This window comes from Gouania willdenowi, chromosome 20 (genome assembly GCF_900634775.1).
Source record: "Gouania willdenowi chromosome 20, fGouWil2.1, whole genome shotgun sequence".
Taxonomy (NCBI): domain Eukaryota; kingdom Metazoa; phylum Chordata; class Actinopteri; order Blenniiformes; family Gobiesocidae; genus Gouania; species Gouania willdenowi.
Genome location: NC_041063.1, coordinates 12201242 through 12345420, shown reverse-complemented (window position 1 = coordinate 12345420; position 144179 = coordinate 12201242). Strand labels below are relative to the sequence as shown.

The window sequence follows — 144179 nt, the reverse complement described above, 5'->3', positions numbered from 1 at the left end:
CAAAATAAGTATGATGATGTACGACGTTGTTACATTTATGCAAGATACAGGCCTTCATAACGTTGTAGGCATACAAATGTACAACCGCACAAAGAATTCCTAGGTGAATGAAATATGGTGAATAAAACAATGTGGCTAAAAATGTCTCTGATGCCTTTTTCTTGAATGACAGAGTGCTGTGTTTTCAGTCATCATCAGTTTCCGTGAACGCTCTGATGAACGGGTCCCTTCAAATGTTGTCACCACAAGGAATTGTGGGTCAGCATTATCTGGTCTCCTTTGGTAAAGGATGCATCAGTTTTTCCCATGCTAAATGATGTTATAAAGGAAGCACTGAGCCTCCTTCCCTTAGCTTTAGGGGAAAAAGTGAAGACTGCAGTGATTTCGGTGACACTGCAGTAAATACCAGTGACTTTATTAGGCATTCGTGTTATCTTGTAGCGTGATCTCTTTTTGTATCGGTAAATCTTCAGCAGAGACTTCAATACTGCCCCCTAGAGGGATCAGCAGCTCTGTGTGTGTGGATCTGAGTGAAGCTGTGTTACGTTTGTCTCAAAAATAAATTCATACCTGGGCCGATCCACAAACGCCTTTTGCTCAATCCCCAAGCACAAATGAAGATTAACACGTGATAAATAGACATACACAAATGATAAAACACGTGTAAATTGTGGATATATTTGCACATCTGAAAATAACCTTCTGAAAATCTAAAAAAATTGTGGATATATTTGTGAATATTTTTGAGACAAATCTCTCCCCATAGTTTAGTAGGCCTACATCCTTTGTGTCTGATGAATCGTGTGGCACACATAATCATTGACAAGCTACAGAGTCAAAGCCATGTTTTGCTACATATTGCCGCCTACTTGTAAGGATGACTGTTTAAAAAGCTTAACTATACTTGAAGGCATTTGAAAACTGAACATTTTTAGGTTTTTTTTCTCCAATCAGTCCAATATATTAACTGATTACACAAGTGTTTTAAGCTCCGTGAGCATCAAGGCATAACCTTAGACCACCTGTGCAGAGAAGTTCCATTTCTTGGGTAGAAATAATGACTGAACGAGAGTCTGATCCATCCATTGTTAGGAAGAACACAGGATGGGTAAAAAGGCTGCTGTGTGTCACCCAGACAGGGTGCTGTGGTGTCAAAGGGCCCGCAGCACTGCAGGCAAGGTCTGCTTGTGTCATGTGAGCAATTTTTCAAGCAGTACGATAGGAATACCACACAATAGGAAAAAACTAAACAAATAGAGCTTTACGCAACGATTGTCCTGTTTTTTTTTTAACATCACTTTTAAAGATCACATTAAAAACAGTTTACTTGTGTTTTCTGTATTGTGTATATAATAATGCAGACTGACAGGGTTGGGGTCAATTGGATTTTTCACTTACAATTGCTTTTTAAATTATCGATGTTCATTTACGGGTACAGTGACCAGCATTTTTTTTTTTTTCCAATTACAATAGTTTTTCTATCCTCTAAAAGTCAATTACAATTATGTTCTAAATTACAAAAGTTAAATTACAATTCATCACAATAACTGAGCTTCAAATAAATATAGAAGTTAACCTTCCTCTTGTGTTAGCATCTCTTATGATAACGGGTGCTAAATCAACTGTAAAATAAATATATTAAAAAAAACAAATATACACTAAAAACAAATATATTGAATTTATTTCCTCAGTTTTATTATTTTTGGTGTGAGCATATGAACTATTTGTTAGTATCCCTATATTTAATTTTTTTTTTTTATAGTAAAATGTGGAAAAGCTTGATGTGAAATATATTTTCATAATTATTAACTACATATGTGTAGAACTGTACATAGAACCTTAACATGGCTACCCAGTTTTGCCTTGAATTACAATTGACAAATTTCATAGAATTTTCATGACAATTACAAAGTAAATTACCTAAACTCAATTACAATAGATTTTTAAAAAAAAAAAATACAATTAGAATTACACCATAATTGTAATTAGTTGTCAATTACAATAGACCCCAACCCTGCTAACTGATATGCTCCTTCATGAGATAAATTCAAAAAGCCTGGTAAATATAAGAATAATCATATTTACTCCTCTATTTATCATATTTACTCTGTTTTGTGTGCAGTCCAACTCTATTACTCAACTGCGTTTAATAATTCAGAATGATATATGATAATTTTCATGTAGAATAATTAAGAAACTATAAAGGACTGTAACCCACGAGGAGGAGATCCTCTTACAATGATATATATATATATATATATATCTTCCAGAAACCCAATTTAAAACATTGTGGAGAAACCTTAATTTAAAATGGTTAAGTGAAGATTAGTTTTGTTAGTAAATTAGTCACCCATCAATAAAGTTTTCATCTAAAGTAAAGTCAAAACCCAAGAGATCTCAAACACATTAAATCCATACTTCTTATTGGAAAAAATACGTCACAAATTCCATTCAACAATGTCATTCTTGTCACACTCATATCTGAAAAGAAACATCCAGAAAACACTTTCATGGCCAGGGAAATGTTTCAGTGTCTTTATTAATAAATAATGCATTAGATTTTATATAGACACTCAAAGCGCTTTACAGAAACAGAATGAAGGCATTATTCTTTTACACCACACTTAGTGGTGGTAAGCCACTACTATAGCCACAGCTGCAGACTGACAAAAGCGGGGCTGTGCCATCGGTCCCTCCGACCACCACAAACACTCACACTACATTCATACTAGGCAATGTGGGTAAAGTGCCTTGCCCAAGGACACAATGACAGATACCACTGTAGTGACTGTCCCCCACTGTGGCCCCTGGAATTCTCAGTGGTCTCAGGCCCAGACCTGCTTAGCTTCAGAGATCTAACGGGGTCAGGCAATGACAGGCTGGTCATCTTATTATCTTTCATCTTCTGATAAAGCGTTTCCTGTGTTTGGATATTCGTAAAGTTCAGTCCTTAAACTGAGATACTTGTCGATCATCCTTCCATCCCAGAGTTCATGTGAGCAGGGAAGGAGATAGAGTTGGACTGGCCAAAAAAAAAAAAAAAAAATGTTTTTCACCCTCAGCTTCAAGGTCCAGGTCCCACCAAACCTTCTCCTTTAGAACTCAAGATTGATCGATTCCTTTTTTCCTACATTAGATTAAAATTTCCCATTTCTCTGGAAACATATATGCATGTTATAACACCACTGTGAGGGCCGACCCCGCCCACACACTGGAGAGCTGTCACTCGTTCAGCTCCAGGGTGTAACTTCCAGGCTCCACCCCTATGGCCTGAACCACGGCAGGACACGAGGGCAGATCTGGGATGTCAATTTAAGTTGATATTATGTACAGCTCATACATAATTTGCTAATATTATTTGTCAATATAATTTACTGGCTAAATCTTATTTGCTTATTTAGATTTAGCTATTTTACTTACCAATTTATGTATCTAATTATGTCTGTAATGTGTCAGTCTAGTCACCCCCTTCATGTTTGGTCTGTTGGGTTGTGTCATGTTCAGTTTGTTCCTTCTGCTAACATTTGGTTACTTTGGCCTCATTTATTGTTCACTTTTTGGCTAAATAAAAGCCGTAAACTTGAATTGCTTTGGTGTGTTTCCTACTTTGATCCTCGGTCCCATGACAACCACATTCTTTCAAATTTCCATTCAATCAATTTTTAACACACGCCGCTCATTCCTGCAGTGACCTTGCCACGTGCTGGAGAGGTGAAGCTGAGAAGCGTCTTTGAAGTCTCCGCTGATTCAATAACTTAAAGAAGAAAAAAACAAGAGGGAAATGCTGATATCCCAGTCAATATTCCAATACTGTATCATTTAAAATCCCCTATTTCTTTTCTTCCAGCTCTCTTTTTACTCTTTACGCCAAACCATCTTATCAGGAGATCGACAAACGTACTAGGGTTAGACTACACTACCCTAGGAGTTATAAACTTTTAGCTCTAATGATAACACCTTCTTCCCTTTCCTCTTCCTTTAAACTATTTGTCTACCTTCGTTTTTTTCCTTTCCTCCTCCTCAAACCAGATGTTTTATTGTCAAAACGTCAAAAAAGCAAAACATCTGATCTAATCTCTATAGTCTAAATGTTGATTTTTTTTTTTTGTGCGTCAAACTCTTATGTTGTTTAATCTTTGACCCGAGCGCTGCTCTCAGCCACACATCATTGTGACAAAAGTTCATCATTGAAATCCAAATATCTATTACCCTAATAAAACCAGAGTTTTATATATAATGTAAAAGATATTGTGACCTATATTTACAGGGATGATGTTTTCCTGTTTAAGTTTAAATGCACACAGTGTTGCATCATCCTGAGGAATTTCCACTAGGATAGAAACCATGAATATACTGTATTTCAGCCTAAAGTCATGTGTTTGTGATCTATTTTAATCAAATATTACAGTTGAAATGGCATGAATTTCACAATCAGATTGAAGTTCAGCTATACTCAGACTGAACCGCACAGAATCCACAGATGTTATGAGTGGCTGATCAGTTGTCAGTCTCAGGTCTCCTTTTGAACAGCTGGACAAAAAAAAAAAAGTCAGTTTTTAACACCTTCACGTCCACATTCCAATGTATGGGAGCGTCTACTTATTTCCAAACAATTATCGTACAACTGGTTCATTCTATTGATAAATGATCCAACAATTCTGCTTTGTAATGCTTCTAAAACTATATTTAAGTCATTTTCCATTTCTATATCTGAAGCCTTCCTGCTTTTCACAATTTAATCACTTGCCTCTGAGTAAATGACCATGTTTAAAACCAAAATATTTCCAAATTGTTATTTTTTATTCCTACTGTGTCTTACTGAAAGCCATATACAAGAGATTTTTTTTAAATTATTATTGTCCAACCATTTATTAAATCTGTTGAGACTTCATCTTTTTTTAGCTTCTACCATGGCAACCACTGACCTTGTTCTATCACCCAGCTTTGTTTCCCAAACAAAGCATAGTGCAGCAAAGGAAATCTGATAAAACTGAACTTGCCTCCTCATGTCTGAAAATCAGCTTACAGGTCAATAAAAGGAAAAGCTTTTTTTTTTTTTCAACAGCGCGCGAGGTTTTCCTCAGCTGGACCAGCAGCCTCCTAAACATCTCCCTCTCCTCCGTCTTGGGACATCACTCAGACCATGATATTTCAGGTTCTTTCCTGAGAAAAATTGATTTCTCACTTTGAACACTTTTCAATCCATCCATCATTCTAATGTTAGGTGAAATTACTTTGTTTAGATAAATTATTTCCTTTCATTTTTCTTATTTATGAATTCAACTTCCCTTTTTTCTGAAGTGAGGGTGGCATTTAGGATTGGAATTACGGCTCCTATGAGCTCGGAAAAAAAAAACAAATAAAATGCTTGTTATTAGCTCAAAATATTTCAAGTATATTAATACTTGCTTACCATATTCTATTTCCCTTAATATCATAGCCTCTGTAGAAACATAATCTGAAATCACAACTTAAATAAAATGTATTATTACCTTTTTCGGTTCATTATTTTAAAGATTCCGTCACATTCACACATCAACCCAAACATAGAAAATTTAACAAAGTAAACACACGTTTCCCCATTTCTCCTCATTGTTTAACAGTGGAACTTGCCACTATTTTGTCAGATTGTTTTTATTCATTATTAAAATTCATATTTCTTGTCATTTTAGTCTTTTATGTAGTTGTGCTACATTCATTATTTTATTTTTTTTTTAGGTTTCCAACCTTTAAGAAGTGAATATTACTTGGAACTGTATGTGGATCTGCTATTGGCTTTACTGGAAAAGCACTTTTCACCTCTGTGAAAGTGTTAGAGGTTGTTATCAGAAATAAAACCAAACACCAGGCCTTCAGCTGTATGTGTGTTCGTACGTGTTACACAGCAAAAATGAGTGTAACGGGTGTTTTTGTAATTTAATAATACCAATAGTATTAGTTATTTAGATGATTAATCTTACTTTTACTTCTCATGAGTTACCAATGTTCAGTGTGTTCAAACATTGGTAAACAGAGAAATGGTTAGTATTTTAATTTCAGTTTTATCTCATCTAATAAATTGGAATGCCTGTCTTTTATTAAATGTCACAACAATTTGAAACTAATCCTCTTTATAGATTATTTCTTTGCTTAAAATTGAATTGTTCTAGAAAAATTAACTGTTAACTTATATAATTAGCCCTCCCCAGAAACTTTTGAGACATGAACAAAAAAAATTAAATCATTATTGTTTCCACTACGGACAATTTAGAGTCTCCAATCAATCCATGTTTTTGGATTGTAGGAGGGAGCCAGAGTACCAGGAGGAAACCCACTCAAGCACAGGGAGAACATGCAAACTCTACACAGAAAGGACTAAAGTTTCCACCAGAAGGCCTGAATCCATGTCGTCCTTACTGTGAGGCAGACGTGCTAACCACTATAATGCTCCTCTATGTTGTCTTTTTTATTTATATATAGTGTATACCTATATTTTCATATGTTGTTTTATTTTTCATGATTTATTTTCCAGAGTAAATGCTATTTGTTTAATCTATTAATATATTTTTTCCAAATATTTTCTCCTAACATCACAAAAAACAAACAGACAATGAACATCACAGGAACAAAGGCAACAATAACAACACAAACACCACAGTGACCAATAAACTCTTCTCTTTAATTATTTATGTATTTATTTTTTTTTATTATTGACCAGACTCTAGTGTGATTCAGGTAATATGGGAGAAAATGTTTTTGTGTAAGTGGTCTGTGGAACCGACCTTCCACGGTTCAGAACCAGTTCCTTCAAGTCCCCAGAGCAGAGTTACTGAGCGACCTGCTACGACCCAGTACAGCGGAGAAAACACCATGAAAAACACTACTTCAGCTTAACTGTTACCCAGTCACAGGCCTTTGTGCTGGTGCTATGGTTATCTCAATAACAAATCTTTGCATGTTACATATGGACCAAAGGCGGCAGCGGCCACTATCCCTGCCCCACACTGGACATTTCACTTTGAAATCAAAACTTCAGACTCTGAGTCCCAGTTGCAGGGAGTCTCCTGTTACAGTTTCTTGTCCAGGCGGGTGCCCCCTAAGCACCCGTCTTTACCTAGCCCACAGGCTAATTCCTCATATTCTGTAATCACTTCCCAATGTTGGAATCACTCATTTTGTGTGGATTTTAAGGTAAAATCCAGAATTACATTGCACAGACTGTGTTTCAGCAGCAAAACAAATCATATCAGAAATTCAGAACCCTTTTGTTTGACTGCTCCACATCTCTGTTTTGGGCGGGGGGAATTTTAACAAGTTTTTTATATATTCATTCAACAGGCAAGGCACAGATTTCAATCTGAAAAGTTAAGGAAACTTCTGCACTTACCTCATTATCTGATGTATTTTTCTCGAGACGAGCCCCCAACTGTTGCAGCGGTTTTGAATGAAATGAGAGTCAAGTTGTAGGGTTTACTGGTCAGATGCAGACACAGGGTTTATTTGGTTTTGAGGCAGACGGGCCTGGGATTCAGAGGTTTCCATGTGTGCGTGCCCCAATTAATCTGTAGTGGTTCTGTAATCTCAGGGTTTTGTATGCTGCTGATAGCGCTAAGCATAACAATGACAGTCTCCGAGAAGAGACCTTGGCAAATGTTATCAGTGCACGATGGTATACGGCCTGCTTAGGGCAGTGTGACCAGGACAGAGTCTGTTCACATATCAATAACTATAAAGAACATCTATAATTACATTCAACAGCAACCTCTGACACACTCCAGAATGACATGGTTGATCAGCTTTGAAGACAGACATTATTTATGCAATCAATGAAATCCTTTCAGAGTTCTTAACGCAGATTGTAACGCAGTTACAAGTAGGAATGGCGAAGAATAAACAAGAAGTCATTCATGCAACAATAATAAAAAGTGATGAGAACTACACTAAACCAATTAAAGTGACAAAGTCAGTCATAATTAATTATGCTTTATCAAGGAAATTAAGTACCTTATTAAATAAACACCTCAAGGAAGCCAACATGTACTCAAGGATGCAGCATGTTTTCTTGGACTGCATCAAAAGCAGCACTTTATTTCACTTATTTAAAATAATAAAGCAAATGTAAAGTTGAAAAAGCTTGTTTATTTTGGTTGTCCAAAGATATATTACAGCAGTTATTACTGAAAATGATTATAGGGTTTGGCTTAATGTTGTGGTTAACACATTTTTCAGTCCCGTACTCCTTCAGACCTTTAACCTGAAGCCATGTACCCCTTACTGCTACACACTTAACATAATAATGTAATAGGGTTTATCAACCTTGGGGTTGTGACCCCATGTGGGGGTCACCTGGAATTTAAATGGGGTCCCCTGAAATGTCTAATAATTTACGATTAAAAATAGGTTTTTAAAATGTTTAATAGAGTTTACAAATTTGAAGGAAGTGCACAAGATGGATGTTGCTGATAAGTGAAATAGCAATGTTTAGCTGATTGGTCACTGTTTAAAAAGCAGGATTAGCATTAGCAGTTAACTCAGCATTTCTGCCTTGGTGACCGTTCCACAAAAAATCTTTCAAGGAATCAATGCGCTAACGGTTAAAAAAAAAAAATCTAAATCTGTCAGACTCGTTGTAGCCAAGGCGAGTTTATCACTCTTGACCATTGAACTCTCGTGCGAGAACTGAATGACAGCAAGATTTCCGAGAATGTGAAAAGGCTTATAAGGATGAAAAACGCTGCTCTCAAATGTGTTATTTTTTTTATGATCCTACCTGAACTGCTGCGGCGCACTCATGCCCAGACGATGACGGTAATTGTCACGTGTCAGAGTTGTGGATGAGGAGGATCCAAGCGCAGAGAGAGAAGCTAGGCGTAGCATTTATTATTAATAAGAGTAAAACAAATACGTTCAAAGGAGGCGCGAGGAAACTAGGGTACAAAACACAGAAGGATGACAATTGACAATGAACCAGCAACCATCCAGTGTCCAAGCACTCAGCTAAATAGTGAGGGACCCTTGATTGGGAACCAGCCACACCTGGGTGGAAAACATGAGGCAGCTAGTCACTCACAACCCAAACACACTGACATCACTGGGAGGTGGAGCCATGAGCAGGAAGACCTAGAAACACACAGACAAGAGTTAACACATGAAACAAGAACTAGAACGGAAACTAAACAGAACCAACAAAGACTTACAGAACAAAAAGAGGAGCACAAGGGCTACAGACAACTAAAACTAAACAGAACCTGACTGTAATGCCCAAAAAGTTGGTCTACAAAATACTTTTTCATACAGAAGAAAATGAGTATAAATAAATATACATTTTCTTTTCACCTGCAACAATCTAACATTTATAAATATTTAAAAATATAACTACATATGCACACACTCAACTAGAAATGCATTTGCCAGAGAAAATGAGCGTCTTATTAGCATTAGCATTATGCTTACCTGTTTGATAAATGGGGTTGAAGTGCGAGGTGAAATTCAGAGATAAGTTTTGGTTTCCATCGTGGCACTAATGTATGAACAAATTACAAGGACCAACGAAGAACCTGAGTGACTCATTTAAATAAACTTAAAAAAAAAATAAAAAAATAAAAAATTGCACCACTGAGGAAGTGCCACAACTTGCGTCACCATTCACTAACATCCCTTTACCAATGCAAAAATAAAAATGTTGCTTTTGTAATCCAGCATCTATTTATCGTATTCTAAGGGTCTATTAAATGTATTTTTTAAATTACATTTTTAAATGCTCAGTGTATAAAATGTGCTGTACAAATAAATAAGCATAACCTTGTTTGTAGATTTGTGTAACTTTACTTTTTGCCTTATTTTAATTTTAATGACCGTGTATCTTTATCTCCATATCCAGTCTGTTTCCCATCCTAAGGCAAGAAAGTTAACCCGCTTTGCTGGGTACAAATGAGTATGAATACTTGATGGTTGGAGGGTTTGTGGGTGCAGCATGACAGTCACACACACTGCCTTAGGGCTGCCGTGGGCTCAGGATTCTAGCTTAAAGTTCTTAACCTGGTTTTAACTTGAATATAGGATGGTCTTTAAAAATCTACATCAGTAGGAGTAATATATCGAATCAGACAAGGGCTGATTACTTTATTCAAAACTAATGGAAACCAGTTTTGTGATATTTTAACAGGAATCCAGTTTTCAATCTACATTTACATGTAAATTGGTGCAAATGAATGTACAAAAATCAGAAATAACAAAGGCAGTAGTAGCTTTGAGGGTCAGGACCCTAAATAAGCTGATTCATATTGTAGCACATTCGAGCTCTCTAATGGGATGAAATTGAAGTGTTTTTTATGGTGCCTCAAAACTACAATGTGCAAGCAAACCCATCCATTTATTTACTCATTTTCCAAGCATCGCTGCAGGTAACTTGTGAATACACCACCTACACTGTTTTCAGGCATTGTGGGCTGTGACACCATCTGGCATTAAGTGAAGCACTCTGAGAAATAGGGTTGGTACGTGGATGCCTGACTGCCAAGGGCAGCTCGGGGCAAGTGTTTCATTGCTGAAGATATGTTTACTGTGTCTAATAGATTGGCATGATACCAAGAATTGTACCGTCCACCTGAGGCCATGGAGGAGGGTCAAACAAGTCAACCGAGCCAAGTGTTTGAGGTTTAATCACCAAGCAGTGAAGTGTTGAAAGCCACTAGAAAACATCCATGCCACGGGCAAGAGTGTCTGACATGGGTATGTGGGGAAAACGTATTACAGCCATGTGAAGTTTCTTTTATTCACCATGTTTCTTTCTCAAATAGGACTGCCAAATCAGTTTGTATAAACGGTTCACTTTAGAGTGAAAAGTGATTTGAGTCTTTGGAAATTTGCACGTTTTATATTATCTTTCTCCCTCAGTCACAATCTCCTTAAAAATGGATGCCTTCGCCTCCCTTTGCCCCATGCGCAGGTGACGAGCTAATGTGAGAGATAGCTCCATTTGCTTCCTATGGTTAATTGGATTAGTGCTTAAGGCATTACAATAACGGCTGAATTTAGAGAGGCAGGCGGAGAGAATGGGGGAGTGGGGGACCGAGAGGTAGAGCCAATTTTCCAGTGAAATGAGCTTTGCTCGAGGAGAAGAGAAAACTCCATTGAGGTAAAGAAGTGCTGTGTTGAAAGATTGAATGCTAAAGATGCAATAATGTATGACAACATGTACTTAAAGTGTGCTATAAAAGGGGTCAAACAGCTCTAAAGGCATTTTGATAGCGATGTCAGTGAAAATCATTTACACATTTTGATGTGGAATGTCTGATACTTGTAGCGAATGAAAGCACTTAATTTTATTATGTAGAGGGAGACGTAGCTGAAGATGAAGATTACAGCTCGCTCGTTACACAGTTAGCATAATCATAAATGTTTCAAAATGTGTTTGATTGTTAATTGACACTGTTTGGGCTCAAAAGAAAACCATCTCTTTTTATTCTTTTTACCCACCTACTTAAATTTACCAACCTTGGGAGTATTCCAATAGTTTTTAAATCTCCAACTCTCACCTGCCGCATAAAACCTAACTCAAGTGAGATGTGTAAGTCCTTTAACCCTAACTGCACATGTTGTACAACACATGCAGTTAAGGGACTTGCTCAATATCCCACAGTGATGGTCCAGGTGTGGTCCGAAACGGTGACCTTCCAATTACAAGCCTGCTTCCTTAACATTACGCCATCATTGCCTATAAATACAAGTTTAATGCAGCAAAACATTAGTCTTAGAAAATAAATAGTTATCTAAACTCACTTGGTAAAGGTTTGAATAAAAACCGCTATTAAAAAAAACAAGAACAATCCTTTTTTGAGCCCCAAAACAAAGAGACGAGAACCTCTGCCTGCATTGAGAGATCAATTTCCTTTTGGCTGTTCCCTTCCGGAATCGCAACAGTAAATTATTTTCATGATTAGTTTGGTATTAGTGTTAATTTCGTCAGCGATGACGATGAAGAATTTAATAATTTTGCCATATTAAGACTGGTTCTGTATATACAGTAACTGCTTTTTATTGTGATTTTGTTTATGTTGCCTTTTATATTTTTTGATATTGTGTATTGCCAAAATAAAGATTAGTTGCCAACATAATTTCATTGTTATTTTTTTCTCCAATTAGACAGGATTCATATTCTGGGCGCACGGTGGCTTAGTGGTTAGCACGTCCGTCTCACAGCAAGACGGTCCTGGGTTCAAGCCCTGGGGGTGGACACTTGGTCCCTTTCCTAGTAGAGTTTGCATGTTCTCCTCATGCTGCGTGGGTTTCCTCCAGGTATTCCGGCTTTCAACCACAATCCAAAAAACATGACTGTTATGTTGATGGAGTCTCTAAATTGCCCATAGGAGGGAATGTGAGTGGTTGTTGGTCTGGCGTCCTGTCCAGGGTCTACCCCTGCCTGACGTCCATTGAGAGCTGGAGATAGGCACCAGCAGACCCTCGGGACCCTGAAAGAAGGAGCAAGGACGTCAGAAAATGGATGGATAGAGGGATTCATATTCTTATCATGAATAATAGTTAGATGAGGGAGCACAAAAATTACAACTAAAAGCTGTTTAATAGTTACATCTTTACTTTTTTAGATATTTTTTTTTAATATTTGGTTGTTGTACCAGTAGAGGTCTTGAGGTTTGATAAGTATAATCATGTTATAACTCAAGTTCGTGGTTGGAATCACTGAGGGGAATTACTGCTTCCCATCCTTGAGGTCCCAAAAGCAAAGTTTTGAAATAGTTAATCAACCAGGCTGGTGTTTCTCATAGCTTCTCAGTTACAAGGGCATGGCCGCAGCCAGGGTCACCCCAGCTAGAGCAGTGTACCAGATGCTTTGCACAGGTCAAAACAAGGCAAGGGGGCCCAAAGCTGTCCTACCTTGGCCCTTGGGGAGCTGGCTTGATGGAGGACGATTGTAGCCTGGCATGGGAAGCTGGCACCTCCTGGTGCTAGGGACCATTAGGGTCAAGTTTGGCAACATAGGCAGCTTGGTGCAGGAAGCTGGTGTTTGTACTACAGAGCTAAACTGGGAGCTAATGGGCACCCGGGAGCTATACAACACTGAAAAATACAACTGACAAGTAGCTGGGAAATGGTAGCTTGTTGAGTCATTGGTGTCCAGAGTAGGATTTGAACCTGTATGTCATGAATGCCAAACAGGACAACTTCCAACAGACCAAACAGGCAGAAAGCAGAGGAATCAGTGATCACTAAAGCAGCACGGTCACAAATAGACTGCTGCTCTGTACAGGATAAACAAGTATAGAAAAGGAGACAAGACACCTAGCACTTTCACTTTCAGTTCACTTCCACCCATCTATTTACCAACCTGCTTGTTCCTCTCTCAGTGTCGTGGGGGTGGTGGCTGGTGCGTATATCCAGTGACCCTGGACAGGGCTAAACCATCGCAGGGTAACATACACACAGACAGACAGACAGACACTCCTACTGGCAATCTAGAGACTCCAATCAACCTAACAGTCGCATTTTTTTGTTTTTTTGTTTTGTTTTTTTTTTTGGGGGGGGGTGATTGTAGAAGTAAGCTGAGGTTTTCAGAGAAAACCCACGCAAGCTTGGGGAGAACATGCAAACTCCACACAGAGACTCACCCCAGGGCTTGAACCTGGACCTTCTTCCTTTTAGGCGGATGTGCCACAAAACACCACTGTGAAATTCTCTTTTATCTCCTGTTTGACAAACGTTGTCCAAATCTCAAACCCAATAATGGCGGTAATTAAGAATGTTAAGGTATTGATAATATCATGATACCGTGGTATCAAAAGTGCCTTTATATCATTGTGGTTATGTCACCGTATAAAATGATGAGCAGTCGAGCTTAAAATTAAGTTTTTTGGTTGGCTGTAGTGAATATTTTCAGAGTAAACTACAAGTAGCATATATAATCTATGACATAGATGACGGCAGTGCGAGGTCAGAATAAGGAAGTTTGCACTACTTTGATTTCTTTGGTTATTTTTTTTCATTTTTTATTATTATTTTTATTTATTGTTACTAGGTTGTTTCTATACCTGTGTTGCCTTAAGAGTGTTCTTGATTCAATTTGAATTATTGCACTCTATCTAAAGAATCTGTTCCTGTTCGGAGGCAGTATTCAGTTTTTAATGCCATGAATGTAAAAGTATGACAATAAATATCATCAAAATGGTAAACAGACAATTTTTTAATGGTCATCATTCCTGTTATTGTTAGCATTGCTGTAAACTGTGTCTTCCTGTAAAACCGTGAGCTTTCTTACAATACCGCAATAGTTATCGTACCGTGAGGTTAATAATGTGATTATACCGAACTGTGATATTTAGATATCGTTACATCCCTAATGGTAATGCTCCCTCAGTGTGGCTGCCAACTGCCATTAAAAACAGAAGAAGAAAAAGTTCACTATGAGCATTTTGATAAAGTGGCTGTTGACAGTTTTCCTCCGTCTGTAATTGAAGCAGCTTTGAGCAGCAGTCTTTCCAAATGGCAGCACGAGACGAGATATTTCCAGCATGTGAATCCGTACAGTCTTGTGACCTTGTTGTCTGCTAACTTTTGTTCATTCATTAGTGTCAGGTTCTGTTTAGTTTACCTTGTGCTCCTCTTTTTGTTCTGTAAGTCTTTGTTGGTTCTGTTTAGTTTCCATTCTAGTTCTAGTTTCATGTTTTAACTCTTATCTTTGTGTTTCCAGTATTCCTGCTCATGTCTCCACCTCCCAGTGACGTCAGTGTGTTTGGGTTGTGAGTAGCTGCCTCATGTTTTCCACCCAGGTGTGGCCCATTCCCAATAAAGCCTCCCTCACTATTTAGCTGAGTGTTTGGACACGGAATGATTGCTGGTTCATTATAATGTCAACCTCCTTGAGTTCCGCTGTGTTTTGTACCCCGTTCCCTGGTTTTTCTTGTGGCGCCTTTGGATTTTGGTTTTGACATTAAAATGGACACCAATTTTGAACATTACACCTGCCTGCTGCCTGATTCTGTCTCTGTGCTTGGGTCCTCCTCATCCTCAACCCCGACTTGTGACATCAGTGCAATATTTGTCATAACATCAAAAAATGCAAAAAAATTTAACCTTTTCATATGACTTTGGAATCAAACAAAAGCAAATGTATCAGAGTAAAACTTTTACAAAGCGGTGTAAGAAAACAACAATACTTAAAGCTGATATCCTGAGTTTCTGAGAAATCTACGTTTATGTATGATTCTTTTGAAATGCCCAACTAGTCTTTTACTATGGTCTACTGCCAGAGGTAGGGATGTAACGATTAATCGTAAGGCAGTTAAAAATCGATTCATAGGTATCACGGTTGATATCGATTTTCTGAAAATTGGCTCGCAGTACTTTTTTTAACCAGCAGAGGGCACAATTGTAGGCGGCGGGCGGAGTCTGCTAATACTTTCTTTCTGGCCGCCTTCTACTCTTAAATATGTTAATAAATGATTCATTATCCCTTTAGCACCGAAAGAATAGCTGTAATATTACTTGAATATCTGTAAAAGTCACGTTTTTCTATTAGCTCTGTCTGCTAGCATAGCTTCTCTTCTTCACTGAAAGATATCTGCATGCCAACCGACCACTGGGTTACCAGCGCCCTCTGCTGGTCCAAACAAAGATGACGTAAATCAGTGTAATCCCGGTTTTTTTTTTTTTAAAAGTCCAATTGTTAAGGCACAAAATACATTTTCAGTTGCACTTTTAAAAAGAAAAAGAACTATTATGCAGTTTTGCATTGTTGATTATAGAACCAGAATTTAAATTAATAGGCTTCATTTTCATTTGTATTATTCCTTTATTTATTTCATTCAAGATTTATTTTTAGTTAAATTGCATTGTTTTGAATAGTTTATCAAGGGATTCTTTTGACAATGAAAAATAAAAGGAAAATAATACAGTATTTTCTAGTTTTTTTCCCAAAAAAAAAATTTGTCTACAGTCCCATTTTGTAAAATAAATCGTGAGAGAATCGTATCGTGAACCCAGTATCGTGAATCGAATCGTATCGGGAGTTGAGTGAATCGTTACATCCCTAACCAGAGGTCATTCATATACATTAATGTATATAAGTCCCTCCTTCATCCTATAGACCCTTATACAAATGGAAACAATCGCTGTGATCGCACGGCCAATAGGCTTCGACTTCCTGTTTTTGAGACTGTCAATCAAAGTGAATGCGGAACTGTGCACTGAAACAACCCTTTACGCGCGGTAGAGGGTTGTAGTAAAGTATGTGGAAATGTTGACAAGTTATCTTTTATTGTTGCACTTAATGTAATGAGTTTTTACTTCAGATGCTGGTTCGGGGTTGGTATCTGTTTTCGTTTTTTCCATACTTGGACTTACTGTGTGTGTGTCAGGAGTTGGTATGAAGGTGAGTGGTAGTTGCTGAAGGAGTAAAAAATAGCCATAAAATTCCTCCATTTATGCTTTAAATGAGCGTGACCCTTCAAAATGGTGGATTTGTGTTTGCTTTTATCAGCTTACATTAGTCAATAGGAGAATTGACAAACTCCATACAGAAAGCCCCCACCCCCAAAGGGGAACCAGTCCCCCATTTGAACACCACCATTTTATACCACAATACTCTACCACTTTGTTTAAGGTGCTATGATGACTTTGGATTCTATTAATACACATAAAAAACCCCTCTACCTTAAACTTCTTGCACCACTCTCTTGTCAATCAGAAAATCAGCTTGTTGTATAATCAATTAGTGTCAAAGTTTTGAATAAACTTTATGTTTTGGATCAATATCCTGTTGACCTTCTCATTTCAAGTGCCATAAAATGTCGTTCTCGTGTCACGAGGAGGATAGAGATATAGAGTTCAACCAAAGTGTAACAAACAGCCGTTTGAAGCACAGTAATAAAACATGACATGAGGTTATTTTCTAAAAAGGGAAAAAAAAAAAAAAAAAATGCTGAAAAGCGCAGCAGGAGACCTGAACTTATTCTCAGTCCACACAGTGATTCATCAGCTGGGAAAGGCAATTTAACACCTCTGTGCTGATTTGTGGCTGTTCTTCATGCTCTGTCCACCTGGATCAATATGGGTGTCACTGTTATGGCCTTAAATTACCGTTGGATGCTCATTACCAAGGAGAGCTCAATAGGACTGTGTTATTGCTATGGTTTGTAGGTGAGTGTGCACGCATGTGTGCGCGTGTGGTACTGCATCTTTCTGAAGGACCTGCCGATAAACACCAAGGCCGAGGTGGTTTGAGTTGCTGCGGTTTAATCAACCAGGGGGATGATCTTTCTCGCACACACACACATACGTGAAACAGTACGGAAAAGACCAACACAATCTTTTGATTCTCTTGACACACAATGTACACAATATACAGCAAATATTGTTGCAGTGAAAACATCAAGTGTTCACAATGGGGTGATCAATGGCCAGAAAAAGCAATAAAAGAAGTTTGTCTATCCATCAGCGGACGGCTGAACACCTTCAAAGATCCCAGTCTCATGTGGACGTGGAGCTTGACAGAGACTCTCTTCTATAAATCACATGGCTGCTCTCTTATTTCCTGCTTGAGTGGATGGTTTCTCCTCTCAGCCACGCACTAAACAACCAACTTCTGAGGGAGAAACTTTAGCAGTCAGTCAATGGGGAGTCCTATTTAGGTAATATTGATTTTTGTTTTCCTCCTCGCAACCATTGGTGCATCTTGTAGGGCTTGGAAAAGCTATGGATTTCTCTGCTAACTTTGTAAATGAAGGCATTTCTACTACATTCAGACCAATGCTTTTCACATCAGGCTTTTTATTTGTGTTCAAACTCATCACTAATGGCAGAGTTTGTGGAAAGCTTCTACAACAGGAGTGCTACATCACTGTGGTGGGTGTGCAGAAACATGATGGCTACCTTCTGACACCAAAGGGAGCTGCTTTGGCCTATTGTGTTCAGCTGAATGGGCATACACGAGTCAAACAGGGAAAACTACATGTGCAGCTACTCAAAAAGAGGAGTGTAGGCGTAGAGCTGAGCAAAATCAGCCCCACCTTTAGCTTTTCTTTAATAAGCATAAAACATTAGGGTTGGATACCGAAATATTGGCACCGGTTCCAACGTAAATGGTGCTAACTAGATCAAATAAGAACAATAATTTTGGTGCCTGGCTATCCATTGCTCATTACTGATAGCAAGAGGATAAAAGGCACACATGGAGTTTACTTAAAAGCCGAACAATGCACCGTGTTTGATAACCTACGTGACCCGGAGCTAAGCACGTCAACAACAACAGCAGCCAGTGTGGTGCAGCAGCCTTTCCTCTTCGGGTCAGTCTAGTAATTCAATGCTAACTGCACATGTTGCATATCAAGTAGGCAAGCTAGCAAACACCGTTGCTATTCAATGTGTGACAACATGTGAGCTTTTGTCCTATACTTCAACTTGGTGCATTTACACAGGAATGCAACAGATAAGCTCGCTAAAGATTGTACATAGGCTGTAGCTCAGGGGTCTGCTGTACCCTGAAGCTCTGGAGCCTTATGTGGCTCTTTGACTCATTTGCAATGGCTCCCTATAGCTTTAAAAAAAATACAAAAATAAAGAGTTATTTATTTACAGAGGCTATTAATGATTAATGACAAATAAAATATAGATACAACAACATTAATCTCCAGTATTATATTGTTTGATACAGTATTGTTTCATTTGATATTATTTAAATGTTGTTGTTTAGTTATTATTTCCATATACTTGTATATATTTGATTGAAGTTAATATTGTGTTCAATTTGGCCCTGAAAATAAAAGGGCATTGTTTTTTGACAAAGTGTGTATGGTTTTATTTTTATAAGTACCTGTTTAAGCACCGGAACCGTTTAAAAATTACAGAGTAGGCACCGGTATCGGATAAAACCCAACCGATACCCAACCCTAGATAACATACCCGCTTGTTATACCTCAGAATTAAGTTTGCTGAATGTTTTTTTCTACTTTTTTCCAACTTTCCAAAAAAGAAAAGAACAAAAAAAAGGTATGTTTGGTTATTTTTTGTCTCCCTTTGGAACATGAAAGTGAATTTGTCTTTGTTAGACTGGACCCCATAACTCTGATCTGAAAAGGACAAGATGGTATATAGTTTGATAAAAGTAAGATTGATGGTTTTTAGATTAAAAGCCCAAAAATAAATTATGTTAAACTATTTTCCAGATTAAATGATATAACAATCTAAATAATTCCCCACCGGCTGTTTAAAAAACATAATTCTTGCTTTTGACCTTCAGTTGCACAAGATTTAAACACCACTTATGGTAAAACATTTGTAAGAGTAGCCTAATCCCTATGTAAATTAGAAACGATCCATCACTCTGATAAAAGGTTTCAAGTTATCACATTACAGTAAATACATTTGTACCTCAGTGATGCAACATCATGACAAATCTATCACAAGACATCGAAACCATTGTTTAACACATGGCTCAATCAATCATTCACATAAAAAACCTAACCAGTATCTTAGAATACCAATGAATACCAAAACCAATATGAAATCAATTTAAAACACATTGGCCACATTTACAGGGGAGCTTTAATTCCTCTTTAATTCAAAATAAAAGTTAAACCCTCTTTAAACTGACCTTGTAAACATTTAATTCTGAATTAAAATTAAATCCGAATTAAGTGGCTGGTTTATACCGATTTTAATTCCGAATTCTTCTAACTTATAAACATTTAATTCTGTTTTAATATAACTCCGGGTCATTCTGCGCATGCTTGACTTGTCGCAATGACGTGCAGTGACGACATAATCCAAGATGGCGGCCCGGACTAGAGCCGAGACTATTTATTTAATAAGAGCCTATAAAGATATGGATATAATGAAAAGAGTGGATGGACGAAAGCATAAACATGCGGACATTCAAACGGACACGTTAACTAATCGCACACACACGGATATCGGCAAATGGAACTGGCTTCACTGAACGGGTGATACTAAAATGTGGCCCCGTACTGCGTGCACAGGCTTTAATATCACCACGAGCTACTATTACCGGGGAACAAATATTTATTCCTGGTTATTGTTTTCCGGAGTTTTACTGGGCCTTATTTACCGTCGATTAGTTCCTATCGCCTTCTCCTGCTCAGCGGACCAAAGTGAAACTGTGTGTTATTGTCGAACTGCTGTACTCAAAACTACAATCAAAATAAAAGCGAAAAAAGTTTTTATTTTAAACCTGTTTTCTAAAAACCTCAATTCGAAATTACTATTTCCATGTAAACAAGAAGCAGAACACTTTAATTCGGAATAATGTAATTCGGAAAAACTAATTCCAAAGTTTAAAAAAACATCATGTAACCGTGGCCATTAAACAATATGTCATTCAAGAGGTAGGGTTACAGTATTTTCACTCAGTGTTTAAGATGGGAATCTTTGTTTATTTTTGAAGAATCAATCCTCAAAAGAATGAGGATCTTCTTTTAAAGGTGAGACTGAACTTGTAACCCTGAAAAGAAGTTGAAAAAGATTTGAATGAAAATCCTCACAGTTCCATCCAAAGTGAAAAACTTTACTTTTTACGTTTGGTGGGCACGTTTTGTGTGCACAGCTTCACAGCTGGCCTTGACTTTCTATTTCTCCCCAATGGCTGTCCAAAGATATTTGCATGAACCAACAGCGTCAATGGACTTTTACTTAAGGACACAGTATCTCTTTGTTGTATGTCACCTAAAATCCATAGGAATTCATTAGACTGCAGAAAACAGTGTGAGGTCTATCAATAAAGTCAAAGTCCAGCCTGAAGACCTGCATTCCTTGCTTTCTTTTGGCCATTGTGACTCTTCACACCATCTGTAGGCAGATCTACTGCTCTATTCTGCCTAACAGTCTAATTGCTTCAAACTACCATCGAGACAGTTGAGTCGCAGATGAATGCTTTTCCAATTACATAGACGTTACCAATTTCAATCATTTTGCTGGCATATGAACCCATCTATTTTCAATGTTATTATTTTACAGTTTAACCCACTGTCGACAGCAACTGCACAATCTTTCAGACTATCAATTCATTATCTTCAACAACTAAGTTTAGGTAAAGTTAAAGACACAACAGTGTGTACAGACATGAAAAACATTGTTTATAAAGATATAGCACGACAGAGCTTTGCTAGGTTGACCTGTAGCCTACATGAACAGTTTTTCATTTGCAAAGAAAAACCACCATTGGTTAACTCACTTCTGATGTAACTGACTGATGTACCTTCAGGGCCACTCATACAACCAGGCATACTGCAAACCTAAAAAAAATATGTAAACTTGAGAACACGTCAATGACCCCATATCTTAGTGCCCACATTTTAAAGAGTTGACCGTGGTTTTTAGTGTACCCTTCAATGCCTGAGGGATTGTCTACGTGTTATTTAAATAGCTGTGTTACTTGTTGTAAAGCAGCAAGCAGCTAGTATAACTTTTACCAAAGCAAGCTGCGAGGAAGCTGAGTACGGCTGCTCGTACCCGAAATTCTGTTCTTTCGGTTACGACCCAAAGCTCATGACTGTAAGTGAGGGTAGAAACGAAGATAGACCAGTAAATCGAAAGATTTGCATTTTGGCTCAAGTCCCATTTTAGCGCAACGCACCGATCCGTCTGTTGATCTCTCGCTTCATCCTTCCCTAACTCGTTACCAAGACTCCGAGGTACTTGAACTCATCGACTTGAGGCAGGATCTCCTTGAATTTACACAGAAGGGTTATTTGATAAGAGTGGTTGAACCCAATGGCAGAGGTGAAGGAGACTTCAAAAAGTACAAAACAGTATAAACCAAAAACTACAAATCAAAATATTACCAAGAAAAAAAAAAAAATATATATATATATATATACTTCTGATAAAACAAAATAACTTAAATTCTGTCTGAACTTAAAATTACACCTTAATAAGTAACTAAACCCCTGCTTTCTCCTGACCTGCCACTAGGAGGGAAATTTTAAAAACGCCTTGATAATGGGCGTGGCTCCTGGAGCAGTTAAAACACGCCCAGCATATACTGTACTATAAAAGGGGGCGAGGTTAACAGTGCTTGTTTGTGATGCAAGATGGTCCCAAAACGTCACATGATTTTGTTCTCAGCCAGTAGCAAAAATCAATCGTAATAGCCAGGTTTCAAACCATAGAGGGCATTTAACTAAATATGCCAAATTGAAATACTTTGACTAAAATGTAAACAGGACCAATAAACAGCACTATTTCGTTTAGTTACTCTTTAAGTAGTGCAAGGAAGGCAATTAGGAGATGAGAAACACCTTAGTAGAAACATGAGGCAAGAATCTCTTACAAACATTCTTGATAGAGTGTGTTGAAACAAAACAGAAATCCATAGACAAGGAACCAAAACCAGACATGACAAACTGCTTTACACTAAATTAAACAAGAAAAAAATAACTAAAAGTGATACCAAAATAAAACAATAACGAGACGGAAACCCTTAAGATAACTAGACCTGAGTCAGTGGCTTGAATCATTTAGAATGTATTGGTTGCTGGCTGGGTTGGCATCTTTGGCTCATCAAAACAACACTGTTACACAGCAACAAACCCTAGCAATGCACTGTCAGGATCTTTGACCTCTAAGAGCCATCGACCTTACTAAGCAACTGCCTCTCAGTACTTCGACGTTATCTGCAGTCTTTTTATATCCCTCTCCTTTTTCCTCCCTCTGTTCAATTCTGCAGCTTATTGTACACAGAGGATCAGGAAACATGACTCATCTTATTATAGTTAAGACATTTGGACACTTGGAGAACAAGTGAAAGTGCTTAAGGTCTCTGAAGATTATTCTCATCTTCTTAACTGCAGCATTTTTTTCTTCATAGTGAGATTATATTTGAGACAGCTTTTTCCTAATCTCATTGGGTCTGCAGCAAAGTATGTGCATGTGCTGATATAGGCCTTCTTGGATGGCAAATGATAACTTTTGTGTCATGACTGCAGGCCTATCACTCGCTGTGTTCCCCCTCAGTGTGAGCCAATATGTTCAGGAAACATAGATGTGGGCATGGCCTAATGGAATCCAGTCAACATGGCTGATGCTATCACTGAGTCACACTGCCAAGCCCTGATAGCACTGGCTTCTCTCCCTCTTCTGAGCTGTGGAAAGTGTCCTGGAGAGCAGTGCAAGATGTTACATATTTAATACTTCTCTACATTTGCGGGGTGATAAGCAACCAGGGTATAAATATTTCTTTTTTAAGAAATCACTTTTGCCTCAGCTTCTTCTTGGAAGACAATCTCTGGCTATTTTCCTTTTATAGACATGTACCTGAAAGCAAATGTCTTATCCTCAGTCAACCTGGACTTTTGCTTCAGGGAAAGTAAAGGGTAAGGAGCTCAGAATTTATCAACTTCATGCCTATAAATAAGTTTGTTTGTTGTATTTCATTCAAGACATTAAAACCAATTTATTTCTCCTCATTGTTACAGCTCTTTTGGAACAACAATACAGTTACGCTTCTGTCTCATATCTCTTTAGCATGACAATACATTTCACATTCTTCTTGAACATATTAAGTGATCTCGATAATTTGATGTCGTCATTTAGATTGTTCGATAGTCTGACCCCCTGAACTGAAATGCACCTTTCTTTTTGTCACTGTTCTTTATTCCTCGCAAGTTATATTTACTTTCTCTCAATGTTTTTTTTTTAATTTCAGATTTGTGGATAAGATTTTTAAATAAGCTTTGTACATGGTTTTTAACATGTTTTATTCTACCAAATTATGAAATTTTAATAACTTATGCTGTATAAATATTGGGTTTGTATGTTCCCTGAATCCACTTCTACTAATACTTATCAGTGTTCATTTCTGGAAAAGAAAAATTGGATTTGTGTATGATTTACAGTCAGGCACTGCCCCACACTTCAATACAATAAGTCAGATACGAAACAATCAGTGAGTTTTACAATATATACAAAAACTTGTAGGAAAAAGCTATAATTTTGTGTAATCTACATGCGATTTCCATGATAACTTATTTATCATAAAACCCAAAAACTTAGTCTCATTTGTTCGTTGTATTTTAATACAATAATTAAAGAAGCATACATATATGTATGAAATAAGCATTCATATACCTATTAATTTTAACGTTTGATGTTTTTACAAGGATTGCTGCTATTACACTTAAAATGAACAGTTTTGTAGTCAAATTAAACACATTAAGCAAGATTAAGTCACTTAATTTGAGTTGTCTTTGCAGAATCACTCAAAAAGCTTCATTTCTATCCAGAGACGACCCAAGTCTCTGAGGGGCCCTAAACACCCGCCTTCCCTGCTTGTATCAGGAGTGTCCACATTTGCACCTGGAGAACTGAGGAGACTTAAGACTTTTAGAACAGTTTCTTATATTTATTATGTAAATAATGCCTTGTTTTTAAAGTATGCCCTGTTTGAATGCCCCTCTGGGACAAATAAAGTTTTCTGAATCTGAGGGCAACAATCCAACACATTTTAGTGCCTCCTGGTTCTTGAACTGATTACTTTGTTTTAGCTAACTCAGTATAAAACAGGGATGTGATTATGTGGTGTTTTTGGAGGCAAGTGGACATTTGACATGAAATCTCTGAATTTCTAATTCTATTTTATTAGGAAAGGTAATAAAACCCATGGCTGAAAAGCAATGTTGTTTCTCTTTCATTGCATATTAATAACTATGTATTTTTGCTTTGGTAAGAGGTTACACCTAACAAGTTGTTGTCATATTTAAGCTTTACAATCAAAACCATATCTATTAACAATATCTTCTGCTTTTTTCAGAAGTAACGCAACGCCTGACTCAGGGTTGGGGCCAATTACAATTATGTTTTCAATTACCCATGTTCAATTACAATTTAATTATGATTACAGTTACCAGCATTATTCGAATTACAATTAAATTGCAATTATTTTTGTATACTCAGAAAGTCAATTACAATTAATCACAATTACTGAGCCTGAAGTTAGCTGTAAAATACACTAAAAACAAATATCTATCATCTAATTTCTTTCCTATCTATTGGTTATCTTGTTAGGCTTCTCAATCAATGAGAATATAGATTTTAATATTTTTGGCGTGGGAATCTGATCCATTTTTGTGTCAGTATACCCCTTGATTTCAATTTTTTTTAAATGGCAAAATGTGGGGAAGCATGATATCAAACCTATTTTTTAATAATTGTTAACTACATACAGTGGGGCAAAAAAGTATTCAGTCAGCCACCAACTGTGCAAGTTCTCCCACTTAAAAAGATGAGAGAGACCTGTAATTTTCATCATAGGTATACCTCAACTATGAGAGACAAAATGAGAAAAAAAAAAAAATCACATTGTAGGATTTTTAATTAATTTATTTGCAAGTTATGGTGGAAAATGTGTATTTGGTCAATAACAAAAGTTTATCTCAATACAATGTAATGTACCCTTTGTTGGCAATGACAGAGGTCAAACAAGGTTTTCACACACTGTTGATGCAGATCTCCTCTAGAGCGGTGATGTTTTGGGGCTGTCGCTGGGCAACACAGACTTGAAACTCCCTCCAAAAATGTTCAGTGGGGTTGAGACCTGGAGACTGGCTAGGCCACTCCAGGACCTTGAAATGCTTCTTACAAAGCCACTCATTTCTTGCCCGGGCAGTGTGTTTGGGATCATTGTCGTGCTAAAAGACCCAGCCACGTTTCATCTTCAATGCCCATGCTGATGGAAGGAGGTTTTCACTCAAAATCTCACGATACATGGCCCCATTCAATCTTTCCTTTACACGGATCAGTCGTCCTGGTCCTTTTGCAGGGAAACAGCCCCAAAGCATGATGTTACCACCCCCATGCTTAACAGTAGGTATAGTGTTATTTTATACTGATAACAAGTTCAAACAGGTGCCATTAATACAGGTAACAAGAGGAGGACAGAGGAGCATCTTAAAAAAGATGTTACAGGTCTGTGAGAGCCAGAAATCTTGCTTGTTTGTAGGTGACCAAATACTTATTTTACCGAAAGACTGACCAATTAATTCATTAAAAATCTTACAATGTGATTTTCTGGATTTTTTTTCTTCTCCTTTTTCTCTCATAGTTGAGGTATAACTATGATGAAAATTACAGGCCTCTCTTATCTTTTGGTGGCTTACAATTGGTGGCTGACCAAATACTTTTTTGCCCCACTGTATGTGTACACTTGACAAATTTTATAGAATGTTCATGACAATTACAATGTGTATTATCTAAACTCAATTACAATTAATATAGTTACGACAGCAACAGCTTTTTAAAATGATAACTATAATTATGGCATAATTGTAATTGATTATCAATTATGCGATTACAATTATAATCGACCCCAACCTTCACCTGAGTTTTAAGAGTCCAGAAAGCCTGTTTTTTTTAAGTAATTAAAAGTTGGCGAACACCTAAACAGTGGCTAACAGCATTATCATGTCAACCCCATAATATAGTGTTATGGCGGGTGGAGCTGCCTCATAATTAGAAAATCCTGGACTTTGTACTGTATGTTTATTGTTAATTCAATCAGAATTATTAAATGTAAGTTCTGCGTGAACGTGTTTAGTGCTAATGATATTCTGTCTGCTCCAGATTTTGTGTGGTTTGTTAGATGATAAAAGCCAAAGCACTTCTTGACTTTAATTTGGTTTAACTACAAGAATACATGGGCGTGCTTTGGTGTGGGCTGTCTAATTTTGCCAAATGTGCAGATCGGGTCTAACATAATAGGGTCTTCACTCATTACTATGTTGATGTTATTGGATTCTGTTAGATGTAAATAAAATGATCTCTTATACTGTGAACACGATCCATAGTTCATGAAGCTACTGCAAGACAGTTTTCACTTTCTGCTTATGCACCTGTGAGTCTGGGGATCTTTGTAACTATAAATACAAATGTGAATTGAATACAAACTCTCCAGATCTTCACCCACTACCTCTCTGACTGCAGAGGGAAAATTCCATGTCCTATTACCCCATCAAATATGAATTACAACTGATAGGATCACATTTAAAATTCCAGGTCACAACTCATGCATTCTGGAATAGTGAGGGTAACATAGTTGGTGTTTATTTCCAGGACTCAGAATGCAAACTGATAGGAAAAGATTTGAAGTGTGTTTTCTTTACATCCAGTTAAGGTTAGGATAACTGTGATGAACCAAGTGACTACAGTTTTACATGCCGGAATAACCAGAGGTAGTACTCACGTTAACGGACATTGTGAAACTACAAAAAAAATGAAATGAACAGACAAGAATCACATGCATCACATCATAGCCGACCAATCAGATTAAATGTAATGCATTGTGCAAAATCAGCATTAAATGCTGGTTATTTTCCTTATAAAGTTTATAAATCCAGCTATACTTAGAGCCTGAGAATTTTCTTTATTTTGAATTAAATTAAATTAAAGTTTTAGAGTTCGTAAATGTAGCTATACTTTATTATTTTATACGCTTGGGTTCAGGGGGGCAGGACAAACACGAGCTGAGTAACCAATCAAATGAAGAGCGGACATGATGACAATAGCGCGACAAGAGTAGTTCTTTTTCCCCAAATGAAGCCAGTAGTACAGACTTATGGGTTTAAAGCCTCTTGTTGTGATTTCAACAATATATCCAGGTCTTTTAAAACAGAGCAGAGTGCAGTTTCAAACGTCTTCTCTGTGTCGGCGGCCATGTTTGTTTTGATACTTCTTGGCGCAGGGGATATGATGTTTTTTCCTGTTCAGTTTTCATTGGCTCGACCCAATCTGTGTCGAGGAAATGAGCAGAAACGACCGCTGAACCAGATCCACTTTCTAAGAACAAGTAAGGAAGTGGGTGTGGCTTCGCCAGGCTAACTAAAATAAGCCCAAAGCAGTCAAGAGTGGCCAAAAAATGAGCAAATAAAGTAATGGCACAATTATGTAATGGCAAAGGTAGAGGGGAAAAAGGAAGCAAGTGATATTTATTGGGCAAATGTAGCCAAAAAATGAAGAAAGAAAGAACAAAAAATGGGTAAAAGTGTCAAAACAAGTTGCTAAAATTGTCAAAAAGTAAGAAAAAATGGTATTTATTGGCAAAACAAGCTAAAGTTTGAAAAAAGTGGAAGTTGCAAAATGGCCAAAAGAAAATAGGTAAAAAGGGTTTAAAGTTGCCCCCTTTTAAGGTTTTCTGGGGGAATAATGATTCAAATTAAGACATAAAGAGCCACATGTTGAGAATTACTGACTTAATAACGGCTTCTACGTGATGTCATTGGGCTGGTCTGGACAGAAAATGGCATGGCTGAATTTTGGTCCCAGACTACCCTTGCTTGTACTTGAGTATTTTATGTATGACTTACTTGTACTTGAGTACAATTTCAATCAAGTAACTATTTCTACTTAAGTAGGATATATCAGTACTCTTTACACCTCTGGAAATAACATCAGGGAGTTACTGTATGGCGACATTATAGTGTGTGTGTGTGTGTGTGTACCATGTACCTTAGTGCCGCATGAGATATGAAATTGCTTGATCACTTGTCATTGGCTGGAATAAGGGAATGCGGCATGTGTCATATCTTGTTTAAGCAGCTTAATGCTCTGTGGGTTTCAGTGGTTGGTTCACAGCTACTCCTCAGCTTCTCACTGCTGTCCATGGGGTGGAGCCGCTGGTCCCCATCGGCTGTTAACTGACTGAAGAAGTTCTCCACCGTATATCATTGACGACAACTGACACACATGCGTTGCACCGTGGCAAACAGAAGTCATCTGAAGAGACAGAAAGCCCAACTTTCATACCTCCACCGCCACAGCTGCCATGGCTACAGGAGCTAGGAGACTCCACCGTAGATCCCAGCACGCACTTCACCTCGCAGCAGGCTGCAGCCAGGCATCTGCTGCAACATACATATGCTCACGCCAAGGTAATTCTTGTGCCAGGAAACCAGCACAGCATGTGCTAGCCTCTCCTACAGATCCAAGTTCCAAAAGGCTTTATACATCCAAGTCCCTTTGGCTATGGAAAAATCCACTGGCGAAAGAAACAAGAATCAGAAGAAGAAAATCATAGCGCTGTATGATCAAAACCTATTAATTATTCATCACAGAGACCATCCATATCTCTTATGTATTTGCACCAATTATATTCATGTTTATTTTTATGTCCTCATTATTAAATTATGATAAACTACTTTAAAATACCTTCTGATGCGTCTACGTAATGTTCCTTCACATTAATGTTCTCATGTCCACCCGCAAGCAGAGGTGAAAGTAATCGATTACAAGTATTCACGTTACTGTAATTGAGTGGCTTTTATGGGTACTTTAACTTTTTTGAGTTTATTTCTAAATCAGTCATTTTACTTGTATTTAAGTATGTTTTAAAAGAAATAATTTGTTATATTTCTACGTCCAACCATTACTGAGTAAATTATTATTTTTTGTTCTAAAATGGTTAACAGAGGACATTGTAAAACTACAAAAAAAAAATTAAATGTAAGGGAAAATACTACTACTACTACTACTACTAATAATAATAATAATAATAGCAAAATATGTCCCTAAGTAACAGGCAACCCTCTTTTTGGGAGTGAATCAGAGTTGTTGTGGAGGCGCACTTCTATGTAGACTTCATGTATGGCTTGCTGTCCTCAATCTCAGCATAAAAAGGATGTGGGAATGTGTAACAGCTAAATGTGACTCAGTGTAAAGTGCTTTCAGACTAAAGTGCTCTATAAGTGAAGTCATTCAGTCAAATGACTCGGTTCCACTGAGGTAAAACAAATCAAATTGTGCGACGTAAAATCTTAATCTACGTTGAATTGCCTTTGAAACAATATGTCACACAACTATGTTCCGATAAATTTTGAAATCAACGGAAAAGGGGGTGGGCCCCCGAGCCCCTCATGAAATTACACAAGGCATAACCGTAATCTACATTAAATTAGCTTTGAAATGATATGTCACTCAACTATATTCCCATTAATTTGGAAATTACCAAAAATGGGGGGTGGGCCCAGGGCCCCATTTTTCAAAACGTGCTATTCATACCAAACTGCGAGAACGAGAACGAACGGAGGAGTAGTCATTTGAAAAACGGGGCCCCCGGGGACTTCCTGACGCCCCTGTGACAAGTACAGGGTAATGGGCCCCATTTATCTATTGGTATGTGCCAATGATTCGGTACCACCAACAGTAGTAATATGTAATATTTGAGAGAGTAGCGTTTTGAGTCTGGTAGCCCGGCTTACAAAGACTTGTAATCAATGTTATTTTGTAGAAGTGCGTGATGATCCCTCATCAGACTCAGTTGTGTTGATGTGCTATTTCCTCCATGTCTCTGTAAATTAGTGATGCATGTGGTTGAGAAAAAGCTTTGAGGGACAACATAGAGCAACCCTCCTTAAGCAGTTAATAAGCAAACGCATTGTTTGTGGAAAAGCTGGTTCCTCAGCATCGGCCTGCTGGGAACAGTAAGAACGTTATTGGTTTACCTGTGGGTGACAGTGAAGCCGAACAAGAATTGGAAAAAGGACTCAGCACATGAATACAGGAAAGAATCAAATATTACATTTGTTCAAAAAAAAAAAAGGGATAACACCAGCCGTGACAGAGTAATCAATCCACATTTGGTTTTGATCTATTGTGTAACAGCTCAGACAAAAGAACACAAATGGAAACAGACATTGATTTCTCCTCTGCTGTGAAACCCATCTTTCATTAAGTTTTTTTTTTCTCTTCTCACTCTCTTCTCTATTGTTTCCTTCCTCTTTCACTCCTGTTTTCCACAGATCGGAGTCAATTTTCTGTTGCGACTTCAGTATATTACTCCTCTGTGTGATACCATGAGAGTAGTTTAGATGTGCTACCACAACAATGGAGAGTCTCATCTTCCTGCTCACTTTCTCTCTCTGTGACTGATTTGTTCCTTCGTATATCCGTCTTCCTTACCAGCTTGGGCCACGTTGCTTCTGAAATAGGAAGAAAAGGTCAGGGTGTAAATTCACAAAGTGACAGCACATACATCAACTAAATCTGTAGTGACTTTTGGCAATAAATCCCACACAAAAACACTTTTTTTTTTTCTTGAAGGACCACAAGAGAATTAAGAGTAGGTTTCCAGCAAATAAGTTTCCACTTTCTAAAAAGTAGGGAATGGATGTACCGGTACATATTCTAGTATTGTATAGAATAAAAACTAAGCAAATCTTTTTTTTTTATTATTATTATTATTATTATTAAATTAATTTATCATCTCACCTTTATTCAATACCTTTAAGTTGACCAAATACTAAATCTCTGAGGCCGTAATGTTAAGCAATGGCCAACCAACAATTATTTCGACTAAATGAACCTATTTTTAATCAATTTATTCTTTTATTTCATAATCAAAGCAAGCCACAAATGTTAGGAGACTCAACACGTGGCTCATTATGTCTTCATTTTAATTATTATTTCCCCAGAAAACCTTAAAAGGAGGAAACTTCTTTACTCTTTTGAGAATAAATATCACTTTTTTGCCACTTTTCATCAAAACAAGCTACATTTTGCCCAAAAAATAATAAATTGTTTCCTTTTTCCCCTACATTTTGCCTCTTTTTGTTCCACATTTTTGCCCTTTTTCACTACTGTTTTCCACATTTTGCTCATTTAAGCTGCCTTTTGCCATGACATAGCACCTGTTTTCTCTTTTTTGTCATTTTTCTGCCACTCTTGGCTGCTTTTAGTCACTTTTCACTCTTTCCTTGCCACATTTGGACCATTTTTTGCCACCTGTTACTCATATTTTGTCACTTTACATACACTTTACTCATTGCTGTTAATGTTTTGTTGACCTTCTTGGAACAGCAGCTTTGTCAAATGGCTGGCTGTGATTGGCCTGATCGCCATTAGGCTTGGGACTAAAATGTGGAATTGGTGGTGGATATTAGCATAGCATTAGCGAACGTTTACAGCTTTGCATTTTCAGTTGATGTCGCCTTTTTTACAACTTTGACATTCTAATAAAAGCATGCAAGCAGTATTGCTAACCACTGTGCATTACTGGAATTTATTAGTGCTGCGATCACATGCTTCTACCTACCCATTTACGTTATGATCAATTAAAAAAAGAGATGATGAAGGAAAACAAATTAAAAAATAGCTTCACAGGCTTCATTTTTACAGCTGCCAAAAGAAGCTTTTTTTTTTTTTTTTCATCTCCAAACATTGTTCATCTTCTCTGCATTGTGACAGGAGAATATTTATCCCAGGGCTTTACTACAGCGAGAAGCAGAGAGTGGAAGTCGGATGCTTTTGGCGCTGACTGTGTTCCCAAATGTGCACATTAATTTGAGGCAGTTTTTCAAAGTGTCCAAGCGTACATCGCCTGATACTGGCTCCCTGCTGTAGCTAGTGCAAAAATGTGATTGATGAAGTATTTTGTAGTTTTCTGCACCATGATAAAGCAATCAATCCTGATTGGTGTAGCCTACAGCATTGCTATGTGAAGATTGGATTTGGAGCACAGATGGAAAAAAAATAAGATAAAAAAAGATCAAGAGGAAGTGAATGGGGAGGAGATGAGCATTTGATCTGGCAGATCTGTTAGTGTTTAAAATGCAAATCCCTTGTCGTGTCATTTACATTGTGTTATTTTTCCCTCTTTTGTCCATAAACAAAAGGGAGATCAGCGTTTCCACGTGTCATTCCAAGCCTGTTACTTTGTTTTTGGCTGCCAATGATCTGGCATGACTCCGAGGTGTTGAACCATTTTCTCTCTCTGATGTGGTTGCCCTGATTTATTTGTTGTCTCCTGGATTTAAAAAACCTCACTTACGCTCTTTGAGGACTTGAAATGAACATTTACTTTGTTTTATGCATCTTCCTTCAGAATCCTAAAGCAATGGTGCATCCCTTATCGTTGAGTATACTTTAACAAACCCCTTGATTGAGTTGATAGTTGATTGACCTTTGAAATTTTACTGCTTTGATTTGCTCTTCATTTAGAAAACTATATAGCATTTTGCAGGGAATTATACAGGCCTATGGTTCAGTGGCTAAAGGGGAAATAAAAATGATTAGACTGTGTTTAATGTTTAATTATTGGGGCAGGCATTTCTGACCAAGTTTGCGCCTCAGAAATACATCAAATAAAACACATAACGAGATATTTCATATGATTAAAATGGATTTTGCAAATTTGAAAAATGACTAATAACCAGAGGTGTAAAGAGTACTGATATATCCTACTCAGGTAGAAGTACTGCTACTTGATTGAAATTGTACTCAAGTACAAGTACAAGTAAGTCATACGTAAAAAGTAGCTTAATTAAATAGTACTCAAAGTAAAAGTTACTATGCCTATGTTTATTTTTAGTCATAAATCTTCCCACGGTTCCCTTGCATACAGTAAACATCTCATGTATCAACTTAAAAAGGAAGAGATGAAATCTTACACAATTTATGTTGCACAAAGGCATCTGTGTAAAATAAAAGGTTTGTCAAAATGTACAATTTAAAATAAAAAAATAAATAAAAAAATAACACCAATGAATTCAATTTAAGATAACACAGTTAACAAGCTCTAAGTATAACTACATTTATTTACACTAAAACTGAGAAAATAACCTGCATTAAATGCTGTAATTGCGCTGTGTATTACAGTTTAATCTGATTGGTTGGCTATGATGTGATGCATTTGATTGTTGTCTGGTCATTTCATTTTTTTGTAGTTTCACAATGTCCGTTGATCATTTTAAAACAAAAAAAATAATAATTTACTCAGTAAAGGTTTTGTGTAAAATTGTAACGAATCACTTTACTTCTTTTAAAACGTACTTAAGTACTAGTAAAATTACTGATTTAGAAAGAAACTAAAAAAAACCCATGAAACAACTCAAGTACTTGTAATCCTTTACTTTCACCTCTGGTAAAAACCAATGGCAAAATGAAAATAAATGTAAAATAAACCAGTTATAGCTATTCACATGTTTGTGATACATCCACAATCAATTTATCAGATAGACTAGGAGTTGAGTAACCTCCTTCCCACCATTGTGGAACTGTAAGCTCAAAATGAACCCTGCTGGCTCCTTGCTATAGACGAGCTGACAACGCCTGACAGCTAATACCTCCCTCATAAGTCGCCAGGGACCAAATGTCTTTTTTTTCTGTCTGAACAAAGCTGAGATATTAACAGGTGTGTGGCATGGCCGGGCTTTTCCAAGCGAAAACTGCCTCAACTTTTTCTAACCTATGAATCCATTCCTCTGCTGTGTCGACAGCTAGCCGATCAGGTTAGCTTGTCAGTAGGAAAGCGTGAGATCTATAAAGTACCAGGCAGCCAAAAAATATCAGTACTCATTAAACTATTGTTACAAAGCCCATTTCTAGTTATACATTTACACCAGCACCATATGCGGAGTATGAGGGGGAGTTTTCATTACAGTTTTCCCGAATTCATTCACAAAAATGTAATTTTTATTTTTATAAAATAGTTTTCACCTACTTTGATTCTAACATTGTACTTAGTACATTTCACAGATGTTAGTTCTACCTGAGGTATGTAGTTTTCAGTGAAATGGTCCCAAACCTTTGAGAACTCATGTTGGTTTTTCTTCTGTTGCGCAATTCTTCTTCACAATGTATGGTACTGTAAAAAAAAGTTCTGATAAGCTACGGCCGGGCCCGCGGAACGTCTCCGCGCAGAATAGCACATACCACGTTCCCAAGAATTCAGTCAAATGACTCAGTTCCACAGAGTAAAACAAATCAAATTGTGCAACGTAAATTTGTAATCTACGCTGAATTGCCTTTAAAACGATATATCACACGACTACGTATGTGCCGATAAATTTAGAAATTACTGGAAAACTCACAAATAAATGAGAAAACAACTTTCGTGGAAATTGCAGAAAAAAGGTGGGTGGGCCCACGGGCTCCTGATCGAATTGTGCGAGGCATAATCAAAATCTACGTTGAATTGCCTTTAAAACGATATATCACACAACTATGTTCCCATACATTTGGAAATTACCGAAAATGTGGGGGTGGACTCCGGGCACATTTCATAAAAGGTTTTAATTTGAAAAATGACACATACGGGGTAAAGGGCCCCATTTATATATTGGTATGTGCCAATAATTTGGTACCACCAACTGTGGTAATATTTGACTCGCAAATAAATGAGAAATCGACTTTCGTTTTTTTTTCTATTGGGGTCCCCGAGCCCAAAATCGAGCGTCGATGCGTACGCATCCATAGATTATACAAATTTCAGCTCGATCTGTTCATGAATAACAGAGAAATAGCAATTTACACTAGTTTACACAAGAAGAAGAAGAAGATATATACATTTTGGTTGGCGCCAATCTCGAGACAATCTATACATTTATGTCTATTTTTTATTTTGCTCCCGCTGGCAAGAATCTCAAACTCCGCTCATGACCAGTAGATTTAAGTGCTATTAGACCTCCATTTAAAAGGTTCAATTAGCTTTACTTGTTCTCTTGATAACTCTTGTGAAGCAGTTACAAATGGCTCAACCTAATCACTTTTAATTAATAGTTTCATCAATCTGATGTGTTAAAGTCATAGCTGGGTCCTATTCAGATACATTGTTGACAATGTATAGATCTACATAGATTATTGTTATATATACAAGTTTTTAAATGCTCTGGTTTACAAAATACACCTATATTTACATTAAATAGATAATAATTTGTTAAACCATTTCCCAACCTTTCAAGGTCAAGAAATTCATTGTAGAACAGGTGTCAAACTCATGGTCCGGGGGGCCAAATCCGGCTCTTTGGAGCAACCAATTTGGCTCGCAGCAGAAAGTAAATATTACAGAAAAAACATGAGTCATTGTGTAAATGAAACTCAACACTCCTGGTGTTAATATTGCATGATTGCAGCCATTTCTAGTGTTAAACTGTTGAAAAAAAACTCAAAATTCTTACAAAATCCTTAAATTTTCCTCAAATTATTACATAATATTTCCCTTAATTAAATAGAAATTAGTCCCAAAATCTAGGAAATTTAAAGTGAACGTCCTGTTAATACTGGTATCTATCACTTATTGCTTGGATATTGTCAGTTTCTCACATATTGTGTATTTCATATATACGTAGAAGTGCAAACTAGAGCACAATAATGTTGAAATTACTCGTATCTGTGGCCCAATTGAGATTAAACTTCTCAGAATTTGGCCCCTGAACTAAAATGAGTTTGACACCCCTGATGTATGATGTTCTCTCGAGCTCGTATGATTAAAACGTAAACATGCCAACCAATGCGAGCGTGTGTTTGTTTAAAGAAAACACTTCCCAGGGAGTCCTGAATGTAAAACCCATATGTTTATTGTTATCAGGGGGTTTGTTTTCTGTAAATCTATTTTAAACATAATGTAGATTACAGTCTGTTAAAGCCATTAGTAAGCAGACATTAGGTTTGCTCACACCTTCAGTGTCCCAGCATCACTCTTGTCCTTGGGGGTGATTAAAAAGCCCCTGTTTGACTGTCTGCTTGCTCATTAATCACCCTGCAAGAAAGCAACCCTAAACATACAGTGTGTTCTCATCTGGTGTTTGTTATGGTCACCCACATGTTTAACACAATAACTTACACTATATCTACTGAATTCTATTCCTAGGATATTATTGCAAATGTGGCGTTTTATATCTACATTGAAGTAACAGAACAACTGTCGGTCACAAGTGCAACTAAAATATTCTCTATATTTGATTTTTACAGGGTTTTGTACTTTTGAAAATAAAGTGAAGATGCTATGAAATGTTTTTTTTTTTTTTTTTTTTTTTCTTTCAGGTAAAAAAAAAATGAGAAAAAAAGCTTTTGTTTAAAATATTTTCAACATAATCGTGTTTAGCAGTGCAATAATGTTTTTGTTGCCCTGTGCAATGGATGATCTATGGGTTGAATGATTATTATGGAAGCCCGTTTTACGCCACAAAAAATCACTATGGCAAGTCATAATCATGAGATTGAAAGTCATAATTATGAAAAATGTATTTGTAGTGCAAATTTGCAAGGAAACTACAAAAATGGGACATAATCATTTTGCAATAATACTTCCACTATTTTTCATACAATGTTCCATGTGTTGAATTCTATGAACTGAATAAACAGCCAAATATGCGTTTTGAATGAATTATTATTCAAAGTGTATTTAACAATGGTAAAAGTATGTGTCGGTAAACTGCTGCAAATGCTCAGTTTGTATCTCACAATTAAAACTTTCTATCTCATAATTATGAATTTTTATCTCAAAATTGTGACTTTTTTCTCATATTTATGACTTTTTCTCATAATTATGACTTTCTATCTGATATTTATGACTTTCTATCTCATAATTATGACTTTTTTTCTCATAATTATGACTTCCTATCTCATAATTGTGACTTTCTTTCTCATAATTATGACTTTCTATCTCATAATTATGACTTTTTATCACATATGTATGACTTCCTATGTCACAATTATGACTCTCTCATAATTATGACTTTCCATAGTGATTTTTTTTTTTCTTAGTGGTGGAAATGAGCATCCATATTTATTTTTTTAAAAAAAAAGCCAAATACTTGCTTTTCTTGAAAGCTATATATTCATGTCACACATTTTACGTGCTCATAATTTCATTAACAAAAGGTCCAGCAGAGGCTGTGCATGCCCCATTGACCCCTGACTGTTGTTTACAAGGGCTTTTAAGGTGAATGAGGACATTTTCTGATTTTGAAAAGAACATTAATCAATCATCAGGTGGATAAACTATAAATTAATGCCAAACCTCAGTGCAAATGGTGAGAATAATCGATCCCATGCCAGGTTAAATCAGATGATGAGGGGAAAACATTGGCGTACTCGGAAAGCATCAGCTCGAATATAATAGACTTTGACTTCAAGGATATTGTTAGAATTCATATTTCTTTAATCCAACTTTCTGTAATTATTTTATTTTAATGGGCCTTCACACATAAATATGAACCATTTACCTGCAACCTACAGCCACAAGGCTTTGTCACTGCATGATTCACTCTGACATAATGAGGTTACGCCTCCCAGTGGAATATAAACAAACCGCCTTCTGAAGATATCGCCGGGTGTCGTGGGATTTTCCAGTTGACAATGTGATTGCTGGTTTTACTGTGATGTTTGCATCAATTATCTGCTCTTCGGTTTGATGGAGATGTATTCATATATCTGTTATCTCAGGAAGGATGATTGTCTTCTATACTTCTTCAGTGAGAACCCTAATTTAATGTCACTTTGACTTGGGGTGTTTGCCTCATGTCTTATGTCAAACTCTTTTAGAGGTCGCATTACACCTTAATTGCTCCCAAAGGAAAGGGAAAGAAATGTATTCTTTGCAACTTAGACTATTCACACATTTTATAGCATTTCTTTAAAAACTTTCCTAAGTACTGGTAAATAAAGAGAAACACATTTGCTAATATACCTGAGACTGAATAATTACATGTCCCCGAGCTGCTTGACACTGCAGTGCAAATTCATTTAGACTAATCTACCTTGAAAAGTCACCAGTTTTGCAAGTCATTCAACTGCCCATCTAGGTAGGGACAAGGCGAGAATACAGTAGAACATGTCCAGAAATATTTACAAAGTGATCGGGTGTTGATAAATGCGGCGACTGAATTCTATCGTCATTCACTTGTTACACTCTCTGGTTTCGGAGGCCCCGCCCACTGAGATCAAATAAGAAAATAAGCTTTTCCCAAGATGAAAATCGGCATACTCACATCTTAGGTGGAGCAAAACAGAGATGTGCATTTTGACAGTGTGAAAACTGGAATAAAAGCAGCGCATTTGAATGCTCTGTGAAAGAGGATTATCTACTGAGCAGGTAAAGTCTGCCCCCCTGTGTGCTCTACAAGAAACTTGACAGCAGAGATCCTGGATACACGAATATGATGTTTACAGTATATCAGCATCAGTCCGCACGCTTTAGGCAATAAATATCACATTGAAGGCAATTAACGATCGAAACGCTTAAAAAAAAAGCCTTACAATGACTAAATGTTGTCCCTTGTCTGTGTTTATTATGCCTTCAGCCAATTGCACCTATAATTCAAGTACACCTCAAATCACACCAACAGAACTGTACAGGCATATTGCACCAAAAATGCTTCATGATGCGTTCAAGTACACCTCAGTTGCATGCATAAATCACACCAACAGTACAGGTGTATTGTACCAAAAATGTATTGAAAATCTAATTGTTTTCAGGACACTGCACCACATTCTTGTTCTACAGCCTCTCAGGTAACTGTGTCATTTTCTCATATTTACACAAAACACACACAATACATACAGTACTGTGTGTATTGGGTGAAGCACAGTACAGTATGTCTTTACCGTCATACGGGATGTAAACGGGCATTCTAGTTTTAAACCGCTGATGACGTTACCACAGTATTTTCCCGGACCCCGAGTTAGTAAGTCGGGATCCCGAGATAATTACCCCCTTTTTTTCTTCTCATCCATGGCACTTCCAGGGCTCCGTAGAAAATGGATGGATAACAATATTTTCAGGGGTTCGCAGCTTTCTCATGCTTGTATAACACGATGGAAGTCATTTTTACTCTCAAATTGTTGATAGAAACCCATGTTCTTCAAAATCCTGCTCAATCCTTACATTATTTGACAAAATGTTCCCATGTTAAATAAATATAGTCACTACCTGTCACCTGTTGCTTGGATTTTGTCGAGGCCTTATATACTACATTATTTAATTTATACATGGAAACACAAAGTAAAACTAATGTTGAAATTGTTTGATTCCCCACCTCTGTGGCCCACTTGAGATAAAACGTATTCGTATTTAAAATGAGTTTGACACCCTTGTTCTAAATCTTTAGTTTGCAGAACAGAAAACCAATCTAGTTAAATTTAAATCTAAAATTTTGTACATTCATTTGTGAATTAAGGATTTAAAATGCCTTTTCAATATTTGGACCAATAGGCAAAGGAGATCATTATTGTGGGAGCAACAGATGAAAGGCCCTGTTGTTGACTTTGATGTTGCATCAGCATTGTTTTATGATCACTATCATATTGTTAGGTTCTTGTTTACTGAATCAGCACAAACAGATACTAATTCATGTTATACAAACTGTCATCTGTGTAATTTCATCCCTGGTACAATAAATACAAATTTATGCTATTTCGGAATCGCAGCAAGGCCAGTTTTAATTATTGAAGATGTGGTCAGAGGGTATGTTGATGTTCTCCCTGTAGGAGAGGTGGGATACCTTTGAGCTCAGAAATGTGCCCTCTTTATTCGGTTGGATCAAACTCCCTCATTATTCTTGGCCGAGGTTCAGTAGATAAACCTGCCTGATGAGAGAGGTGGAAGGGAGCCTGCAGAGGTCCTCAGTAAGAGCTCCATCAGCCATCTAGCAGTAGCAAGGACAACCACTGGTGCCCTGGACTGGTACCAGGCTTTGGACCGTTTGGAACCAGGCTGTAAACGAATCTCATCCAGATCCATTAAATCACTAGCTTGCAGCTATTCTTACGAAAGTCTAAGTTTATTTTGTGCACTTCTGTGTGTTCTATAGCACATGTCAGACTCTTTTACACTCTCCACATATTTTAATCCACCTGAACTTGCTTAAAGTGGAGGGCAAAGGTAACAGAACAGTTAGCAACACTTGTGAATGGGGCAAGTGTATAGGACAATAATAATTTTACTAATAATAACACAAATATTGCAAACGTTCACTCAACTATAAATTAAACTGTGCTGCAAGACATGAAGCAGGATTTACAGTATGTAATTTATTTAGTGCTGGCCAAACAATAAATTAATTAATAAAATTTTTCCTGAAACTTTGTGTATTGTGTCATGGCAATATGAATGGAACACATGAGCAACTCGGGAACACTTTACTTGACGTTTTATACTGTACATAAAGGCAACATTATGCCTTTATGTACAGTATAAAGGCATAATACTCTACATTTGATAATTAATTACAAATTATTGTAATTTTTCCAATCTGTTAAATTCTAATTGAGTTTAGATCATTTGCTTTGTAATTGTGATGGAAATTCTATAAAAAAAAATGTCAATTACAATATAATTTTTTCATATTTTACCATTTAAATAAATGCACAAAAAAAGCTCACACCAAAAATAATAAAACCTGTATTTTCATTGATTAGGAAGCCTAACAATGTAACCAATGGCAAGGAAATAAATTAAATTATATTTGTTTTTAGTGTATTTTACAGCTAATTCATGCCACCTTATCATAAGAGATGTTAACAGAAAGCTAACACAAGCGCAAGGCTAACTTTTATTAGGTTATTTAATTCAGGCTCAGTAATTATAATTAATTGTAATTGAGAACGTTATTGTAATTGACTTGTTGAGGGTAAAACATCATTGTAATTTAATTGGAATTGGAAAAAAATGCTGGTCACTGAAATCGTAATTGAATTGTAATTGAACATGGGTAATTGGGAGCGTAATTGTAACTGAAATATGTAATTGACAACAACCCTAACCATACCTAACCACACTAGATCCCTCCACCTAACCCAAAAAATGTCAACATAGCTCCAAATGTGTCATAATTTAGCGAACAACACTTAATAACAGCCTACATGACATCTTATTCATGCTAATGACAGTGTAATGTCAGCCTTATGTATAAAACTTCAAGTAAAGTGTTGTAGTAAAGTGTAAAAACTATCATTGTGTCTGCATATACCATCTTCTTCCCTGGAGCAAAGTTGATTTGTTTTCTAATCCTTAACAGCATCTGGTGTGCCGTAAATCCTCCAGTACTGCACTGAGCAGTGACCACGCCTTATTTTAACGGATACGGCTTCAACCGTAGGAAAAAAGCTCACAGTATTTGAGCTCACAGGCACTGAAGCCAAAATGTAGTACAAAGCAATCACTGAAGAGCGCCTAATGCGTTTTATAAATACGTAGCTACAAACCGTATATATTTCTCTTTCATACTAATGCCTGCAAACGTCTGTGCACTTGAGTTTGACTTGAAAAGAGACGAAGAAGAAACGCTGTAGTAGGGGTGATGTATGTTCCTCTCTGACAGGTTGTTTGCTCAGGAAGATGTCAGCGCCTCTGCATCACACGTCCTTTGAGATAACACCTCAAACCCAACATGGAAACCTTATATTTCTACACAAGCCTGTGAGGACTACAGAGCGTGATGTAAATTCAGTGTTTGTTCCATGTCATGATGTCATACTGTGACAATGAGGCGTTTTACTGTTGAGCTACCGAGCACGCTGCTGCCACGGCTAATCTACAGATCAAACCATGATTCATAACCACATTGGCTTTCTGACCTTTTTACATACATCAAAGTGCTTTACTGAAATGAATCCATCTCTACCCACGCCTTTTTTCTATTGAGTCACTCCTTCTGTGTCACAACCCTAACATTCGATGCTTGGTTTCACACTGAGGCGTGCATTTACGGAAGAGCTGTTGTGTTTCCTTATGCAGTCGAGTTTGATGGCGCTTGGAGATTGTTTTTGCTTCGGGCTTGGACGGCCGTAATGTGAGGGAACATTGTTTTATAACAACTGTTGAAGCCTTTTCTTCACACATCATTTCATTTTGCTTCACCTTGAAGATGAGACTCTACATCAGCGTTACACCACCCACAGGGTTCCTACAGCTTTAGTCAAATTAAATTCCACACTTTTAAGACTTTTTTACTGCCATTTGAAATTAAATTTAAGACCAACTTCACTTTAAACATAATCTGGGGGGAAAAACACCACATCAATAACATAAGGTTATGACCTATTCGCATGGGATTAGTTTTACCTTGGGACCACGTGCAATTTGTAATAATTGCGGAGAATGTCTGCGATGGTAATCCCGTGCAAATCGGTAAAAAGCGAGTACAAATTCTCCCTCAAATTACCTACTATATTTTGCTTAACTCCAAGGTCCTGCAATATTACTAATCCAATGCGAATAGGCCTCTCTGTGATTTGGACAGAAATGGGCGGGATCTGATGCGTGATTATGCCTTGTTTTGTTTTCAAGACGCATGTTTGTTTATTTTTGACGAAGAGGCTACATTGGAGTGTTTAGAAAACCTTTTGGGTCCTGGGCCAGCGAATGTTACGCAATACGCAGCACGTAGACATCATATCCGGGAGATGTCGGTAAATTCCAGCAAAATCTCAGGCTTCGGTTATCCTGTGCGAATGCGCGCACGTAAAAAGCAGACGTTGGTGGGGTGATTTATTTATTACATGGGATCCCCAGTCATAATTATCCCATGCAAATGGGGCTTTAGGGTACATTTTTTCTAGTGTCTCGTGCAGACGTGCAACTGGCGGCACCCAAAGTAAACACACAAAATGACAGCAAAATACACAAAAAAAAACTGACTAAAATACACAAACTCACCCAAAACACACAAGATGACGACAAAAATAGCCAGAAATCTATAAAACAACAACAAAAATACAAAAAATAAAAACCATTAAAGGTGCAGTCTGCAACTCTTATAAAAGTGACTTTTTGTCATATTTGCTAAAGCTGTCATATGCAAGGACAGCTTTACATCAAACTAGTAGTTTGTGTGAGAACAGACTCATTGAGCCCCCCCGCTGCTCCTGCAGCCTTTGGCAGATTGCCAGAATGCACCGCGACCGAGCAAAAAGAACCAATCAGAGTGATGATTGTGTTTGATGGACTGTCTGACAACTGTTGCTCATAAGGCCCCGCCCCTTTCCCAGAGCTAGATAGTCATCTTTTTTTTTACAGTGTATGGTCTGGAGGAGTAGAAGATGGAAATGTTGACTTTTCTGCTTGAAAGGTAATTACTGCTGCTTGATTTACATTATGTTTGATTTGTAATTGTTACACTAGAACTCTGTAGTGCATGTGCTCATTTGGCTGCTGTAACTGACACTGTGTTGTTGCTGCTGAGGTGTGTGCACATAGAGAAAGAGAAGCACTGCAGTGATATGCTTTTAACAGAGCATGTTATATTACTGTGATATTGCTGTCTGGCTAACGTTAGCTTGTTAGCTCCTCTGATGGAGGGACTTTGGAAAGTTTGGAGGCAGGGCAAGAGAGCAGCGGGGAGGGAGGGGGAGGAAGGGATCTGAAAGTCACGGACTGCACCTTTAAGAAAAGCCATTAACAAAAATATTTGTTGGACAGGCAATTTTTCTTACAATTTCCCATGTTGTTACTCATACCATTTATTTTTAAATGTGAGACTAACTACAATCATAAAATCATACTTATTATGTGTTAAAATGTAAGACTTTTCAAACATTGATTTAAGACATTTTGACGACAATTAAGGCCTTATTTTAAGATTCATGAATTTAATGTCTTTTAAGACTTTTTTGAGGATCCACGGGAACCCTGCACCCACTATGTGTTCAATGTTTCCATATCCATTTAAAGTACATGTGTTCATGATAGGGATGTAACGATTAATCGTAAGGCAGTTAAAAATCGATTCATAGGTACCACGGTTCACATCGATGCTCTGAAAATTGAATCGCAGTACTTTTTTTAACCAGCAGAGGGGGCTATATATTAATCCTTCCAGAAGCGGATGTGACGGGCGGAATCTGCTCCTATTTTCTTTCTGGCCGCCATTTACTGTTAAACATGCTCATAAATGATTCTTTACTCCTTTAGCACCGAAAGAATATCTGTAATATTACGTGGATATCTGTAAAAGTCAGGTTTTTCTGTTAACTCTGTCTGCTAGCGTAGCTTCTCTTCTTCACTGGTGGAATAACTGCATGCCAACCGACCACTGGGTTACCAGCGCCCTCTGCTGGTCTAAACAAATATCTGACGTAAATACAGTAAAATGACTGTTTTTTTTTTTTTAAAAGTCCAATTGTTAAGGCACAAAATACATTTTCAGTTGCACTTTTAAAAAGAAAAAGAACTATTACGCAGTTTTGAATTGTTTATTATAGAACCAGAATTTAAATTAATAGGCTTCTTCATTTGTATCATTCCTTTATTTATTTCATTCAAGATTTATTTTTAGTTAAATTGCATCATTTTGAATAGTTTATCAAGGGATTCTTTTGACAATGAAAATAGTATAGTATTTTCCCCAAAAAAATAAAGGAATATTTTTCAGTCATTTGTCAACATTCCCATTTTGTAAAATAAATCGTGAGAAAATTGTATCGTGAACCCAGTATCGTGAATCGAATCGTATCGGGAGTTGAGTGAATCGTTACATCCCTAGTTCATGATAATAAATACAAATATCCCTCTATCGTATACTCAAGTCTCATGTTTTTGTTTTCCTGTTCCAATTGACAAGACAGGGAGAAAAGAAATAGACCGTAAACCTTTACCAACAAAGACAAAACTGGAAATTAAGAAAGTACCAGAATACACGACCAACCAATTATTAAACAATTACTAAAGGGACCAACAGAAATGAAATTAAAACAGCAGATAAACAGAAAAAAAACAGATGTTACAGATGAACATACACCGAAAGTAACAATAAACTGTGTTTATCACTATTCCAAAGGCAATTTACTGCAAGGCATTGTGGGATGACCTGTCAGGCATGTGCAGGGTCAGGATGCTCTCCTAGAACTGAGCATTGAATATGTGTCAGGTCATTGATTGTCAGGCAGGTAATAGGACTCAGACACTGGGAGAACATGCAAACTCCTCACAAAAAGGTCTCAGGAGCCCAACCTTACAGTCAAAAGCTGACTTTATTATTGCTGTAGAACAGAGGTTCTCATCTGGTCTCACCCTGGGACCCACATTCTACGGTCATTATATCACGACCCACTTTTTTTTTCTTTTCTTTTTTTTTTTTGGAATTCAACCAACTAAATGTAGTTTTTCAAAAAACAGCTGTTGAAAACATACACACATATATCATATTTTAAAAAAAACTAAGTCTATATATTTTTCCTTGCAACGTGCATTTTACAGCATGCCTGTCAAAAGAAAAGTTCCTTTCAAAGTAAAAGACAAGTCCAACAAGAGAGACATTATGTTTTTGACCAGCTGTCCGCGACCCACTTTTGGGTCCCGACCCACCAGTTGAGAATCGCTGCTGCAGAGTACTAACCACTATACCAAGATGCTTCCTCTGGGAAATCTATAAAGATGAAATATGTTAAATATACAAAATATAATCTTAATTAGATCAATTGATTAACATTTCTATACAGCAGTGGTTTCCAACCTTTTTTGATATCACACATTTCTGGCGACTCCAAAGTATTTCTTTCCTCTAGAATTAATTTTTGGTTTTGTTTGTAAGGCTGTGTTACAAATATTGAGTAGCCAGATGTTTATACTGCATTTTATTTGAACTAAATTTATATTTGAGAAAGTGAAAGTAGAGAAAACAGTGGATTAGCAGGATTGTGTGTTGTGTTCTAGTTTAAAAAAGAATAGTAATTAAAACATGCAAACAATTCATTTTTAATAATTAAGGAACCCCATTTAAATTCCAAGCAACCTCACATGGGGTCATGACCCCAAGGTTGAAAAACCCCGCTATACAGTGTGCCTGCGATTTGGGAACTCGTTGGATTTACTGAAGGTTGACCGTCAAGTCAAAGGTAAGATGTGAAGTCATGTTAAAGGTGACATTATGCATCACATCTGAGGCTGTTCATTAATGTGACTGGGGTCAATGTGTTTATCATGGAGAAGGTGGAGCCACATACTGACGTTAGTAGTTTGTTTGATGATGGAGAAATAAGGTTTATCCTTTAAATATGTTCAGCTGTCGCACCATTTGTGGGAATCGTGACCTTTTAATATGTAATGGTTTCACAGACCACCGGGTTCGTTTTTGCGACTCTGTGATAAAAGAACAACAAAGGTCAGCGCTGCAGAAGCTTTGGCAAGGTTTGTCACCTTGATGCGGAACACATCCAGTTGAGCACCCAGTTTGAAAAGTTGACCTCCTCACTGTAGGAATACTTACAGTAGTCCAGTGGTTCTCAAATTTTTTTGGGCTCAAGTACTGTCTCTTCTCTTATTTATATTATTTTCCCTCAGAGTGTGTGTTTGATGTCGTTTGGTTGTTTCTTATGTTGTTTTGTATGTTTCTCTGTTATTTGTAGTGATCTTGTGTATTTTTCTCTTGTTTTGTGAAGTTTTTGTTGTTTTGTATCTTGCTAGTAATAGTAAGTATTTTTCTCTCTTAGTGTGCATGTTTTTGGTGTCATTTTGTGTATTTTGTTTTTGGTTCTTTTTATTATTCAGTATATTTTTCTCTTATTTTGTGTGTTTTTGGTATTTTTTTTTAATAATTCTCTCTCAGGGGCAGATTTACTGACGGTTTAGGGGTATTAAAAGGTGTGCAAACGTCACTCCACGCGCTAATAAGCCGTACAAACCCTTAGGAATCAGGAGTGCGCGGCTGCTGAAAGTCGCAATGCGCCCTCAATCCATTTAGCGCGTTTCCCTCTAATGAATATGTATTGTAGGCGGAGCTCACAAGTCAAGCAAAGAAATGGGAGGAGGACATGCAAATAAATTAAAGCAGGGGATGCACTGCAATTCATCAAAGCTGGACTTCATTGCTGCCTCTGTTTTTCCGTATATATTTAGCACGAGCCACAGCCAGGTTGTAACTGTCAAAGCACTCTCCCTGGCCGGAGGCTGCTTCTCCTCCGGGGATCACTCCCGTACACATCACGCTAGTTAAAGATGGTACCGCGTAAGAACAGGCTGTTTATTACTTTATTATCTGGCTGCACTATAAACGTACCCTACTCATAGGCACGCACACACCTCTCCTCCACGGCTCACGTGCATTCACCCCCGTCACTCACATCCACGCACATTTCCCCACCGCGGGATGAATAAAGAATCTATCCATCTATGTCTTCGCTGTAATTCATCCATTTTTTTTTTTATTAGCTTCCTCTACTAACACCTCCAATTCTGCTGCTTCAAATGTAGCAGCTCTCCTTCACGCTCCATGTTCAACATAACACGTACAAAACGCAGTCTCCACCACTTCTGCACGTGCACTAATCATTGCTGCAATCTTCGTGAAGTCCTTGCAGCAGGAGAGGAAACTGTGTCACCAAAGGATTTAGGGAAGTAACTGGTTTACCACCCTTTATTTCAGATATTTGTAAATCCGCCCCTCAGTGTGTGCGTTTTTGGTGTCGTTTGGTTGTTTCTTATGTTGTCTGTTATTTTTGTGTATTTTGCAGTGATCTTGTGTATTTGTCTTTCATTTGTGTGCCTTTGTTGTCATTTTGTGTGTTGCTGATAGTAGTAAGTATTTTTCTCTCTTAGTGTGTGTGTTTTTAGCGCCATTTTGTTGTTGTTTGCCTGTTCTTTTTATTATTATTGTTTTGTGTTGTTTTTGTTGTCGTTTTGTGAGTTGCTGGTAATATTTAGTATGATTATAATTTATCAACTGAAAATAAACATTATAAAACCCCTTATTTGTTAAGTTTTCATTTGTTAATTAGCCTCTTTCTCTCAAATACCCCCTGTAGTGCCATTCCGTACAGCATTGAAGAAATACTGACTTACTTCCACTATTTCTACTGGACTGCCCATGCAGTGTCATGCAGAAATGCTACGAATTCATTACTTGTAAATGTCAGTTGCGTTCATTGCCTTCATTACTGTCTTGCACACCAAAACCAAAAACAAGGTTTGACCACTGGTCATTAAAGAGCCATTAGTTTAGCTGACTCACCTCGTCAAGGTGCTGTGTGGCCTGGGGCGTGCTGATGCTCTCTGGGTCACTCTCTGCGTTTGACTACTGCAAAAATTGCAAAAGGTTAATTTGGAGTTGGCACATTAATTCTGTCATAAATCATCCTTAACTCCTAATTATTTTCCCTTTCACATTTGGCCAGAGAGAGTCAGCACAGGTGGCACTGGCCCCTCCCATCCTCGAGCCACCTTGAAGGAGTAATGAGTTACGGAGCCAGAGTCACGCAAGTCTATTAGCTAAATATGATACGCTTTTACAGTATATTTTAGAAACAATCTGCAGAATCAAAGCCTGTAATGTAAAAAGTAGTGTTATGGTGTGGGAAGCTTCCTCTCTAATCCTATAGCACCACGCTGTGCCTGGAACTGGGCACGACAGGAAGTGTGTGTTCATTGTGTGTGGGTGTGTGTTTTGATTTAATTCAATCAGGCATTCTGCTGAGCTCCTCCTTTTCCAGGGTCTTAAGGTTAGACACAAGGTTAGTGATTCAATGTAAACAATACAGCGGCTTTAAGGAAATGTGATAATGATTGACAACGGCTGAGGAAACTCAAAGTCATAAATCAGCACTTTTCAAAAATGTCATTACAATAAATCACTTTTTCACCAGTTTAGATGTTTTTGTATTTCAATCAATCATTTACAAACCTCACTGCAAATCTTAGTTTCATTTATTCACCACTTGTGAGGTTTTTCATGTGGCCCACAGGCCAAATCAGACTGTATGTTATAGTTAATAAAGCAAAGTTACCTCAAAGCATGACAATTATAGACAATAATTCTTTGTCAAAAATATTCTTTAGATGAAACTATTGTTTAAATGCCTTATGCATAAATTATAAACCCTTAATGTTTTTAAATGTATATAAGGCCAATAATCCCATTATTTTTATTCACTTATGTTAAGGTTTTGATTAACCCTCCTTTTATCTTTAATTTTACATTTTACCCATTGGGTCAATCTGACCCCCAGTGTCTAGTGTTTAGTGTCAGAGACTTTGTTTATTTGTTGAATTCATGAATAACCGCTGGATAATGAAACATTGACCTGATCTCTAGCGCCACCACCAGGCCAAACTTTTGAATTAAAATTAATTTATCTTGAATAGATTTCATCCAAATCTACTCAAAAGTATCAACTTTGCCCCTGCACAAAAATGTGATGTATCTGATCCGATTGGGCCACAATATAGGGAAATCATCTTAGCATTAGCACAAGGGCCAATCTGGAGAAGAATGCGGGGAATAATAATGGATTTAGTCTGTTATTATTTTGCATATTTTTCTCTCATTTTGTGTTTGTTTTGTACATTATTGGAGTCGTTGGCATTTGTTTCATCATTTTGCATGTTTTTGGAGTCATTTTTGTGTATTTCTGTCTGTGTATTGTTTTGTATGATACGAGTCATTTTGTGCATTTTTGGAGTACATTTGTGTATTTTTGTTGCCCTTTTGTCCAGTCTTTTGTAATTTTGTATGAATTTTTTTTAAATCACTGTGTATTTTTGCTGCTTTGTAATTTTTTTTATTGTCATTTTGCGAGTTAAACGGCACCAGTTGTCCACCTCTGATGTAAGGTCACACACAGGTTTCATACAGACAGACACGTTTTACACAGCTAAAACCATGGTTGGGGTCAATTACTTTTTTTCAGTTACAATTACATTTTTAATTACCCATGTTCAATTACAACTCAATTATTATTACAGTGACCAGCATTTTTTCCAATTACAATTATTTTTCATCCTCAGAAAGTTCAATTACAATTAATCACAATTACTGAGCCTGAAATAAATAACCTAATAAAAGTTAAATTTCCTCTTGTGTTAGCTTTATGTTAGCATCTCTTATGATAACGGGTCCTAAATCAGCTGTAAAATACACTAAAGACAAATTTCTATCATTTTTTCTTTCCTATTTATTGGTTACACTGTTAGGCTTCCTAAGCAATTAAAATATAGGTTTTAATATTTTATGTGTGGACGTCTGAGCCTTTTTTGTGTCGGTATACCCCTAGATTTATATATTCTTTAAATTGTAAAATGTGGGAATCTTTATAAGAAACGTATTTTCATAATTAAACTGTAACATGGTTCCCCAGTTTAGCATTCAATTATAATTCACAATTTTTATAGAATTTTTATTGTCAAATTATCTGAAAGATCGCGACAGCAACATATTTTTAAAATTACAATTCCACCACAATTGTAATGAATTACCATTTATGCGATTAAAATTATAATTGACTATTGGCTAAAACAGCATGGGGTCGAGCATCGGCCCCAGTGGAACACCAATGCGCGCAATATGTATCCAGCAAATTGAAAAGATATCATAATTTTATGCTTCGTCAATTGTACCCATCAAATTAGGAAAAGTCATGAAATATGATGCAAAAATGAATTAACAATTAAAAATGGATGTATTTGAATTAAGTAAGCTACATGGCTCTGTGCCGCTGTATTTAAGTGCAATCCCTACAATATGAAAACACAGGCTTGCAATGACAAGAATCACTGCAAGTCGTTGTGCGTCAACAGGAACAGAATAAACAACCCAGCCATGGTTTATTCACCTTACCTGAAACAAGAACTGAAAAGTAGAAAGTGGTCGAATGGTTCTGCAAAGGTCATTCACTTTCACCTGAATCCAACGAAGCATGTGGTTCACCTGCTGAAGACAAACTGAAGAGATAAACGCAGCAGGAAGTAGAAGCAGCAGCAGCAGCAGTAGTAGTCGAGGCCTGTGTTATAGACTATTGCAAAGCACTGAAAATACATGTTGGAATTCCTCTGGTACACATGTATGCAGAGCGTGGATGGACATAAATCCATGCTGGGTGTTTCACTCAAGCACACGTTAATTCTCCACAATCTATCATCCTCGCCGTATTAATCACAAGACAAGCGAACAATCTCAATACCGATGAGCTTTGCAGAACAGAATCGCTCAGAGATAATCGCATTTTCATCATCCCAAACTTGACGTAGGACACATTCAGATGTGGATTTGAGTTGCAAAACAGAAAGCAGATGTCATGATTTTTTTTGTTAATCCGTCAATAAAAGTGGAAGCTCGTGACATTTGATCTCTGAAAGTATACCTAAAGGTTTGTAAAACTGAAATAAACTCACTTCAAATTAGTGCTGTACAATTAATCAAATTTGAATCGTGCCACTAACAAATTAACATGATCTGCAATATTTATATTTAAAACACAGGCTCTGCACTCTGCAATAGTGTATTTATTCAGTTAGCCTTTGGTAAATTTTAAATTCTTGGGTTAATTAATTTTAAATTATTGTTTTATCATTATTCCATTTTAAAGCTTAATTTGCCCTGCAGACTGCACACATTGTTTAAAAGGTCAATAAAAACGCAGATTTTTCCCTAATATGATAAATAATTGTGACTATAATCATGATTACAATATTGATAAAAAAATAATAATTGTGCAGCTCTACTTTAAATAAACATATTTAAGATTACAATGGTGCACAGGACATTAAAGTCTAGTGATAGTTTGCATATAAATGTGAGATTTCTATTAGGCAGCAAAGTGTAATGCTAAATCCACTGGGAGCAGTGATTATTCATTGTTCTCTCTTGACATTCTACTCTGCATCAAATGTTTTCTTGTGACAAAATATCAAACTGTGTCATGTATTGCTTTATCCTGACTTCCTGAAGGAGGTTGTTTTCTACAAAGGGATAAGATGGCGCTGGAGCTCAGTTCTTCTTCTTCTACTTTGAGAGACTGACAATTAAGTTTATTTACAGCTGTATGTCAACCTGCATCAGACGGATTATATTTATCTGGTGCCAATGCTAGGTCAGCATGTGCATCCATATCTGACAGGACAGTGCCATCCAGTGGCGTGTTAAAGTCAGCTATCACTGAGCACGTTGCTTTGTCACGCCGTTGGCATCTCTTTAATAAACGTTGCCAAAAAGGTGGAGGTTTTTTTTTTTTTTTTTTTTTTAACTACAAAAAACACAATTTCCTTTTAGAACTTAAGTCATTTATCTTTGTTTTTCTCATTTTACAACAGCTAGTGGCAAAAAGGCATGTGGAATTCAAAAAACAGCCTTCCTGTCTAAATTGATGTCCCCAAGTGCTAACAATCCTCTTCGTTGCGTAGCTCTCCAGACGCTAATCCAACCAGCAACATTTCAGCCATAACATGATAGTGCAGATGAAGCACGGCATTCATTTCCTTTCACAGGTAAAATAGATTAGGTCTACTTTGATCAGTAGTGCAAAACCTTAATACTACACTGCCCTGGAGCAAATACACAAAGGCTAATGTTGAACTGGAAAAGTCAGCTGGCCTGGATAAATGTACACTTCAAAAAAGGTAAACATTTAATTTAAAAGACAGCAGAATAATTACAAAAAATATGAAAATGGTATGAGCGACAAAAGCTCCTCCAAAGTTGAACAACTGTCCTGGAACGGACTGTACGTCTCCGACTGAAGGAGTACAACACGGATTTAACTTATTACAAACTAAATGTGCATCTCCACATTCTGCTGTTGTTAGGCTCCACCCACAGTCGGACCTCTCCAGGCATCAGAAAGGCAGCCCTCGTCCTCTGATTGTTGCTGAGTTTACGTGTGGAACGAAGCTGAGTGGAAGTGGTGGAGCTCCGACTTGGGACGGGGAGCCCCATGCTTGTCCTGGTGCTGGGATGGGGGGTGGAGGGTGTACCCCGTCCTTTCTAACCATGGCGTGGTTGTACAGGTGGATTGTGTTTGGGTTGGCCGGTCCATCTACAGGTAAAGGGCTGTGATTGTACTCAAAGCGGTGATCCTTGTCTCCTGTGAACACCATACTGCCAGGTCCCGCAACTCCTGGACCCGCAGGAAACGGATCGGGGCGACACGGCGCAAGAATCCTGGGAGGAGCCGAAGATGGGGCCCCCGGCCCTGGTCCACCGAACACTTCTCTCAGAGCGTGAGCGGGGAGGCCTCCGCCCATCATGTGACCCATATAGCTGTCCCCGAAACCTGCTGGAGTGAAAGGAGGAAGGGGTGGATGGCTGTATTCTGCTCCATACCCAGAGGCCTCTGCCGTAGGGAGAGGAGGGTAGTCCGGCTCTGGTGGTCTTCCTCCATCACTACCACCTGCCGATGTGACGGGTGGAGCGTGGCCCATCTTGGGCTCCGGTGGTGGCTGCCTGTAGTCCAGGTCAGCATGTGGAGGGGGTTCTGGAGGCTCAGGTGGTCTCTGGTCTGGTGGCAAGATCGAAACTCCGCCCACCTCAGACACTGCAACAGAGCAGTGAGTATCAGTGAGTCAGGCTGGGTGATATGGACCAAAAATCACTTTTCGATATTTTTCTCAAAAAGCCGATATATAATATAAATCAACATTTTTAACTCAAAGTCTTACTAGACAAACAATTTGAGGCTAAATTTGCTGATGCACACAGGGACATTATGTGCCACTTTTGGCTTTTTCTCCTCAAAGAGACAGCACTTGCGAGTGAGTTCTGCAGTGTGGCTTGTTTAGGGGAAGGTCTGTGTTTGGACGCACTCAATAACCATCTAATTTTGCTTTTCATGTTGCTCTGAGAAGTAGTGAAAGCAGCTGCTCCTGAAACAAGTATTTTCACGAAAAAATAAGCTAAAAAATAAAAATATATTGATATAGGCGATATTGTAATTTTCTATATCGCAAAAATGGAAAACTCGATATATCTTGAATCTCGATATATTGCCCAGCTCTATCAGTGAGTGGTCAGGTTACATTATCCTGCTTTAACTTAAAGTTTAACTTATTTTCCTGCTAAAACCAGGTTAATACATGACTTCAGCAGTTGGATCTTTTTTTTTAAAAAAAAAAAAAAAAAAAAAAAAAAAAAGGGATTGGTGATATTTACCAAAAAAAAAAAAACATATCAGTTGAAACCAGTATTGGTTTTTTATTGATAGTTACACATTTTTTGTAATATTAAAATGACAATCTGACAGCAACATTCTACTGTATTGTATGTTTCATAATTACATCTGTCATTTTTTTATTTCCCAATTTTTACCCACATTTGCTGCATATATGTATAATACATATAAAAAAAAAAGTTAGGACAGAACTCAATCATATCACATGCTTTAGACTTTTACTGGTACCGTGACCACATGAGAGACCGTTCAATTTCAATCAATTCACCTGAATGTTGATTGGTTTCCACCTGGCTTGATACGAAGCGTTGGCTTACCTGGAGAGACGGGGCTGGGCTCTGGGGGCTGTTTGACTTCTGGAGGTGGAGGAGGTGCAGCTGCTGTTTTGCAGCTGGTGCTCTCTGCCTCCTCCCCACCATCACTGGCCTCCTGCCTCTGAGCCTGTTGAGCCTGGAGGAGCTGAGCGAGCAGCATCGTCATGGCCGTCTGTGTGGCAGCTGCTGCCTCGCCCTCTGGAATGCTTGGTGGAGCCGATGTCGGAGGCGAGGGTGGTTTAGGCATTGGGGGTGTGCGGGGGACTCCTGCTGGGGCTACTGACGGAAGAGGTGGTTTGGCTGGTGCGGGTTTAGGTGGGTCAACGGGATCAGGGGGAGGTGGCAGAGCTTTAGAAAGCTGCTGTAAAGTCTCTTGGTTGACCTTTGTGCTCATGGACTGGACTAACTGGGACGTGCTGACAGAACTCTTTGGCTGACCTAAGAAGTTCAGCAGCACTGCCAGTTGCTCCTGGGTGAGCTGTGAGTTTGGACCTTTAGGGTCTGCAACAGCAAACAAAAATTTGATAAACTTGGGAAAGTTTTTTTTTTTTTTTAAGTCTAATGACCTTTTTTTGGAAGATTTGAGCAAAGGTTAACAGTGAATATATATATATATATATATATATATATATATAGTGGTTCAGGGTGTTTCATCCCCGTGTGTGCCGTGGGAAATTATTTAATTTCACCTATTTGGTCTAAAAAACATTTTTGAAAACTAAGACTCACACAGAACAAAATTGAACTATAAAAATATATTGTACATGTATTTATTATTAGTAATAAGTTCTAATCATATTTAATATTTTGTTTATATGCATATCAGACTAAACTTTTTATTTGAAAAAATAAATATATCTATCATCCATCCATTGTCTGCTGGCAAAATCAAAAATCATAATTGATTTTTTGCTGTTGATCATTTGATTCCTATTAAAAACACTTTGGCAGATTGTTAATTGCTTTTTTTTTATTAGAAAGTAGAAATATTAAACATCATAAAAAGTTTATTTCCTATTCAAGACACTTCGATAAGAATGACTATATTGTTAACATAAGCTACAAAGAATTGGTTGGTGATGTGCCTTGGGATTTTTTTCAATAAAAATATTCACCTTGGCTTAAAAAAGGTTAAAAATCACTGCTGTAATTGTACGTTATCCTATTTGCGTGAAACTTTCAATCTGTCATGATACTTTTCTTAGATTTTTTTCCTATTGCACATTTCAACTCACCGAGCAGCGCAGAGGTAGCAGCATTCTGACATTTCATGCCTCCAGAGGCTGAGAATCCCTGGGGAGTGTTGCTTCTGCTGTCGTCAAGGCCCAGCTCCTTCCGAGGAGCCTTTGGAGCGGCGAGCTCCTCCGGCAGCTGCTTCTGCCGCCGGCGTTTTTTACTCCACAGCTCGTGGCAGTCCTGCCACAAAGGGAGGCTGCAGTAGCAGTTGACAAAGGTTAATGCATGAACCCCATGAATAAATGTGTACATTTTGTGGTCAACGTACTCTGGGGGAGGCATCTTGTCTGGATCAACATCCTTGAGGAACTCGCTACAGAGTGCTTGCTCAGCTGTGCAGCGTTTGCTTGGGTCCAAGTTCAGCATGTGGTCAAATAGGTCCAGGGCAGACGGAGGAATGCTAAACACAAGCAGAAAATCATGTGAATAATGAATTCCAGAGAAAGTACTTCTAACGTAATTAGGAGGAGATACAATGGCCTTACAAGACAAACTCCTCTCGTAGCCGTCTCCTGTACTGCTTCTTTGGTTTCATGGTATTGAAGAAGGGAAGCTTGATTACATCTGGCCAGACTGCTGGGCAGGGGCTACCACATGTTCGACTGAGGAGACATTTATACAACATTTATATGGAAAATCAAATCGAAGCATGTGACAAGATGCATGCTTCATTCCACATTTCTGTTCTTTATTGCTTACAGTAAGAAAAGGCAAATTATTAAATGGCCATGTTTTTAATTAGATTTTTCAATGTAGAAAATCTGAATAAAGAGAACCCTGTTAGGACACGGTGTAGTGACTGAGCTAAATTTAGTCGTTCAAACTGCCAGGGTAGGGCTGGCAGTTTATGGCCTTAAAAAAAAAATCCAGATCTTTCCCCCTACTTTTTAAAATGGAAAAAAGTACAAATGACAGATGTCTCAAAAGAAGTTTTGATTTTATTCAACCTAAAATTAACCACTATTTACCACCTGGTATTAAAGTGCCGGCTGCTCTTTTGTTAAAAAATAAAACAAATTGTAGTTTGTACGGAGACTAAATTGTTAACATTCACATTAATAGCTGCACTATTTTCACAAAGAATTCTCTCAATACTTAACCTGAAGAAAAACATTAAATAATGACTTTTTCAAACACTTACAGGGCTAAATGGCACAAACATGCACTGCACTACATCTTACTCTTAGTGAAAAACTCCAAATCTTTGTAGTTCTCTAATAACTATATCTTGCACTTTGTTTAGAATACATTTTCAAATAAAGAGCCTCCTCGAGGTGGAAAAACCTCTTTCTTGAATTAAACACTTCTGTAAACAAAAATGTAGCACAGCATATCATATGCAAATAAATAATAAATCAACTCCCAATATGAGGATTGATGAAGTGCACACTTAAGACTTTTGTTAAACTTTGTTTTACAGATGAACGGTGGCACTTGGATCCCTGAATACATGAACTAGCATCACATTTTGGTTGATCTGCAGAATATAAGGTCTGTACTTGTTTATATATTTTACAAATTTTGGCAAGGAAAACCAGCCTATCCACTGCCTCTGGCTTGAGACATGACTTGTTGCATGGAACAACTCTGAACCATATGTCTGTTGTGTATTAGAGAGAAACAAGTGGGAGGGGGAACTAGGGAAGCTCATGGGGAGAAAAAGTGTGCCATAGCAAAAGATTTTTAAATGATCCACAATAAAAAATTAATCTAAAAAAAATAAATTTATATATCACCCAGGCCTGTGTTAGGGATTTTTCATCCTAGTTTTTGCACAATTTGTGTCCTATACCTATAAAAGATCTCACCTAATAAGCTCTAACTGAGCCAGCTCCTGGTTAGCCTGAAATATTGGCTTCTTGGTGAACAACTCTCCAAGGATGCACCTGTAACAGACATGAAACTGGCACTGTTAGAAGACAATCATTGGTTATAGTAAAGACACAGATGTCTGGCACTCTTACCCACAGCTCCACACATCTATAGCAGGTGTGTACCTCTCCTCTCCCAAAAGCAACTCTGGTGGGCGGTACCATAGTGTGATCACTTTATTGGTGTATGGTCGACTAGAAATGAAAACGGTTTGCATTACAAACAGGCAAGAAATAACAATAGTTACATTATACATTTTTGATTTCAAAAATAAAACAGGTCTCATTTGATAACTCTCACCTTTCTTCAGAGTTATAGAGTCGAGCAAGACCAAAGTCTGCAAGCTTGATTTGACCTCTAATTGGAGGGAAAAAAGAGATGCTCTCAGAGTTGGAAATGCTTGTGTCATGAGGCACAAGAGGACCATTATTTTTAGATCAATGCAGAAAAGTATTCCAGTAGTCTCACTTGTTATTGAGCAGGATATTGGAGCACTTTATATCTCTGTGCAGGAAGTTCTTCTTGTGGCAGTAATCGAGGCCCTCCAGTAGTTGCCGCATGAAAGACTTGATGTGGCTCTCGTTAAAATGAACAAGACCAGACTCAAGCAAACCCATTAGATCGTGATCCATGTACTCAAACACGAGGTAGAAAGCACCTGAAACAGAAAGAAAAGTCACTCACTAACTAACCAACATCATAAAAACACCAAAAAAAAAGCCAATATATGAACTACCTTTATCATTTTTGAAGTCCAGCGCATCTTCTTTGTCTGTGACAATCTCTTTCATGTTTATGATGCTCTTGTGATTCAGTTGTCGCAGAATTTTAATCTCTCTAATAGCTGTGATTGGAAAACCCTCTTTTTCATTGTCCAGTCGAACTTTCTTCAAAGCCACCATTTCAGCTAGGGAACAAAGGAAAGAACTAACACTCAACACCAAACTGGGATTAAGTCATCACGCAAAAGATGTTTATTACTGACAATTAGTGATGCGTTAAAAATGGCCCAAAATATCATCACGAAACATAGTTAGGATGACAAAACACCAACATCTGCAATGCTGTAGCCCATCAATGAGAAGAGGAAGTGACTTAAAAAGTTAAATTCACTTTGTGTTATGATGAGAAAACATTTTTAATTTGACTATCTTTAAGTTACAGGCCTGTACATTATTATTCAATGTACACAAGTGAGGTCAAGTTAAACAATTTGTTGTATTTTATTTTATAAAGTTTATTGTTGAAATGTTGGCGATAATTACATATTTTCATATATTTCTTAATCTATTTATTCTCTGAAGCATTAACATTGTATGCAGTGGCGATGCCTTGATTCTGGTGAGGTTAGTACACAGCAATAGCCATAAATGCAATGGTACTAATAATTAACATAATTTATTTTGGTGTTTCAATTTTTGGCCTTAGTTTCTTAATTTTCGGTTTCAGCAAAGAATTTTCATTTCGGTGCATCTCTATTGACAATATTTAAAGAATACATGACAACATTGTGTGTGTAAAACCGAGTCAAACTCACCAGTGTCTCTGTCTTTAGCTTTGTATACCTGACCGTAGGTTCCTTCTCCTGTAATACCAATGATCTCAAACTTGTCCACACACCGCTTTCCCCAGTCTATCTCAATTTCTTTGATTTCACCATACCTTGGGCCACACATTCTAGTAAATTAAAGACAAAAGACATTATTGAAAATGACAGAAAAACTACAAAACAACCGGTTTAAACATTTCATTGTGCAGAGGAACATACTTTGGTCGCCGACGAGGTGTTAGAGACCTTTTCTCGTCTAGTGGGCTGTAGGGGGAGGATGTACTGCTCGGTAGTTCAGGAGGCAAAGGTAAGTCGGACAGAAGTTGACGAGCCTTCTTCTCCATCTTTTTTTTCCCTGAGAGTAAACTTTCCTTCAAACTGTAAAAAATAAGATTACATAATATCAACCACGCTATCAGATATAGCATTAAAAACAAGTCTACAGCAGGACGTACCCTTCTGCTTTGTCCATGTGCTCTAAAACAGTTTGAGGCAAAGGCAGTGATGACAAATTAGAGATGAGTATAGATGGGGCTCTTTCTTTTTCCTTTTCTTTAACTGGTGCAGATGCTGGTGCTTTCTTCCTATCTCGATGTACCGACTCTTCTTTCCCCTTTTCATCCCTGCTGTGGAGCTCCATGGTTCTCCTGCTTGGCTTGTCAGAGGGTGATTGAGGTTGGCTGGTTGGGGGCGTCCTAGGACCTTTCTGTGGTTGAGCTGGAGAGGGAGGGTGCCCTTTCTTGGATGTGTGATTTGCTCTCGGGCTTGGCTGACGGGTACCCGAAGAACCCTTGGTAGGAGTAAATGTGCTGCTTGAGTTTTTGGCTTTGGCAGCAGCTTCAGCTGCTTTAGCCTTTTTCTGCTTGCTCAGTTCAGCAGCTAGACTGGATTTGAAGGTAAGCGTGCCTGGTGAAAGACTAGAGGGCCGACTGCGAGAACGTGAGCGCCTGTGATGGCTGCGAGAACGTGAATGCCTTGACGAGGAATAAGGACTTCTGCTGCGTGACCGAACAGATCGTCTGAAAAAGAAAGGAAAAGTCTGGTTCAAATAAGCATTTTAGAACTAGCTTTTAACTGTCTAAAGCTAAGATGTTTTTAGAAAACGTACTATCTAAAAAATGAATATCTAGAAAATAATACACTAAAATTAACAAATTCAAAACTCAGAGTAAAATTACTGAGCGTACTTGGTGATATGGATAAAAAAAGTATTATTTTCTCTTTAAAATGCAATATACAATATAAACCGTAATATTTTTTTTTCAGTAAGGTCTTACCAGAAATAACTACGGTAAATCACCAGAGCAAAATGTGATAAGCACTTTAAATAACACTCAGCTACACAATATCACTTTGTGCTAATATTGGCTTTTTCTCTCATTAAGGACAGCACGCGTTAGCAAGTTCTATAACGTGGCTTGTTTCAGGAGAGGTCTACTTTACATGCAGTTCTTAGGGTGCACTAAGTACTGAGGTATGCTACGCTTTTTTTTTTTTAATGTTGCTGTTGTAAACAGCAAACTGGGTGGCCTCTTTAAGAGGTGTGTGACAGCCATGTATGTAAACTGAGGCTGATAGCTGCTCACAGGTTGTATTAGTTTGTAGAACTTCTAAATCTATCTGTTTAAATAAAATACATAAAATTTCAAATGTTAAAAGTTTTACATGAAGTTAAAATTTTAGTTAAAAACAATAATATATCACCCAGGCCTGGTAAAATTGGGTAAATTCAGTGCTGAATTAAAATTATGTTTAAGTGCATAATACATGCAAGAAAAGTCAAATTCAAAAGAAAACTTCTACAGAATAATCTATGAATAAATCTGTAGATGAACAGACCAACAATATGAGTAAACATCTAACCTTATTAAAACCCACCTGACATCTGGACTTGGACTCAGTGACTTCTTGTATGGACTTCGTGATCTCCTTCGGTTTCCAAAGGGACTTGAACCATAATCTCCTTGTTCGTAAGGGCTGCGTCGACCATAACTTGGTGACCTGCGTCGATTGGCTGGACTGGCAGGTGACCGCTTCCTTTTGTTGGTGGAATATACACTGGGAGACTTTTGGGCATCTCCATCCCGGTTGTAGTATGTAGAACTGGGAGAAAGTCTCTTGCTCCCACCATAAGTTGGACTTCGTCTGGAAATCAGCTGACCGTACCTACCAGGAGACTGGTAGCTATAAGTATATGATGTCCCATAGGGACTTTCTGCTTTCAAACCAGGACTTCTCCTGTATGCCCTGAGGTCTTCTCTATCATCTCTGTAAGACTGTGGTGCATCTCTATAAGCAGATGGAGTCTCTTTTTCAGATTTTGTTTTGCTTTTGTGGCTTTTGTCCTTTTTTTCTGTAGATTGTGAAGACTGGGATGTGGTGGACACTCTTTTACCATTTCTGTCACTGCTTCTGGTGGTGTCTCTGGTGCTTTTAGAGCTACTTAAACTTCCTCCGCTTCTAACTTTAGAAGAATCTCTCTCACGACTCTTACGGTTCTTTTTCCGAACTGGCTCTTGTCTGCTTTTCTCCTGAAGCCCTCTTGTTGGTTCATTTTTGCTGATGCAGACTGCCCCTCTGTCTCTCAAAAGACTTCTTCCAAGTGAGGCTGGCTCAACATTGTCTCCCAAATCCACATCACTAAGAGGATCCACTGACAGACTGTCATTAAGAGGGTCCAGTTTAGGAGAGGGACTCCCAGAAAACCGCTCAGACTGGGAACTCACATCATCGTATTCTACCAAAGTGCGAAGTTCAACCTCTTTTTCGATAGTACCTCTTCGACTGTTTTCAGGGGCTACTGCTGAACCTGTATTCCACGGGGCTCTTTTCCGTAATTGTTTGCGTTTCTTTCGCCGAGAGGCCGAGAAGCGCCTGTTCTCTCTGTGCCGCTCTCTCTGAGCTGCCCCAGCTTTGCCCCGCCGGCTCTGGCTGTTAGCATTCCTCTGTTCTGACGGGCTACGATCCCGAGCCTCCCGAAGAGCCACCGAATTAGGCATTTAAAAAGAAAAAAAAAAGTAAACGCTATAGCAACGCCAAGAACGGAATTACACGTTCTGTTCACCGAAAGCCGTGTCTTGCCGTGTATTTGAACAAAACATTGGGCTAGCTAAGTAACCGGCTAGTTAGCTGTCGCTACAGAGGATTCACAATTAAGCAGCTTGACCTAACGTTAGCATCACAGAGCTAACATCTCCGAAGTTCCGAAATAAGTCAAGTATTACTGGTGGTTATCTATGGCACTTGGTCCAAATAGAATCCCATTATCACAATAAACTCCCAATGAGCGGTTTAACGAAAAACCGTTGGTACTCTACCATTGTGCGGCAGGACGGTGAGCTCCTTGCGAAGCTAGCTAACGCTAGTATAAGTAGCCGGCTAGCTTTCGCCAGTTAACAGTGTAGAGCTACACAGTTGCATTCCACTTCATGGTCCGAGTACAGGGCCCAGATTTAAACTCAACTTATTCAACAGAATCACAAAAATAAACGTAAATCCATTCAACACGAAGCAGCAATGTTGTAAAAAAAAAAAATCCCCCTCTTCATATAAACTTCTTGTCTTCCATCACACTTGTCAGCTACGAGGAAGTGGATAACACGCGAGCTAGCTGGTTAGCCGCCGCCAGCAACTTTAGCCAGCTAGCTCTGCTTTCTACATGCGACGAGTTGAAGCCAAGTCATTTTTGCATTAAAAATGGCGCTGAGCGGTAAAGCAGCTATTACACGTCCAGTGGAGGGTTTAAACCTCCTTCAGTGGGATCATTATCCAGCGCTGAGCCAAGGTGTCCGTGTGTAGTGTCGCGTTCAATGGAAAACGAAATAACTTTGTTCGCCGTGTGGCTAGAAGCACATCCTCTGAGGCCCAGACAGCTTTCAAACTACAGGCCGTGTGGGTCTGTGGCAGCCAATGGGAGCCGCGTACCTCACCGTGATTACATGCAGCGTCATCCACAAAAACTCTGAACGGAAATAAGAAAACTAAAGAGGGGTTAAAAAAAAAAGAAAGAAAAAAAACATCTTTCTTTAAATTCATATAAAGTCTTAGCTTTTTCTATTTTATTATTCATTAACGTGTAAGCCAAGTATTTTCAATAACTAATGGAAAAATGTGAAGTTCCATAAATACTGTCACTTGTCACGCTGTCGTGCAGACAATAATAAATAACGAATAAACATAAAAAATTATAAAACATAATAATAAACTTGTGCCAAACGCAAGGCCAGGGGTGAAATTCAGCCCTTTACACCAGTGGTTCCCAAACGGTGTGTCGCGGCACACTGGTGTGCCACGAGGCAAGTCCGAGTGTGCCGTGGGCATTTGTGACAACCATACATTATTTGCAACATACTACACAAAAATAATGATTTTTTTTTTTTTTAAATTTACTACTTTACATGCACTCATTTCACAATACAAAGGCAAACTCTATACCTACTTTTTTTTTTTTTTTTTTTATATTTTGTTAAATATTTCATGATTAATATAGTTGTCTTTGTCACATTTTATTTGGCATTAGTAGATAATTATGCACATTTACAGATATTGTACATGATATGAGTGATAACACGTGTTATAATGGCTATTTTGCACAATAGGTGTGTCTTCAGATTTGTACTTGTCCTTTGGTGTACCTTGGACACAAAAAGTTTGTGAACCACTGCTTTAGACCATCAAATTCAGCCTGCAAGACAAAGTTAAAAAAAAAACAGAAAGAAATATAATTATTGTCCAAATGACCAAATAATTCAGTTGTAGATAAATCAGCTCAGATATCTAAATACACAATTTCAGTGAAACGCCACAATTTTTGGAGGATCACAACTTTCCCATGCTTTTTTTCTCCCCACGACAGCATTCATTTCCAATTATTCAAGGAACTCTATTTTCCTGAAATTATATTGCACAATTTCCACAAATTAAATACAAATTAGTCACAAAATCAATTACATTTAAAAGAGAAAATCCTGTAGGGACTGATATTTGTCACTTATTGCTTGGATATTGTTGGCAGCTGACAAAGTATGATGTATGATTTATACGTCGTGTAAAGTAGAAACTTAGGGACATTAATGTTGAAATCGCTCGTTTTTTTGCCTATAATCTGTGGCCAATTTACAATGCCATTAGATAAAAACCAGCAAAGTGCATATTGATTAGTTTCCTCAGTCAAAAATAGAATTTTAATTAAAGTATTTACAAATACCATGCGTCTCTCAAGATTATAGGATGTAATTGTGAAGTGTTACATGCATTGCTGACCGATGATTTACATTTTCGGCCAGGGGACCCGATTACTGCCAAAAGTGAGAAATAGTCCTTGCCAATACTAATACTTTGTAGTAGTAGTAGTAGTAGTAGTAAAGTAAACCAATGTTTTCTTCATCCTTTCACATCCAATCCAAAAAGGTTTCATCACTCAGTCATGAACTGCCATAAAGAGTTCAGCAGGTCATTTCCCAACTATAATGACTGTGAAACTCTGAGAATTACACAACACATAAGGCTTTTTGTGTTTGCAGAGCGCACTGGATAGACACTGACAACCCAAGAAAAAACTAAGTGGAAATTAAATGAAAAATTTCAAAAATTAAATGACATCTAAAACTGATTTTTCTACCAGAAAGATGGCACAAAAGTCCAGTGATGGGCCTTAATTACATTTAAGTTGCTTCCATGTTCTTAAAACTATATATGTAATTTACCCTTAAACAAGAAAAATAAAACTACATTTGAAGAGTGTTATTAGTAATATCCACTTTATTTGCAATTTTCAAATAACTCACAAAAAAATGAACTGAAATGTAAGCATCACCTCTTGCATTCACCAACAGGCTACATTAGTGGTTATGTTGAAAAAGAAGTAAACATGAAGGAAACATTTAATCAATGGCATACATACAACCATCCAGATAGTCTAGTATTATTCCAAGGGTCTCTATAGAAAAGGCAAATCAGCAGTGGTTCAGCTTACACCGAGCCAGTTATAAGTGTCCCACAGATATGATCTGATCTGGGCTGACAGGTTAAATAAAGTATACACGTACAAAGAAAGTTGAGTATTATTAGCTTGTGAAAGGCCTGGACCACACAGTTTTAGCTACTGTTAGAGTGAGCAAGCTTTACAATGGTTATTTATTTGTAAGTACCTGCATCCATAGCAGTATCGTGACTGCCGTCTGCTGGAGAAAGCATGTGATGACAACCTTTTACTTGTCTGTATGTCACTCACTTCCTCTCTCAGCCTTGTGTGTTATAATAGGGGAGGTTAGCCCTTGGAATATTCTGCCTTCCCCTCAGAATCCATCACCTTTCAGTTCATTACGTCTCCCCCACTGTGTGCTTTTCAGTCAACGGGAATTCAGATGACATTCTTTTGCATTGTTGACACTGTAAATAAAGTAGGAACGCTAGAAATGAACAGGACAGTGTTTAAGACTTGGTAAAGTATACAAAAGAAGGAGATATACATATTTGTATGGAAATAATGACATTTGTTGAGCTGCAGGCTGATAGCTAAAGACTGTTTCTTTACGTAGATTCCACACACTGACAGCAGTGTCACATTTCGTCTTTTGCATAGACGTCAGTGTTTGTCATTCTGTCTGTCCTTTGATGGAAATGTGGCGTTTTAGATCTTCGCTTCACAAATTCACATCAGACTCTTTAGACATTGTAAAATAAATAAATAAAATAAAACGATACAAATATTGAAGTTTTGAAAACGCAAATCAAATTGTTAAAAAAAAAAAAAAAAAATGAAAGGGAAAATTTCACAGTATGTTTTGGTTAATGCAAATGAGCAGTTCTAGTCTATTGCATGTTTGTTTTGTTAAGATGCCTGTGGACTGGTTTCCCCTGCACTTATTTCCAAAGTAATCAAACAAGGTTTTAAAAAGTAGACATTCTTTAAGTAAATTCTGTATAGAGTTTGTAAAGGTGAAATTTGTAAAATTATATCACATTAGGAATAAACAAATGTAACAGTTACACATTATGAGGATTAACTTGTTACTATGTTTCAGAGTCGCCCTCCATCACACCATCGCAGTGCTTACCTTTACTGCACTGTATCAACCCATCATTGGGCACTTGTTTGAATGACTAAGCATTTGTCTTTGGTGACCAAGCAAAGGGTTGGCATTTTTCTTTTTCTTTTTTTTACTTTTTCTAGTTTACCAATCATAATATTTTAACCTATCTGGCTATTTTAAAACATAAATAAAAAGACATTTACACACAAAAACAACTGCAAATTCAGAATGGATTAATCCACATCTGTGTGTGTGGAAGCAAACGTATTATTTTGATTGTTTTAAAACAGCGTATAGAGGGCGTCTCATTTTCAAATCAAATTTATTATAGCACCATCGATTGAGATTGCCTTCAAGTCATAAAAGTCATTTTCCAAGTTGAAGAAAAACATCTGAAAGGCTATAATTAAAAATAATAATTCAAGTGTAGTTTAAATATACTACGAATTTGAAGATTTATGATTAGCGTGTGCATTTAAGAAGATTCGATAAAGTAGTTGGTAGGTAAGGAAAAAAAAAAAATAGATACATTAGTGTTATTATTTCACATCTGTTGATGTTTAGAAAGAAAAAAAGGATATATGTTGAGTGTTTTTTTCTATATAATTAAAAATAATGAATGTGAAATGTTAACAAAATGGTTGCAAACGTCAGCTTAGTTTACAGAACTTAACATTCTCCTTCACTCACCAGTGCAATGTTATTTTCCTCAGTGGCACTTGATCATCTCTGGGTTGACATGACACAGCAATAATGAGTGTGCTGACTTTCAACTAAACTGGTGGTTTAATTACATCTACAGCTTTCTGTTATTTGGCTCCACCTCCTTCTTCCTCATTGACACTTACACACTCTCCGTTCTCCTAAAATGTGCACTGCACAGTTCCTTTGAATATATTATAAACATCAAGCTTTAGAATGGAGGATTTGCTAACATTTCAGGGTTTAGGCTCTTTGAAATGAAAACACCATCCATTTGTTACACTCTGTAAAGTGTTCAGAGAAAGTACATCAATTATTCGGAGTGTCAGCACATACAAAGTTAGAGCTATAAGTGGTGTATGTAGTGCCTCCTTACCATTTCCTGACACATGGTCAGATGTCCTGTTAGCCAGGAAAGAAAGACATGTAAAGTATGGGCACAAAATAAATGCTGAAGTCTGGGAGATGTGTATGTACATAGGCAGGCCGCCTGCTCACATAGTAAACTATAAAATACAGCATCTCTCTCTAATCCTTTTGGCCAAGCTTTTACTTTTCTTTTTCCCGTTCTTCTCTTTGCTGTCTTCCATTTTCCTCGCCCGTATTTCCCTCATCAGGTCAAAAAACACCTGTGGAACAAATGAAATGTTGCTTTAACAGTAGGCACGCTGAGCTGCTGCTCGCTTTCAAGCAAATTAAACAAACCTTGTCGACGTTGGCACGGGTTTTGGCAGAGGTCTCCACGTAGCACACGCCCCACTGCTCTGCACGTGCCTTGGCCTCGTCTGCACTGACCTGCCGCCGGTCGTCCAAGTCTGATTTATTACCGACTAAGAGGAAGGGCACGTTCTCATCCTCCTTCACCCGCAGAATCTGCTCTCTGCAAACACAATTTATCACTCAATTACAGCCATAAAAAAAGGGTTTTAGAAGAGAGGCAGCAATAGATGTAACCATGCTCTGAAATCACAAAGGTAAAAAATCAGATTTCATTAAACACTAGGGGTGTAAGGATACACTCAACCAACAATTCCATTCCTGATTACTTAAAAAAAACTAAAATCAAAGATTGGGATGTAACGATGCACATAACTCCCTTCACACTGAATACATAGAGATTTTTTGTGAAAATACAGATTCTGCAGTTTTTTTTACTAACATATTTTCTTCTTATAACTTTCTGACAAAACGTAACAGAACTCAGAAGTCAAAAACCAAAACAAAATGCTTACGTCTTTATTTAAGAGACATCGACTTCTTTCGGGTCTTTTTTTATTAGCCGGATTAAAGCTCTTCTACCGCCGTGACGTGAAAACAAGCAGCACTAACAGTCACAGCACCCCCTATTGTGGGAATGTGGGAATGTGGGAAACTATCACAGCGAGGGCCACAAAAAATGTGATTGTATCTGATCCGAGGGCCACATTATCAACATTCATGTTAGCATTTTGAATAATGACTAATGTGAGCATTAATAGAGGTTTTGTTGTTTTTAGTCATTTGTCATTATGTGTGATTGTTATTTTTGGTGTTCTTGTCATTTTGTGTATTTTTCTGAAACTTTCTGCATTTCAACTATAGATGTGTGCGTTTTTGGGGTCACTTTCTGTATTTTTGCTGTTGTTTTCTGTATTTTACATTCAATTTGTGTAATTTTGTTGACAGTTTGTGTATCTTTGGAGCTATTCTGTAATGTGTTGATGTTTTTGCGTGTTTTTGTAGTCATTTTGTTTGTTTAAGTGGTTGCTGTGTCTGTCTTTGTTGTCCTTGTCTGGTTTATGAGTCATTTTGTGTATTTTTTTCTGTGTTTTTGTTAGTGTTGTTCCGACGCATGCAGATACTGTAGTGTTTAAAAAAATATATTGTTAAGTTTTCCTCTCGTGTGTAGGGACATTTGTTTGTTTTTCAGCAACATGAAAACGAGGCCCCGCGATTGGTTCAGAGCGGCATCTCCAGGCCAATAGCGATAGCTTGCCGCGGCATGCACTGAATACGTAACCATACAGGTTTTTGTGATCAGGAGTCAGGCCAGCAGGAAGAGTCGGGAGAGAGAAAGACAAGGTGCTGCATTTAAGAAAAGTTTGATGCGTCGATTAACATTGACGTGTCGATTAACATTGACGTATTAATAGTTAGTATTTGCCGATACTGATGCCAGCCTTTTAGTGCCGTATCGGGGCCCCTCCCGATACAAGATTAGTTTATGTGTACTTTGTGTATTTTGCTGTCAATTTGTGTGTTTTGGGAATTATTTTGTGTGTTAAGTTGGGCTTTATATTATAAATTTCTTCCATCTTCTTACATTACAATTTTTGGGAATTTGGGGGCTGCAAAAAATTAGACTGCGGCCCAAATGTAGCCCAGGGGCCGCCAGGTTTCTCATGTCTGCCTTATTGTGTAAGCAGAGTATCAATGCACAAACAGTGAGGTATCAATTTCAATCCCCTCTTGTTTGCATCGATTTTTAGCCGATTTAGGATATATCCTTACATCCCTATTAAACACTGAACATGGGAAACTTTAATTGAATGACAGATGCTACTGCACCTGAAGTCTACTGTGGCTGCAAATGATTCCAGTTCTGTTATGGAAAATACGCAGAGGAAACCTTCGCCACTGCGGAAGTAGTTATCCCTGATGGCTGCGTAGTCCTCCTGCCCGGCTGTGTCCAGGATGTCGATCTGCACCTCCTCTCCGTCCAACACCACTTTCTTCCTGTAGCTGTCTGCTTTAGTGGGCTCGTAGTCTTCGACAAACTGAAGCACAAACAGCCAAGAGTCACTCTACAGAAAGGTGGGCCATTTCAGATGCTGTAATTCAAGTCACTCACCTCGTCATACATGAACTGAAGCGTTAGAGCTGATTTTCCCACTCCACCACTGCCCACCATAATTACTTTGTGAAGGGCTAAAGAGTTCTGCCCTTTTGGCTTTGCAGCTGCCATGGCTCTGTGCAGCAGGAGGAGGTGCTCAGCAGGGGAAGTTCAAGGCAGCGATGAAGAGCGTGAAGGAAAGGCTTTCCGTTTAAATACCCCGGGAACAACAGGAAGGTGGAAAAATCCCTACAAACACATACACACAACATAATATCAGGATTGGTCTCATCTTTTCAAAAGCCTACAGGGTTCTTTTTCTACAGCAGGTTTTTCAACCTTGGGGTCGTGAACCCTGAAATAATGTCTTGTAATTAGGGCGGAGCGATATGAGCAAAAATCTATAGCTCAATATTCTTTCTCAAAATGGCAATAAATACGATATAAATGTCGATATTTTTAACTCAATAAAGTCTTAAAAGAAATGCCACATAGGCAGACTTAGTAACAAACAGCTGCACAATATGTGACACTTTTGGCTTTTTCTGCTCTAAGGGACAGCACGTGTGAGTGAGTTCAGTAGTGTGGCTTGTTTAGGGGAAGTTCTGGGTTAGGACGCACTCAGAAATCCATCTAACTGTGCTTTTTCTGTTCTAAGAAGTAGCAAAATAAGCAATATTCAGAAGCAGTAATTTCATGAAAATAAGCTATAAAATAAAAATATATCGATACAGGCGATATTGTAATTTTCTACACTGCCAAAATAGAAAACTCGAAGAAGAAAACCTACTTGTAATAAATAAAAAAAATACTGATTAAAATTAAATAAAAAATTGTATATTATTTTATTATTCTTTTTTAAAAATATAATACAATCTCAAAAAACTGTATTCTACACTTTCACTTTCTCAAATATCAATCTAGTTCAAATAAAATGTACATAAACAGAGTATAAAAGTATCTGCGGTGTTCCATCTCCATCCAGCTTTGTAACACAACAAATATGATCAAAAACTAATTCTGGAGAAAAAATGTCTCTGGAGTGTGATTTAGCCAGAAATGTGTGATATAAAAATGGGGTCATGACCCAAAAAGGGTTGGGAACGACCATTCTAGAGACTTAAGCAATCATGGAAACATGGTGCGTGTGTGTGTGTTTGCGTGTGTCCTGAAAAAGCATGAATTGTTGTTGGTTAAGCAAGCGGTCATAATCCTTTTGTCAAAAAAAATGTGTATAATTCATCAAGGAGGATCCAAAGGTTACATTTATTATGTGCAGCTTGTTTACAAGGTTTGGTGAAGCTAATGTTAAATACATTTACTACCTTAACCATTGTTTCCATTAAAACACTTGACTCGCACATTAAAATTTCCATCTATAGAGCAGAGGTGGGCAGACGGGTTTTTTTTTTTTTATTGGCCGGATTAAAGCTCTTCTACTGCCGTGACGTGAAAACAAGCAGCACTAACAGTCACAGCACCTCCTATTGTGGGAATGGGCAACTATCACAGCGGGGGCCACGGAAATGTGTTTGTTTGATCGAAGGGCCACAATACCAACATTCATGTCAGCGTTTAGAATATTAATGACCAATCTGAACGTTAACACAGGAAAGAAAAAAAGAGTTTTTATAGTAATTTTGTGTATTTTTCTGTGATTCTGTGCATGTGTGTTCTGTTGTCTTGCTCAATAGGAGGCATTTTGTGCATTTCTGTTGTCCTTTTGTGCATTTTTCCTGTTAAAATATATGTTTTTTGGAGTCATTTTGCATTTTTTGGGGATTTTCTGTTGTTTTGTTTATTAGTACTGTGGGTTTGCAGAGTAATTTTTTGTCTTTTTGTAGTCATTTTATGTAATTTTGTGTAATGTATTACTGTTGTCGTATTATTCATTTTTGTAGTCATTTTGTGTGATTTTGGAGTATTTTCTGTTTTTTTTTTTTTATATTTTACTGTATCTTCCTGCCATGTTGTAATTCTTTATATTTTTTTAAACAAGTGCAGTGCCCGTAGGAAGTATGTCTTGCTATAGAAAAGTGGGAGGTTACGTAGCTTTTTCATAGATGGTTTACATAGGAGCTTTATTTCAAAATAAAAGATAAATCCCCCTTAAACTGAGCTTGTAAACACTCAATTCCTAATGCAAATGTAATTCTGAATTACACACACTTTTTTTATTTTTGCTATTACTCACCTTAGTAACAAATGTTGCTCACTGAGGAGACCTGCTGGTCAATATTTACGTGGTGTTTTTTTTTTTTTTTAGGATATTAGACCTACTTTAGTTGTTTTTAAAAGCCCTTTGTGCAGTCAGTCCTATAGACTCTATGCAGCTTTAAACTTATCCTGAGTGACCATGACTACTTGTCAACATTGAGCTGTTCTGCTAAGCTGCATTTAAGACAATTTTATGAAATAATTCCATGAACAGTATCATTGCAGTCCAAACAAATCTGAAGTTGCACACCCTCGAACCAAGCAGCAGCCATGTTGAAAGTCTCAGCATGGCTCTAATAGCTATATAGATGTATTCTTGCTTTTGTTTTTTGTGTTTTTCTGTCATTTTGTACATTAACTTTGGGGGCCGCATAAAATTAGACCCAGTTGCCCATGTCTGCTATAGAAGAAATATGAAACCGTAAAAGTGACATATGATCCAAGATGGGCTGCCTACGTGTTAGTTATAGGAAGTGTCTCCTAGTACGTAATACGTATCCATATACCGGCATTCTAGCCGTACAAAAAATGACATTACCGGAAGTCACGTGACCATTCCGTGCGGTAAAGGGTGGCTAGTCTGTAACGCAGTTTAGGGTTACAGTTAGGGTTAGTTAGTCCGTAACGTAGTTTAGGGTTTGGGTTACGGTTAGCGTTAGTTAGTCCGTAACGTGGGTTGTGGCTAGGATTAGAGTTAGTTAGTCCGTGGCGTAGTTTAGGGTTTGGGTTAGTTAGTCGTAACGTGAGTTAGGGTTACAGTTAGTTAGTTAGTCCGTAATGTGGGTTAGGGCTACGTTTAGGGTTAGTTAGTCTGTAGCGTAGTTTAGAGTTAGGGTTAGTTAGTCTGTAGCATTGGTTAGGGTTAGTTAGTCCATAATTGTAGTTGACTTATTGATACAAATAGAAGTACAAGTGCTAGCATCTCACTGGCCAGTTTAGGTCATGTGGCGCACCCATCATGTTACCTAAACTGGCCAATGAGGGGCCAGTTTAGGTCGTTGCGTATGGATAAAATGCCTACGTGATACCATTGACAGCCACCACCTTAGTTAAATACAATACTGACAGACAGTAGATAAACATCTCTAACCTGCTCGTGACAAATAACAGACATTCAGCATTAACTGCTCTATGGACATCTGGCTCTAGACTTCATTCAATGAATGACGGGCAAAGATCAAATCTGCCACATGCTTAAGCTATGGGAAAATTCCTAAATACAACCACCAGCCAAGAAGAATGTGGGAGACCTACCAAAACTCCAGTCTTCTCAAGATCCGGGATCAACATGGGACTGTAGCCAACACACAACACTGCACAAATAAACCAAAAAGGCCTGCACACACAGTCAATGTCCCTTTGGTTTTAAACAGACAGTCTATAGCTGCTTGCATCTCCCAGAAATAGCTAAATGTACCACATTATTCTTACAATTCGTAGAAATGAATGCAGTGACAATCAGATATGTGTTGTGAGTTTTGTTTCAGATTCAGATTGAGGGAAAATACAGCATTTATCATCTAATTACAGCTGACATCAAACACGTTTGTAACAATACAGCCTTTCATGATTGACAGAACAGAGCCAGACATCTCTTTAACCAACTATTAACCACATTTCAACTCCAAATACTAACATTAAGGAGTACTTACCCGCAAACAAACTCGTTAAATGTTAAGTGAGCAACGTCGCTAATAAGCTAATAGTCTCCAGGCAGGTATTAGGTACACGTCACCTGACAGTGAACGGTCCATTACCGAAAGTCATGATGAACGTATAATGACTCATTAAAACCCCAGTTATCCTTTATCAATTTGAACTCAACAACATATGTTTTAAAACAGCCAAGCTAACATGGTAGCCACTCATAGGGAAAAAAGAGAAAAAGAAGCTAACCGGTGTCAAAAAAAAAAGGAGCTAATCCCAAACTAAAGGATGCAATGTGTGGAAAAGACAAGAATAATGACTAATGAGAACCAAATGTATAATAGTATCGGTGATACAAACTTCACCTACCGGTAAAATAGACAGTATTTCGGCTGATAAACGTCAGATGAAGGCTAAATACTGCTGGCAAAGCAAGAAGGCTCAGTTAGCTACTCGTTAGCGCATGGCTAGCTCTCAGCTAGCTCAGAAGGCGTGTTGCCATATGCCAGCCACAAATTCCCGCCCAGGGATTTTCAAATATTATTAAAAACTCATCCAAACTGATCATTAAAAGCTTTAAACTGAAGATATTTGACTGCCTCATAGATAGTAGTCTATGGAAGGATAAAAACACAAATTCCAAATGTTCAACTGCTGTTTTAAGAGGTTATAACTTGGCAACTTCAACAAGTTGTACATCTACATCAACCTACGTCTCCAAATGTTTTCATACATTAATTTTGTACAACACTGAGCTATTGTATATAATATAAGTAGCAGTTATCATGTATCCACAAGCATCATACCAATGTATTTATTCTTTTTTAAATAACTTGGGCAAATTCTGTGCTATCGAACGATTGTGTGTTGCAAATAGTATATTTACTACTTTTAATTTAGTGGGTCCTATGTAATTGAAAACCACATCATTATTCTCAATAAAGTAGTAGTGAAGTATTTTCTATTCACCGGTGTGGTTTTCCAACAGGAAAATGCAGCTCAAAGCTGGCTGATTTTGGTAGATAGGGGCGGGTTCCAGGCGGTTTTCCTCCCATACTGGCAACCCTGCTCCATCCACTGGGTGAACGTGAGCAGCTCTTCGGCTCATCCTGACAACGCCCGAAGAACAACGGCGTTCTTTGTGACTGTGCTGCTCCGTCTCCGTTAAACGGTACAGCGAAACCGGCAGCGCACAACATTCACGGTGTCTCTCACTTTTTAATGTGTGTTTTTATTTTTATTTTTTATTATTTCTGCTATAGATACTTGTACCAGCAGTAAACAGTTAGAGCAGTGACACTTAATTGAATAATTGAAGGAGGTGAATAACTGTTTGTACTTTGCTGTAGAGACCAACCCTAAAAATGGAGAAAACAGGTAATGTTGGCCAACACTGTATCAGTTATTATAATGAAACCCTTGCTTATATGTCAACAAATACACACAATACTCCCAACACGTTTTTTTTTTTTTTTTTCTCCCTTGATTTAATATTCTAGCAGCTTTTGTGAAGGACAATCCAAGGCTTGGTGACCTGCACTTGAAGTTTGCTGGGAGGTCTTGGAGTGACACTCTTTACTTTGTCAGAAGATACATGGTGAGACCTATTTTAAAGTACTGGTTTTGTGAATTTGTTTGCCATAAGTTGAAGTTGGCTATCAGTCTGAATAGCCCCTCGTATCTCCTTTCCTATCCACTTTTTCTTCACACCCGGAAGTGTTTAAGTGGCGGCCATGATAAGGAGCGTTCCAATTCTCTAAAAGCTAAGGAAAGGAGGCTCAACGCTTCAGTATGTAACCTCCTTTAGCCTAGGAAACACTGATGCATCCTTTACCAAAGGAGACGAGATAATGCTGGCCCACAATTCCTTGCGACGACAACATTTAAAGGGACCCGTTCATCCGAGTGTTCACAGAAACTCACAGTGACTGAAAACGGAGCACTCTATTGTTCAAGAAAAAGGAATCAGAGACATTTTTAGCCACATATGTTTTATTCAACATATTTAATTCACCTAGGATTGTTTTGTGCAGTTGTACATTTGTATGCCGACAACGTTGTGTAGGCCTATATCTTGCATAAATGTAATCATTTAATAAAATCTGACTTATTTTTGGATTGATGCTGATTTCTGAGTGGAAATTGAATGTGACGTTCTTTTAGTTTCACTTTTGTTCCTCATAGCCAGGTAGCCTCTTTTCTTTTGATTTAAATTCAAAGCTTGTGATATTTGAGATTATATCAGTGGTTAGTGGCACATGGGAAAGTGTTATAAATGCTTTTAGTAGTTCATTTTCAGAAATTTGTAGTTTTTTTAAAACCACCACGGACGTCACTAACCTTCGCCGCCATCGGATTACTACGACACCTAGTGGAAATGTGTCTGATTGTCAAAACAATCTGACGGCCTTTCCCTAACTCCTTTAGAAAGTCCCCTAACACCTTTCCTTAAGCCTGTGACGTCATACACGGGGTTAAGGAATAGTGCATAGGAAATTAGATAGGAGGGACTATTCGAATGCACTCCTGTAGTTTCTCCGAGGAACAGCTACTCCCACGCACCTGATTTTGATTTGTCATCATCCAGCTTTCCATGGCAACGAGCCACTCGTTACCACAACTGTTTCAAACAATTGTTTTCAAACGATAAAAGCATCTCGTTTTGTCTTCCATTTGTTTTTGTTTTTTAACGCGTTTGTAAAAAGGTCTCTCTTTTTTAAGTTAACCGGAAGTTTAGTCAGTAGCACAATAGCGGGTCGCCGGAAATGTCGGAATGAAATGTTTATGGATCAAATGACCACATGTTGATATTCTACTTGGTCACTTTCTTGCCTAACTTCTTTCAGAATTGTCAAAGGTGGGGAATCAACGGGTATATTTAGCCTCAGTGTGCTTCAGGTTTTTGTTATTGGTTCGAAATGCGAGTATGCTTCAGTGGGAACGGTCAACATCCTAATCACACTTAAAGTATATAGTAGACAGTATGTACTCATTGAGTTTGTAGTATATAGTACAGTGTGCCGTTTTGAACACAGCCAATGTCTTTAAAATAACAGTTGTAGCACAAGCCACTAAAGGCGACTGGTTTCCATTGCTAGACAGTTGTCATTGAAAGAGTGACAGTAAGGTAGACTAAATTGCAGTCATTTGTCTTGGTGAGGTCTATGCATTTATTCAGCATGTCAAAAAAAAAAAAGTATTGCCAATTTTCATGCTAGTGTTACCTGTGCAAAGTCGGTTTGTTGCTTTAGTGTTGATATTTATTCTGATTACATGTGCTGCCTTCCTGCTAAGAAATTACTCTTTCTAAAACGTTTCTACACAACATTAACCGTTCCAAATTAGAACAAACTGATCATGAAAACAAGGATTATTTCACAAGAAGTCAAGACTCTACTTAAGGCCCTAGTGTAAAGCCAATCAGAAACTGGTGCTGTGACGTGTTCAGGACACGAACACGCGTCCTAGAACACACAAGTCTTTGTGGTTTGATCAGCAGCTTGAACATCTGCCAGTATTTGCATAAGATTAAAGGCCCCACTATGAAATGTATCACAAAGAGGAAAATGTGTCCAAGTGAAATGTGTTTAAAGCGACAGTATTCTGAAAAAAAAAATCACTATATAATGGTTTTCCTACTGTGATATACATTCCTTCAGCCTCATTCAAAGGGCCAAAATAGAAAAAGTTTTGTTTCCTCCAACCCTTGCTATTCCACATTTGTAAAAACTCAGCTCCAAACGGGCGAGTTGGATTTTTCTCGCATTATGACGTCATAAAGAAGAAACTCTTCCTCCTAACAATTTTGGCTCCTCCTACCCTACAAGAATGTGAGCTCCTCCCTTTCAAACTACCTCACAACACAAACACTGTGTTAGATAAATAGGGTAGATAAAACTTTGGGAATTGTCAAACTTGGCTATGGCTAGTCTGGAGTCGCCTGTAAAGACTCCATTAGTTGGTGGTCTAAAGTGACATGTGGTCATAAAAGATAAACCAGCCATGACGAGTTCAACAGCTGCCTGCAAGAAAACATGTACAGAGCTTTCATCCTCTAAATGATAAGTGTGTAGAAATGTATCCTGTAAGGTCAAACCAAGCATTCAGATGTCAATATTTTCTTTGGTGTCATATAATTCAGTGATTGATGACTAAAGACTCATCGCCGCACAAGTGGTTCATTGTTATTCTCCCTCTCTTCTCCCTTTGGTACCATCCTAGGAGAAATCCAGAGATAAAACCCAACCATGTGAGCCAATAGTTCGAGTCATGGAAAAACTGCAGGGAGAACTCAGCGGTAAAAACAATAAACCAATGATCAGTCCAAATTTTTGTTCACACCATGACTAATTTTACATGTTTCAGCGTATGTTAAGGTTTTGTTTATTCAGACAAGGTTTTCCAGAATTTTTTTTAATAAAAATTTACTGATAACCTTGTCTGAATAAACGAAAACGTAACTTATATTTAAAAAAAGAAGTGAATTGAACTAACATGGAATTATGTTTCAGCGTCCTCTATGAACACCACAAAGTCTCAATTGGAGGTGATTGCCAAACAACAAGGGTAAAGAGTTGGAATATGTCTGCAGTTTTGATCGTTTTTCTAAAGCTAAAAAAACAAAATGTACATTTTTGGCTTATCTTTGGTTTTTGTATTCCATCCCAGAATGGGCTTCCACATTACTGAGACTGCATATTACCTGACAGCCGACTTGTTCTATCTGGAGGTGTTCTTTCAACCATGTGGTCGTGTAGAGGAGGTAAAAGTGGCCACACATGGAAAATCCCCATCTGTAAGTTTCTTATGAAAGTACTGATTATGTTCCTCATCTGAACTTGATTTACTGATGAAATTAAATCTTCTCCCAGCCGAGTGAGTCCTTTCTTCAGCTGTTGAGGTACGAAGACGAGTCGTAGTTTATTCATGTTTTCCTTATAATTTCAAGTTGAAAGTTTAGATTCAAATGGCTACACTTCATTAACTACTGCATTGATTTTACCCTGCAGGTCGGAGAATTTTGCAGATTTTTCTGAGATTTTGGGAAGACTCTTTGCACAGTACAGTATACCTGGAAACAAGTACCTCTCCCTAAAAATATTATTTAAATTGATAGATCAGCCTTTGAGGCTTGTGTACTGATTTTTTTCCATGTTTTTGTTTGGTTTCAATTTCCTTAGTAAAGTAAAGTTGTTGGCATCGCTTCAATACCTCATGAAAGATTTGCAACAACTAGCAAATATTCAAAGGTAAGTGCGGGAGCAACAACCCATTTATCTTTTATACCTGCTTACACACACACACACACATGGGAATGGGCGGATCAGACCGGTTGCGGGAGAGAAAGAATATTTACCCGATGACATACATATAGGAAAGATATAAATGTTTATCTGATGGACTGACCAACATAAGTCAGCTGATAAAGCCTCTCTAACCTATCAAATAATTAATTCATGCATTCATATAAATGGTGATGCAGAGAGCCTCAGTCCAGTAACTACAGGTTGTATAAAATACAAATATTGTCCACTTTATGATGTAGGCTGAGCTGTATGAACGCAGCATCAGAGCCACAGACTGCACCCAAAATGAGGCGCATACGGGTATAGAAAGGCATCGGTGCCTTAATAAAGAGAAACTGACTCGAGTCTGTTTATTCTCAGATTAATACATATTGTATAATCTCACAAGTTTATGCATTCACAGTCATTCTCTGCCTGCATTCCTTCCTTCCTTCCTTCTTTCTTACTTTTTCTGCAGCAACAGTGGCCACGGTTACATGATGTTTTTTAATTCGGAATAATTTTTTCCAAATTAAATCATTCAGAATTAAAGTATTCTGCTTCGTGTTTGCATGGAAATGGTAATTACCGAACAAAGTTTACATGGAAAAGTGGTTTGTTCGGCTTCAGTTATTTCAGCTTTAGGTCTTGGGGTTGGGAAGGCTAGGATTGGACAGTGGGAGAATGTGGCATATCACGTCTATCAGGAAAAACACAACAAACCTTTTAATTGTTGGCTTTAACACATAACACCACACATGAGAACTGTTTTCACCTTTATTTTGATTGTAGTTTTGACGCAGCAGCTGGACAATAACACACGGTTTCAATTTGGACCTCAGAGCGGAAGGAAGAACTGATCACCGCTAAAAAGCCCAGGAAACCTCTGGAAAACAATCACCGGGAAAGAATAGTTGCTCACTGGTAAAGATAGTAGCTCTAACAACAAGTAAAATAATAAACTTGGTGATATTACAGCCTGTACATGCAATACGGGGACGCATTTACTCCGCCTTCGGGTCCTAGTGCCAGCCTGTTTCGTTTACCGAGGTCCATGTGTGTTTAATAAGTCCTTGTGTGACCATGTGAAAGTCTGCATGTTTATGCCTCCGTCCATCCACTCTTTTCATTATATCCATGTCTTTTAAGGCTCTTGTTAAATAGTCTAGGCTGGAGTCCGGGCCGCCGCCATCTTGGATTATGTCGTCACCAGTGCGTCATCGCCGCTAGTCGCACAACCGTAAAACGATCCGAATGAACTTAAAGTGGCTTTAACCAAGTTAAGTGTTTACAAGAAAGAGGAATTATCTAATTCGGAATTAAAGTCTGAATAAACCAGCCACCTAATTCGGAATTAACTTTAATTGAGAATTAAATTAGCATCAGGAATTATGTATTTACAAGGTCAGGTTAAAGAGGAATTAACTTTTACCGTGGATCCGGTGGTAGTGGGTCGTCTTCTGATCGAGAGGTTGTGGGTTCGATCCCAGTACCTGACTGTGTCGAAGTTTCCTTGGGCAAGACACTGAACCCTAAGTTGCTCCCAGTGGTCGACTAGCGCCTTGCATGGCAGTCCTGTCCCACTGGTGTGTGAATGTGAGAGTGATTGGGTGAATGAGCTGATATGTAAAGCGCTTTGGGACTACTTCAGTGTGGTTATAAGGCGTAAATCTAGTCCATTTACCATTTACCATTTTATTCCGCTTTAAAGAGGAATTAAAGCTCCCATGTAAATGTGGCCAGTGTTGGTTTTGGTCTGAATTATGGATTTTATTCTTCATATTTTTTAAGAATTGTTCCTCATGGTGATTTAAGTTGCTCTGCATGGTTTTTCCATGTTTATACGCTGTAATTTCCACTCATTTGATGTGAGCGTGTACATGTTCAGGTTGAAATTACCTGGCTTAAGTGAACGTATTGATATCCAGCTTCATAGTACAGCTGGTCTGTGACAGTGAACGTCTGGTGAAGTGAAGTCAAGTCCACTAATGGAGAGATATCCTGGATATATTTTGTGATTTGTGTCGTGGACGGAAATGTGACCAATCAGGAGGTGAGCAGAAACATGTAACGCTGCTTTCGTTCCAGGTAACTTAGAACTTTGCATTTCTGAGTTCAACTGAGTTTAGCAGTAGCAGATCAAACCATCTCATACATGGATGATCGTCGACAAGTATAATATTATAATTTTGTCCCCCCAATTTTACAGAGTAGGAGCTCCAATCTCAGATAGCATTCCAAGTCACTTTTTCAAGTAGAAGGTCGGAAAGTCCAGAGTTCCGTGTTGCTTGGAACGCAGCATTAAATCATGTTGTCAGATCTAGATTAATCACATTTTCTGGATTGGAGAAAGATCAGTGGTGGTATAGAATCATTGTGTGTGCTGTGTTGTGTTAAAAGTATCGGAGCACAACACACACACACACACACACACACACACACACACACACACACACACACACACACACAGTATGATCAAAACTCTTTAATGCCTGAATTGTTAATCTTCATGTGTGGGGTTTGTAATCTCTTCATATTTAGAAAATCCTGATGTGTGAACCCTGCTTTAGGTCGCAAAAGAATTCATTGAAGAAGTTAATGTCAAAAATTGTCAAAATATAAAATAGTGTAGTAAAACCTTTTGTTTGTTTTTGTTTTTTTCCAGAAATCCAAAATACTCTGACTCTCAAATTGAGATGATTAATAATGGCTTGGTTGGGTTTCTCATGTCAGAAAGAGAGGGTATGTTTGCAAAGAAATCTATATTGATGCATGCAAAAAGAAGAGATTTTGCATAATAAAACTTATTTTTCTTTAGATTTTCCTTTAACTATAAAGTTCTACATGCCACCAAATGATGGGACAAAGACTTCAAATCCAGGTGAGATGAGAAAATGGGTAAAAAAGCATATTAAACTGCTTTAAGTTGAAGTGTCTCATTTTTAAGTAGATCTCTTGTCAAACAACAGCTCAAGCAGCTCAGATAACTGTTGGTACATGCAATACCACTCACAAGCTTCAGATGGCGTCTATGTTTCCGAATCCTCCACAACTGGATCCACTGGGGTAAATCCTTCCCTTCAATTTAAATCCCTGTGTATGTGAACATTACATTTGTTAGAGTTGTATATTCTGTGGCAGTTATCCTACTGGTTTGGACGATGTCCCTCATGAGCTGCTGCCAGCGTGTTTTCTGCTCACACTGCAGCCACCTCTACCCATGATGTCATCGTTTGTAAAGAAGCTGAATGATATTACAGGTCAGGGGTCTGTTGGCCACATAAATGCACAACAAGTGAGGAAATGTGTGAGGAGGAGAAGAAAGTGACTTGGCAGCTTAACACTCCGGTGAGAGTTTGAATGACTGCTGCTTCTGCGAGACCCTAACCGCTGAGACGGACTCACAACAACAATAGCTGTTTAAATAGCCTCATACTGATGCAGTGTTCTATTTATGTCTCCTTTAGGATTTCCATTTTGGAAAATCGAGCTTACGTCACTGATGACATTGGCGGTAGTAAATAAACGGGCGCCATCTTAAAATGAGGGAAAACAACTCGTCCGCCTCCTGTTTGTTCATTGACAAAAACGTCTGGAGACCAGTTTTTACCATAGACTGTAAAAATAATTGACGGAACATCCTCCCAGGGAAGTGAAGCTTTTGTTTTTAGAGCTCCCCCTGCTGACTGGCTGCAGTATAGGTCATAAACCGTGCCTCCTCAAAACATAACTTTTTTTCAATCCTAAACTTGAACATTAGTTATTATCACCCTACATTGTATTCAAGTGCTCATTTTTCTGTGAAATTTGTTTTAAATAAGTTATTTGAGGTTAAAAAACAGGATTTTACATCATATATGACGATGATCGACAGCCACGGATCTTGCGTAGCTCTCTTTTTGAATAGCAGTTACATCGTGAATGAAAGCTGAGTCGCCATTTAACTAGATATTTGAGTTGAAATATATTGTAGTTTTGTACTAACCTCTATGATCTGAACAAGCCATTGGTAGAATTTCCAGTGGGAAAGATACTTATGTTCTTGGCATAGCTGGGCTTGTGTGAGTTATCGGGGCAGTACGCTAAATGGGTGGGACGTGTTACCAGGGATCCTACTGCGCAGAATCTGGCTCCAAATGATGTCAAATTTACAAGATGGAAGCGCCCTTTAGCGCTGTATTTTGGCTTCAAGAACATTGAGTGGGAACAGCTTCAGTGCACACCCACTGGTTTTTACCCATCCGTCCTATGAAGGAAAGCCAGTGTTTTCTTATGGGATGATATAAAAAATTATATGTTTTATTTTTTTACATTGGACGAACAGCCAAACTCACAACAGCTCTTCGGCATGGTGAAACCTTTTCTGTTACATTGTTAACGTTATTTTACCCCCAAACAAATATGGCGACTGGCGTTGCTAGGCAGAAACATCTCAACTAACCCAGATGACCGACTTCCCGAATCTCTGCCAGTGCAGCCTTTTTTCCTGAAATAGATTAAGTCTTAAAATGAAACAATTTATTTATCTTACAAAAAAAGAAGCCTTAGTAACACTCGGAGGAACCACACGCATCCACAAATGCCTGGCACCGCCTCCTCGTGCTGGTCACACGCCTGGTCAAACACTGCTGTGGGAGCACGACTCAGCCAAAATGGTTACGTTGGTCACTAACTGGACGGCTTTGCTGATCCCATAAGTGTTCAATAGGTCTGTGGTCAGAACTACTGGCAAGAGATTCCAACCTCACTGGGATTTATTGCCAAAAAGCAAATAACCTACAGAACACACAGTTTCTTTCTTTTGTGCAACGTTTGGTCTAAACTTTTGTATGAATGGTGACGAGCTACTGCTTGAAATCTGTCTATAATCTCTTCTCCCTCTGTAGATGTTCTAATACCTGACGCTGACCTGCAGTGGGCACCCTTACCTAAGCTTTTAATAAGAGGTTCTCAATGTGCTGGTAGTAACTGGGAGTCACTGGATGGAAAAGAAACAATCTTTACAGTGGTGAGCTTTTCTTTTTAATCAGATTCATCATGTAGGCTTTCGGTCTTTAGGGAGAAGTCACTGACTCAAAACAACCCTCACACATGCAGCCTCTTCCAGGCGGTATGAAGCACACCTATGTTTTCTCAGACGGTTTATGGAGCGGGCCTGGTCATAGAGGGACCATGATGGACAGCGTCCCCTTCACCAGTCCGGCTAAAGTTCCCTCCATCCTGGACCTGCTGCGCCAACAGTGTCTTCTTAACACCCTGCTACAGAGCTGCTTTGCTTCACCGTGTCCCACTGCAGACAGTAAGTGTTTCACATTAGAAATTATAAACATTTAAATACAGTACAATCCAGCATTGTTGGGTAAACACTGACATTTTACATCAGGCTCATATTGCGACCAGCATTTTGAAGTTCTGCCGGAGTCGGAGAGCAGCTTCACTGTGACGTTCCACCACCCTAACACGGACTCCTTCTACGTCTGTGAGTATGTCCTCTAGAGGTGGTCTTTCCTCACTAATTCAGTTTCTAATGGTCTGGGATTGGGGGTTGTGGACACCTTTAAAAAAAAAAAAATCAAGACACTATGTTATTTAATGAAATGCTCAAACCTCCATTCATCCATTTTCTGACTCGCTTTCTCCTTTTCAGAGTCACGGGGTCTGCTGCTGCTTAAATCTGTCATTAATGAATTTGAATCTGCAATTTGAACACAATAATACTAGTATATCAGTTCCTCCTATGTGCATTGTGTGTATTTAACTCAGGTTATATTTATTTATTTATTATCATTTTGTTGAGTATACAGGTACTAATACTTTCATTCTTTCCTTGTTTTGCACCTTCTATTTTTATACTGTTTTGGTTGATTTGTTGTTCTGGCTCTGGGACAGGCACTAAAATTACATTGTACCTGTTCTTTTTTACTTGTACATATGGCAATAAACTCTATTCTATTCTAGTTCTTCATTTTATAAAATCACAACCGTCTTTCTTATTTACTATCAAACAAAAATGTAAATTAATCTCAATGTGAGTCGATCATTTGTTTCACCACCTTTTTAATCCAACACTTTTGTTTGTGTCTGTTACTGAATTTTATATTGAAGATCCAACTTTTTTTTTTTTTTAAGACCTATTATTGATGATGTTTTTAACGTCAGAATATGTGTGTCCACAGTGATGGTAAACACATGTAATACGCATGATATTACCTGCAAATTGTTTGGATTAGAGACATGTGATACCTCCATTGATGAGTACATTACCACACTAATGAAGAGGTGAGTTCAACAAACTGAACATGTTCTTTCTGCTCTACAGTGTTTGGGTCTCAGAATGTAAAAATATTTGCTACAAAGAGCAGGAAAAGCCTTAATGATTAATATTACTGGTTTGATTGTCATTTCTGATGCAGAGTTTTTTTTTTTTTTTTCCATTTGTCCCTCTCAGTTGTCTGTCCGTGCCCTCGACAATGAGGGAATTATGCAGCAAAATTGAGAAGATTCCCTCTGAAAATGAGCGTCTGCAGCCATGACTGACACCAGCAGAGACCCAGTCCTCACAGCTGTGCCAACTGTCGACTCGACTGCTCTCCAGTCCTCATCACGCCTGTCGCCAAATTGGAGTTCCATCCTAAAATAAACCCAAACGACTTCCGTCAACCTTTAGGTGTGAGTGCTCAACAAATGGTCAATAATGGTTAAACGCCTGAGCTAATCTGACACTGTTTAACCTCAGCTGTAGAAGCGTTTTCTGCTGTTTTCTTTTCCTCCTTCATATGAATAATGTTGTTTTGTGAGCACATGTTGACACCCTTCTCCTGCAGAACGCTGCTGTGTTTAAGATGCATTCCTGTGTGGCAGAGATTGCTGGCTGTAAAAGCCTGAGGTTTGGCATTTGACCTTAGACAATCCACTGTCTGCTTGATTGGTACCATGTGAGCAATCTCAAACGTTTCAACTATTGCACTGTCTGGGCCTGTCTATTACATTTTCTGAATAATAACTGGAATAATGTCTCTACTTGGTTATTGATTTTATTGCGACGATAAAGCGTTTCATTTAATCTTGTGTAAAGTTAAAAATCGTATTATCTCTTGTAGAATAAAGATGCTTCCACTGATGTGCAAAGTGGGAGTCATTATTTTTTAATTCTTTTCAAACGATTGCAGTTTAAACCAATGAGAACAATTTACAATCTAATAGTGTTTCTCAAATGGGGGTACGTGTGCCCATGGGGTACATGCTGGCACAAGGGGATACTTGAGAAAGAGAGAGGAAAATTAAATAAGAAATAAATAAAAACATTAAAAATATGGGGTTTGATGCTTTTTTTTAGTTTAAAAATGATACTAAATATTACCAGCAACTCACAAAACCAGAAACACACAAATTGAGAGAAAAATATATTGAATATTAAAAAGAACAGACAAAATACACAAAATGACACTAAAAACACACACGCTATGAGAGAAAAAAATACTTACTATTACCAAAAACACACAAAACAACAAAAAAGACACACTAAATGAGTGGAAAAACCCGCACAAGATCACTACAAAAAAACAGAGATTCATAAAACGACATAAGAAACAACACTAAAAACACAGAGAGAGAATGATTAAAATAAATACCAACAACACACAAAGTAAGAGACAAATATACTGAATAATAAAAAGAACAAACAACAAAATGACAAAAAAAAAAAAAAAAAAAAACAAAATGATGATAGAAATGATTTTGATTACAACATGAACTGAAAATACAAGAGTTAATCTTGGTCTCACGAAATTCATAAAAACTACAGAAATAAACTAAATACCATTTTATTCCACTTGTTTACAAAATTAGATTCTTTAAATCAATCATTTTCTGTCGTTACTTTTTCACAGAATTTTGAGCAAAATGTTCTAATTGGACAAAGGTGGTACTTGAGCAAAAAAAGTTTGAGAACCACTGATCTAAAAGTTATGTTTCATTAAAAAACCACAAAAAAACAATAACTTATTCTCATTTTTTTTTTATGACGTAGTTAATATGTAATTTCACACAGATATAAATGTTGCCTTTTCTTAATATATATCTGACATTAAATGCCAGCTGTTGACAGCAGACATGAAGGTGCCTAGTGTCTCTACGTCAATCCGTACATAGATCCAATGACCTGTATGAATGCTATTCATAGAAACATTCCAACCAATAGGGTTACGTACAGTATGTCATTCTTTGTTCACTTGGAGATTCAGAAAACACATTTTTCTGCGCTGGTGTCAGGTGAAACACCAAAGGGTTGGACAGGACGAATATTGGCAATATGTATTTAAAAAAAAAAAAAAAAAAAGAAATGATATGGAACTATGTTTTTAATTATTTTATGAACAACAATTTGACAGAAATTCAATAGATTTTGTCTCCCAGTTGTTGAAATTATTGACATTATCAGGCTGACAATAAAAGTCCATAGGGCATGTACAGTATGTTCAAGGCTTTTGGGATGATTTGGCACAAAAATACTGTATAATTAAGTTGTAGATGTTTTTGGCTGATTGTGTTTTCATTTTATTCAAATTTTCATTTAGTTTAAGTCATAGTCATTCGTCTAAAATACAGTGTGGCTTTAGTCCAAATTTAGCCAATATGACTATTTCAGTTATACTATATAGTTTTAGTCGACTAAAATATACTGGATAAAAAAAAGAAGATTAAATTACTATTTATCAAAGTGATAGGGATGATATTAATGTCTGTGAATTTAAGATTTGATATGATTATTGCGCATAAGACCACATGTTCACAAGAGTTCTGATTCGTTTCTGTCCCATGTGATAAAATTATGGTTTCATTTTTATTGGTAGATGAAAATATAAATATATTTTGTTATAGTTTTGGTTAACATGTATTTTTTTTTTTTTTTTTTATAAATTTTTGATACTCATTCTAGTTTTTTTTTTTTTTTTTACAGAAATATTTACATTATACAAACAATATTTACAAACTTTATACATACATACAGGCAATCACTCCACACAGGGAACAAGAAAACAAAAATAATACAGATTTAAATCAGGGTTAATAAACAAACAATAGAGGCGGTTACAACGTTGTAGTGATGTATTCGTTGTAGATGTTTATAAAGGACATTGCTTTATTAGTAGTAGAATGTTTAGCATAGATTATATAATTGTTTATTTTGGCTAAGAAAACTTTTGTTATGGGTTTTGACTTTTGCTTTATGTACACTATATGGTATTTTCCAATCAGAATGAACATGCTGGTTAGTATTTCTATTTTTCTGTTTTGATGAGTTTTCCATTTTTAGTTCTATTGTATTATGAGATTTTTTTTTGTGTGTAAGATAATGTTCCATTGAATTCCACAATGTGAGTGTCATTGGACATTGAAAAAAAAAAAAACAGGTGAGTAATATTTTCAGGAGTCATTCTAGTCATTGGCACAAATAGTTTTGGTCAACTGCATTTATTTAAGTCATTCTAGTCATTTTCACTTAAATAAATGTATTTGACGAAAACTATTTATTTGATTAAATTAACACTGGTAACTGGAAGCTTTGCACTCAATCAGATTCTATTAATTCACACAGCACAATTTAAGATTTAAAAAAATATGTAATTTTTTCTCAGAAAAAAAAAAAAAAAAAAGCTTTGTTTCTATTTGAAAAGAATCAATTGAACTACAATATGTACCCCCTGGGTAAAAAAAAAATAATAATAATAAGAAGAAAAAAATAGTTTGGGACCCAAAGTATAGTGGTTACCAAATATTTTATTTTGAAGTATGGGTGTTGGAAAAAAAAAATCAATTCTGCGATATATCGTGATAATACGTCGTGCGATTCTCGGATCGATTCTAAATGCATCCATATCGATTTTTTGTTTTGATAAATAAAAAAAACAAAACAAAAAGAAACAACTTTTTTTAAAAAATATATATATATATTTTTAAAATTTGTAATCCTTATTTAACCAGCAAAGTATTTTCCACTGCAGGAGACATTGTAACTGCACAAAGAAGTGTGCTGAAACCTTTTTTTCATTAAAATCTAAAAAGAAAGTACTGACTTTCTGCATTTATTTGTTGTTCTAGGCATAAATACCTCATTAAGTTGCACTAAAGTCATGTTGCACTAAAGTCAAAGTTGGTTTAAAAGCTACAGGCAGATTGTATGTTGTTTTTTTTATTTTAAGTTGTTGGTACATGGCATGATAAAGCCAATGTTTTGAGTGTAAAATATGCCAATAAAATACATAACGTTGTCATGAAGGTGTACACATTTACAGATTAGTTGTTTCTTAAACTCATATATATATATATATATATATATATATATATATATATATATATACACTCATACTTTAATATCGGGATACGAATCGTATCGCCAGATGCCAGGCAATACACAACTCTATTTTGAAGGTTGGTAACAATAAGTCATCATTAGATTTTTGAAGCCCAGGATCAAACCTTGTTTAAAGCTCTGGTTTCCAAGCAACAACAACAACAAAAAAAACAAGTTTTAGGCGTATTTGGTTTCAAAAGCAGCTCCACATTAAAGGGCAGGTGGTCCTAATATTGTGGCTGTGCTGTGTATGTGTCTTACTAGTATGCGGTCTCTTTAAATCCTAACCCAATGGACTGGAGCTGCTCTGATTGCGCACACTCCCCCTGATAAACAGCTGCTTACCATTTACGGCAACTTCCACAACTTTTTCTCCCAGTCGGGCATTGGTTCCTCTCCATGTGCGTGTGTGTGCGTGTTTTGTGCGCGTGTCCCTCTCAGAGTCCGTGGATGTCCACACACACACAGTCTTGCACCGCTGGAGCACCAATCTGGATCCTAGGTTTGCGTAATGCTCAGGCGTCCTCTGTCCAACATCTGGATGAACTATTTGGAATCAGACCCAGCGGCTCTGTGTCGAAACTTCTCTGCTTTGTCGTCTCGCTGTGTGGAAGAAACGTCTTTCCTCTGGAATTTATCTGGATAACCCGAGATTCCTGAGCCTAGATTATGTATTCTTTGAAATGGGTGCAAACAATGGAAAACTGTATGGAAGCGAGGGTAAGTTCTGCTTTTTTTTTTTTTTTAAAAAAAACTGTTAAAATACTTTTCATTTGAACCTATCTAAAGGATTTCTAAAAAAAAAAAAAAACCAAACAGCTCCAGTTTGTCTATTTAAAATGAAGATGTTGTTTCTCATTTTTATGTTTTCTTTTTTAAAACAGAGACTAGATCAAGTTTCATACATTTTTGTATATGCTGGTTTCAGTCAAAATGCATTCCACACATTGTTTAAGCTCAGGATGCGTAAATGTAGGACAATAATGTATTTTGACACTTTCTTTTTTTTTTTTTCTAGTTTTCTTGACACTCAGTATTCCATTAGACCATGCATAATGCAGAAGGACCTCTGGTGGTCATAGATAATCATTTTATAGGTGAAACATGGGCTCCCTCTGGTCTGTGAGTCAGTTGTTACTGGGATTGAGTTCAAATATTGACAAAATATACAGCAATGGTGACAAAAATGCCCCAAGATGTGTTTGGAATTCCATAATAGGAGAGTTTTTGGGAATACTGCTTCCATGCCACACCTTCACCAATGATGTCCATACAACTTCACAAAATAATACTGGAAATCTTTTTTTTTTTTTTTTTTTTTTTTTTAAAGGCTGTTGCTTGAAAGTTGTTTCTGGCGTCCAAAAGTAAACCAGTAGGGATGTCCCGATGCAACTTTTTCATTTCCGATATGACACCGATATTGCAGCCTTCTCTGATCGCACGCTTGCGTCTTGCCGACGTCGGCATGATGAATTAAGTTGCATCGGCGAGACGTATTATGGAGAGCGTTTGCTCATTGGCCAGATGTTCAGTGTAGCCTCTCTACAGCTTATAATGACCTTTATTTAGCTCAGATCATTCAATTAGTATAAATATCTCCATATCCATAGTCGAGTATTTACTTAAATCTGATAGGAATATGGCAATATCACAACAACAACAAAAACAATATACTACCACTTAATAGCTTATTGTATGTGGACAAAATAAAGAGAGACACAGTTCATGATCATAAATGTATTTTCAGCAGCAAAGTGACATTTTCCAGTTCTACAATTTTATAAGTGATATAGTTCCGATATCAGCATGAATCATACATACTTTTATTACTTTTTTCTTTAATAATAAAAAAAAAAAAAGACTTATTTTGTAGTGTGGAATGTTAGAAAAGGTTTGATCAAGTGATGTCACTCAAACAGAGAACAATAGTCAGCAACAGTAGGTATGAGAACAACTGACCCATTTATTATTAACCAATTGGTTACGTGAATTTTAACCTTCAGCATAATATCTACAGTATTCTACAATTGAATAAAATAAAAATAAAAAATCGGTAATTCGAAAATTTGATCGGGACATCCCTACTAATTGGTAATCACTTCACGTTTGGCTTTAGTGTCAATGTGTGAAATGACTAGAAAATGTCTTCCTTGTGAGTTTATTAGGAGCTCGTCAACTATCGCTATTAAAGATGAATTTAAGGTTGTAAATCAGTCCACAGTAGCTGACGAGGCATGGCGACGTGTTCATCACACAGATTGATGACTTGTTTCAAACTAAAATTACATCTAGGTTTGTAGACGTGATCAAAGGAGGTTTGGCATTTGGCTACGTGAGAAGCTACTCACTCACTCTGAACTGATAAGAAGTCATTCCTGAGATTTTTGTCTACAGATCTGTCTGAGGCCCCTTTTTTTTTTTTATATATATATGCAGCCTTCGCCTGACGCTATATCTTATAGCTTGAACTGCAGATACGCTAATCATGTACAGAATTGCCAGAGTATAGTGTTACAGTTTGACAATCGCCATTAGTAAAGAAGGCAGTTAAAAGCTCATTGGCATCTGTGAGTGCGCCAACAACATTGTGTTCATTGCTTTAAGCTCCAACCATTAGAAAACATGATCGCCGATCTCGTCCCACCCATATACTTTACAACTTAACTCTAATTCCCAATAAAACTAATTGAAGGAAACAGTGGTTTGCCTCTAGAAAACACAGTTTCTGCCACAGGAGTTAAAATATTTGGACAAATAACATTCCAATAGAGCTCTCTCTCTAAGTCAATAACTTTGAAGAAAAGGTCAGAGCCCATTCATTTAGAAATAACAAATAGATCTGTCCAGCCCTGGATTTTAGCCAGTTGGGGTTCAAGTTTAGATTACTATCACAGGCTTAAGCCGCGCACTAAAGTGGAGTGATATGGTGTCTAACCTTACCACTCATTAGTCAAGCAACTGTTGAATATAGTTCTTTGTTGTCATTTTTTTACTGATGAACACAAACCCTGCAGTCATTTAAGGCTTATTCACAGTGCTAAAAATAGTTTAAAACATTAGCTTTTGGGTGGAAAAAACACTTAACTGAAATGGAACAAAATAATCATTCAGTCTCGGGCTGAATTTACGCAATTTTGATTACGTAATCATGATCAAAATTCGATTTCGATTATTACACCAAACGATTACAAAAATAGCTTAATCGGGAAAAAACGATTATTAAACAAAACCAAAAAAAATATATTTTTTTTACATATGTTTTACTCCAAATAAAACAAAGCCACTATTTCGGACATATACAAATAATAAAGCTTGGCACACACACGTTATTAATACTAACTTTGAGTTGTTTAATGCGCATGCAAGCTCCTCCCCTCCGCCCCGCCCCTCTCAAAACCAAAGCTAGCCTGCAGGCCAACACGAGGAAAGTCGTTGCTGGTGGTCTTGAAACATGGCAGGAGAAACGCAGCAAAAGTGAACATACTTGATTTCAGTGTTTGAAGGATTATAGTATTATATTATATTTTTGATTGACACATAATCGCTTGAATAATTGTGATTTCAACTATGACTAAATTAATCGTGATTATTATTTCTTCTATAATCGAGCAGCCCTAATTCATGTATGGGATTTTTAGTGCAATATCAACACAACACTAAATAAGAAGCTGCACTTTATTGGCTTTCCTGTGCAACAACCAAAGAGCTAAAGCAGCCGTCATTGGCTCAGTGATGAAAAGCAGAGTTCAGAGGGTTGATAAGCTCCCTTCCTATAGTTTTGGGGACGCCCATCTCTTCTTTTTTTTAAAAGATAAGCAACGCCACTTCAAAGACGACAGGACAGGAAAAAAAACTGCAGATATCTTCCTCCCTCCCCATGTGGCTTTAAACACCTTTTTTTTTTGTGTGCACAGAGAGTTAACCTGTTAAAGCTGCTGGGGACCATCCCCAATATCTTTTAAACTTTTCCTACATTTCATCCAAAAGTTGTTCTCATCCTCTACAGACGCCAGTATGCCCCCATAAAGTTGCCAAAGTGACATTTCTGGTATTTTACTGGATAAAGTTGTGTTGATATAGCGGCTTTCTTCGGAAACACCCAAATACGGCCAAATTGACGCCTCAGGGAGTGATGTCATATCATGGGGAATATGATAAACAAACCAGAACAAAATTGCAAAAAGTGAATTACTGTATTCTCTGGTGGAGAAACGCATGAAATCCTGATGAGATCAAAGAAAAAAACACTTTTCTTCTTCACCGCCATTTTAGCATTTCTCTATTGCATTCCCAATCCCACAATGCAATGAGTGAAATATTTACTGACGTTTAAGTCAACAAACCCAATGTTTGTGATGAAGTCAAAAATAATTTTGTGAGGGGAAAAAGTTAACCTTGGACATTATGTTTGTGATTGAAGAGATACCGTTGATTTATTGATTTATGAGGCCTACACTATGTCTTTATGTGTGATTAAAAAAATGTTAGGTATCGCCCCCAGCAGCGATTAAAATGTTAGTCCTGGTTGATTTTGCAAACAACAAATTCACCAAATACAGCATCTAAACTGTATGAGTTTACAGCACGGTTAAACCAGCTCCCATCCACCCATCTTTAATTTCCCCCTTCCAGTTACTAAAAGTACCAAGACGCTCAAGTGAATCCTCCAGAGAAAATCTTGAAAGACAAATATTCACACACATTTTTACCTGTTTGAATTATTTGGACTGTGCGACAGAACAAAAGAAAAACACATTAGGGGCACTAGAAGCACAGAAATGTGACTAATGTAAAACCAGAACTATCTTGTTGTGCAAACTTACTTATAACTGCTGCTCATAAATGACTTGCAACACTTCTCTCATCTTATCTGAAAAGCTTCCAGTAGATCCATAGAGATATAAACGAAGGATTGCTGGTATTGGAAATTCAAAATCTAAATCCGATATAAATGTACAACTTAAACAAATAAACTTCAAATTTGGATATAGCTCTGAAGATAGGATGGCAGCTAGAAAGCAGAACGAGAGATAATGAAGCACATAAAAGCTAAGGAGAAAGGGTTTAGAAATAAAGTTTGTCAAGCTTGTTGTTGTAGTTCCTAAGTGCAAAAGCCTGCAGCCCATCAGTAGTACTGGTTTAACTAGAACAAGAGATTTGGGACAATTGGCTTCAAAGGTAGGACACCTGCAGTTAAAACGGAAAGAGAGGGTAGAGACAGCAATAAGAGAGATTTGTGGTTAAAGCATAAAAGTTCAGCAAGTTTGTTTGTGGAGTTCAAAAGGGCAGATTCCCACAGCCCATCAGCTATGTGCTAACTGCTATGTGTTAGAGTAGACTAACCAACCTAACACTGGGAGGACAGGAAGCATTGGGTTTTCCCCCAAATGTGTTTTTCCTAGACAAGAAAAAAAAGAAATGAAAGCTTTAATAAACCTGAAAAAAAGTCTGTGTCCGCAAAATTATTAGAAAATAATCACGTGTCTTTTTTATGTTGTTTTGAGAAATGACCCCCTCAATCTCAAAAACCACATATGGTTTGGCGCTACAATGAGTGGATTCTGATGGCGATGGAGGATGCCGGTCTGACCAGACAGACCCAACTGTATTGTGAGCGTCCCATCAGAACGAGCTGAAACTCTCACCTCTGGGAGCTTCAAGCATGTCTTGAGGAAGGTGGGGGACATTGGGTCCTAATGAGCCATGTTCTGAGCCTCTGTTGTTGAGGCAGTCAATTGGTGCTATGGCCAAAAGGTGGTCGCTGAAACGCCTGGATACACTGGTGACCACCAGCAGTGAGAAGTGCCGTCAGGCTAAAGAAGTGGTATCTGGCTTTCTTGGCCTGTAGGACTCCAGAGGTTGCTGACAGGTATTGACAGACAAAGCATAATACAGCTATGGCGGTCGCAGAAGAAAAAACCCAGGTGTGGGAAGGCTTTGAAGAGGTTCTGGACCACCATACGGAAGTAGCTGTCAACACTGTGTGGATGGTGCATGGCTGACCTCGAATTGGAACATTGTGGAATGGTGGAGGGAATAGTTAGAAGACCTTAATCCCACCAACACGCCTTTTGGTTAGGAAGCAGGGCCTTTGGACCTGGAATTGGGTCTCATCATGGTTGAGGTTGCCAAGGTTGTTGCAAAGCTCCTCGGTGGCAGAGCCCTAGGGGTAGATGGGATCTGCCTTGAGATCCTCAAGGTCTCAATGTTGTGGGGCTGTCATGGTAAACATGACTCTGCAACTTTGCGTTGACATCGGGGGCAGTGCCTCTGGACAGACAGACCGAGTTGTGGTCCTTCTTTTTAAGAAATAGAATCAGAGGATGTGCTCCAACCATCGGGGGTTCACACTCCTCAGCTTACCTGATGAGGTCTATTCAGGGGTGCTGGAGGAGATGAAGGTTCGCTAGATAGGCAAACATTGGTTGGATCCAAGAGGAGCAATGGGGCTTTCGTCCATGTCGTGGAACTGTGGAAGAGCTTTACACCCTTAGCAGGGTCATTGAGGGTGCATGTATGTTTAACCAACCAGTCCACGTGTACTTTGTGGATTTGGAGAACGCATTCAACCGTGTCTCTCGTCATGTCTTGTGGGGGGTGTTCTGCGAGTATAGGGTATCAGCTCCCCTGAAAAATGCCATCCATTCCCTGTACGGCTGGTGCCAGAGGATGGTCAACATTGTCATCAGTAAGTTGTTCCATCGAGGATTGGACTTCGTCATGGCTGGCTCTTTTTGCAGTAGACTCTGTTCATAACTTTTATTGACAGAAATTCTAGTTTTATAGTCAAACGTTAGCGTTTTATCAAACTTTAATATTAAAGAGGTGTTTCAATTATAGTGCAAAATGTATAGGCCAGACTATTGTGAAAGGCTTTTGTGTGTGCCGTACCTGACTGTGTGTACTTATAACAGAGTTGTGCTATCTATCAGCTGTTATTAAGTTTTTCCTTTTTTTTTACACAGTGAAACCCATAATCACAAAGTAATCGTTACACAAGTAGTGTATACAGTATCTGTCTTTGCAGTCAAGCGTAGTTTTAAAGGTGCAGTCTGTAACTTTCACATCTCTCCCTCCCCGCTGCTTTCTTGCCCTGCCTCCAAAGTCCCTCCCTCAGAGGAGCTAACAAGCTAACGTTAGCCTGACAGCAACATCACAGTAATATAACATGCACTGTTAAAAGCATATTACTTACGCTTCTCTCTCTCAATGTGCACACACCAATCTATCAGCAGCAGCAACACAGTGTCACTCACAGCAGCCCATAGGGAGGATGCAGAGAGAACAGCGCACACAAACAAACACATGCACTACATAGTTCTAGTGTAACAATTACAAATCAAACATAATGTAAATCAAGCAGCTGTAATTATCTTTCAACCAGAAAAGTCGCTAATTCCATCTTCTACTCCTCCAGACCATACACTGTAAAAAAGACGGTGCTCCAGGCACTACCTTGCTATGAGCATTGGTGTGTTTTGGCCACAGCGGAAGGGGGCGGGGGCTGTGAGCAACATCTGTCAGACAGTCCATCAAACACAGTCCTGGCTCTGATTGGTTCTTTTTGCTTGGTCGCGGTGCATTCTGGCAATCTGCCAAAGGCTGCAGGCGCAGCAGGGGGGACTCAATGAGTGATTTTTTTCATACAAACTACTAGTTTCATGTAAAGCTCTCCTTACATAGTGACAGCTTTAGCAAATATGAAAAAAGTCACTTTTATAGGAGTTACGGACTGCACCTTTAAGCAGTAATGTTTTCACAATTTACTAGATTCACTCTTCATTTTGGGAACGGCCTGGTTGGTTCAGTTGGCAGCTTTTGGTCTTCATCTGAGTGTGACTCTTCCGGACAACCTTTTCAGGCTGTTGTGCCTGGCGAAAGGCTCAGACTTACACTCAGGAAAGCCACAAAGCTGCATTTATGATCTGACGGAGGAATGAAATGCCATAAACAACTTTTTCACGGGCACATTTTCAGTCACCGTGACAAGTTAAGCCTGTCGCTTTGAGGGAGTGGATTTAAGTGTTTCATTTTTAAATGATCTTCTATCAGAAATTCTAATATCAAACTAATCTAATCTAGCACATGCTGAGATTAAAATGCTGAATATGTAAATGTTTGATCCAGAGTAAATTCATTAACCATTTGTTTCTTCACACTTGGTTGTCAAAGCCGTGAGGGGATTTCAGGAGACAAACCTTTCACTCCCAAATATTAAAAGCTGACACAACTCAAACAAACCAGCAGACTTTGTACATGAGCCAAGCACCATTCATCCGAAACCAGGGAACATAAATCATAGACGTAGACAGTGATGAGCATTGCATTTCCCTGCACTTCAAACTTCTTTGCCATTTTGTAATACATAATCAAAACATGATTCTGTGTAATCTAGCAGACACTCTTCGGGGATTAAACTCGAAAGGTTTGTCTTTTAAACCACAAATATTAATTTTCAAAGGTTTTAGGAAGCATATGACAGAGAGTTTAGAGGATAAATCACAAAGGCAGTTCATCATTTCAGTCCTGCTACATTACGTCCAATAACTTCAATTTTTCTTCGCTGCAGGTAAAGGGAGCTCAAGTATCTCCTCTGACATAACTTCGAGCACAGATCCCACACCAACCAAAGCTCCCAAGAATGTGGCTACCACCGGAGGTAAGGCCAGCATCTGGTGCTCATTAACCAAAATTCCCTCCCTTCTTCTTTCCTCCATCCTGCTCTTCCCCCTTTTGTCCTTTCCTCCTCATCCCCTTTCTGCTGCTGCCTATTTTTTGGAGAGAAACCTGTGTGTTCCTGGGTCAACCTTAAATTGAAAACAAACTCCCATCAAATCCTGAAACTAAAAGTATTCCTTGGGCTTTGTTTTTGAAGATGGGGGGAAAAGTACCTCAAGCTTCTCATTGTGGAAGAATGCTTATCTAAACTGTGGTTGTATCAGGCTCTAAGCCTTGCCAAGGGAGATGTGTGTGTACGGGAGAGCAGCGTGAGAGGGATTTAGTTGGAGACGGAGAAGGTATAGGGAGTGAAAATGGGGGACAGAGAGCTTTACCTCCTGTTGTTACTCCTCTGTGTGCAGCTCCCTGGCTCCTTCTAGTCCTCTTGACCTCCTGGCTGCTAAGGCAGGCTTCCAAACCTGACAGAGTTACTTGTGGGGAACTCTTTGCATATTTAAACTCCTATGCACAGTATGAATGTCAGTATTTTATTTTGAACAGGTAGAATAAAATCTCAGCGATAGAACTTGTTGCTTCCAATAGAGGACCTTAAAAACACATTTTGTCATAGTTTTGGTTCTAATAAAGCGTTAACTTTAGCAAGCTTAGTTAGCTGCAAAATAGACAAGAGTTGCGTGGATTATGGATTAAGAGTCACCGTTTTGGGATTCATATCGTAAATAGTAATTCCGATATGAGTTTTACATGTAAAACAGGATTATTCTGCTTTAGGTCTGGGGGTTGGGAAGGGTTCTGATTCGACAGGGGGTGAACGTGACGTCTAGCGTAAACATAGAAGACCACGTAATAAGAACTGTTTTCACTTTTGTTTAGGTTTGAAGCAGCAGCTCGACAAAAAGAGATGGTTTCACTTTTATCCACGGAGAAGGAGATAGAGTAGCGGAAAAGAAAGCTAGAACAATGTACCTTTGCCAATCAAAGCCAGTGGTTAAAGTAACAGCTGTTCTACCTCCACTATACAGGACGTTGAGTGAAAAAATAACCTTATAATGATCCGTGCGTGGGTTTGTTGCTTCATGTCCCGATGAAGCGTGTTCCGTTTGCCTTGTTTATGCTTCCATCCATTCACTCTTTATCATTACATCCATGTCTTCTAAGGCTCTTATTAAATAAATACTATTGGCTCCAGTCCGAGCGGCCATTTTGGATTATGTCGCCACCAGCGCGTCATCGCAGCAAGTCGAGCATGCTCAGAGCGACCGGAATTAACTTAAAGCGGAATTAAGTGTTTACAAAGTCAGTTTAAAGAGGAAGTAAAGCTCCCATGTAACGGTGGCCAGTGTTGTTTTTTGGTCATATGTTTGTCTCTGTTGAGTAGCTATTATGGTTAAAGTTTTGTGTGAAATGTGAATCAAAATAAGGTTAAAGTTAAAATGTTGTTCGACCATACCTAGCCTTGTGGGCAATAACTGTTTTTTTAATCTAACATATTGAACATAAGATGTTCCTTTGGTTCGTGTGAAATTTCTATTTGGATTAAATTCATTCATATATTTTTAGGTTTTCTCTCATTAAAGATATTTCTATACACTATGACGATGCTACAATCAATTAGAATTGCATTCATTTAAAGGATACTTAAACAAAATAATGATAACAATTGAATTGTCATTCATTAGTTATTGTAGTACATGGACAGAACTAACTTTTGTTACATTTAGCTCTTAAAGCCCTTATTGCTGCATCGAGACGTTTTTGAGAAACGTCTTGATGTCCCGCCTACAACAGCTTCACTTCCTCCCCCTGCCTCTGCAATCTACCAGAAGCCACGCCTCTGTTTTTCTGCTCGAGCATCGCGGAACATAACAAGGTCGCATTGGGTCACATTGATATAGGTCTATGGGTCAGGTAAGAGCCAAAATCATATTTACCTGTTTGCTGTTGTGACGTGCAGCCTTGTTTCCGTGCACAGTTCCGCATTCACTTTGATTGACAGTCTCAAAAACAGGAAGTCGAAGCCTATTGGCTGGGCACACTTGGCAATCGTTTCATTTGTATAGGGGTCTATAGGACGAAGGAGGGATTTATATACATTGATGTATATGAATGACCACAGGCAGTAGACCATAGTAAAAGACTTTTTTTTTTTTTTTTTTGCATTTTAAAAGAATCATACATAAATAATCATACAATAACAGTCTCAGTTGGAAGGCTTGCATAGATCTGTAGTAAATCATCCAAATGTTGCACCAACCCACATTTTTACAGTGTGATTTCTCAACATCAAAATCCATCGATAATGTCCAAGGAACCGGATGAAACACAACTGAAAGCTAAAACGTTGGATTAAAATGCTATATCACCATAGCTTGTCATTATCAATATCGATCATAAATCTTCATAAATCGATTGTGATCTTTACAAAGTGGCTGCAATTTAGCACACTCAATGTTCATATACTTAACTCTGCTCAGCTCCTGCATTGTCATCACACATTTTGAATTTGCTCTGGCATGGTGAATGTAGTCTCCTTGTGGTTTGGTTCTGCCCACTAGAAAACAAATGCCAAGTGAAGTGTGTGTTTAGAGTTGTCAGTCAAACGCAGAGGGAAAAGGACAGAAAGGGGAAAAACACTGGGTAAACTCTCGTGACAGATCATATTGTATCAGCGTTTTGTGCATGTCCATTTATTTATGATAGTGAGAAGAATTATTCTCTAATTAATCTGATTTAGAAAAATAAACTGGTGAGTGTACGTTGAGACGAGCCAGACAGCTTTTACTTATTTGATTTTGCTGGAAATGCTGACTCATGTTGATTTGCACCATGTAGAGCTTCTGGAAATAATCTAAACTATTTCCGGGCATATGTTAATTGTCCCGAATATGTCGTTCAGGAGCATAACTCGTGCAGAGAAAACATATAGACACAGTTTATAGTGACTTCTAGGCCATAACTCTCCCCCTGTGTTATGGCAGATTTTTTTTTTTTTTTTTTTTCTCCTGGGTAATTACATGGTATGGAACCACTATGGCCACAGTTAAATCCCCCATGCTTAGAAACACACATGCATTCACACAATCTCCCACACATGCAGATCTGTGTTCACATACTTTCACCCAGTAGCAGATCACTACTTAGCTCCAGCCCACTCCATCCTGTGGTCCAGTAAACTAATCAGGAAGCAGTCTGGTCTGTTTCCCAGCGCGCACACACAGACCTACACTGTCCCCGCACTGCTTCAGGGTCATTATTACACTAATGAAATTAGGGTGGTGGGTTAATCAGTTTGACATTTTTTTTTAACTAGATTTTTCTTGTAATACATGAACATGAATCCTGGAATGTCTTTTTTTTTTTTTAATTTTCATTTTGTGAGAGCATTAAAATACAGTGCACACTTTCAGACAAACATACGTTGGTACATCTTTTGCCGCCCACAATAAGGATTTTTATGCTACAAAATACCAAAGGTCAAGTAAACTACTTTAGAAAACTCCAGAAATGGGAAAAAGACATATTTGTGTACAGTATATACAAAGTAAATAAAGAAAGTTATGATTGAGATGTAAAATACAATCATAAGTAATGCAAACCAATCATTTGGCCCAGGAGAAAAAAAGTTTATGTTCTATTTAACCTCCTAAACGCTAGGGATGTCCCGATACAATATTTTCACTTCCGATGCGATGCCGATATTGCAGCCTTGAGTATAGGCCAATACTGATATCGATCCGATACGAATCATACATACTTTTATTAGTTATTTTGTCGTGTGGAGTGATGTGACTCAAACAAAGAACAATAGACAACAATTCAAGTTCACTTCAGTTATTTTTTACTGTCAGTATATGGTGGGAACAACTGAGGGACAAAAACAAAAATAACTTATTGGAGCGCATCGGGACACCCCTACTAAACATCATGTTTCATAGAATATATTACATAGGAAGACATTTTTGAATCAAAATTGTTAACATGTTCTATCTGCTGCTTGCTGTTATCAGCGCCATCTATAAGGCTACACAAGTCAATTATTCCATTCTTTTTAAGCATTCATGTTGGTTTGAACATAGCTAAAGCTAATTTTACACAGTACAGAAATCTTAATAGACTATTTGGCTTTATTTTTTTTATAATTTTCCTTTTGTAATCTGTTTTTCTTACACATTTTCTTTAAACTCAGGAATACAAAATCTGCTAAAAAGGGAGATTTGAGTAATGCATGTTTTGTTTTCTGACAAAACAAAAAAGTCATTGCAAGAAAAGAAGACTTTTCGTGTCATTCAACGTTGAGTTCTGGCCCAGCTCAGAGATTATAGGGCAACAAAGAAAAGAGAACACTTCCAATCTTCTGCCAAGGATCCATCACTGTGCCTCAAAATCAACATCAGGAAGTCACTCTCGTTCCCCTGCTTAAAAACAAATTTGGCCTCGTAGTCATCTGGTGAGTTGTGTGTGTGTGTGTGTGTTTTGAGTTATTATTTAGACAAGCTTGTGGTGGCCTGACCCACTTAGGGTTGCTTATTAGCAGCAAGCTGAGGACACAGTTATGGACGCTAAATCGTTCCTGGGGGATGAAATTGAGAATCTCTCAGCAGGGGTTTCACTATGACCCAGTCCGGGCCTCCGGGGTTTGGTTTGGCACAGCTGAACTCGTGGTTCTTTAGCAAATACAACACCGTCTCAAACATAGCAGGAGCTAAAATGACACATGCCTCGTAACAGGACCAGTGCTTCTTAAATCTGGAAAACAATTTGGACTTGTTTGTTTCAAATGTGCTGAGGCTGCAATCGTTGGCATAACGCCGATGTATGAATTGTGACACAGCAGGCGAGGTTTGGGGCCAGTTCTTTCACCCGTTTCTAATGGCACCAGGAAGTTAGTTCAGGCGAAGGGGGATGGTGGGAACAATGAACATGCTTACTTCCTTTTTGCCTACCAAGGACTTGAGAAACAGAGATAACAGTCACAAGAGTGCATTTAATCTCCCCACACCTACAAACCAACTGTAATACTACTTCAATCACATTATAATTTCCATCACAACTAAACAATTTGTCATTTGCAACATCTTTATTCGCAAAAAGAGTCACGTGTGGTTTATATGAAGGACACGTTTCCAGCTCTGGCATCAAACAGGAGTTCGCAAACTTTATTTATCAGTTTATCATGCGAATGTCCAAAACCACACACGCTATTTTACTTTGCACCCGCAAATATACCCCTTCATAACACTGCAGAGTACAGAGTATGTACATCCAACCTTCAAGCACATTCTCATTTGGCCATAATTGACAACTCTACTTAAGCACCCACATGAATAAATACTTACGACGGGCACTGTGCAAGTAAAAAAAAAAAAAAAAAAAAAAAAAAAAAAACAATAATCTGTAACTAAGCACACAGTAAAACTGCTTATTCGGAATTATCACTCAATTTCTTGCACAATTTGCACACAACGAGGCTTTAGTTTTCCTTCCAGGTTTTTTTAAAAGCCAAAATTAACGCAAGCGAAGCTGAACAGCTCATCAGTCTCCCGTCTTCTTATTGTAGTCTGTGCATCAGTATTAGGGGTATACCGGGAACTCTTGAAATAATAAAGGTTCTACGCTGTTTGGAGAAGGCGATTAACGGCGTTATTTTTTTTTTCAACGCATTATGTTTTTCCTGTCATTAATTAATCACAAATAATGTGTTAAAGTGACAGCCCTATCTGTAATATATGTATTTTGAATTATATATGAATTGTCTGCTTCTAGTTTAATCGAAGATATTAGCTGGGTTTCCATTACAGATTTTCGCAAAATAAAAGCGATATTTCGAAATGTATCAGATTCCAATTGGCGAAGTTTAATTGCGCTTTGAACGTGTTTCCATTTACGGTTGTTTTGGGCAGGAGCCTCGTAACTCCCGTGAAATCTCATCCCGCGAGACTTCGCTGCAGGAAGACGGACGCTCCGAACCTCTTTATAACACTCCACATTCCTTTGTTGTTTCACGTCTAACATGGCAGTAAGAATTTTAAAGTATAGTCTTCTGTTTACACGTACCGCGCCATGTTTTCTTGGAGAGCAGTGGTCATGTGACCATGTACGTCACGTTCTGTGACGTGTATTTGCGGAAGAGGTGCTCCCATAGCGCTTTTGAGACACATTTCAGTATCGAACGGCCTGAAGTTCCTTCTGCGTAAAGAACTTTTTGGCGATGTTTTAGTGTTTTTTTCGAAATTCATGCGTTTCCATTACCAGTTTTTAATGCGCTTTTTAGATTTTGTGCATTTCCGAGGGTGATGGAAATCTTCATTGGGTAGTGAGTGGTGAAGTATTAGGTACTGCCTTACTGTGTCTACACGTTGGAACAAAACAAATGAAGTCTAGTGGTATTTGTTAGGGGTCTTAGTAGAAACTGTTGTTCTTTACATCCATCAGTTGTACAAATGTTAAAGGGATAGTTCGCCTATTTAAGACATGACGTTGTATGCAATCCTCACCAGCACTATAGTGCATACACATTGTTTCACTCAGTGGTCACCTCCCTGGTCCGAGTTCTGGCCGTTTGAAGTTGGTCAAGAAAGTAGTCCCGGTTAGTTTCCGGGGCCACAAAACTGTGCGTTTTTAATAGAAAAAGAGATATGCGTTTGAAAGCTTGATTCATTTACATCACAAAACCTCCCACAAAAAAAATTCATACCTCCAGTTTTAATCAGCACTATTTTCTCTTTCGTTTCCATCAATCCGGAGGTCCGCAGGTTCCGATAATAGGGTTTACACACTGTAATAGCAACGACGGAAGACCGAAGCAAGAGAACGTAAAACGTACGTACATTAACAATGGTACGAACTTGTAAATTCCCAGGTTGTGACCACAAAAATGTGCCGGGAAATGAATCAAGCTTTCAAACGCAAATCTTTTTTTGTATTAAAAACGCACAGTTTTGTGGCCCCGGAAACTAACCGGGACTACTTTCTTGACCAACTTCAAACGGCCAGACCTCGGACCAGGGAGGTGACCACTGAGTGAGACAATGTGTATGCACTATAGTGCTGGTGAGGATTGCATACAACGTCATGTCTTAAATAGGCGAACTATCCCTTTAAGAGTAACTTATAATGTTCAGAAAAATCTATTTTAAAGGGAATACAGTTATTTTACTACAAGTATGAATTCTCCATTTTGAAGTTTTTCTCTTTGCTTCTTATCCCTGCAAATGAAGCTCAGTTCATCAGTGTTATGTCTCGGACTTGATTGTATGGAATTTAGCTTTGACTTCTCATGTTTTGATGTCGAACGATGAAAAGCAGAGTGACAGCTGGGATGGAAAGGAGATAGGGACCTACTGTACAGAGAAAGTAGATATAGGAGAAAAGAAATCAACAAATATGAGTCGAAGTTGAGTTTGCCTCAAAGAGAAATTGGAACGTACGCATGTGTCTCAGTGGTATGAAAAGTCTTAAATGGTCAAATTATTTTCCCTTCCTGAGGCAACAAATCCCTCACACTTCATCTGGAAATCACACGTCACAGACTGACTCATGTTAATGTCGTCAGACGTAAAACGTTTGTTGATTCTCTCATACGAAAAATGTGTTCATCTATGTGCCGTTACCATTTTGGTATAGTTTATTTTTTACTAGTTAAGACATAACTTATACATATTCTGCGCTGTGCTCTTTTCCATCACTTTCGTAATATTTCACCAGTTTTGAGGATGAATATCTGTGGTGTGTCCATTAACTCGTGTTGGGTTATTGATTCAAAGAGAGCACACAGACAGAAAGCATGCTTTAACAAGACCATCAGCTATCCTCACTCCTCCCTTTTCCTTTCCTGCCACTTCTCAAGCCAGGAAATTTGAGGAACAAAGCCCAGGCCAGGGATAAAAAAAGGGAAAAACACAAGTGAGAGTGGTTTACCACCAAAAAAGAAAGAGAAAGACAGAGAAGGGAAAGGAAAAACCAGTTTAGTAGGCGAATGGTCCATTTCATATCTCACCTTGGAGTACAACTTGGTTCTATTCTTTGTTATAAAGAGGAGAGGGCATTGGCTCTCAAACTGCTGGCTAAGGGGGATCATTTTCAGCTCGTCATTGTGCGTTTTCAGCCCTGGTGTTAACAAAACTGTAATTCTGCCTGTAAATTAAAAATAAAAAAAAATAAACAATTATTTAGATTTTTTTTTTTTTTTTTTTTTTTTTTTTTTAAATAAATCAAAGCATATTCACAAATTAAAATCACTTTTAAACAAGAATATTTTTGAATTAATTTAAATGTTGGCTAGTTTACTTAAATGAAATAAAATAAGTTAAATGGTTAGGGGTGTCCCGAAAACGAAAACGAATATTGGATTCAAATTTAGTTTTTTTTTTTTTTTTTTTTTTTTTGCAATTCATTTTATATTTATTTTATTCAATTGTAGAATACTGTAGATATTATGTTGAAGGATAAAATGTATGTAACCAACTAGTTAATAATAAATGGGTCAGTTTTTCTCATACCTACCGTTGCTGACTATTGTTCTCTGTTTGAGTGACATCACTTGATCAAACCTTTTCTAACGTTCCACACTGCAAAATAACTAATTATTTTTCTGTTAAAAAAAAATAAATGAAAAAAAGTACGTATGATTCATGCTGGTATCGTTATCGGCCGATACGCAAGGTTGCAATATGGGTATCATATCGGAAATGAAAAAGTTGTATTGGGACATCCCTATAAATTGTCATAGTGGATGATTTTAGGTTCTAATAACTACTTTGTAAAAAATAATTGGATATATTTTGTGTGAATTTTGAAATAACTAAAACTGGCCTTCATGTACTAGATAGAAGCTAACATATGACAAAGGATTGCTATTTTATTTTTTTTTTTACTTTTCTCTAACCAAAGTAGCAGAAATCAAATCAAATAAGTGTAAAAAAAAAAAAAAAAAAAAAAAAGTAAATTCACTTAGACCAGTGTTTCTCAAATGGGGTACGTGTGCCCCTAGAGGTAAGTGATGTCACTACAGGTGGTACTTGAGAGAGAAAGTGGAAAAAATGAAATCATTAAAAATATGTGTTTTTATAATGTTTATTTTTTAGTCAAAAATGATAGTCATACTGATGAGGAAAATGATCTTAATTAGAATATGAACTGAAAATACAAAAGTCAGTCTTGGTTCCAACCCAGGCGTCAGATAACTATAAATGATAAAAAACTGTAGAAATACATTCATACAGGAGGCACTAAATACTGTTTGATTTACTAATTTACTAAATGAGATCCTTTAAAACAGGGATGGACAACTCTGAGGGCCACATTCTCAACATTTATGTCATCATTAGAGTAATGATTAGTATTAATACAGGGGGAGAAAAGGTTTTGACTCTGTGGTGTTGTTTTGTGAGTTGTTCATTGCCATTTTCTATGTTTTTGGAGTTATTACGTGTGTTTATTGTTGTGTTCCTGTTGTAATTGTGTATTTTTCTGTCGTTGTATGCATTTTTGTTGTCCGTTTCTGCATTTTTGGGGTCACTTTCTGTATTTGTGGGGTCACTTTTGGGAATTTTTTTCTGCATTTTCCTGTCATTTTGTGGACAGTTTGTGTGTCTTTAGAGCTATTCTGCAATGTATTTTTTTTTGTTGTTTTTGTAGTCATTTTGTTTCAGTGATTGTTGTGTTTGTCTTTGTTGTCATCTTGTGTGTTTTTTTAATGTGTTTTTTTTTTTACATTTCTTTGTGTGTTTTTGTGTTAATTGTGCATTTTGTTATTAATTTGTGTGTTTTGGGAGTTATTTTGTGTATTATGTTGGGCTTTATAATTATATTCCTTCCAACTTCTTGGAATAAAATGTTTGGGGATTAACTTTTGGAGGTTGGGGGTTGGGGGGGGCAGTTGCCTATGACTGTTTTAAAATGTGTGTTATCACTCATTCATTCATAATTATGCTCTATAGTGTTTTTTTTCATATAATTCGGAGATAAGAAATTCAGAAAGCTTGAGAACCACTGACTTAGACCATGCTCTCTTGAGTTATTATAATATATTTGGCCCCACAGTAGGAGACCAGTGCCACCAGTGGCCCCCAGACAGTTCTAGTTTGAGACCACTGCTTTAAATGCATTAACTTCCACTTCAGCAGAGTCACGTGTTTGAGGCTAACGCAGCATGTTTGACAGGCTCTGGAGCGACGCCACCTGGCTGAAGCTAATGCTCGCTTCCTGTCAGATTTTGGCCTGTGATGAGAGTGATGGCATCCACCTGGTCTTCTTGGCTTTTTATGTGGCAACACGACCTTCTTTGTGGACCAGCCGAGCTGATGCATCGCCCCCCCCTTTTTTTTCACTCTGTGGTTTTCATCATTACATAAGAGCGGCAACGTGTGATTTCTTGGTAAAACTGAAGTGATACACAAAGAATTAAGGAACATTAATGCTGTACTTTCTCAGACTTTTCCTTAAAAGGCTTTGGATGAAGAAGTTTGGGACCGAAACCACAGTGAAATTTTTCACATTTGCACAAAATACCTGGAGTTGTCATTCAGAGCAAAATTAGCATTCAGTATTTTCCTTTGGTAGTGAAGTCTTTGACATCTCAATAATTCATGACCATTAGTGTCAAACACAAATAGATGCTGAAAATTGCCCTGCAAAAACATTGCTGCAGTCTAGAAATATTAACCTTAAACGCTGATTCTGTTATGCTTGGAGGGACGCTGTGTGCAGCTCATGACAAGTGCCTCCATAGTTTTATTTTTCTGCCTCGCTCCTGAGATGATCAAACGGCACAATTATAAACCCATGGTACGACTGGGTATCAAACCCTTTTTTTTTTATTGGTGTATTTGCGGTGAAGTTAAGGCAAATTGACTAAACGTTTTACCAAATAAGATCAGGTATTTCAATAATGTTTTGTGTGGGTTTTATGAGTGCAGATCCAACTGGCTCATAAATACAGCTCTGTTTTTTAACATAAAAGGCTTTTTTTTTTTTGCTTACATTTTTTCCTTCTCTTGATGTTTTTCTAAGTTGTGCTAAGTGCATTTTGAACTATAGAGGCAACGGTAACATCAATATTTACTCATTCCAGCTAAAGTGGAAGACGGGTTTGAATCTGACTGATTTTTTTTGGCATTTTTCTTATTTTAGACAAGCTTTAAGCAACAGTTTATCTGTTCTCTCATGACACTGGTCGGTCCATTCTAATGGCTGCCAATGCAATAAAGCTCACAAGGTGCTTGAGAGATCTTTTATGGTTTTTATGTTACACCCAAAGAATTTTTATTGTAGTGCTGGCATCTTTGCAAATGACATGTGTATTTGGAACTGCAAAATGTGCACAAATTGGAAATATCTCACTTTATTCTGGCTCTCTGTGTCAAAAATTTAGATTTTCACCTCTACTTTGTGCTTGTACCATGTGCATGAATCAGTTGATGAACAGAAAAGGTTATTAATATAAAGCATCATAATTTATTGGAAATCCATCCAGCAATTCATTGCAACTTGACCATCAATTGGGTTTTTTGTAGATACAAATTTAGTTCCAAAGTATTACCATTGCTATTGAGCAATGTTTCTTAAATAGGGGTGCACGACAGGGGGTACTAGAGAGAATGAAGTTAACAAATGAAAGCATTGAAAATATTGGGTTTTATGTTTATTTTTGGTTAAAAATGATAATCACACTAAATGTTACCAGGAACTCACAAAACGACAACGAAAACACACAAAATGAGAGATAAAAATATCCTGAATAATAAAAAGAACAAACAACAACAAAATACACAAAATGACACCAAAAATACACAAGATCACTACAAAATACACACAAATGACAGAGAAACATACAAATAAGAAACAACCAAACACCAAAAATGCACACACTGAGAGAGAATTAAAAAAAAAAAAAACCACACACAAACACGACAGCAAAAACACACAAAATTAGAGAAAAATATACTGAATAATAAAAAGAACAGGCAAACAACAAAACACACAAAATGACACCAAAAACACATGCACGAAAAGAGAAAAATACACAAGATCACTACAAAATGCACAATAATAACTGAGAAACATGCAAAATAACATGAGAAACAACCAAACGACACCAAAAACACACACACTGAGAGAATAATTTTTAAAAAAAATACCAAAAACACACACACTGAGAGAATAATTTAAAAAAAAAAATACCAAAAACACACACACTGAGAGAATAATTTTAAAAAAAAATACCAAAAACACACACACTGAGAGAATAATCAAAAAAAATACCAAAAACACACACACTGAGAGAATAACTTAAAAAAAAAAAACCAAAAACACACACACTGAGAGAATAACTTAAAAAAAAACAAAACAAAAACACACAAATGACAACAAAAACACACAAAATAAGAAAAAAATATACTAAATAATAAAAAGAACAGACAAACGACAACAACAAAACACACAAAATAATTATAGAAATGATCTTGATTAGAACATAAAGTAAAAATACATGAGTCAGTCCCACATCAGGAGGGAGATGACCTTAAATGATAAAAACTATAGAAATAAAGAGGCACTAAATACTGTTTCTTATTTACAAAGTTAGATTATTTAAAATGTGTTATCACTCATTCATTCCGTCATTATGTTCTATAGTTGTTTTCACACATTTCTGAGCAAAATGTTGTGGTTGGACATTTGGGGGGTTTATGGATTCAAAAGTTAGAGAGAGGGGGTACTTTAGCCAAAAAAGATTGGGAATCACTGCTACAGAGAAAATGCCACGTAAAAAAAAAAAAATAGTTTGTATCTGCTCAAGTTTCTTCTTCACACATGTGGCATAAAGACTTTAGAAACACAAAGAATCTTTGTGACCAAAGCATTTCTGGACCAAAGACAAAACAGCCTCGTTCTGGAAGTACTTTTGTCAGGAGTCTGTGACCATAAACGTTTCCAGCTCCTCTCTTGTCCCTTTTGCTGAAACCACAGGCGATGGCTACATTTGCTGCTCATCTTAACCAAATGAAATGCTTGGGCCAGCCTGCGTTTCTCTGCTGGTGTGGCCACACTGACCCTCCTCACTTATTTAATGTGACTGTCACAGTCTCTCACGACGCTGCCCCAAAGGATGGTTGGAAGTGTAGAGAAACATCTTTCACACCCGTTCTAACAGCGTTTCTAAATGACATCATCATGGGTTTGCCGAAGATTAGATTATCTTCTTATTATAACGGGAAATGGCTTATGTAACATAAGACGTCATCTATCGTCTTGAAAACTTGCAATGTGACGACAACAACAAGAAGTCAAGTCTAGTATCTTTAATCTTGGTTTTTTTTAAGGTTATCTCAGGTTATGATTCGTTTAATAATAGACATTTGAAAAAGTTTTATTCACTTTTTTGGAGAACATGTGCTGCCCAGCAATAGAAGATATGTTTTAGCTCTCAGTGTGCACCGTACATTGGTTTTTGCCAAAGTCATGCCATGACAATTGAGTTTGAGACAAGCGTGAAGAGGCAGAAGTGGAGGAGTTCTGGGGGGTTGTGCAGAGTGAAGGAGCACATTTCCTGTCCACATTGTGAAGGAACCAGCAGACCCCATTGTCCTACGGGTTGTGTTGTGACGTAAAACCTTCCTGTAGTGAAGGCTTTGCTGATAGCAGTAGAGGAATATCAACTTCCATGTATTCAATAAAACCTGAGACCAACCCAGATGTTTTTTATTCCTGCCGTTCTCTCGCTCTCGCTCTCTCTTGCAGTCGGATGTTTTCCTCTAAGAAAATTGACCACGAAACCGTTTATCACCGATAAATCAGATGTGTTTTTGTGGTTTAAATGAAGTCCTTTCTTTTTGCTTCTTTAACAGATCCTCCTTTCCCCACACTTTACCCTTAGAGGTTTATTTTGATGACTTACGAGGAGAAGAATGAACTTTTCTGGTTCTGCCACACTCTTGGAAGGGAGATGTCCAGCAAAGTTTTGTCACAGAGCTAATGGATCAGCACGTTCTGCCAGATGTGGTGTTAATAATCCCGCGAGCCCCAGGCGGGGGTCTTACCCGATCTCCATGGCACTGCGAGATCCTGAGTGAGATCCCTGCAGCTTTAGTTTATGACCAGACCCCGTCAAAGATCGGGTTGACCCTCCCTGCACACTTTTCTGCACGCTTCTTTTGCCAACTTCTCTTCCCCTTTTTATTCCCCTCTTGCTTCCTTCTTTGGAAGCCTTCGGTTGATTCCTTTGTGCTCCTTTTTTGTAAGAATTGATCTGTTTTTTGTCACTACGCTGACAACACTCCCAACACCCCATGCATCCTTCATCCAATAAACCTCTCGTATTTTGCAGTGATCACTCTGATTGATCTACTTAAAAGCCCTGGTATCAAAGCAGGATCCAGATGTGTTGGAGGAGTACGCTAACGCTAATGGGATCCTTCTGCAGCACTGCTGTGTATCCACATAGATTTTTGGTATTAGTGGCAAATGACTTCAGCAGAGTAGTATGCCTTGCTGCGGCTGTACGTGCATAGAGAATGTATGAGTATCTCTTTCATTTCACCGCTGCTCAAAAGTTCTTTGTCCGGGGTAAAGACCAGATGTTGCACCGTTCATCTCTGATTTCCAGAAATCCGACTGCACTTGCAGCGCTTTTAGAAGTGTAACAGCTGGATGGTATTTGTCCTGGTAATGATGATATGGGTTGCAGGCAGTGATGCAGAGTTATTAAACATGATACTGCAGGGTTTTTGTAGCAACTGGAAATTACTGCTTCATTACTTCCTGCACTTCAGAACCTCAACTCAGAGGTTGCTTTTTAAATTTTGTTTTATTGTTTGAAAGGGGAAAAAATGGCTCAAACACTAACAGGACGATAGACCTGCTGCCAATTTAAAGACGCCAGTGAATTTCCTCTGTTTTTTTCTGAATTGTTTTTCTTGAAGTTTTTGAATCCACTTCGACCCAGGCCAAAGTCTGTCTGCATTAGTTTGTCTGTTTTATCTATTATCTGTGAAATTTGAGATATTGACTTTTCTCATAAAAATATGTCAATGTGAAATCTAAATATTAAATTTAAACGTAAAATATGAAATCCAAATCTAAATGTTAAATCTGAATGTTACATTGAAATATGAATGTTAAATCTAATTGTTAAATTTAAATCTAAATGTTACATTTAAATATGAATGTTTAATCTAAATTTTAGATCTTAATCTAAATGCTAAATGTTAAATATAAATCTAAATTTTAGATCTTAATCTAAATGCTAAATGTTAAATATAAATCTAAATTTTACATTGAAATATGAATGTTAAAACTAAATGGTAAATCTTAATCTAAATGTTAAATCAAAATGTTAAATCTAAATGCAAATGTCAAATCTAAATGTTACATTGAAACATGAATGTTAAATCTAAATGTTACATTTAAATATGAACATTAAATCTAAATGGTAAATCTTAATCTAAATGGTAAATCTTAATCTAAATGTTAACTATAAACCCAAATGTTAAATCTAAATGTAACAGGTGAAACTAAATATTTAGCTAACATGCAAATTCACTGGAAGTACAAAAATAAATGCTCCTTGATGAAGTAAATATCACAAATTGCTGTAAAACTATTAAAATAAATAAATCAAATACGTTTTTTTAAAACATAGTTTGTTGTTGAATGTTGCAAAAAGTTTATTTTAGCATGCATGACTTTACAGTGTGCGCCCCATACAGATAACATAAGAAGTTTAATCACTTATTTAAGAACAGCTGTAACAAAGTAAACAAAGATACATTCTCGCCCCACTGGCATGATGCCACAGCGTGTGCCCCAATTTAAGAAACACTGATATACAAATTAAATGTTAGTCTTAGTTTTAGTCATCTGATGAACCATTATTTGGGTTTTAATCCATAATTCAAATATTGTTTGAAAGGGAAAAATGGCTTCATGGGTACTGTATGTAGATTCAACTGGTTTGATGAATTTCAGCTCAAACTACTGCCAATTTAGAGACACCAGTGAACTCCCTCTGTTGTTTTCTGAATTATCTTTTTTGAAGTTTGTGAATCTATTTCCACACAGGCCAAAGTCTGTCTACATTAGTTTGTTTTATCAGAGTGAGCATGAGTTTTTCTTTGCTTTTGTCCAAACCCTTGTATGTTATGGCCTTGAACCCAAGAAGTGAGTATGGAAATACTGTAGATGGATGCGCGTCTTGTTTTTGAGGAGGAAAATGTACACCATTGCGTTTGACAGGTTTTCTTTTTAAGTTCTGTAATTGTTCCCATCCATCACTCGCTCTTATCACTCGTACTCCCTCCTTGGAAACACGTCCAGCCCCTTTGTTGATGCATTCATCCTTTACTTCTCTTTCAATGTCAGTCCACTTTTGTATCAACTCAGACTACATTTTTACATTTTCTCCCCAAATGTCTTTTTAGGAGGAAATTATATTTCCCAGAGAACTGTGTATAAACACAGAAATAGACATTATCAACACAGACGAGCTCGGACTCTGAACCAACATGGCATTTTTTTTTTTTTACTGGGGTTTAACTGGTATTTTCCAATCTAACATCCTTAAATGTTAGATCAGTGGTTCCCAGACTTTTCACAGTCATGTACCCCTACTCCTGCACACTTACAAAAACATAATAATGTAATGTCATATACAATGTAGCCATACAGTCAATTTTACCTATTTTGTTGAGGGATAATTTATAATCAGAATAACTGATAACTGGCCCGCGTCTGACTACATTAACTTATCATTGGCATTGGCATCATCAAGCATTAGCCTAGCAAGAGCATAAACCTAGCATCAACATTAACATTAGCATAGCAACAACATTAGCCTAGCATTAATATTTACCTAGTATTAGCTTTAACATAGAATTATCATTAGCCGAGCAATAGCATTAACCTAAAAATAGCATTAGTCTAGCATTAACCTAGCAATAGCATTAACCTAGCATTAACATTAACATAGCAATAGAATTAGCTTAGCATTAGCATTAACCTAGCATTGGCCGAGCATTAACATTCACCTAGCATTAGCCTAGCATTGACATTAACATAGCAATAGAATTAGCTTAGCATTAGCATTAACCTAGCATTGGCCTAGCATTAACGTTCACCTAGCATTAGCCTAGCATTGACATTAACTGAGCATTAACATTAACTGCTCTATTTATATTCTAGTGTCCAGTGTTGTCATTGTTTTTCATTTTCATTCACGTACCCCCCATGACAATTTGCGTACCGCTGGGGGTACCCGTACCCCACTTTGGGAACCTAGGTGTTAGACGATGAAAACTCCTTTTGTGGAATTTGCATTAACCGAACTTTTTGTGCAAACATGACGATGACAGAAAACCTTGGATTGCGTGACCTTTTATAACAGGCAAAATATTTTCTTATGCAAAATGTGACAAATGTGAGTGAAAGCAAAGGTGAGGAAAGGAGGCTAGACATGAGTTCACTTCCTGTACATGAGTAATCCTGACTCCATTGGACAAGTAACACCTGAAGCTTCTGTAAATCCTTTCTAATGCTGACAACTAATGCTAACACTGACTACTGCAGTGCTTTAGAACCCAGCTGTGTGATCCTGTGCTTCAGGTTGTAGTGAGCCGGTGTCTAATTAACTAGCGCCGTGTTTGCCAAACAGCATTTTTCATTTAATTCCTGGAACAAACTGGTAAGCTACAGCGTACCACCATTCTACTGTATATACACAGTGGTTCACAGTGAAAATATTTCAGTCCTCCCTCATGTCAAAAAGGTAACCTTTATTAAAAAAAAGCTTTAAAAAAAACTTTTTTTTTTTTTTTGAACACATACAGGTATGTGGGGCGCCTATTGTGAAGTTCCGCATGCTAAAATAAACAGCTACTTTTTGCAACATTTAGCAACAAACCACGTTTAAATAACATATTTGATTTTTTTATTTTTTTTTTTTTTTTTCTTATTTTTTTTTTTATGTTACTTTTGCCCAGATTTACGGCATGTACAGTACTTGTCCCGTAAAAATATGCTCAATGTTGAATCCGGTGCATTTTTCTCTGGGGGGGCTCGTAGCCCCGCCCTAGCATTTTTAATTTATTATTATTTCTATTTTTATGTTTTTTATGTCTTACTCAAACTATCGTGGTGAGTGGTGAGGCGGTGCCCTTGCGCCCTCTGTTGGCCACCACTGGTTAAATCTAAATGTTAAATCTAAATGTTAAATATTAAATCTAAATGTATAAATCAAAATCTAAATGCTAAATCTAAAGGGTTAATGTTAAAATGTAAATGTTACATTTAGTTATGAATGTAAAATCTAAATGTAAAATGTTAAATCTATGTATATCTAATGGGTGAAACAAAATTTTTAGCTAATACGCAAATTCACCGAAAGCACATAAATAAATGCTCATTGATAAATTTGAATAAAGATCACAAATTTCCCAAATATTGCTGTAAATCTTGTCAAACGTAACATTAGAAAATGTCTATACATTTTTTAAACGTGGTTTGTTGCAGTTTATTTATTGCATGCGTACAGATAACATAAAAAGTGCAATCACTTACAGTATTTTAGAACAGCAGTAACAAAATAATAATAATAAATAACAATTTTTTTTTTTTTTTTTTTTTTTTTTTTTTTTGGGGAGGGGGTTTTTGCCCCCCAGAATACAAATAATTGATTTTAGTCAGCAAAATTAGCAGTGCATTTACTTGGAAAATTGAGTTAAAGTGTGAAAAAATATGAGAAGTGAATAAATGACAAGGTCTGTTTTATTTTAAAAAAAGTAGTAATCAAGAAAGGAATTTATCTAAAACTTTGAGTCAACTCCTTAAAATGAACATGTTAATTATAGAATCGCTAAAAAGCTAGTCAACCAAAATGTAGCGCACACAAAAAAGTATTAAGTAAATGTAATATTTGCAGTGTTTCAAAATCCTTTATATTCTTTATCATTATGACACAAAAATATTTGGTTTTCTGTGGCTCAATTCTTTCTACTACTATGATTACTAGCTGTTGGCTAAAAAAGAGGCTTTTCAGTAGCTAATATTTGAAGAATCTTGATTCCTGTAATGCTTGATCAACCTTTGACTGGAGCACAGCTATGTTTAGACAGGTGGGACATATTTAAACATATTAGGTGTGTTTAAGAAGACATTAAACTATTAAATCATTTGAATGAGGTTAAACAGTGCATTAATACAAGCAGCCATTTCAAATAAATAATAATCTACATTCCAAACATCAATTCAATTCAACTTTATTTACAACAACGGAAATTACAACAGTCATCTCAAAGCGCTTAACAAAAAAAAAAAAATAGAGTCCATAGTAAGAAAGAAAGAACCCAACAAGATCCACATGAACAAGCATTTAGCGACAGTGGGACGAAAAAAACTGCCTCTTTTTTATAGAAAGAAATCTCCAGCAGAACCAGGTTCAGAGGTGGCAGCCATCCGCTTTGACTGGTTGGGTTAGTGAACAGAAGGACAAACAGGATATGATAGAAGGACAGTCCATCCAAGTGTTCCAGACTAGTTGAGCCATGAACCAATGATCAGTCCATCCAAGTGTTCCAGACTAGTTGAGCCATGAACCAATGATCAGTCCATCCAAGTGTTCCAGACTAGTTGAGCCATGAACCAATGATCAGTCCATCCAAGTGTTCCAGACTAGTTAAGCCATGAACCAATGATCAGTCTATCCAGGTATTCCAGACTAGTTAAGCCATGAACCAATGATCAGTCTATCCAAGTGTTCCAGACTAGTTGAGCCATGAACCAATGATCAGTCTATCCAAGTGTTCCAGACTAGTTGAGCCATGAACCAATGATCAGTCCATCCAAGTGTTCCAGACTAGTTGAGCCATGAACCAATGATCAGTCCATCCAAGTGTTCCAGACTAGTTGAGCCATGAACCAATGATCAGTCCATCCAAGTGTTCCAGACTAGTTGAGCCATGAACCAATGATCAGTCCATCCAAGTGTTCCAGACTAGTTGAGCCATGAACCAATGATCAGTCCATCCAAGTGTTCCAGACGAGTTGAGCCATGAACCAATGATCAGTCTATCAAAGTGTTCCAGACTAGTTGAGCCATGAACCAATGATCAGTCTATCAAAGTGTTCCAGACTAGTTGAGCGCGTGCGTGTGTGTCTCGCTCTCCCTCCCTCTCTGCTTCTCACTCAGCGCTGCACTGAGAAGACGTTTTTAAAACTTTGACAAGCAGTTTACTACTTGTTTGAATATTTATTTCTGTTAATGTTGATGCAATTTATTACAGAAACTTGAACCGTTTGTTGCTTAATGCACATCTGACATCACATTATTTTCCTCTGCTAATTTATGTTCTGGGGTTGTGTTGGAATGGACTATTATTCATGCTTTCTTTTTGTGTTTAATACTATAATTATATATATTTATACTCCATAATCCTGTTAATAAAATATATCTTCAGTCAGGCCAACTTTTGTCAAAGCTATTTTCAGGACAAGGACGAACAGTTGTGTTTCATAATATTTCACGAGATGTCTCACTTTATTTTTTTTACATGTTCTTTTCTACATCCCCTGTTTTTATTATTTATTCATTTTTTTTTTTTTTACTTGGTGTTCTACCTCACCTTTGTTCATTTCAATATTTTTTTTTTTTTTAAATTGAGACTTGTAGCATTTGTTATCATCATTGAGTACTTTTTACGATGTAAATTGAGGGAGCAAAAGTAGTATCGGCTCCAAATATCAGCTGAAAAAAAAAATCGGTATGGGTATCGGCCCTAAAACACACACATCGGTCTATCCCTACTTATTTTAAAACATACTTGCGTACAAGTAAAATGACTGATTTAGAAATATACTCAAAAAAGTACAAGTACGCATAAAAGCAACTCAGTCACAGTAATGTGAGTACTTGTTATCCGTTACTTTCACCTCTGCTAAACATTAATAACCTACATTCCTACATAATAACAATCTATACATTCCCACACATTAATAATAATCTACATTTCTACATATTTAAACTAAAAGCATTATATTTCCTGAAGGAGGATTCATCCATTCATTATAACTTGCATGACTGAGAATATTAAGACTCGCACGAGTCTGTTTTACAGTAACCGTGAGTCGGGTAACATTTTCCCAAGAGGACGAGCCTGTTGATGTCATTAAGCAGGAGCCAGAAGGCTGACTGAGACAACACAGTCTGGCGTACACATCTACCAGACATTTATAAGGACGTCGTTATTTTGCCAGCTGTCTGTTCCTTCACACACATCCACATGACGACCATGTGGATGTTCCGTTTGTCTTCTAAATGCCACGGTGCTGTAAAGGAGCCGCCGTCTGTGGCAGCAGGAGGCTTCTTTTTACCAACATATGGTTCAATCTGCATGTCCACGTCCTCACAAAATGCAGACCTGTCGTGTTAACGTGGGCTCAACAAGTTCAACTGTAGTTTGCCACCTCATAAAGGATCACGGAGTTGACTCATCACCTCTGTGGTAATTTGAACCAATAATAGACACGAGGTTTTTGCAGCTAATATTTAGGCTCAAAGAGAGAAACTATGGAAACTAGTTTAGTTGTTAGGTTACAGAAACTTGTAGCATTTTAAAAAAAAAAGTAAAATAATAAATGTGTCATGCATAAATGATACCTGAAGGAAGCAAGGTGTTGAATAAATGTATTCGATAAATTCATATTTTTTTTAATATATATATATATATATATATATATATATTACAATAATTCAGTTGATTCATGGTTGTTATCTTTGTATTACTGTGATGGATTAAAATTCGGTAACAACACAGTTACCAGGTGAATGAAACAAGATTAGTACTAGATACCACTCGTGAGTTAAAGTATTGGAAAGTGTTTTGTGTCGCCTGTTAGTTAACTGTTTTTTGTTGCTGTCATTAAGTGTTGTTTGCTAAATAATGACACCTTTGGAGCAGTGGCGGCTGGTGACAAATATTCTTGGGGGGGGGAGACGTTTTAACCCTCTCAACCTATGACCCCCCCCAGGTCGCACATGCACACTTCCAGAATATGAAAAGGCTTATTCCTGGGTTGTTGTTTTTTTTTACTGGCAGAAATGGGCCTTATCTTTGAGTGGAATTTTCAGCACCCAAGGACCCTAAAATTCTGTGACTCTGATTGGCCATTTATTTGTTAATCTGTCATGGCAACTGCACACGATTGGCTATTATTCATTTCTGTGCAGATATTCACTTGTGAATGAGTGTCAGTAGGTGGGAATTGTAGTTTATATAATTCATATAGAATGTAGACAAACACCAGTGGATAAAACTGATATTTATTACTGAATTTGTAAAAATATGTTTTACATTTCCCCCCCAGTGTAATGTCACCCTTTATGTATATAAAAAAAGTAAAGTGTTACCTTAATTTTTCTCCATTTGGAGTTTGGTGACCCCTGAGGGGTCACAGACCTTATTTTCAGGATACGGATTTTTTTAAAAAAGAAAAAGGAATATTGAAGCTAGTGGTAAAATACTATGAAAGTAACAATGGTAAAATAACTTGCACAGCTAATTTGATCCTTTGCTTTCAAGGCCTTGTGAGCCTGTGGTCTATAAAAGTTACATCAGCAACTGAATTAGAATAAAAAAAAGTTAACATTGCTGTATTTCTTTTTCAAAAGGTCTCAGACACAAAACCCAAAACTCAGTTATCTTCTTTTTCAAAATCATGGGCATTTCAATTTAAAACAGGGACTGGCCATAATGGTATATTACAGCTGTCTTCCTCACCTGCTTTGGAGCTTGCTTCAACATAGTGTCTAGATTTAGTATTTCTGTCTAGCAGGGCTGATGATTCATCTTTTCTTTAGTATTTCAACTTCAATACGAAGTTTTGCCATGGCCTTATAACTTAATTATCCATCCTGTTGTATAACAGGGTTAGCGCTTGAAAAATGTCACTTCCTTTGAGTTAGTTTTCAATAATTCAACAAAGCCAGAGGCAGAAAAATGCTATGTTCCAACTCTTATTAAAGGATAAAACCTGAATGTTTTTTCCATACTTTATAGTTGGTAGACTTTTGTATTTCCAAAGTTAATTATCCTCTAAACTTACAGGAAAAGTTGTTGTAAAGTTCATTTTTTTAGGCTCCTTTAATAAAAATCCATTATTTTAAGGGATGTAAATAATACATCGGTCTTGTTTATTCATTTTTGTCTTATAATGATCCTTGAAATGTCCTGAATGGTTTCACTTTATTCAAACAACAAAGTGAATCACATTTTCCGTGTTAGTAAGCCTGAAACCCTCACTGCTGCACAGCTGGAAGTGACTTCATACTTCTGACATTTTAGAAATGCTTGGAGCGATGACCATCATTCAACCCCAGTTTTCTAAAGGCTAGACGATATGGATTCGGAGCACTGTTGCAAGAACACAGATAACATCAGAGATACGCTGTCAGTGTCCTGGTATGATAGGCCGCTCGCTGGAATAGCTCCAACGCCCCAGTTATCAAGGGATTCTGTCGTCTCAGGCAATGAAGATGGGATCCATGCCCACCTCTTCAAACGTGATGGCAATCAGCACCAATCTGTCAGGAGAGCTTAACAAATGGGTGCTGTTATTTTTTACATTTTTAATTTTACCTTGTCTGCACATGCTGTTGAAGGTCAACACTGTATGTAGTGCAATGCATGTTTTATTATTGCAATTAAATTAAAAAATGAATGTTATTTTATTGCATAATTGTGACCATCACCAGCCCTCCCCAAGGAAGGGTAAGAAAAACTGTATTAACGGGAGAGTATAAAAAGAGGGCAGTGCTACAGCTAGGTGGGGGGGAGGGGAACAGGGTAGAGGGAGTCAGGGTAGGACAATGGAAGGGGTGGGGAAGAATAAGAGTTGGGAAGGGTGCTGTTATTTGGCAACAAACACTGAATTGTTAGAAAATAACGTACTCTTGTTTGATCACTTAAATAGATTTGGCTTTTGTTTAAGGTTAGCTAAATATAGCAATACTTATTTTACAGAAACTATTGAACACCATTCATTCCTTGATGTGTAGTTTGTACAAGTTAACCTCACAGAAGCACATTTTAAATATATTTATTTAGAAGCCAAGCAGACACGTGTTCACTCAATCTTGTTTTTTTTCAATTTAAGATACTGTATGCTGGTGTTTTCCGTTTGTTAAAGCTTCTACTGGTTGATTTCCAGTTACGTTATAATATTGATTGTCATAGATCAGCTTCTTAACTTTTTTCCTATTATAGGGCTAGTTTTACCACTTTTATTTGTCCCGTTTGCAGGTGTTTAAACCAGCAGGAAGCAATTGGATGCTCTCTTGGTTTACAAAATAAAAGTCTAACCTGAGTTTGAGCTGAGAATTGAGTTGATGGTTGATAACTCTTTGTTGTTTGATGTTTAAAAATATATATTAAAAAAAATATTTACATCCATTAAATAGACCAGGGTTTGTCAAATTAGGGTACGTGTACCCCTAAGGGGTACATAAGAAAGCATTAAAAATACGGTGAGTTGAGGTTTTTCAGGAAATTTTTGAAAAACCTTGTCTGAATAAACAAAACCTCAACACACTGTTCAAAAGAAGACCAAATGAATCTTGCTGGGACTATTAAGAATATGTGGTTTTAAAATGTTTATTTTTAGTTAAAAATGACAATCATATTCATAATAATGATACAAATTATCTTGATTTTAACACTAAACTGAAAATTGAAGAGTCAGTCTTGGTCCCACACCAGGTGGGAGATGACCAGAAATTATAAAAACTATAGAAATAAATCTCTTCAGGAGGCTCTAAGTACTGTTTCATTCGTTAGTTGGATTCTTTAAAAAGTGTTATCACTCATTCACACCATCACTGTGTTCTGTACTTGTTTTTCATAGTATTCAGAGCAAAAATGTTGCAGTCAGACAAAGGGGGTACTTGGATTCAGGAATAAAAGCAAAGGGGTACTTGGGCCAAAGAAGTTGAGAAACACTGGAATAGATTATAGCATTTTTCTGGGATTGCACAGATGAGATCAAATTAAACTGATTTATTCAACATGACCTTAAACCAATTTCTTTGAACAAGTAAGCCTTCAAATCACGATGTTGTTCTTCTTTCTTCCAGGTTTAGATTCCAGCACGAGAACCCTGAGCACTCCCAGTCCAGGACTAATCCTTCCATCAAAGTCTTCCTCCCTGTCGTCGCCTGCGCTCTCCAGTAATGGCCACGAGACCAACTCATCATCCTCATTTTCAGCTCCTGCAGAGACTGTGGCCGTGATCCACCCTGTACCCGGCAACCACACCCGTTCAAGACAATCCAAAACTCACCACTTCTCCCCCATTGACAACCTCCCCGACCACACTCTCCTTCAGATCTTCTCCCACCTCCCGACCAATCAGCTGTGCCGCTGCGCACGTGTTTGCCGTCGCTGGTACAACCTGGCATGGGATCCGAGATTGTGGAGCACAGTTCGGCTAACGGGGGAGCTTCTTCACGCCGACCGCGCAATCAGAGTCCTCACCCATCGATTGTGTCAAGACACACCCAATGTTTGTCTGACTCTTGAGACGGTGGTGGTCAACGGCTGCAAGAGGCTGACGGACCGCGGCTTGCACATCGTGGCCCAATGCTGCCCTGAACTACGTCGCCTGGAGGTTGCTGGTTGTTATAATATCTCCAATGAATCTGTGTTTGAAGTAGTGTCTCGATGTCCCAATCTGGAACACCTCAATCTCTCAGGTACCAAGTCATCTTCCATAAGATTCAAGAAAACATGTTACTTTGATTTCATGAAGTACAGTTTTAAAATTCATGACGGCGTGTCCTTTACCTTATATCATGCACATGGGTAGATTTACCTCAAAAACATTCCTCCTCTTGCTTCTTTTCAGTGATTTCTTGTCAAGCTGGTAAAATCATTAGAAAAGAGAGAGCGAGGCTTTGCCAACGTAATCTCCCATGTGGCAGATCAAAGGTTTTCTTTCACTGAAAGCTGAACTTACCTCAACATGAGTGAGTGGAGCAGTCTGCTTCTTTCATTAGACGACACACGTAACATAGACTGGGGCTACACTCCGATGGACGACAGTCCTTGCACAAGTGTAAACTATGAACTTTGAAATTTTGTTTTTATCTTCAAAGTACCAAAAACATGTTTGTGAGTGGTAAGAAAATCTGTTAAAAGAGAATTAAGAAGGATGCATAACTCTAGACACCCATTTATCGCTCACCTGTTTGGGTTTTTCACACACGATTTTTGAGTCCTTCAGCTCATCCGCGATAAAAATTATTTAGTTTCATGCGCAAATATTATTTGTTCAGCTTCAAGAACTAAAGTCTTCCTATTAGGGTGGGAACCTCTGGGTACCTCACGATACAATATGCGATACAAAGCTCACGATAACGATTATATCACGATATGACGATACTGAGATTATCAATATATTGGTCAGAAATCAGTCTACGATAATCTATGACATAAGAAAAAAAAAAATGATTAAGTGAAAAAATACATTTTTTATTTTATATCTCTGAAAGACAATAAATCTAAAGTGTCCTAACAGTGACACTATTTCAGTGCAACATTTCTGTAAATAAATGTCAACATACCAATGTAAACGAATAAGTATCTCCAATAGTGCTTTCTGTAAACAAAAAATAGGGTCTTTCTTACCAGTGACACCATTATAGTGCAGTATTCCAGTAAATATATTGGTTCCTTCAATGAACAGAGAGAACATTTCTGTGAAGACGTACCTGCACATTTTAGTGAAAAAGCAGAAAAGGTTTTGTAAAGAGAGAGAGAAAAAATAAATAAATAAAAATTGATAGCACGAGCGTATCGATAATCGATTGTGCGGGAAATTATTGCGATATATCGGCATATCGAGATATCGTCACACTCCTACTTCCTATATCGCAGTGTTTTGTTCAATGCACGGCACATCTTAAAGTGCATGGCATTCCAGAATAAATCCGCCATAAAAAGAGCTTTGCATGTAACTGTAAACTATTCACCTCTGACTGGTGCATTATTCCGAATTTAATTATTCGTAATTAAAGTCTTCTGCTTTGTGTTGACATGGAAATAGTCATTCCGAATTGAGGTTTACATGGTAAACAGGTTTATTCGGATTCATTTCATTCCGCAATAGGTCTGGGGGTACCTTGGGAAGGATTCTGATTGGACAGGGGGCGAACGTGAAGCATCACACACACAACAAACCTTTTCTTTTCGGCTACAACATTCAAGACCAAACAATAACTGTTTTCACTTTTATTTTATTAATATGGAAAAGTAGTAGAAGAATTGAGTGCCCATTGACCAATATGTCGGCGTCTATTAAAGGCTGATCACTAAAAACATACATTAACATAAATTACTTGCAGAACTACATGAAAAAAAAAATACATTGATTATATTCATTTCTAGACTATTTTGTTTGACATTTTCAATTTATTGAATAATATAAAGCGAGCAAATAAATAACGGATCTAAATGAACCCAATATCTTCATACCATTTCCCCATAGGTAATTTTCCCTCATCTGCATACAATGAAGTATTGTGTAGTAGCTGTATCTGCTGTATCTCAGTTACTGACATTACTAACAGGCTTTCTGCAAAGCTGCACGATAACCTAATTATTAGAATCAGGTGTTTTGGAGCAGAGAAACGTTAAAAACATTGCAGGACTTTGGGATCTCATAGCGAGACATTAAATCAGACTCATACTGTGGGAGGAAACACAGGTGCTCAGAGCAAAGCCAATGAAAGCTAAAGCTGGGACTGGAACACAACTCTCTCAAACCAAGGCAGCATTAATACTAACCTCTAAGAAATGATGCAAATGAAACCCATATTTTTACAATGTACCATTGTCAAAACTCTGCTGCATGAATCCCCTTCAAAATAAAAGCACAATGTATTTTTTTTCTTTTTTTCATACCAGGAAAATGCCTGTGATCCAATGACTGTATAGGAAGATAAACATTTAGATGTGGGATATTACCAGTTATTAAATGTATGAAGTAATTTCTATCATGTAAATCTGTAGAAGATTAATCCAAACATCCATCCATCCATCTTCTTCCGCTTTTATCCGGGGCCGAGTCGCGGAGGCAGCAGTCTCAGCAGAGATGCCCAGACCTCCCGATCCACGCACACTTCCTCCAGCCGTTCTGGGGGGACCCCGAGGCGACACCAGGCCAGCTCAGAGACATAGTCCCTCCAGCGTGTCCTGGGCCTTTCCACAAGGCCTCTTCCCAGTAGGACATGCCTGAAACACCTCCCGAGGGAGGCGACCAGGAGGCATCCGATACAGATGCCCGAGCCACCTCAGCTCCAAACAGATCCTTGTGAATTTAATTCACTGGAAATACACTAGAACTAAGACTAAATTTGATTATGATGTCAAAATAAGACGGTGGAGGCAGAATGGCTTGTAATCGGATGGTCACCGGTTCAAATCCAACCTGGGCCATCATTTTAGGATGTTGAGCAAGTCCCTAAACCCAAACTCAGTGTTTTTCAACCTTGGGGTCGGTAATTAATGTGGGGTCACCTGAAATGTTTAGTAATTTGTAAAAAAAAAATTGAAAATTAATCAAAAACATAGGTAAAATCACATTAAAATTTTAAAAAACAATGTATGATTATTTTTCAAATAAACATCACACACAATAAATATCAAATAACTGTATCCTATACTTAAACTTTCTCAAATATAATTCAAATACAATGCATTATAAAAATATCTGAGGTGCCGTACTTGTCACTTTGTCACTCTGTGTTTGTTACAAACAAGATCAAAACTACTTCTAGAAAATAAAATGTCTCTGGGGGTGCCGGACATTTGTTTTATAAAAATGAGGTCACGACTAGGGCTGGGCAATATATCGTGATTCAAGATACAATATATCATATTTTCTATTTCAGAAAATGACATCGCCTATATCGAGCTACTGTATATCTATATTTTTTCAACTTGTTTTTATTTATACAATCGCACAGTACAAATCACATCATGCAAGTATTTAATATTATTAAAGCTTATTTTATATTTTATTCACAAAATAAGCTATATTTTATAGCTTATTTTGTATGAAAATACTTTTTTTTTTTTTTTTTTTTTTTGAGGAGTCGCTGCTTTCTCTACTTAACAGAAAAGCACAGTTAGATGATCACTGAGTGCATCCTAACCTTCCACACCTTCATCTAAACAAATCCACACAACAGAACTTACTCACACGTGCTGTCTCTTATAGGAGAAACAGATTAAAGTGACACATTGATCAGCTGATATGTGTCAGTGTGGCGTTTTTCATCAGCAAATTTAACCTAGAATTGTCTTTCTGGTAAGACTTTGAGTTAAAAATATGAAGATTTATATTGTATTTCACCATTTGGGAAAAAATATGGAGATATGAGTTTTGGTCCATATCGCCCATCCATAGTCACGACCCGAAAAAGGTTGGAAACCTCTGCCCTAAATACTTGTGTTGTACGACGTTTTGGATAAAAGGATCTGCTAAATGAAGTTGTAATCATAATAATAATAATAATGATAATATATTTTATTTAAAAGAGCTTTTCAGGTTAAAAACAACAGCAAATTCAGTGATTAAAACAAAGAAAATATACATTAGAATAAAAGAAAAAAGGCAGTAAACAGGTATTAGTGAGTATGTGGTTAAATGTTAAAAGTTGAGTGAAACATTTAAGTTGATTTGAAAGATGGGAAGTCAGGTGCGAATGTGTAAAACTTTTGTAAACTAAATGTTCTCTGTTGATTCCCAGGATGCTCCAAGGTGACCTGCATCAGTCTGACCCAGGAAGCCTCTCTCCAGCTGTCTCCTCTGCATGGTCAGCAGATCTCCATCCACTATCTGGACATGACTGATTGCTTTTCCCTTGAGGACGAGAGTTTGCGGACAATCGCCTCCCACTGCCCTCGCCTGACGCACTTGTACCTGCGTCGCTGCAGCAGACTGTCGGACGAAGCCCTGCGTCACCTGGCTCTCCACTGTCCCTCCATCAAGGAGCTCAGCCTGAGCGACTGCCGCCTGGTGGGCGACTTCGGCCTGCGGGAAGTGGCCCGGCTGGAGGGCTGCCTGCGCTACCTTAGCGTAGCCCACTGTACCTGGATCACAGATGTAGGGATACGCTACGTGGCTCGCTACTGTCCCAGACTGCGATACCTGAACGCTAGAGGCTGCGAGGGCCTCACGGATCACGGAATGGGACACCTAGCCAGGAGCTGCCCTAAACTCAAATCCCTAGATGTGGGTAAATGCCCCCTAGTGTCAGACAGTGGACTCGAGCAGCTGGCCATGTACTGTCAGGGCCTGAGGAGGGTGAGCCTTAGAGCCTGTGAGAGCGTGACAGGCCGAGGCCTCAAAGCGCTGGCGGCTAACTGCTGCGAGCTGCAGCTGCTCAACGTGCAGGACTGCGAGGTTTCACCGGACGCCCTGCGCTTCGTCAGACGCCACTGTCGACGCTGCGTCATCGAACACACAAACCCCGCTTTCTACTGAGGCTTCGGGGGCCTGGCCTCCTGACAAGTGGATGTGTAATGCTCCTGCTTTGGTGTTGGCAGTGTTGAACGGACTGATGTGTCAGAGCTGGTGGAAAGCTGGTGTGCAATACAGGCCAGATGTTGTCTTTTTAAATCCCCTCAGTGGCTGTTAAGGCTTTCCTCCTGCAGAGTGTATTTAACATATTTATCCCTTTAAAAAAGGCAGAGCCACGCAGTATTTCATTCCTCCCCCCCCTCAGCATCCTCGTTTATCTACATGCAACACTAAGCACTGGGTACAGCTGTGCTGCAACAAAATGTGGCTTTTATTTTGAAAGCCATCATCAACTTAAGCCCCTTAAACACAACCAGCCCCGTGTGTTAGGATCATTATTTAAAAACAGCAAGTATCAGCCCATGAATAACAGAGAGCAGATCTGTTGATTTACAGCAGGGGTGTCAAACATATGGTCAGCGGGCCAAATCAGCCCCTTCAGGTGGTCTAGTTTGGTCTTTACTAGGTTTAAAAGCGAAAAAGAATTGCTTTAAATGGACTTTAAACCATTGGTGTTGCACTTATGTTAAGCCATCATCATCATTAGCAATGGATAGAACAAGGTTGTCAAACTCATTTTAGTTCAGGGGCCAAATACGGACCAGTTTGATCTCAAGGGGCCGCAGAATATAGGCACGGGGGGGGGGGGGACATATTTTAACATCAATGTGATCTAGTTTTCAATATCACTTCAATTCACTTAAAAATTATTGATTTAGTTCTCAATTTTTGTGTAATTTAGAGGAATTTTGTGGAATTGTTTGTGAGAAATTGCAAGTTTTGTGGAAAATTGAGAGTTCTTTCCAAAATTTTCGATTAAAAATGACCACATTAATGTGATATAAACAAAGGAAAAACTGCAAGCCCCCAAAAATATTGTGGAGTTAAATTAAATTGGTGAATTTGAGATATGTACAACTGGGTAATTTGGTAATTTACACAATAATTCATCTTTTCGCTGTCATTTTTTACTTTTTCCTGCGGGCCAAATTGGATGCTCTAAAGGGATGGATTTGGCCCCCGGGCCTTGAGTTTGACACATGTGGACTAGAATATATAATCTTTTCAAACTGTTTCTTTTTTTTTTTTTTTTTTTTTTTTTTTTTTTTTTTTTTTTTTTTTTTTTTTTTTTTTTTTTTTTTTTTTTTTTTACCTTGTCTGCACATGCTGTCGAAGGTTAACACTACAAGAAGTGCAATCTTTTAACAGCAATGCATATTTTATTATTGCAATTAAATAAATTTATTTATTTCATTGCATAATTGTGACCATCACCAGCCCTCCCTAGGGAAGGGTAAGAAATACTTTATTAAAGGGAGGATGTAAAAAAAAGAGAGGGCAGTGTTTACACCAAGGTGAGGGGTTGGAGGGGGGTGGGGAAGTTAACAGGGAAGAGGGATACAAGATAGGATATGGAATGAGTGGGGAATAGTTGTTAGGTTCCAAGTGATGCGATGTGAAATTGTGGTTGTGTATATTGTGCAGTTTGGTGACCAGTGTGCGGTTTAGGAATAATAGTGGTGGCTGTGAACAGAGGAAGAGGTGAGTGGAAATTCCATAAAACAGGTATTTGGGAACAAGGTGCAAGGTGTCTAAGGTTGAGCCCAGTATGAGTGTTATCCCACAGCCCAAGGCCAGTGCATACATGACAAATGTATTTCCAAGAACCGCCACTGCAAAACCCACGAGCCGCCCCCGGGCCCGAAGAAGCAGTCAGGCCAGCAGCGAGAGCGGGCAGCCTAAGGGCCCCCGGCGACCACCCCACGGCCAAGCAGCCCCCCGCACGCCCCCAAGGTCCCAAGCCGAGAGGCAGCCATCGCCCCCCCCCCATACACACCCGAGAAAGCCCCAAGGAGCCAAGGACCCAGCGCACCACGCCACCGATCCCACCCCCAACCCCCAGACCCCCCACCCCACCGACCCCCCCCCCCCCCACACACCACCCCCGCGCCCAACCCCCCGAGGGGAGGGCCCAGAGAACTCCCTGCCCGAGGCCCCAGCGGAGGAACCGAAGCCCACGCCCAGCAGACGACCAGAGCCGCGCCGAACGGGCAGCCGGCGGGCACCCGCCGGCGAGCCCAGAGCCAGCAGGGGCCCGACCCCAGGCCAGAAGGACCCGGAATGGATGCAGCACCAGGAGCAGCCCGCCCAGGGAGGACGACCACACCCCAAGCCGCATAAGGCACCAGGGGGCCGCTGGGAGCCCCCCCGCCGGCCCCCAGGCACCCCAACCTCAAACTGTTTCTAAATGATGTTTATTTGCATCTTTTGTGTAAATTCTTAAAGCCACTTAAAAAAACCAAAAAAACATTGCTCACAAAAATAGAAATAAAAAATAAAATGAAATAAATATTCAAACTAAGAATTTTTGAAAAACATAATTACCCAATCAACATAAAGCATGAAATGAATATCAGCAGAAATGAGCCCCTAAGCAATACAATACATACTAATACTTGTGCTGTTTTTTCAGCCTGGCCCAGTAGTTTTCAATTGTAACGTTTGTGGAACCTAAGCTATGTTTGGCACCCCTGGTTTAAAATAATACATTTCTATGTATTGTGTGCATTTGCACGTTATGCATCTGTGTCACAATCTCTCATCTTTCATCCACATGGTGCCTGTTAAATATTCCAAAACGGAAACATTGTGCAACGAACGACATCGGGTTGATGTTTAACACATTTGCTGCTAAAACTGTGCCAATAAACTTCTCCTGACAATCCGACCTCTGCGTTAAAGTTTGTTTAAGAAGAAGAAATTAATGCTAACTCCGACTCAGCTGTTGCCTCGGTAACCTCACACAGCAGTGACTTTCCTGAGTGTGACGGGCTATTATTTGCTCTTTCCTGAAAGTGTCAACATGCAGCTGATGTTTGCTGGTGAGTTTTTGGGAGAAATCACCAAAACGTTTGCAGGAATGATCCAACGATCCAAACCAACTCTGGTTTGGATCTGCTTCACTTCCTCCAGGATTTGGCAGCTTTTATTATTTCATCTGGATGTGAATCCTGCAACATTTGAAAGGTAGCCTGAGGACAACATAGGACTAAGTGTGTCAAAAAAAAAAAACAGCAAGTTAATTAGCATTAGCACTTCAGCGACTATCATGAACACTGGCTACGTACAATAAGGCTGACTTTACGCTGTCATTAGCATGAATAAGGTGTCATGAAGGCTGTCAATATATGTCGTTAGCTAAATTATGACACTTTTGGAGCTATGTTGTCATTTTCTGGGTTAGGGTAATGAATGACACTTAGTAACAGCCTTCATGACACCTTATTTATGCTAATGACAGGTGTCATGTCATAATCATGACAGTGTAATGTCAGCCTTTATGTATAAAATTTAAAGTAAAGTCAACTGGCCTCTTTATTCCTTCTAGTTCATGTCCATGTATTTTTTTTAATTTTTAAAACATTTTTCTTAGTTTTGTTTGTTTTTTGTTTCATATTTGGGCGAACCTGATAAAAAAGGATTTTGTCTGATTTTTTTTATTTATTTATTTATTTATTTATTCATATGTCCATTTACCTATTTTTTTTTTTCTTTCTTTTCCAGCTGTTCTTGTTTTTCTTTGGTTTTGCTTTTTACATTTCCTTGCTTCCAAGTATATGATTCTCCATTTCTATACTTTTGTTTTCTTTCTGCTTTTTCCACATTTTTATATTGTTATTTCTATCCTCTTTATTCATATTTAGGAATATTTTGTTCTTTCTTTTTGTTATATTTTGTTTTGCCTATTTCTTAACAACTTGAAATGTGCCTTTAAAGAAAGCAAGAGAGCACCGAGTGAAAATGTAATGTAATGCATTTTAATAGAAATTTTTAATAATAATAAAAAAAGTTGAGATCTGCCAACAAACACGAAGTTTGAGAATACAACTCAATGTTGATTTAGACAGTTTGCGAACTCTTAACAGAAGCCAGTTGGCTTGTTAATGTGCTATCAGTGAAGTGCTGAGTACTTTTATCTGTAGTATACTATTTTATTTTGTCGTTTTGAGCTGAAAAGTCAGAAAATGGATGGATGTTTTGTTTTTCCTGAACATCCATTTCCTTTTATTGTCATGTGTGCATTTCACATTAGTTGTTGCACATTAGCACCAATAGAGGTCAGTATTGCTACGTCATATGGGTATTATTTCCTGTCTAAACACGTGACAGGACTTCAAACCAACTATTGCCTCTAATAAAGATTAAATGACAGCTACATGTGACATTCTTCTATTTGGTCTTAAAACAGTTTCTTATTGGAACAGTAGACAAAAATACTCAGATACCAGATGGAAACGCTTAATGTTTTGTAATCTAAATGAATAAAAATAATTATCTATTACAGATCCATAGATTGAAACTCATAAACATGTTTTATTATTGTATGAGCCAAACAAGCATAAATGTCTTTGTTCAGACTTAGTGAAATAAGCTTTTAATGTCTCATATATTAAATGGTTGGAGTGTGAAAAACATTCTCTTTGAGACAAACGAAGAGAGAACAGTGAGTGGAAATAATATTTGTTTTATTTCAAACATACATAAACATGAAAATAATGCTTCTAAGTAGTAAAACCTCAATGAACTCCTTCATACACCGAAGACAGGAATGTTTTCACTTCTTCATGTCCACAAAGTCAACTCCGTAATCAATTTCTTTGAGATATTTAGCATGTCTCAATGTTGAAAAGCCAGTCATGGAGATTGGTGCACAGATAGTGGTTGAAGGAAACTGGTGTGAGACATTATCAGCTACCATGTGATGAAAGCACACGCTCACACGTTTTCCCATTAAACAGGTTTGTAGGAATAACGATAATGATTGTGTGTAAACATTGACATATTTTGTTGGGCGGGGCTTAGCCTGGGGGCAAACCACAATAGATGACTTACCCACGCTGTTAGACAAAGGGGAGCGACGTAGCAACGTGGCGGCCATCTTGACCCCGCTCATTACATCGATGTCAATGGTTCATGTACTATTTAAATAACCATAACTTGCTCAATTTTCAACCACTTTTCAAACGGCAAGCGGCAATTTCAACATGTACAAGCATCTTATGTCGTACCTACGTATAATAAGGTTTGTAATAATGCAAACCGTTTGTAAATCCATCAATATTTCATCGAGTTAAGGGTATTTTTGTAAAAGGTGATCACTCACTTTCCAACAGCTACTGCAGAGCGCATCAGAGTGTCAGAACGTCAGTTGTCTGAGGTAAGATGGCCGCAGATGAGCTACACTGGCATATCCCCTAACCCTTAACCCCTAACCCTAACGTTAACTCTAACCCCTAACATTAACCCTAACTCCAAACCCTAACCCCTAGCCCTCACCCTAACCCTAACCCCTAACCCTCACCCTAACCCCTAACCCGAACCCCTAACCCCTAGCCCTCACCCTAACCCCTAACCCGAACCCTAACCCCTAACCCCTAGCCCTCACCCTAACCCCTAACCCTAACCCCTAACCCTAACAATAACCCTAACCCCTAATCCTAACTCTAACCCCTAACGTTAACCCTAACCCCTAACGTTAACCCTAACCCCTAATGGTAACCCTAACCACTAAACCCTAACTCTAACTCTAACATTAACCCTAACCCCTTACCCTATCGTTAACCCTAACCCCTAACCCTAACTCTAACCCCTAACGTAAACCCTAACCCCTAACCCTAACTTCTAATTGTAACATTAACCCTAACCCCTAACCCTATCGTTAACCCTAACCCTACCTAACTCCACTAGATCCCTCCGCCTAACCGGAAAAATGCCAACATAGCTCCAAAGGTGTCATCATTTAGCAAATTACATCTAATGACAGCCTTCATGACACCTAATTCGTGCTTGTCAGACTGAATAGCGTCTATATCCGGTCGGCCTATTTTAGTTCCAGTTCCTGTACTATTTAAAAGGTTGAAACTCTGCTATTTCAAAAGAATGAGAAACTTATGTTTTGAGTGAATTCCGATTTATTTTGGTTTTTATTTTATTTCCTGTTTGGTTTTTGATTGTCAATGTTGTGTATTGTGTTTTGATGCATTTTTGTATATATTGTCTTGCGGTGGTTTTTCCTTTTTGTCTTTTTTTTTTTAAAATTAATTAAAAAACACCACAAAAACAGTCAGATATTAACACGTGTACACATTGTGTACTATTAAAATATTTAACAAACATCGTATGGTCGGTTTACATTGAAATACCACGTCCCGGGAACTCTGTCGTGAAGATGGCGAGTGAAGGAAGTGACGTAGTCTACGCCCACGCTTTGAAAGGATCCGAAAGGGTCAGGCTCGTGAAAGGACGGAGTGTGTTTGGTATCCAGTGTGTGAAGCGTCTTTGTACCAGGGCTCAGAGCTGGTTACCATTGTCAACCATCCATTAAGAATGTGTGTCTCCATCCCTGCAGAGACACTGATCGCCTGCTACAGGTTGCTGAGTATTATTCATCTAAAGAAGGAAGATGACAAAAAAAAACTCTACTGTTAAGACTGCTGCGCAATCACAACGTTTCACCTGAAACACTGTACCTGAGATTTGAAGATGTGCAGCTCTTTGCAAGTCTTGCTGAACCTTCTCTCAAGCTCAAAATACTTCTGCTTAAGGTTCTCCCTGTCTTTGCGTTCTCTGAGGAAGTCTTCCTTGTAAACTTCTGCCTGCAAACAAGTTGTAAAAAGCATTGCATTAGTACACACCAGGGTTGGGGTCAAATATAAATTACAATTACATCTTCAATTATCCATGTTCAATTACAACTCAATTCCGAATACGTTGATAAGCATTTTTTTCCAATTCCAATTGCAATTACAATGATTATTTTCTCTTGAAAGTCAATTACAATTATGTTCTCAATTACTGAAGTGCAATTACCTTAAATAAATAACCCCATAAAACTTGTGTTAGCTTTCTGTTAGCAACCCTGATGACAACAGATCAGTTTGACCCCTGTTTTAAATCAGCTGTAAAATACATTAAAAATTATTAGCTATCACCTAATTAGCTTCTCAACGCTTGATTTCCTTGTTACGCCTCCTTATCCAGGAAAATTTACGTAATATTTATGGTGTGGGTGTCTGAGCCTTGTTTCTGTCTAGATTAATTTTTTTTTGATGGTGAAATTATCCTCAAGAGAACTGATAGGTAGTAGGAAAAGTTGATGTGAAACATATTTTAATATTTGATAACTACGTGTGTGTAAGCCAGAGAACTGTATCTCGGTTCCACAGGTTTGCGTTTCATTATATTGTAAGCCAATTACAATTACAAAGTCAATTATCTGAACTAAATTACAATTCAATTATGATTACAACAGCAACGAATATTTTCAAGTACGATTACAATATTAATTTACCCCAACTCTGGTGCACATACAGTATCAACTTATTCAGCCTCCTCCTATATCAGTGGGCACCAACTACATTTGGCCAAGGGGCAGAAATTTCCAAGCAGATGACGTAATGGTTTTTATTTTTTTTATTTTTACACCCCTTGCAGCAATACAAAGTCACATGATCAGTATTACAGGAAAGCTGATATTTGGACGGTGGACATGATTCTTCTGCTAACAATTCTCTGTTTATCCTAAGAGAGGAAAGGATGGAAACCCCCTCCTTCATCCATAGCATTTATGGCACAACTGAGGTCCTGCGGGCCACCAGTTGATGATCACTGCGTCTCTGAATGATGGGAAATCCCCTTTAATGCTTTCATTGCCTAAAGATAATGAGTGAATAAATAGTGGTTTTGTATTTCTGTTCTTTTAACATATTTTCTTTTAACTTTTTTTCAATCTTTTTTCATAAATAAGCAGTGATCAGATATAAGGATAAGGGGTCATTACAATTATGGTGTAATTATAATCATCTGTTGCTGTCGTAATTGTAATTGAGTTAAGATAATTCACTATGTTATTGTAATTGCCATGAAAACGTTTACGCAAAACTGGGGAACCATGTTACAATTTTTAAAATATGTTTTAATATAAAGCTTTCCCATAATTTACTATTTTAAAAATTTTAAATCAAGGGGTATATAAGCCTAACACGGTAACTAATAGATAGGAAAGAAATTAGATGATATATATTTGTTTATGGGGTATTCTACAGGTGATCCATGACCCGCTATCATAGGACATGCTAACAGAAAGCTAACACGAGAGGAAGGTCAAGTTTTATGGGGTTATTTATTAAAGGCTCAGTAATTGCGATTAATGCGAAGAAACGCATTAGAGACAAAATTGTACATGTACAATAATCTTTGACAGTTACTAATGAGCTGCTACGAGTTAAAACAATATTGTATGTTTGTACATAAATCCAAACATTACGTCTCCAACACACACATGGCATAAAAGTGTAGACCTACCTGATGTTTCCAGATGTCTGGGTGTATTTCGCTGCTCATCATAACAGGTTGTGCTGTCTGTAATGCTGCTGCCAAAGCCTGCACACACAGGATAAACCTCTTAGTAATGCACTACTTGTAAGTGATGGGTCCATCTATCAACATGAGCATCTTGTCCTCCTTTGAAAGCCGTTTTGAGCATAAATTCACATCAACAATAAGCTCCACTAGTGCTGAAATTTGCAGTACATGTACTCAATTTTGGTTTACTAATGCATGAGTACATTCAAGCAAATTCAGACATGCCATTGGCTTTCAAAAATATTACAACCAATCAGGGAGCTGGATTTGATTACAATCCCTTCTATTTCACGTACTACAAGTAAATCTTTTGGCTTTACAAGAATAAAAACAGTCTACTAGTACTACTAGTGAGAAATTTAGAATTTACTAACTGTGGTTTTTGGCACCCTGATGAGCTAGTAGACCTTAATAGTAGATCAAAATCTTGTGTTACTACAAACATCTTCCCATATAAGTCTACCAGTACAACTCGTCACTCAAAATTGTCTGGTAGACAATTTTGCTTTACTAGTAATGTCTATTCAGCTTTGTTTTTCAAAACTAGAAATACTACTGACACGTATGAAATGACCTTTGAGCATAAATTGGATATCAAACACTATTAAGTTGATTTGTGTGACTAGTAAAGTTGAGATTTTTTACTAGTAATGTATTTTAAGTCTACTAGTACTGCTAGCAACACAACATGGTCTACTAGTAGATGTTTTTTTGCTTAAAGAGCAAAGTGTACTCATGCAATAATGTGCCAAAAAACCTTTAAGAGCAAATTTTTTTTTGTTTACTTGTAAGCTACTACTAGTAGACTCATAATAGCTCACTAGTAGTACAAGTAGAATTATTTTAGTCAACTAGTAGTACTAGTAAAGCCAAAAGATTCACTAGTAGTACTAGTAGACCTAATGCAAATGAAGATGGAGGGATTACAACCAAATCCAGGAATCTGATTGGTTGTCATACTTTTGAAAGCCAATGGCAACCCTGAATTTACTTTCCCCGCCCCCTTATTAGCATATGATGCTAACTAGTGACAACTTTTTCTCTCACTAGTGCTACTTGTGATGCTTTTTGCATCAATAGTAGAACTAATGAAATTGTCTACTTCACTAGTAAAGTCTACTTGCGCAATTTTCCCAACCCCTCCCATTGCCCTACCCTGACTCCCTCTTCCCTGTTCCCTTCACCTAGGCGTAACAATGCCATCTATTTATATTATCCCTTTAATACAGTTTTTCTTACCCTTCCTTATGAAGGGCTATTGATGGTCACAATTATGCAATAAAATGAATTCATTTAATTAATAATAAAATATGCATTGCTGTCGTACATGTAGTGTTGATCTTCAACAGCATGTGCAGACAAGGGAACAAACCAAAAGTAAACCCACATTGAGTACATGTACTCCAAATCTGAGGTGGTTGATATCACTGGTACTGTATATACTGTATCACTGCTTTCCACTCCTCTCTTTACCTTGTTTAGTCGATCAATCTCTTCTCTCTGATGCTGCCCTCTGTGAGTCAGCGTCCTGTTTTGCAATCGTAACTGTTTGGCTTCCGTCTGTATTTTTAGTAGATCAGCATCACAGTCCTCACCTTCAGTCTATGCATGAATAAAACAATATTACCAATAACAAAACTGGTACTTTTTGGATTTTTTCAGTTGGAAAAACAAACTGAACATTGTTTACCTTTAAATTCGTCTCATCTGTGCTGATCTTGGCTTTGCTCTCCATGAACTGATCCGGCTTTAGTGTTTGTGAAATCTGTAGCTGTGCAAATTGAAGTTTAACGATAGAGTTATGACAGATTTATAACCAAAGAAACCAAACAAGGAAAACTGTTCAAGCCTTCACACCTTCTTTTTGTAATAGTGCACCATGGTCCGATACTCTTTTGCCCATTTCTCATTAATTGACAGGAGCTAAAAAGAGAAACATGGAGAAACGTCAGTTTTATAACCCAACTTGTGTGTTTTATGAATAATAGTCCTGGTGCTTTATTGTATTTTGAGTATATTTTAAAAAAAAATCACAAAAAACACTTTTAACACACTTCAAAACAATTGTACTCTATTATACTTTACAAAATTTACATGATTCCTCAACAGGATATGTTAAATTCAGAGACAATTTTCACTGTAGGGCTACATTTTATATAACATTACAATATTATGTTTATTTAAGTGTGCATGAGTAGGGGGTACATGGCTTCAGGTTAAATATGTGAAGGGGTACGGGACAGGGAAAAGTTTGGGAACCACTACTTTAAGCTATCTAAACATAGACCTACTTGAAGTATATTGATGATTAGTGTGGCTTCAAGTACACCAAAGTATGCTTTCAGTACACTTAACTCACAATATATATATATATATATATCCCCACCTGTTTTCTTTGCTCCTTCAGGAAAACGACTTGTGCTTTCAAACTGAAACCAGCACAGCAGGAAGAATTCTTCAGCTGATGTAGAAAGAAAAAGGGAAGTTCTTCATAGGGTGGCAGCAGATGCCGAGGCTTTGTAAATCATTCAATGTGCACTCACTGACTTCCTTTTGCACAGTTTGGGAATTTTTGACATATCATTACCGGGAACACAGCCCTGTGTTTGGATTACAGTGACTTTTACCTTATTGTCTTCCTGCACAGTCACAGGATGGAGCTCTGCTCCTGGATCACGCTCTGCTCCAGCCAAGCACGTGTCAGAACTGAAACATTTTAATGACTTTTAAAATCCAAACACAATGACAATCAGTGGATTTACACCAACATGAAATAAGGCTAAAAGTCACACCCGTGTTCATTTGGCAGTGATGGATAAAGTCGTGCAATGGGTTTCAGATCTTCATGAATGGGCTTATTGCACCCTGACTGGTTTGTTTGGTTTCCATGGAGATCCTGTCCAAAGTTAGGAAGACAAAAAAAAACATTGAGCATGAAAATACAGTAAGAGCCAAGAGGAATTTCGACGGTTAAAGATAAAGGCAAGATAAATGTATTTGTATAGTACATTTCATACACAAGGCAACTCAATGTGCTTTATATAAATAAAAAATGCAACAAAAAACATTTAACAAGATAATCAGCAAGATAAAGATAATAAACAAAAAAAAGTTTAACTCCTGGCAAGAATATATATATATATTTTTTTTTTTACATGTGCTTATCTGAACAATTTAAATTTCACACTCATTCTTAAAAGATAAAATACAAAACTACTCAAAACTCGTTAAATTCAACCTGTTTACCTATCTGACCTTATCTTCAATTTTCAATAAATAAATTATCCAAGAAAAATTAGTAAAAAAAACAAAAAAAAAAAAAAAAAGAAACACTAAAGAGCCACTGGTCCATCAAAAATGACAAGTTTAGATAGATAAATACTAAAAAGATTTTAAAGGAAACAACGTCACTAGTCTAGACTACTGTAAAGTTCTACTCTCTTTTTTTAATTTCAGTTTAAAGCTTTAGGATATTCTTGTCATTAAATCACACAACAGAAGTAATATTCACAATTTTACAAAATATTACAGCAGACTTAATTTTTTTCATTAAACATATTAATTTTCAACAATACGGAAAACAATTGTGACAAAAAAACAACCTTTTACTAGTTTTTTTTCCTAAATTAATGTTGCAAAGTGTGCCCACTAACAGCTTTCGGTGGGTGGGATTTGGGTTGCAGACCTTATGTTTAAAACGGCGACACAAAATCCCAAAAAAAAAAAAAAATCTCAACCTTTTATTTTAAAATGGATTACAATCTCATGATTACATTTCAAGTAATGACTTTTTTTTACAATTATAGTTAGACAGTTGAATAGAAAGAAGAAAAAAAAAATAATAATAATAATAATGATAACACATTAGATTTATATAATGCTTTTTATAGACACTCAAAGCACTGTGACTAAAATAAAATACATGACATTTTTTTGTCAAATTATAAAACTTAAAAAATGTGTTAATAGTGACACATAATATTAATTGAGCCATGTAAAACTTAGAAATACCAGTTAAAAGAAGTATGTTTACTCTGAATCCTTTAAAATATAGTTGACTGAAATAGTTTTGAGTTAAATACGACTGTATGTTATACTGATATAAATATCCTGCATATTATAGTGATTTGCCATTATTTTTCCCACATGTTTTTATCTTTAAAATCACAGTTGAAATTGTATTATTGTCCTGCTGTAACCCAGAATTTTCCCATACTCTTTGTACAAGGTATGAATTTATATATTTATTTATTATATTATATGCTTCTGGTTATATATATATATATATACAATTTTGCATTCCATAGCTCTATATTTACAGGTATAATGACAAAAAAAAATGAGTGTAATCTAATTTAAACTGGAAAGAATACTTTAGTTTGCTGAACCAGGACTAAAAGTGAAATAAACATTCGTGAGAAAATTAAAACTTAGTCAAAATAGTAATTTATGCAAACATTAACAGCACAATAAAATCATCTCTGCACTCACCATGCTGCCTTCACACCCTGTGTGTCCTCACTGTGCTCAGATCTTACTCAACTGAATGATATTAAGCTGCTGTTTACTGGGTTTTACAGAGAGGATCCCCCTGTCGCGTCATTTCACCTCAAGTAGCCAATCAGCTGCCGGGATTCCTTCTGTCAACGCGCACTTCCTGAGTCAAAGTCCATATGACGTCATCAGCTCGAGCCGTAAACAGTTATGACCAAGAATAAAAACACCCGAGAAAATAAGAAAAAAAAGGTTCAAAATAAAGAAATAAATACGTATATTGTTAATAATTTGGATAATTTGTTTGTTTTTTTTATTTTATTTTTATTTTTTATTTATTTATTTATTTTTAATGATTAAAAGGAAGCCAATAAAACATCTAAAGAAAAGTAGCATTTTGTTTAATTTAATCTTTGTTTGTCTGCAGAAATGTTTCCCTTTTGTTCAATATATATGATAATAATTAGTTTTAAAGATATTTTAAACACATTTTGTGATAACTATAATATACTGATTATTAAGAAACTGTTGTTGATTAAAAAAAAAAGGGTTCTCTGTGAAAAATAAATGTGTTAAGTGTACTAAAATTTCGCATACTTTTGTGTACTTAAAGCCACACAAATCATCAATACACTTCAGGTGTGTCTATGATTGGTTAACTTAAAGCACGCTATTTGGAACAACTCATATTTTAATTGTAATTAAATTGTAAAAAAAAAAAAAACAACTCAACTAGAAGTGTATTTAGTGTATTTTTATGTGCCAAAGTGGAACAACATAAAGTGTATTTAATATGTATATATGACTTTAAATGCACTAATATATGCTAAATTTTTGTATTACAAATTCATAAAAAATAAATAAATGAATGAAAAAAAATATATATTTTTTTTAATTCATTTTTTATTATTATTAATTTAATATATTCTTACCGTAATATTAAAGCATGTTAACTTGAAATTTAAATTCATGATATCAGCACTTGAAAAGTTTTTATTTTTTTCCCACAGATACTATAATAGTTCAGAAGGTCATGGGAAAAGCACACATCGTCCAGTACATTTATTTTACACCATTTTCTGTTCCTTGCTGTTGACTCACATTGAGCTTATTTTAGGAACAAAAAGGGAAGCCACGCCCATTGTTCCTTCACTAACCAGCACTCGGCGCTGTTTCCAATGTAAACCTAATGAGCGGAGTTTCCAGGTTTGCACACGACACAGGCTCTGATTTATTATGCGATCCTTGATCTTTAGAAGGAGATTTTCTCCAAAGCAAACAATGACTCAGAGACGTGACCTTTTTTTTCTTTTACAACCAATATTGTGTTGATTTTGTTTTCAAAAGATATATATTACAGGTAAGAGTTTCCACTGCTGGGAAAAACCCTTCATAATGCTTTAGGCGGACAGTGTTTTTCAACCTTGGGGTCGGTACCCCATGTGGGGTCGCCTGAAATGTCTAGTAATTGGTAAAAAAATAAATAAATAAATCATCACACAATAAATACCAAATAAATGTATCCTATATACCTAAACTGTCTCAAAAAAAAAAAGTAGTTAAAATAAAATGCAGTTTTGAGGCGCCGATTGTAAAGTTGCTCATGCTAAAATACATGTGCCTGTACATTTGACCAGATTTACAGCAATATTTGTGAAGTATGTGATATTTCTTTTCTTATTAAAAAATATAATGTCCATGTTAAATATAAATGTTAAATCTAAATGTTGAATGTAAATGTTAAATCTAAATCTAAATGTTAATTTTAAATCTAAATGTCACAGGTGAAAGTAAATATTTAGCTTATATGCAAATTAACCGGAAATACCAACATGAAAGCTCATTCTGGTGAATTTGCATTTTAGCTAAATAGTTAGTTTCACTCGTGACATTTTGATTTAACATTTAGTTTTAGATTTTCAGATTTTGATGTAATATTTAACATTTAGATTTAGATTTTCAGATTTAGATTTAGATTTTCAGATTTAGATTTTCAGATTTAACATTTAGATTTAGATTTTCAGATTTAGATTTAGATTTTCAGATTTAGATTTAGAATTTCAGATTTAGATTTAGATTTTCAGATTTAGATTTAATATTTAACGTTTAGATTTTCAGATTTAGATGTAATATTTAACATTTAGATTTAGTTTTAACATTTAACATTGAAAAACAATTTTATGAACTGGATGAATTAATTTATTAATTTTAAATATTTGACTATATTTAAAGTTTATATTTTGAGCACTCGTTTATCGAGTAACGTGGTAAGTGGTTAGTTTTATCACGTGAACTGCAGCAGCTCGGACGGTGACACAGTGTTTACTGACATTGGCAGAGTTTGTCAGGGTTCCCAATGTTGAGGTTTTGAAGGAAACCCCGTATTCATGAAACATCCGAGACCAGGAGAACCCCCC

At 37.5% G+C, this 144179-nt stretch overlaps 5 protein-coding genes across 11 annotated transcripts; 2 read left to right on the top strand and 3 right to left on the bottom strand.

Annotated features, from left to right (window-relative positions):
- Positions 1-53027: 53027 nt before the first annotated feature.
- Positions 53028-63472, bottom strand: cdk13 (cyclin dependent kinase 13). The gene is made up of 14 exons (XM_028434786.1): positions 61429-63472; positions 60006-60569; positions 59770-59928; positions 59539-59678; positions 58738-58908; positions 58470-58659; positions 58302-58358; positions 58094-58195; positions 57938-58015; positions 56615-56731; positions 56398-56529; positions 56129-56325; positions 54897-55394; positions 53028-53946 (listed from the first exon to the last, which is right to left on the bottom strand). Exons 1-14 carry the CDS (start codon positions 62547-62549, stop codon positions 53249-53251), a joined length of 4224 nt encoding a protein of 1407 aa, XP_028290587.1. The 5' UTR covers positions 62550-63472; the 3' UTR covers positions 53028-53248.
- Positions 63473-65292: 1820 nt separating this feature from the next.
- ralaa (v-ral simian leukemia viral oncogene homolog Aa (ras related)) lies at positions 65293-74449 on the bottom strand. Of its 2 annotated transcripts, XM_028434797.1 has the most exons (6): positions 74332-74434; positions 73570-73609; positions 70117-70347; positions 69834-70042; positions 67992-68166; positions 65293-67915 (listed from the first exon to the last, which is right to left on the bottom strand). In XM_028434797.1, the coding sequence occupies exons 3-6, from the start codon at positions 70228-70230 to the stop codon at positions 67793-67795; spliced, it is 621 nt and encodes a 206-aa protein (XP_028290598.1). In that variant the 5' UTR covers positions 70231-70347; positions 73570-73609; positions 74332-74434; the 3' UTR covers positions 65293-67792. The 2 variants fall into 2 exon arrangements, with proteins under 2 accessions (XP_028290598.1, XP_028290597.1); XM_028434796.1 differs by lacking the exon at positions 73570-73609 and having other exon boundaries at positions 74332-74449.
- A 576-nt stretch (positions 74450-75025) lies between these two features.
- med1l (mediator complex subunit 1-like) lies at positions 75026-86516 on the top strand. Of its 5 annotated transcripts, none has more exons than XM_028434791.1 (18): positions 75026-75133; positions 75225-75339; positions 75465-75559; positions 78184-78259; positions 78474-78528; positions 78631-78757; positions 78834-78862; positions 78972-79043; positions 79143-79211; positions 81913-81989; positions 82066-82128; positions 82217-82313; positions 82389-82507; positions 84134-84255; positions 84345-84546; positions 84631-84726; positions 85424-85526; positions 85696-86516. In XM_028434791.1, exons 2-18 carry the CDS (start codon positions 75327-75329, stop codon positions 85778-85780), a joined length of 1500 nt encoding a protein of 499 aa, XP_028290592.1. In that variant the 5' UTR covers positions 75026-75133; positions 75225-75326; the 3' UTR covers positions 85781-86516. The 5 variants fall into 5 exon arrangements, with proteins under 5 accessions (XP_028290592.1, XP_028290588.1, XP_028290589.1 ...); XM_028434787.1 differs by having other exon boundaries at positions 75462-75559; XM_028434788.1 differs by having other exon boundaries at positions 75040-75133; positions 75312-75339; positions 75462-75559.
- Positions 86517-89981: 3465 nt separating this feature from the next.
- Positions 89982-129461, top strand: LOC114454227 (F-box/LRR-repeat protein 7-like). The gene is made up of 4 exons (XM_028434531.1): positions 89982-90321; positions 98171-98260; positions 123395-124012; positions 128072-129461. Exons 1-4 carry the CDS (start codon positions 90285-90287, stop codon positions 128806-128808), a joined length of 1482 nt encoding a protein of 493 aa, XP_028290332.1. The 5' UTR covers positions 89982-90284; the 3' UTR covers positions 128809-129461.
- Positions 129462-134861: 5400 nt separating this feature from the next.
- Positions 134862-141885, bottom strand: LOC114454348 (TNFAIP3-interacting protein 3-like). Of its 2 annotated transcripts, none has more exons than XM_028434748.1 (10): positions 141760-141885; positions 140061-140164; positions 139896-139974; positions 139655-139729; positions 139126-139191; positions 138959-139039; positions 138742-138870; positions 137209-137286; positions 135375-135500; positions 134862-135294 (listed from the first exon to the last, which is right to left on the bottom strand). In XM_028434748.1, exons 1-10 carry the CDS (start codon positions 141760-141762, stop codon positions 135226-135228), a joined length of 810 nt encoding a protein of 269 aa, XP_028290549.1. In that variant the 5' UTR covers positions 141763-141885; the 3' UTR covers positions 134862-135225. The 2 variants fall into 2 exon arrangements, with proteins under 2 accessions (XP_028290549.1, XP_028290550.1); XM_028434749.1 differs by having other exon boundaries at positions 138959-139033.
- Between the last annotated feature and the right edge of the window lie 2294 nt (positions 141886-144179).

Bases quoted from the DNA above. Each gene is read 5' to 3' on its own strand.
- med1l (XM_028434787.1), top strand. The intron at 78,758-78,833 runs GTAAGTTTCTTA...ATCTTCTCCCAG, and splicing joins CACATGGAAAATCCCCATCT to CCGAGTGAGTCCTTTCTTCA. The intron at 82,508-84,133 runs GTCAGGGGTCTG...CTCCCTCTGTAG, and splicing joins GAAGCTGAATGATATTACAG to ATGTTCTAATACCTGACGCT.
- LOC114454348 (XM_028434748.1), bottom strand. The intron at 139,730-139,895 runs GTAAAAGTCACT...TTTCTACATCAG, and splicing joins CTGTGCAGGAAGACAATAAG to CTGAAGAATTCTTCCTGCTG. The intron at 139,040-139,125 runs GTGTGAAGGCTT...CAATTTGCACAG, and splicing joins TGCACTATTACAAAAAGAAG to CTACAGATTTCACAAACACT.
- LOC114454227 (XM_028434531.1), top strand. From the start codon at position 90,285: ATGGGTGCAAACAATGGAAAACTGTATGGAAGCGAGG. The intron at 90,322-98,170 runs GTAAGTTCTGCT...TCTTCGCTGCAG, and splicing joins AAAACTGTATGGAAGCGAGG to GTAAAGGGAGCTCAAGTATC. The intron at 98,261-123,394 runs GTAAGGCCAGCA...TCTTTCTTCCAG, and splicing joins GAATGTGGCTACCACCGGAG to GTTTAGATTCCAGCACGAGA.
- ralaa (XM_028434796.1), bottom strand. From the start codon at position 70,230: ATGGCAGCTGCAAAGCCAAAAGGGCAGAACTCTTTAGCCCTTCACAAA. The intron at 68,167-69,833 runs GTGCAGTAGCAT...TTGTGTTTGCAG, and splicing joins GCAGCCACAGTAGACTTCAG to AGAGCAGATTCTGCGGGTGA. The intron at 67,916-67,991 runs GTTTGTTTAATT...TTTGTTCCACAG, and splicing joins CCCGTGCCAACGTCGACAAG to GTGTTTTTTGACCTGATGAG.
- cdk13 (XM_028434786.1), bottom strand. From the start codon at position 62,549: ATGCCTAATTCGGTGGCTCTTCGGGAGGCTCGGGATCGTAGCCCGTCA. The intron at 59,679-59,769 runs GTATGTTCCTCT...TTAATTTACTAG, and splicing joins ACACCTCGTCGGCGACCAAA to AATGTGTGGCCCAAGGTATG. The intron at 58,660-58,737 runs GTAGTTCATATA...TTTCTGTTTCAG, and splicing joins GGACTTCAAAAATGATAAAG to GTGCTTTCTACCTCGTGTTT.